This window comes from Pinus tabuliformis, chromosome 6 (genome assembly GCF_031772625.1).
Source record: "Pinus tabuliformis cultivar Carrire ecotype Pingquan chromosome 6, CPIR1, whole genome shotgun sequence".
NCBI classification, from domain to species: Eukaryota; Viridiplantae; Streptophyta; class Pinopsida; order Pinales; family Pinaceae; genus Pinus; species Pinus tabuliformis.
In genome coordinates, this window is record NC_142292.1 from 2,037,017,317 (window position 1) to 2,037,161,495 (window position 144,179).

The window sequence follows — 144,179 nt, forward strand, 5'->3', positions numbered from 1 at the left end:
AGTTTTCAGTTTCTCCTTATTTCTCCCATATAGTTAAATGCCCTTTCCCATAACCATACATTTAACAAGCTGAAAAAAATAAATTTGCTAAAAACACAAATTCTGGAAATTTTACAGAATGCTGGAAATTGCAGAAATAAACAGCCATTAAAACACATTTAAACACTGAGATTTTTGGTCAATGTGACCCTGGAAAAACCCCCTACAACTCTTGGGGAAAACCAGTTTGAGAGCTCTTCTTTATTTCTGAAAATTGCCTTTTACAGTGAGAAATTTTCAGCACAAAAATCAGCAAACAAATTCACAACTTATCTCTTTTCCCATGCTTCACAACAAACTGGAAATTACAGCAAACAGGACAGCAATAAATGTTGTACGGTCTCCTCGATTTTCATGCCCACTTTCAGCATTAAATGTTGCTGTATGGCCCTTGTTTTGCGTGCAAAAAAATCAGCAAACTGCTCCTCGATTTTTGTGCAAACCTCTCCTCGAAAATTGTGCCAAAATCTGCCTTTCACTGTGTGCTGAAACAGCTGTACAAATCTGCTCAACTGCTGCCTTGGAATGTGTGCCAAGCTGCTGTCTCCTTCTCCTCCCTGCTCAGAAATCTCTCTTGCTCTCTTGCTCTCCTTCTCCCAATCTGCTCATGAAAGAATTGAATCAAATGTGATATTTTCCTCCTTTAATATAACTCCAAATGACTTTTGGGTGACTCAAGTGACTTTTGGGTGATCTCTAAATCCAATGGCTGAAATAGATTTAGATCAATGGCTGAGATTAAATGCTCATTTAAATCTCACTTTTTATTTTTTAATTCACCCCACTTTAATAAAGACCCACTTAGTCATTTATTTCCAAAGTCACTTTTCCTTTCTAATTTTTCATTGACTTTATAAAAGTCACTTTAAAATTAGACTTAGTAACTTTATCACTTAAAGTCACTTTTAAATTAGATTTAACTTTATTAAATTATAAAGTCACTTTAGGAGAAAAATTAAATTCTTTTGGACACTTTTCCCTAGGCCAAAGATCAAAGCCTAAGGGAACCACCTGTCCTCCGGTACCAAATTTCAACACTCCCTCTTACCGAGGAAGGTGTTCCTCACCACACCCATCTTGTCTCTGAAGTAGACATGCTTGCCCCGTGGTAAGGCTTTGGTAAGGATATCTGCAACCTGCTCATCAGTGGAAATATACTCAAGCTTCACAACTCCCTTCTGAACATAGTCTCTGATGAAATGATATCTGATCCCGATATGCTTTGACCTGTCATGAAATACTGGATTCTCCATGAGTTTAATGCAACTCTGATTATCACAGTAAATCACTGAAGGTATCAACGGCTGACCAAATAAGCCAAACAACATCTTGCGAAGCCAGATAGCCTCACAACTAGCTAGACTGACTGCCATATACTCTGCTTCCGCTGAACTCAGTGCTACTGACTGCTGCTTCTGGCTGAACCATGACACTACTGCTGAACCCAACCCAAAATAGCACCCTGAAGTGCTCTTCCTATCAGAAGCACAACCTGCCCAATCAGAATCAGTGTATCCTGCCAATCTCACTCCATCTCCCTGCCTATAGTCCAGACCATAATCCACTGTCCCCTGCAAGTACCGCAAAATGTGTTTTGCAGCCACCCAGTGAACCTTCCTAGGCTCACACATAAACTGACTCATCGTGTTGACTGCAAAACAGATATATGGTCTAGTGTTGACCAAATACATCAAGGAACCAATCAGCTGGCTGTACAATGCGGGATCCACCAACTCGGAATCCGAAGCATGAAGCTTCTTCCAGTTGGTGATCATCGGTGTCGACATGGGTCTACAATCCTCCATGTGGAATCTGCTAAGGATGTCCACAATATACTTCCCCTGCCCCAAGAAGAAATGCCCCTCCTCCTGCCACACCTCCAAACCCAAAAAGTAATGCATCAAGCCAATGTCCTTCATCTCAAACTCCGTCGCAAGATCTCTCTTGCAGTGCTCTATGAGTCTCTCTGCACCTGTAATGATCAAGTCATCCACATACAACACCAGAATGAGAGGCTCCTCACCAATCACAATAAAGTAAAGGTTGGATCTGCCTCACTCTTTGTGAAACCCATCCCCTGCAAATATGTATCTATCCTGGAGTACCAAGCTCTGGGAGCTTGCTTCAGGCCATAAAGGGCCTTCTTCAGTCTGCACACATGGGACTCCTTCCCATGCTCCTCAAAGCCCTGTGGCTGCTCAATGTACACCTCCTCCTGTATGAAGCCATTGAGAAATGCGGTCTTCACATCCATCTGGTGGATCTTCCAACCCATCTCTGCTGCTATCGATATAATGGAGCGGATCGAAGTATATCGAGCCACGGGAGCGAAGGTCTCCTCATAATCAACTCCCTCTACCTGGGAGAACCCTCTAGCCACAAACCTCGCTTTGAATTTCCCAATGCTGCCATCTGCAGCATGCTTTACCTTGTAAAGCCATCTGGAAGTAACCACGGATTTTCCCTCAGGCCTCGGCACCACCTCCCAAACATCATTCTTCATAATAGAAGAAAACTCTTCCTGCATGGCCTCTCTCCAGACCTACTGGCTAGCTGCCTCCTCATAGCTAGAAGGCTCAGAGTCAAAGGATGCTGGTAACCATCGCCATATAGCTACAAAACCTCTCAGGTGGTCTACTCTCTCTGACCGGCCTCTTCGGCTCAGCAACAGATGTGGCATCTCTCAAGGTGTCCTGAAGCCACTTGGGCTTTCTCTTCCCTGAGCATGCTTCTCCCATAGGAGAATGAAACTCCTCCTCCTCATCACCATCAGTAGCCTGAACTCCTGACTGTCTGTCTGCTGTCCTCCTGCCTGCACCTGAACCTGTAGAAGCTGAGGCACCGTGTGAACTGTCCATCAATGGACTCCCTAGTGAACTGCTCTGCATGCTGCCCGGAGCACCACCCCTCTGGCTCGGCGAGCCACTGCTCACTGATGGACCTGACATCCTCATAGATGTACCTCCGGATCCTCCTGATCCCTGCCCACTGGATCCCTGCGACTGACTCAACTGCTGCTGAGGGTCTGGCTGATCCAGATACTCTAACTCCCGTGACCTCCTAAAGGCCCTGTCCTCCTCGAACTTCACATCCCGTCTGACAACAACTCTCCTCTGTGCAGGAATGTAAATCCGAAAGGTCTTTGAGGTCTCACTGTAGCCCACAAAGATACCCTTCTCTGCGGTGGGCTCTAGTTTGGTCCTCTTCTCCTTGGGTATATAGGAGTATCTAATGCATCCAAAGATATGAAGATGACCAATATCAGGCTTCTTCCCAGAGAAAGCCTCCTCCGGAGTCATGTGCCCCAAGGCACGATGCAGACTCCTGTTCTGCAAGTAAACAGCTGTGTTGTAGGCCTCTGCCCACAAGAACAATGGCAACCCCTGATCATGTAACATGGCTTTGGCAGCCCCTATGATGGATCTGTTCTTTCTCTCCGCAACCCCGTTCTGCTGGGGGTTGTAAGGAACAATGAACTCCCTCCTAATGCCTGCCTCCGCACAATAGTCAACAAACTCTCCAAGGGTGTACTCTCCTCCATTGTTCGACCTCAAGGACTTGATCTTTCGACCTGTCTGAGTCTCCACAAGAGCTCTGAACTCCTGAAACCGCTTGAAGACCTCACTCTTGATCTTCAAAAAATAAATCCAGGTCCTCCTGGAGTGATCATCAATGAATAAAACATAGTACTCATATCCACTCAAGGAAACATGAGACATCCGACTGCTCACATCGGAATGAATCAAATCAAGTATCCCCATCGCTCTGCTGTCACTGCTGGGAAAAGGGGATTTGGCAAATTTGCCTATCGTAAAACCTCTGCAAGTATCAAAGTGATCAGTACTGAAATTTGGCACACCTGTAGTGATCTCCCGCAATGTCCTCAAGGCTCCATGATACATATGTCCCATCCTGCGGTGCCAAATCTCACACAGCTCAGAACTACTAGCTCTGCTGTCGGTATTACTGCTCAATGCCAAAAGGGGCTGGAAAACAAACTTATACACCTTTGCATGGCGTACACCTATCACTCTAGCTGAATCAACTGGAGTGCCCCTGGGATACATCAACACCTGTCCTCCCCTGAACAGTACCTCATATCCTCTGTCCTCCAAAGCTGAGACGGATATGAGGTTCTTCCTCATCCCTGGCACATAAAGAACCTCTGACACCTTCAAGGGAGGTTTGGACTCCCTCTGAAATGTCACTGTCCCCACCCCGACTGCTCTAACAACTCTGTCATCATCGAGTACTACCTCAATATCAGTGCCACTCTCTGAAAGCTCTGAGAAGTACTCACGGACTCCTGTCATATGACGTGAAGCCCCACTGTCCACATACCAAATACCTGAAGATGCTCTGCTAATCGAGGGAAAAGCATGCTCCCTCTGAACCTGTGTGGCAGGTGATCCTGCACTAGAGGACTCACACGTAGTGAACACAAACTCTCGGTCAAAACGACCAGCAAATTCCTCAATCTCTGCTGAAGCTGCCACGTCCTGGTTCTTCCCCTTCTTCTTCTTCTTCTCCAGACACACAACTGCATAGTGTCCCATCTTTTGACAATTCCAACACTTCACCTTGGAATAGTCCTTCTGTGTGTTCCCCTGTTTACCTTTACCTTTGCCTTTGCCCCCACCACTACTTGTGGAAGCCTGCTTCTTCCCTTTGCCTTTCTTGCCTCCTGCCACCAGTGCTACATCCTCATCCTGCTCAACTGGCTTGGCTGCCCCAAGCTGACCTTTCCTGATCTCTGTCTGAATGCAATCATCCCAAAACCTCTCCCATGTGGGAAGGATCTCACGTGCACAAACCCCATCAGCAAAGTTCAACCATGAACGGGGGAGGCCATTCACTGCAATCCGCACCAACTCAGTGGGTGGAATGGCCTCTCCAATCGCTGCCAACTCATCTCTCACATTAGTAATCTTTGTGAGATATCCAGCTGCACTATCATTACCCATCTTAATGTTCTTCAGCTTCTCCTTTAGGACCATCTTCCGGTTTTCATTGGTACTCTGGTAGAGATGGACAATGTTGTCCACATCTCATGGGCATTGCTCTTTCCTTTCACATGAGGAATGCAATGGTCTTTGATTCCGTCTAGAATCAGCTTCTTACCCTTGTTGTTCTTTTTATTATAAGCTGTCAATTGAGTAGCATCAGTAGGCACAACAACAGGGTTCTGTGTGGTATGCACTATGATATCCCAAACTTCTGCCTCCTCAAAGATACTCCGCATTCTCTCCTTCCAAACGCTGTAATTTATATGCCCATCCAGCCTATCCTCCACCCTCAATCCCAATACATCTTGCTATCCTAAAACTGAAAAATAGCACTGCTGTAGTAAAGATAAAACTGTTGTTTATGAAAAAATCAGCTTGCTGGAATTTTCTGAGTGAAAAATCAGCAACTGTGATTTTTCCTTTTGCTGTCCCAAACTGCCTTTCAGCACTCAAGCTCTGATACCATGTAGAAATTTCTGTTTTCCCACCCCGGTTTTCAGTTTCTCCTTATTTCTCCCATATAGTTAAATTCCCTTTCCTATAACCATACATTTAACAAGCTGAAAAAAATAAATTTGATAAAAACACAAATTCTGGAAATTTTACAGAATGCTGGAAATTGCAGAAATAAAAATCAGCAGTAATAAACAGCCATTAAAACACATTTAAACACTGAGATTTTTGGTCAATGTGACCCTGAAAAAATCCCTACAACTCTTGGGGAAAACTAGTTTGAGAGCTCTTCTTTATTTCTGAAAATTACCTTTTACAGTGAGAAATTTTCAGCAAAAAAATCAGCAAGCAAATTTACAACTTATCTCTTTTCCCATGCTTCACAACAAACTGGAAATTACAGCAAACAGGACAGCAATAAATGTTGTACGGTCTCCTCGATTTTCGTGCCCACTTTCAGCATTAAAGGCTGCTGTATGGCCCTCGTTTTGCGTGCAGAAAAACTAGCAAACTGCTCCTCGATTTTTGTGCAAACTTCTCCTCGAAAATCGTGCCAAAATCTGCCTTTCACTGTGTGCTGAATCAACTGTACAAATCTGCTCAACTGCTACCTTGGAATGTGTGCCAAACTGCTGTCTCCTTCTCCTCCCTGCTCAGAAATCTCTCTTGCTCTCCTTCTCCCAATCTGCTCATAAAAGAATTGAATTGAATGTGATCTTTTCCTCCTTTTCCTCCCTTAATATAACTCCAAATGACTTTTGGGTGACCCAAGTGACTTTTGGGTGATCTCTAAATCCAATGGCTGAAATAGATTTAGATCAATGGCTGAGATTAAATGCTCATTTAAATCTCACTTTTTATTTTTTAATTCATTCCACTTTAATAAGACCCACTTAGTCATTTATTTCCAAAGTCACTTTTCCTTTCTATTTTTTCATTGACTTTATAAAAGTCATTTTAAAATTAGACTTAGTAACTTTATCACTTAAAGTCACTTTCAAATTAGATTTAACTTTATAAAATTATAAAGTCACTTTAGGAGAAAAATTAAATTCTTTTGGACACTTTTCCTTAGGCCAAAGATCAAAGCCTAAGGGAACCACCTGTCCTCCGGTACCAAATTTCAACAGGATCAAGTGTCTGTAATACCGAGGAGAGAATGAACCGTCGGATCACTACATATCGTCATCGTCGGATTGTAAGTTACAAAATGTACAAGGTAAAGAAACACACTTTACCTAACTCTATACTAGACCAAGTTGTACTTAACTATTTCCTATGTGTCGGAATATCCTAACACAAGAGAGCTTTCTTTAGCATACGACTCTAAGATCCCATGATCTCAAATGACCCCTGACACCCTATTTAAAGGAAAAATTCCCAACGGCTAGTTCGAGTGATCCATGTCAAACTAATCTCGACCGTTGATGAGGATCAAAATCCCTTTCAATCTCATCCGTCGAAATTTTGAATGCATTTTAATATATTGAAAATTAAAATTTTGCATTTATTTTCTCAAAATTTTGACTTATTTTATTATTTTATTTTATTTTTTAAAAAAATTATCTATTTTTAATTAATTCATTAATTATTTTATTTTATTTTTTTAGTTATTTTTTAATTTTGTTATTTTTATTTTTTTATTATTTTCATTGGATCCTCGAACTTAGCTTTTGGAAAAATCACCTAGGACCTAAGACTTATGAGGGGATAAAACATTCTCTAACCCTCAAAACACTTTACATCATGACTTTTACAATTTTACATCTCAAGGGGGAAAACCCATTTGACAAGACCCTCATAGACTACCCAGTTCTGTGACACAAATATAATCTAGCAGATCAAGCAATTTGAAATAACCTAACCGAATAATTAGGATTATTTCCAAATTACTTTTACATAGACTCGAAGCACACTAGGATTCCCCTAAGATTCTAATGACAAAATCCATTCCGACTTTGGGGTTACGCTGAAGGAAAACTTTGCCGATCATGGATCGGTGAGACAAAAAACCTTCCGGGACGTAGATTATCACTAGAAAATTAGGTTTGCCTAGGCAATTTACATACATGACTGGGATCTACTAAGATTATTTACAATGTACACATGCAGACTAGGTTTACAACATAACATGATCAGGCTGATGATGACAGTTGAATGGCACGGACACGTTGATCAAGTGCTATCCTTTTTGTGAAGAAAAGGGGGTGTACTGCTATGGGTAGTTGACACGTAGTGGTCAACATCTGGCTCTACTTGGGGACACGTTGCTGCACTGTAGGAATGTGAGAATACTGAATCTGCATCCATGCAACACACAACAAAATATAAGTAGCGTCGATCCAAAAATCATCATATAACATTAAGCACAGGAAAGACATAAGCTCTTCATTTATTAACTATCTAGTAACATGAAAAGTAAATATAATCCTAAAACAGAAATGAAAATGCTGAAAAAACAAGGGGTAGGGTTAGAAATACAGAGGATACCTCATGGCATCAGATGTGTTTAATATAGTGTACGCTGAGCATTTGTCTGCTTTCAGGCAAATCTGTCAGCTGCTTCTCGGATGTGCCATGTCCAAATATGCATTGGTAGGACTTTTTCCTATCCGAAAATCACGCTGCTCGCGGCCGTCTGATGCATCAAATCTTCTTCTCGTTCTTTTTATTTTGCGTTTTTTCTTTGTGGCAGGCTATATCACTAATGACGTGGAACTTTCTGCTTCAAAGCTCTCAGACGAAGTATGTAAGATATGCGTGACATGTCTTTCTTCATTCTACATCTGCCCTGTCAAGGATGATGGATCAATCTCACAAGTGCCATGAGTTATAACTTGATCTTTAATGACTGGTGGATTAACCGTGTGAGCATCAAGCTGATTATTAATTTCCCTTTTATCCAGGTCACCTTTAATTATCCACTTTTCAATAGAACAAAGGACCTCATAATAAGATGGAACTTGTTGCAACAGATAAGGAGGCTCCTGATCTATTGACGTTCCCTGGTTTCTTTCATCCTCTGACCATTGTTGAAATTTATGAACCTGTATTTTAATGGCATCCATCTGACTAGAGTGTTCAATCTTCATAGCATTGATTTCCCTGGCATGGTCTTCTTCCATATCTTTTATTACTTTATCGTTCTTTTCCTTTATGGTCATCAAGCAATGCTGCATAGAGTCTATCTCTTTCTTATGATTTGTTTGCATGGTAGCCAACTGATTATTATGATTGAATGTCATGATAGTCATTTCTTCATCCATAGTTAATAACTTGTTTTGCATAGAATTAATTTCCCTATCATGATTAGCTGTCATGGTCATCATATTTTCCTCTAAGCCTGATAACTTGCTTGGCATAAAACTAATTTCTATGTCATGACTAGTTTTCATGGTCTCAATTTCCTTAGCACGCTGATTTTGCATGTCAGTTTTGTGATCAGAGTGTTTAATTTTCATGATCTCCTTCTCCTTATTATGTTTTTCCAGGTGGGTGCATAAAGTTCTCGCATCATTGGCGTAATTAGTTTGATTGATCTCCATATTTTTTACCAGCTGCATTAGTTCTTGTATAATTTGCTTCTGATTTTCCTTTTCATTGTCGACACTAATTTTACAATTTGTCCCTGCTTTTCCACTCATGGATTTGATCTGCAATGGTACAGGTGGATGGCACATTCTGATATGAAAAATTTTCTTGAAATTTTTCATCGACAGATGAACCTTTCATAAGATTACTTTCATTCTATTGCAAAATTTTAGGGGCACAAGGCGAGCTGTCTGGATAACCATATCTATCTTTAAAAGCATTGACAATGTCTTGTAAAGAAGTGAAAGAATCTTCAGGACAATTATTAAACCAATTCAAAGCATGACCCTCTAAAGAAAGGACAAATAGACGCATTTTGACAGCTTCATAATTATATTGAGGAAGTCTACAATATATGATCATTATACAAGTAAACTTGCTTAAATGCTTTCTAACAGTGACTGAATCACCACCTGAGAACAAAGGTAATTTAGAAATGGCCACTTCCGGAAAATCATGGAGATCATCAGTAAAATGATGTGGTTTAAACGAATAATCCATGATGAATAACGAGGGACCAAATGGATGATAGAAAGAGATCTCTGCTCAAGAAAATCAAGGGATGAAAGAAGTGGAGTCGCCACTTGAACAATGACTTTAATTCTAGGATCCAAAAAGCAACAAACAAGCAGATATGAGGGAGGCTTCTTGTCTGGGAAAAATAAATGAAAAGAAATGGAGTCGCCACCCAAACAAGAAACGAACTGAAGAGTAGGTGCTGAAGGTACAATTAAACGATATGACAAAAGATAAGGCGATGAAAAGATCAAATGACGCCAAAGAGTGTTGACCGTTTGACAGGCTAACGAATGGCGGAAAAGATGAGATGATGCCAAAAATGTTGACCTTGCCAACTCAAATGAAAAGATTCCAGATTCAAGATGAGAGAGAAGAATGAAGATTAAATGTCGTTGAAACGCCAGGGACAAAAAAACTCTATTCCCAGCAACAGCGCCAAAAAATGTTGTCATTGCCGGCTGAAATGAACAGATGAGAATGATGAGGAAATGATGAGAAATGAGATGAATGTCGTTGAAACGTCGAGAATAAAATTTCCTCGGCAACGGCGCCAAAAAATGTTGTCACATAGATTGTTTGGGCAGCGCGACAATGCTCAAACCAGGGGCTGTCACCTTGATCCCTGATCTCTCCATTTAAGCCGTCTCCCAAGGTTAAAGGGGGTAGACCCTATGGGATAAAGGAAGACCAACTGTGGACCAGTTGGGTTGGGAGACATAGTAATGCAATCTAACACCTGATTGATTTTAGAAATTAATGCACCTGTGCCTTATGGAGTTAATGATTAAATGATTATTTATTAAATGTTGCAGAAACATGAACCATGTAAAACAATCATTTATCATCAAATAACCCAAACAAATGCAAGATATTCAATAAATGCACAATGCTTTAACAATGCTCCAGCAATTAAACTTCAAGAAAAATTAAATGCTTTAAATGATCATAAAATTTAAATGCTGACCAATTACCACTTTCATATAGTGAACTTTAAATAAACATTTAAGTACATTTAACTATAGAGAAGTGGAACATAGATATCACAAAAGTCACCAAAAAATGAAATTTAAATTTTTAGTTAAGCTTTTCAATTTTATTATTTATTTATTTATTTTTTTTTTTTTAAATAAAACAAAACTAAACTAAGCAAAAATTTAAAGTAAATGAAACCTAAAATTATTAACACTAAACTAAACTAAATGAAAAAGAAAATAAATTAAAACTGAAAACTAACTAAAAAAAATCAAATATTAAACTAAACTAAATCTACAATTTAATTCTAAAACTAAATAAAAAAAAAAAACTAAAAAAAATTCTTTATGCCTTTTTTAATTTTTATGATTTTTATATGAGATTTTTTTTAAAATAAAACAAAATTTAACTTAACTAAATTCTAAGACCAAAAACTTAAGCAAAATCGATAGGTAAATAATGAAAAAAGTCTAGTTCTAAAACTTAAACTTACTTGTATCAAATATATACAAAAAATGAAAATCGAAATTTTTTTAAATTTTTATGTGTTAACGCACACTTCATAAAAATATATACGCTAACCAAAAAAACTATGAAATCTAACTACGCTGACTTTAACCCTAATCCTAACAGGAGCCACACCACATATATTATAATAAAGAAAGAAAAAAAAGTAAAATTATATGACCTCAACCTAATCGAAAAATCAAGGCATACTGTTGTTTGTTTGTGCAGGTGCAGTGACGGCGGAGATGAAGAGCAGGTCGATCAACGAAACGCTGAAGGGTGTGGGGAGAAAACCAAGCGAAGGAAGGAGAAAAGAACTCAACACATATAGGTTCGATAGCAGAGGTGACTACGAATAGGTGAAGAGGGAAGACACCGAATGGAAATGAGGGTCGATGGAGATGAAGAGCAGCCCAAGCAGAACCGAGGGTAGAGGGATAGCAGCGCGTTGGTAATATGGCAACGTGAATTAGGGAGTGATGATGCCGCGGGGGAACAGTGATGACTGCGTGAGGGTGGCTGAAGGCAGAGGTGTGGGCAGCGACGAAAGGGAGCAAGGGACGGATCTAGCAGCGGCTATTAGAGAAGAACTGCAGGTTTTGAAGGGAGCTTGCTGCGTGGGGAATTTGCGTGGAACAGATGGAAGACACAGTGAGTAGTAGAGCTGCGTGGAGAGATGCGTAGATGATCCAAGGGGTAGCAAATGGCTGAAATGGAGCAGAACAGCAGCGAAAACGCAACACAGAGAGAGAGATATGCAGGTAGGCAATGGAGCAGCATGGAGGGTTTTTTGAAAATCTTTGCTAGCAAAAATGGTAACAGTGTGGATTCCTTTTAGAGGTTTTGGAGTGGAGCGTGAACAGGAAAAACTGAGATAGTGATGGCAGGTGGTAGCAGGTTGATGCAGCCACGCATGAAGAAATTCTCCCGAAAACCTGTGAACCCTTATAAAAATTTCAAAATTTTTTTGCAGCAATAAAATGCCAGGCAACAGTGAAAAATGAAAACGCAGTAGCAAACCCGTAGTCCAGAAACTTCATTAAAATTTTGAATCTTTCCTGCTCCAGATTGCCTGATGGAAACCCTGAAAATTTTTCAAAATCTATACTTGCAACCTATGAAAACCGAACACCGAGAAGTAAAATGTGCAAGAAACAAAATTAATAATGAAACCTCAAAACCGTAGCTAAATAATTACAATATTTACAAACTAAAGGCTCTAAGCAGCCAAATTTATCGTTATCCCACAGAAATATTTTCAAAATTTTAAACTTAATGTGAGGTGCTTTAGAAAACACTTCATGCATTCATATAAAAATAAAAATAAAAAAATTCAAAAGATAAGCCTGAGATCAAAACTGGTTGGGCTCTTTCAGAAAATGCAATCCGGGAGTTGGTTGGTTTAGCCAAGAACTTCCCCTAACGCCCGCCTAGTAAACTCAAAATTAAAGATATCCTGCACAGCTTAAGTCAACCATTAACATAGAGGGAGAAAACAACAATGAAATTCAGATCAAATGGAGATACCTGCCATTATATTTCAGAAATTAAACTATCATTCAAACCCCAGAGATCAGACAAGATACTTGTGCCTAAATCAATATTCATCAAGTTATCATCAATGGTTGAAAATAAAATTATGCAAAAAAATAAAACATCTTACAACATTTGCAGAAAAGTAACACCAACAAGATTTTCAACCCCAAAGTCTTTCTTTATTGCACAAAAAATGACTACAAGAAAGCTTTCTTTAGCACACGACTCTAAGATCCCATGATCTCAAATGACCCTGACACCCTATTTAAAGGAAAAATTCCCAACGGCTAGTTCGAGTGATCCATGTCAAACTAATCTTGACTGTCAATGAGGATCAAAATCCCTTTCAATCTCATCTGTCGAAATTTTAAATGCATTTTAATATATTGAAAATTAAAATGTTGCATTTATTTTCTCAAAATTTTGACTTATTTTATTATTTTATTTTATTTTTTAAAAAAATTATCTATTTTTAATTAATTAATTAATTTTATTTTATTTTTTATTTTTTTAGTAATTTTTTAATTTTTTAATTTTTTTATTATTTTCATTGGATCCTCGAACTTAGCCTTTGGAAAAATCACCTAGGACCTAGGATTATGAGGGGATAAAACATTTTCTAACCCTCAAGACACTTTACATCATGACTTTTACAATTTTACATCTCAAAGGGGAAAACCCATTTGACATAGACCCTCATAGACTACCGAGTTCTGCGACACAAATATAATCTAGCAGATCAAGCAATTTGAAATAACTTAACCGAATAATTAGGATTATTTCCAAATTACTTTTACATAGACTCGAAGCACACTAGGATTCCCCTAAGATTCTAATGACAAAATCCATTCCGACTTTGGGGTTAGGCTGAAGGAAAACTCTGCTGATCATGGATCGGTGAGACAAAAAACCTTCCGGAACGTAGATTATCACTAGAAAATCATGTTTGCCTAGGAAATTTACATACATGACTCAAATCTGCTAAGATTATTTACAATTTACACATGCAGACTGGGTTTACAACATAACATGATCGGGCTGATGATGACAGTCGAATGGCATGGACACATTGATCAAGCACTATCCTTTTTGCGAAGAAAAGGGGGTGTTTCTGCTATGGGTAGTTGACACATAGTGGTCAACAGGACCCATTTTGAAGATTAATGGAACTATTTGGTGATTCCAATCATGGTAATGAGCAATATGGCCCCCCCCCTTGTTTATCACTTCATGTATGTTTTTCTCCCTTTGAAATGGTGAAATGAAGCTGCAAGTTGCACCCTTGTTCATGATTGTATATTTGTTACAAAGTAGTAACAGTACCTCTATTAGCCACAGATTTACTTACGTACCTGTAATGTGGACAGATTTACTTATGTTGTTTGATGAGAAATGTGCCCATGAGGATTATGGCCTGAAACCTTAATTTATGCTCCACTATTTCCACTATTTCATCTCCTCCCTTTTCCATATTTCTATCAGAAAATCGTTGCTTAGGGTTCTGTGTTGTTTACAGCCCTATGCATCGAATTCCATCCTTTTTCTAGAACATTGCTGCTTAGGATTCTGTCATGTTTACATCCCTATGCATCGAATTCCCTCCTTCCTTTCATCCTCTTCACTTTACTACAACTTCAATATAAAGTTGCCTATTGTTGTGTTGGCCACCAGAACCAGACATTTCTCTTTGAGGTTGGCCTGATTTAACCCCTAAGCATTTGGATCCATGTATCGGCTTGAGTTTACCTGGATGACATACTATTGAACCAAGCCCCCTTTATTCTGTTTTAATTACATGACAATTGGAGTGTTGCAGAAACCCACTCACAGATAATCTGCCATGCACTCCTCTCTTTAAGATGTTCTAGGCACTGGTCTACAATCAACCCAGAGGTTGTCTCTAAGAAGCTTTCTATCTCTCCTGAAGCACCGCTACTACAGGTGCTAGAAAAAGCGACAACAAGTTGTAGACTAGTAGCAGTCAGATGCAGAGGAGCGCAGTGCAGTGCAGAGTGACATAGTGGTAAAGTCAGTAGCAGCGCAGATTCCTTGGTAGATAGTGTAGATGCTAGTAGCAATAAGAGACTCAGGAGATATATGCATCACACTAAACATAGTTGATTTAGTATTTCGAATGTTTCTCAGTTGCAGTAGTTGCAGTTGTAGCAACAACAAATGAGAGGGAGTTACAGCGCAAATGTAGTGTTGACAGAAGTATAGCAAGGTTAGCAGCAACACGGATGCAGTGTCAGAGTTGCGTAGTGGTTGGTGGGTAGCAGTAACCAGGCATCAACAACATGACAGGAGATGATGCAGAGACAGAGTGTTGAGATAGGGTGTGCAGCACTTGAACACAATCCTCGCTAAGAGGGAGTGTTACTCCACCGATGAAATTCGGTGGAGAGGCTAGAACGCATGAGATCTCCAAAACCAAGAAATCGTTTCTGGAAATTCTACCTAGGGATGACTTAATTAGATTATTAACCTATTTTTTAATGTTTCCTAAGTCTAAACTTAGGAAAACTAGTTTATTAATCAGAATTAATTAAGTCAAGATGAGAATAGTCCAGAAACTCACACGGTTTGACTTCAAGATGATCCTAGCCCTTGATTAAGTTTTAATCTTGGTTGTCGGTGCTCCAACAAAGGATTATAAGAAGAAGTCGATGGGCACTTGGAGAACACACCAGTAGTGCGACTTCCTTGGCAGATCGAGTTATCCAGCTGCAAAGGTTGAGAAGGGAACAAAAGTTTGAGCCAGAAGGGCCGTAGGTGTCAGAGGGGCAGGGGCAGTGATCCAGAGGAATATTTCCAGATCTGGAGAGGTCGAGTTATTCTTGGTACGGGAAACTGCGTAAGTGCAGGTAGAAGCCTGAGTATAGATAGTCGTGTGAGTATAGGTAGAAGCCCGAGTACGGGCAGTTGCGCGAGTATAGGCAGAAGCGTGAGTACAGGCAGCCGCGCGAGTTCAAGCAACACGAGTTTCTAGGGTTGCTTGTGGAGGAAGGGAAATTCCCATAGATTATTTCGGCCAGATTTTATTGTTGTGGATTGCCAGTTTTAGGCATCTAGATTGTACTCAAAATTTCTTTGCTGCTTAATAATAAAAACCCTCAGCTGCTGCACCAGTTTTTCCAAGTTGGGTTTTTCCGGGGACATTTCTCCAAAAATAACTGTGTAAATTTTATGTGTGTGTGTGGTAGATTTTCTTAGTTTCCAATGCTATTTTCTTCCGAAGTTTTATTTGTGAAAATCACAGTGTGAATTATTCGATATTTGTCGTAGTAGACAACAAATAAATTGTTAAATAAATTAACAATTATAGATGAAATTTTCACAATTGGAACCTTGTACCAAAGAGTGCCCCTTAACTATTGTGAGGTCATTTACACCATCAACAATTAATTTTATTTATGACTTGCAATAAAGGGTTTGGTATGTGTCCTGGAAAACATTGAATAAAATGGAAATTAAAATACAATTATCATGGCATTCTCATGAATCAGGTTGTACCAGTCTATCATCCTACCGTTGGGAAAGACATGTTGACATACACAATGATATTTGGAAAAGAAAACAAGTATCTACATTATTGTATCACCTTGGTCAATCCACTCCACATACATGAACTCCATCAAACTATAACGAAAACTGAAAAACTAATACTATTTATTGAAATACAGAATTCAAATAAGAAGCAAAACCTATGCTACGAGTGGAGGCGGTCATTCCATAGAGAACTGCATTAAGTCCAACCTACTCCATATCTTCATCCCTCACTGCCAAAATTTGGGGTCAAAATTCTGATATTAATTTCTACTTTTTAAAGGTTATTCTTGTTTTATCATTGATTTTAATTTTTCATGAATTTTCTTCTTCCTTGATAAATGGCAATTAGTCAACATATAGAATTGACATTGATTAATTGAAGTTTATGCTGATTTGTCAAATTTGATCATATTGAGAACGCCAATCAATCAATGTTTTTGGAAAAAAAAACTAATAAATCGTAGCAAATATTTCATAATTCCAATGTTTACAATGGATATATTTCAAGTGTTAACTATGGGCATGACTTTAATCCTTTTGAAAACCTGTAACATTGCTGTCATTTTATTAGCAGTTAATGATACATTGTTGAAGTAAGTTGCACCCATGAGAGTTTTCTCACATAGTTAAGGTAGTACTCCTTGATTGTGGTAAGACAATAAAAGTCTTAGATTACTTTCTCAGATAGTTCTCATTTTCCCTCTCACAGTTACGATGGAAATATGATAATGATGCATAAACTTCACAATTCTGCATAAGAAATTCTAAAGCTTGTTTGGAAAATTTGAAAGACATTCAACTAGAATAAGACAATTTGAACTTACTGTCCCTAACAAAAAACACCCTATTGCTCAGAAAGGCACATGTAGAAACTAAAATTACCAAAATCAAATTTACCATACATGTTCATTGGACTTTTCAAAGCTTTATTGAAGCTGTATCTCTTGTATTATATAAGATAACTGGCTTAAGAGAAACCCTGATTAGTGAAAACATGACAAAACATATTGTTTGGTTATATTCCTAAGTGAAACACTGTTTTAATAGACACCACACAAGAATGTAGGGCTCCTTCATGGGTGCATAGAATTCAGAATCATAACTTGAATAGAGTTAAACATGGAGCTGCAGTATGACCTTTGTAAAGACTTCACAGTAACAATATTTTAATGGCATGAGAAATGCATATGATATTGTGATATTATTTAGAAATGAAGGATTAAATTCAAATAAGCATCTCCCACCAAATAACTTTAATAGAGAGCAGATTAAAGAATCCAAAATTTACTCTTGCATGCTCTCATCTGCCACAGAAAAGCTAGCTGTGAATGGATAGTCTGTTGCCCAGGACGGCTTCAAAATGATTGAAAAGTGAATACTCTTAAATTTTTGCAATAAATTGCTAGCAAGAGAGAGTTGGTTCCATGTGCTTTTGGTCTATGGAGGTCAATTGTCTATTATAGTTTCAAAAAGATTAAAAAGCAACTACTCTTAAAACTCTTGCAATAAACTTCTAGCAAACAGAGTATACAATACATTTAACTCGCCTAAACTATTTAGTACAAAGATCTTCAAATTTATTAAGTTTTTCAAGGCAATAAGGGTTATCAATAGAGAATGGAAATTATAAATATGTACCACTCGTCTACATCAAACATATTTTACAAGCACTTAGAAAAAAGTTACTTAGGATATAAAGGAAGGAAAATAACTTCTCTAAATGGGGCGTACCCTTGTGCCAGAGTACAGCCAGTTGAAAAAATCAATCATTCTAGATTCCAGAAAGATCCTCTCAAAGGAAAAAAACCAGATTGGTGGGCTTTACTCATTGTTGCATCAACGACATTGATCTGAAGGAAAGGTGGGTTCACAGACTTCACAATATTTGGTCCATTGATTGTCATATAAGTTGTGATTGTCTAAAACCAGATGGGCAGAGAGGGTTTACTGATGGACTTTAACCTGTTTTTCTCAATTCTGACAGTGAAGCATTTTTTTTGGGAGGTACAGCTTTGTAGCAGTTGTTGGGGATTCATTCAGGACTATTGAATGGTTCTCTTTCAGGGTCAGGTATATTGGTTAGTGGCATTGCTTGGTGACTGCTGCTATATAGTTCAATCCAACATTGGGATTCAGCAGTGCTTGAGAATTTATTCTTTGTTCACCCTCTATAAGTTCGTTTCTGAGTTTGAGGTTAGCTCTCTGTCCACATTTTGTGCTATGTGGCATGATGAGGTATGTCACCAGTTATTAGTCAATGGTGTTTTGTTGATAAAGGATTCTCAATCTTTGATTCTGTAGTCTATTTAGATTTTATTTCAGAAATAGTTTCTTTCCAGAAGAGGATATAAAATCCCTTGTATATACCCTTCAACTTTTCTTTTGATTTCTGTGAATATAAGACTTGTTTTGCGAAAAAAGAAGAAAAAGATATCCAAATACTGAAAAAAAGAATTCGGTTTCAATTTTCATTCATTGGAGTGAGAGTACCCAATGGGGGTAGAAAAATAATTTACAAGTAATTAGGAATGTCAAGAAGGATTTCTGTGCATTGCAATTCATTCTGTAACAAGAGTTAGATTAAGACTAGTGACATCTAGACTTCATTAGAAATCGAGAGCCAAACAAAGACTTCAAATTTAAAGGTGACCAATATATGATAGGTTTATTCAGTACATGAGATGCCAGCAAAACACTCTGAGCCATTTTATTAAATAGCTGGATTTGGGTACATAGAATGAGCTGAAATGATAGAACATGGGCTTGCTAAGCAAGCTATGCAAAACCCAAACGAGATATCTTTGACATAGATGAGGAATGCCTTGGAACAAGAAATGTGCATTGCCCATAAGTAATCTGTTGTTAACTCCTGGCTGTGATAAGTATCTCATGGTTGAATACTCCTCGGAATGCTCTGAAAATTTAACCCTAGACTCCTCTTCCCAAACCCACAAAGAACAGGAAATGGTTTGGGCTGAAACCAAGAGACAGAATTGTCCCCTAACAAGTGCAAGTGGCCCAACTGGCCCTCTGAAGTGGAAATCTGACTGAAATAAAAGGCTGGAACAACCCTCACTCTTCACTACTAGAATCCTCCAAAAATCCACTGAAAAACATCCAGGAAGGTTCAAATCCTCAACCCCTCTTCAGCTCCCAACTCAACCCACAAATTCTCTGTGCAGACCTACGCTGTCCTCCTCTATGCACAGCCAAAAATGAGCAAGTTTGGCCCTCCAATTCAGCCCAGTAATCCTGCAAATATTCTCTCCAAATTCTCACTCCAGATGAGTGATTTCTACCCCAGAAATTCTACTCTTCAATTCTCTCTCCAAATGCTGCGTGAGGCCCCTCCGCTGCTGCCCCCACACCCAAGAAACTCACACCCCTGAATTTCTGCTGAAATTGAAGCTCAATAGGAGCCTTGTGTTGGTCTCCTCTAATTCCTAGCTAGAGAGACACTCTAAGTTCTCTGAAACTAGGTTGGATTTCTCTTGAATTCCTGGTGCTCAATAGCACTCTACTCTCCTGCGCTGAACTGTTAGTTTTTGTAGCATTGTATATGTTCTAGCCACGAAATTTGGTGAAGAGGCTAGACTACATGAGATCTCCAAAACCCATAAATCATTTATGGAAATTCCACTTAAAGATGGCTTAATTAGATTATTAACCAGTTTTTAAATATTTCCCTAGTCTAAACTTAAGGAATATGGTTAATTAATCAGAATTAATTAATTCAATGTGTGAATCATCTAGAAACTCACACGAATCGACTTCAAGATGATCCTAGCCCCTGATTTAGATTTAATCTTAGCCGTTGGAATCCCAATAGAAGATTATAAGAAGAAGTCGATGGGAACTTGGAGAAGATGCACCAGAAGTTCAATTTCCTTGGCAGATCGATTTCCAGAGTGCAACAGCAGTTGCCAGAGAGCCAGAAATCGAATTAGAGAGTGAGGGGCAGGGATAGTGAGGTTGGGGGAAGATTTCCAGATCCAATGAGTGCATTTGCAGAGAGGCAGAAGTACCACAGTGAGGTTGGCACAGAAGCCTCTAGAGGTCAGTTTGATTTAGCTAGAGAGAAGCCGAGTTTCAGTTCTAGAGGCCGCTGAAGGGTTCTATAACGCTGAAAAGACAATTTCTCAACCAATGGCAGACAGGACAACTATAGAAGTAGTTGATTTAGATTGAGCATGGCAAATACTGCACTAGGATGATGCAGGCCAGCGCAGAGGCAGTGTGGACGACTCACTTGAAGTCGCAGTCAGAGCCGAGATTTCCCTGTGGGGTGAGGAAAATTCCTCACTAGAATTTTGCCAGTGTTTTTCTCTGTAGGATTGCCAAATTCGGCATCCAGATTATTGTACTCAAAATTTCTCACTGCTGCATAATAATAAAACCCTCAACTGTTGCACCGGTTTTCCAAAGTTGGGTTTTTCCGGGGACATTTGTCCAAAAATAACGGTGTCATTTTTGTGTGTGTGCCAGTATTCTCAATTTCCAATGCTACTCTTTCGGAAGTATTTTATTTGTTAAGGTTCAGTTGCTGCACTGGTTTTCCCAAGTTGGGTTTTTCCGGGGACATTTGTCCAAAAAATAGTAGTGTCATTTTTGTGTGTGTGTGCTAGTATTTTCTCAGTTTCCAGTGCTATTATTTCCACAGTATTTTATTTGTGAAAATTGCAGTGTGATTTATTCAATATTTGTCGTAGCAAATAAATTGTTAAAATTAATTAACAAGTAGAAGAATAATTTCTAGTTGCTGCAATAGGATTCCAGTTTTGGAATTTTCACATGGTATCAAAGAGTGAGTGATAAATCGGGAAGCTCAGCAGCGGAGAAGAGAACTTTGCTGCTCAATGGGAGTAGCAGGCCGAAATTCTTGAGGCAGCACAGTTCCTTGACAGGGAAGCTGAGTTGTTGGGGAAGGCATTCGATTTTCAGTTGTAGGGTTGGAGAAAAGTCAAATTGCCTAGAATTGGGCAAACATTTGTAAACAATAAATAATGGAAAAGGAAGAGTCATCGAGAGATGAAACCCAAGAGTCACTCCCTCATGTAGATAACCATGAACAATTTAAATGAATAAACATAGTTGATTTGAGGAGTTACTTCTTGGCCTGACATGGTATGTGTGCCAACCCTTTTTTAGTTTCCTCCTCTTGTAACACCCTTTTGCCATTTCTGCAATCTTTCCCATTTCTGCAATTTGTCATATTCTTTCCGTTGAACATTGCAATACATGAACCTCTCCGCAAACCCTAACATGGTTTTCTTCTCAACGCTGCTCCCACCTAGTATTGACCTCGGTCCCTTGGCCTCTCCCCTCAATCTCGCTCCCATACGTGGCCCCAACGAATTTGAGTGCTTGGCCTCGTTCTAGTGATGGCGCCGTCCAGACATGGTGTATGATGCATGGTTTGTTGGAGGTGCATTCACCATCAAATGACTGGAGGACTCTGCATTGAATATGCTAGTCGGAATGGTATCAAAGTGGCGCAGCGGAATGGTATTGAATTCCATTTTTTTTAAATTTCGTATGGCTCAATGGTATAATGTTTCAATAGTGTAAGCAGTCCTCCCGATTTTAAATCTGCCGCATGACAGTCGACTGTGTAATACCACTACTCCACCCATACGCACAACCCTTGGCCTCCATACCACTGTGGTTCCTAATACCAGTGCTCGGCCTCCATACGCACAACACTCGGCCTCCATACCACTGTGGTTCATATATACCTTTGCTCAGCCTCCATACGCACATCACTCAGCCTCCATACCACTGTGGTTCCTATATACCAGTGCTCGACCTCCATACGCACAACACTCGACCTCCATACCACTGTGGTTCCTATATACCAGTGCTCAGCCTCCATACGCACAACACTCGACCTCCATACCACTTAGTTTAATTTTAATGTTTTTTTTAAGACGGAAGTATGGGCACATAGATGTTTTTTGGTTATGTTGTTTATTGTTTTATGTGTGAAGCGAAAAAAAGCTGAACACAGCAGTGTGAGGTAGTTTGAGAGGCGCAGCAGCGCAAGATAAAAAATATTTTTTGGGAGATTGAAATGTATTGCAATGAAGTGAAGTGCGCAGCACTGTGAATTTGACCATATTGAGATAATGTGAATCAGCTAATGTTTTTGAGAAAAACAAATTGTAAATCTCTACAAATATTTCTTATTTTGGGTGTTTGTAGAGGATATATTTTAAATGCTAGACATTCATGAGAAAGAAAATGCATTTTTTTCTACAAAATTCATACAAATTGACATTTTAAGAGTGTTATGTATTTTCTACTTTTATGACATTGTTGAACTCATAAATCTCCCCATGAATAGGTGGCCTCAAAACCTAAGGCATTTCTCAAACTCTTTAAATTATTTGTACATGATGTGGCAATGCCTTTGAATGTCACCTTGCCTTAGTATGTGTGAGATGCATCCTTAATAAACATATATGCATGCAAATAGGCCAATAAGGGCTCTCGAAGTCATAAATCTACCGTATGTGCTACCATGCCTCAAATATGAAGGCAGAAATCTACCACATGTGCCACCATGCCTCAAATATTTAGCAATGCCTCGAAAGGTGATCCTCAATGAAGAGATATACTTTAAAAGTTGCAACAAAGGCCTACAAACCAGATTATCCAAAAGCAACCTGCTTACAAGTTTATTAAATAATAATACAAGTCTTCATGCATAAGAGCAGTAACAATGGGCATGACTAATTCTTTTGAAAATTATAAGATTTCCATGTCATTTTATTTCCAGTTATTGATAAATGGTTGTAATTTAAAAAATATTTCCATCATTTTGTCACCAAGTTGCACCCATCGTAGTTTTCACAAAGTAGTTGGGGTATTACTCCTTGATGTAGAAAGACAATTAAAGACTTGGTGATTCCTTTTTCATATGGTTCTTATTTTCCCTCTCATAGTTATGATGGCAATATAATAGAGATTTATAAGCTTTACAAATTAGCATAAGAAATTCTAACAAACAACACTTAAATTGTAGTTGCAATAGATTTCTTAGAAAATTTGGAAGACATTCTATTAGAATAAAACAATTTGAACATACTATCCCTAACAAAAACAACACCCTAGTGCTCAAAAAGGCGCATGTTAGAACTAAAATTACCAAAATAAAGTTACCATACATGGTCACTGGACCTTTTAAATGTTTATTGAAGTTGTATGTCCTTTAGTATATAATACAACAAGATTAAGAGAAAGCTTGACTTGCAGAAAAATGATAAAACATATTCTTTGATTACATGCCGAAGAGAAACATTGTTTTATCGGACACCATACAAGATTGTAGGGCTCCTTCATGCATGCATATAATTCAGATTCATAATTTGAATAGATTAAAACCGGAAAATACAATATGAACTTTGTAAAAGCCTCACAGTAATAATCTCTCAAGTTTCAATGACATGAGAATGCAATATGATATTGTGATATTCTTTAGAAATGGAAAATTAAGTTCAAATAGGCATCTCCCACCAAACAACTTAATAGAGCACACATTAAAGAATCCAAAATTTACTCTTGTGTGCTTTCATTTGCCACAACAAAGTTAGTTATGAATGAATAGTTTGTTGCCTATGACAACTTTAAAAAGATTATAGAGTGAATACTCTTTAAATTCTTGCAATAAACTACTAGCAAAACTGAGTGGACTATTGAAAAATGTGTGTTGGTATTGATGTCACAGTCATGAAGCATTGTTGCACATATGTTGTCATTGATGTCAATTATAGTAGTGTCACTAATGTCGAAGGAAAAACAACAGATTAAGTAGAAGAGGCGGCAGAGGATCAAGTAGAACAAAAAATCGAACCAAAAAGGTTGAATAGGTTGGCCGAGCAAGTAGTTCAAGCGTAGGTGAATCATGCATCATAAGGAAAAATAGGTTGGCCAAGCAAGCAATTCAAGTGCAAGGCAGGCAAGTCGAGAAGGGCGAGAAGTTCAAAGGCTGAGGAAGCTGAGGAGGCCAACAAGGATGAGAAGGTTGAGAAGGAGGTAGCCCCAATCATCACTCCGGGTCAAAAATGGCCAACAACCCAGCTCCCAAGGGCTAAGACAACTTCAGGAGTATTGCCATTGCTTAAAGAAACAGATGCTTCAACTTCACAATATGATGTGGAGATATGTGGGGAAAAATATGCAAAGTAATAAATGTTGTGTGGAAGCCAAGGTTGTGCAAAAGAAAAGGTTTGTACGAAGGTAATGGTGTGTCGAAGTTAAATCTTGTGTGGAGGAAAATCCTGTGCAAAGGTATGGGTATTGTTGACGGTGCTAGACCTGCCAACATTCAGGGGGTCTCCCCGATATGAAGTCCCAACTAGACCTCACACCCCATCTGGAATATGGCCCGGTGTAGGAGCCCCATCTGGAATACGACCCGGTTGCCGAAGCAATGGGTTTTAATGATGTGCCTTGGCTGCAATAACGCATATAGTGGTGTAATTGTGACTTTGGTGAACAAGCGTGTGACTTTGGGGAGGGTCAAGTGTGATGTATGAAAGATTCCAACACAATGAGGGGAAATAAGTGAGCCCCTTAAAAACCTGTAATAGTACGCAACTTAAAAGGAACACATGAGCATAAAACATCATGAGTTAGCCTGCAAAATAGTTCACAAGTTATTAATGACGAAAATAAACAACAACACACATTCAACGAGATTCATACTAATGAAAACAAAATAGTTCATAAGCGTTAGCATAAGTGAAATGACATATATTGCAAACATAACAAGAATATTCCTACTATATTCACAACATATGCATGAAAATGTGTTGGCTTTGAGCTTTTATTAAAGTAAAATTTCCAAGCATACATATACCATTGACGAACCATTAGTCCCAATAGTGGAACATGAAGTCTACACCTGCTCCTCCAAAGAAATATACTCCCTCTATGCTACTGAGAAGCCAAGGCTCTCAACAAACTCTCAAGCTCCTGATTATAAGCTAAAAGCCTAGCCAAAAGCTTGGCTCCCGAAAAGGCCCTTTACATGAGTTATGAGAACATATTTATAACAAAATGGGTGACTATTCATCTCCCTTTTGTGACTCTTGGACTTGTCTCGTGACTCTTCAACTTCTTTACAAAATTACTCTTCACATTCCACAATGTACACTTGGAATTCCACTTACAAATTAATTATAAAAGAATATCACAATATATTGGTACCCATATAGGACAAAATTGGGTTGAGCCAACTAGAAAACATAATAAGACAAATAAGTTAAGCTTGAGTTTGGGGAAACTCCAACTCAATAACTTCGAATTTTAGGTTCTTTGTCACATGACAGTGCCAAACATTCTACTGCACAATGAATTCCCCAAACTGTACGATGGGATCGGGCTAAAAGCAGACTCTAGCCTCCATGGCATCCGAGTACACTGATTTGGAATCGATCTGAGTTTCCTTCTTTAGCAATAGCATCATAATATTCATCTGGACAGGGCCACCAACGTACTTCTGCATGTTCTTACATTTCACTTCAAGATCTTCCTTGGTAGCGATCTATCTAAACCGGTCCAAGTATTCTTCAACCTCATGCCTGACCCAATTCTTACGTTTGGCTTTGGTGAGTAAGCCAACTTATGGGATCTTGTGCGATTGCACCATGAATGTAGGTTTTCCTGCATATTCACAGCTCATGTAATGTACTAAAACACAAGACAAGAATCTACTCTACTCTTCTAAACAATGGAAACCAATGATCGATGAAAACAATAATTGACAAGAGGTAGAAAATAAAAGACACATAACACAATTGTTTCTCTGGGGAAAGCCAATGCTCAAATTCCCGACTATCTATTGCATTAATCAGAAATCTGAGTGATAATATAGAGCTTGTTATCACAAGAACAATTCTGCACAATTATGATCAACCCTCTGCCTCACAAGCTCGCACTGACCAACACTTAGCTAATTTATACTGTGTGCTGAGCCCCTATTTCCTTACGCAATTCTTGAGAGGAATAGCCCATATTTAATTGGGAATTCCTTCTTCCATAACTGTGCAATCCAAATCTAGGTCCTCTTCTAATGGCATGCATGATCTGTACAACTCGGATCATCATACAACTGATAATACATTGTCCCTGCACTCTAAACTCAACTGGGTCTTTCTCTGAAATGACATGCATGAGTTTCTCATGAGGTAATCTTCAATTAGCTAGAGTAGCACTGAGGATGCACCAGTGCACCAACTCACTACTAGACCTCTATTAGTTCCACAAACAGTTAGAACTAGTTTGATTGTCTATAACTTAGTTAAACTGAGTTATCTAATTACAACTCAAATAAACTCATCCTGGACCCCTAATATTTAGGGAGAACACATACATGACTATAGAAAGACTTCCAACTCAAAATTCCTAAGCTAATTAAGTTAATTAACTATTTACAAGTTAGTATGAAAATATAATTCAATTTTAATTCACAGTTTAATTCAAGGACAAATTAAACTAGAATTTCTTGTTGTCATTTCTCAACACTCCCTCTCAACAAGAAAGGGATTATCATCTACCCTGATCTTGTCTCTGTGAAACTCAGATTTACATCTTATCAAAATGTCAGCATCTTGCTCCTTTGTGGGAACATACTCCAACAATATAATCTGTCTCAATACACAATCTCAAAGATGATGATATTAGATATCAATATGCTTGGACCGATCATGAAAAACCAGATTTTCAAAGAGTTTGATACAACTATGATTATTGCAGTAAATCATAGTTGGATCCATCTGCTGACCAAACAACCCAACTGGAATCTTCCTCCTCTAGATGGCCTCACATGCTACCTGAATTGCAACCATGTACTTTGCCTCTGCCGAACTGAGTGCAGCTGATCTCTGTTTCCTGTTGTACCAAGAAACTATTGTTGACCCAATACTAAAGATCCCTCCTGATGTGCTCTTCCTGTCGGATGGACTCCCTGCCCCATGCAATTTGAAGTGGTGAAGCCTTGAAGATTCACTCCCTCTGGCCATATCTATCGCAATCCATACAGAGTAGTGCCCTTGAGGTATCTCAACACATGCTTTATCACCTTCCAATACAAATTAGTAGGCCTAAACATCGCTTGACTAAGCTGGTTAATTGCATAGAATATATTCAGTCGTGTGTTCACCAAATACATAAGTGAACCCACAAGTTGCCTGTAAACAATAGCTTCCACTACTTCCCTTGAAGTAGTATCCTCTTTCCTTCAATTACCTGCTAGAGGAGTCTCCGTGGGTTTGTTGCTCTCCATGCGGAATCTCCTGAGTATCTCGTTGGCATACTTACCCTGAGACACAAACAATTCCCCATCACCCTGCCATACTTCCATGCCTAGAAAGTAATGCATGAGCCCCATGTCCTTCATCTCAAACTCTCTTGCAAGTTCCTCCTTAGAGGACTTGATATTTGATCATCACCTGTCAAAATCAAATCATCGACATATAACACAATGATCAATAATTTACTTTCCACCACTATGTGGTACAAGTTCGCATCTGCTTCACTCTTGGTGAAGCCCAACTCGGTGAAGTAGCTATCGATCCTAGTGTACCAAGCACGGGGTGCTTGCTTCAGCCCATACAACACTCTCTTGAGCCGACACACATGTGACTCACGGTCGAAGGTCTCAAAACCTTCAAGCTACTCTATGTACACCTCTTCCTCAATCATGCCATTAAGGAAGGTTGTTTTTACATCCGTCTGATGTATCTTCCAACCCATATGTGCTGATAGTGCCAATATATAGATTTTATCGATGAGTACCTTGCAACAGGAGAAAAGGTATCATCATAGTCAATCCCCTCTACCTGTGAAAAGCCACGGGCCACAAACCTGGCCTTATGCTTCTTCAAACTACCATTTTCAGCTTGCTTTACCTTATAAAGCCATCGGGAGCTCACCATTGACATGTCCTCTAGTATTGAGACCACATCCCAAACATTATTATGAACTATGGAGTCATACTCCTCCACCATGGCATCAACCCAAACTAGCTGCTGCACTGCTTCCTCAAAGGAAGATGGCTCTATCTCAACACATCCGCTCATAAGAGCCATGTATCTAGTGTACCTCTTAGGTGACATCCTTTGTCTGTGCTGAGATGTGGGTGCTCCCACATTGTCCTGTGCATCATGCAATAACCTGTCAGCCTCTCTAGTGCACTTTCTCCCATCTCTAGAAGACTCTTCCTGAGTGGATGTCTCCACTCCCAGATCCTCTGCATGTGGCTACTCCACATCAATCTGAGGCTCCTCAACCGCATGTAGCTCAAGCTCCCTCCCAAGGGAACCTCACATGACCTTCTCCTCATCGAATCTAACATCCTTGCGAACCACTGTCATCCTACTGGTCAAAAAGTACACCCAATAGTTGTGAGGTGTATTAGTATACCCCAAAAATATCCCCAACTATGTTTTCGGCTCAAGCTTCTTCCTTGCATCTTTGGTCAGATGGCAATATACTGATGACCCAAAAATCCTTAAGTGACCAACATCTGGCCTCTTACCGGAATAAACGTCCTCTGGTATCTTCATCCCAAGAAACCGATGTGGGCTACGGTTCTGCAAATAAACCGTTGTGTTGCGTGCCTCAACCCACAAGTGTAATGGTAGGCCCTGATCATGTAACATTACCCGTGCTACCCCTACAATTCTTTTGTTCTTCCTCTCAGCCACCCCATTTTGTTGTGGGTTATGGGGTGTCGTCAACTCTCGTTTAATCCCTTTTGCTGCACAGAAGTTCTTAAACTCATTTGAGACATACTCACCACCATTATCACTCCTGAGAGCTTCAACCTTCTTTCCAGACTCTTTCTCAACCAATACTTTAAATTCACAAAACTTTGTGAAAGTTTGATCCTTCTTCTGCATAAAAAAATATCCAGCATTTACGAGAAAGTTTGTCAACAAATATAACATAATACTTGTGTTTGGCCATGGATGCAGTCGAGAATGGTCCACAAACATCTGAATGGACTCGCTCTAGATTCACCTCTACTCGACTTTCTCTATCATGAAAGGAATCCTTGATGTATTTTCCCAAAGTACACCCCTTGCATGTATCAACTTTCTCTAGCATACCTTTGGGAAGACCAGTAGAGATCTGCTACATGATTTTGAGAGACTTGTGATGCAAGTGGCCCAATCGCCTGTGCCACAATTTGCCAACATCTTGGCTTTGCACCTTCTCTTCTTTCGTGCTCAAAGTAGCACAATCCTCTACCTCCAACTTATAAATATTCTTAACTCAAATCCCTATCTTCTTTACTTTAGCTATGGCTATGTGTTTAAGGAACGCCTTTCCTTTCGAGAAGATCACGTCATAGCCTCTATCCTCAACCATGGCGGCTGATACTAAGTTATTCTTCAACCTAAGCACATACATAACATCCCTCAAGGTGAAAGGAGCACCCTCCTCCCTCTAAAAAGTAACTGTGCCTAATCCAGTAGCATTATACCTCTCGTCATCACCCATCTCGATATGCATATGGAGATTCTCCTCTAGGTCATTGAACAACTCCTTGTCACCAGTCATGTGGAATGAAGCTCCACTGTCAAGGTACCATACACTACCCATCATTGATGACACCATGCATGCAATGAGAGTAAAGTCCAATTCGAATTGAGAGGCCAAAGCCTCACCCGCTGCTCCTCCTGAGGACTTCTTCTTGGACTTCTTGAGCGAACAATTTGTAGCAAAATGGCCCAGCTCGTGACAATGAAAGCACTTAACTTTCGTCATGTCTTTCTTCTTACCTCCATGGCAAGAATCTGATTTGGAATGGGACGCCTTCCCTTTCCCTTTCCTTTCCTTACTCGTTAAGGAACAATTTTACTCATCATCAGTCTTTAGTGAGGAACCATCTCTAGTGTTCCTTCTGATCTCCTCCTGCATCAAATACGACCACAGTAATTCCCAATCTAGAAGCTTCTCCCTCCCATTGATAAGGTCCTGATAGCTATTCCAACTCTTGGGAAGGCCTAGGAGAGCTAGGCTCGCCATCTCATCCTTGGAAATGATTATTCCAACACTAATTCCAAGTTCATCACGACAGTGAGTGAACTTGGTCAAGTATTTCGAAATGGTCTCACCTTTCTCCATCTTGATCTTTCGAAGTTTGTCTTCCAGTGCCAATTTCCTATGGTCAATTTTGTTCTAGAATAAGTTTATCAATGCTCTCCACTTAGCATACAGAGTTTCCTTCCCATGGAGACTCGAGACAATGTGGTCTTGAACTCCCTCAAGGATTATCCACTTCGCCTTCACCACACACTTCTTCCATTCGGCCAGATTTTGTGCATCTGACGCTGCTAGCTTAGGAATGTCTTGATCAACAAATTCCTTCAAGCCATTACCTCTAGTGTAGCCTCCATTCTGTCCTTCCAGGCTATATAATTCAAGCTGCCTTCCAAGGCATATTGAAGCCACAATCCATAGAACGCCATCTATCGATCTTGAATTATGTATTGCAAATTTGAATTTCACTTGTAACCAAAAACTCAAAATTTTGAAATATCCTCTAGTATATTGTCTTTAGCTCTGATACCATGTATATTTTCCTGTATATTCACAGCTCATGTAATATACTCAAACACAAAACAAGAATCTACTATACTCTTTTAAACAATGGAAACCAATGATTTATGAAAACAATAATCAACAAGAGGAAGATAATCAAAGACAGATAACACAATTGTTTCTCTGGCGAAAGCCATTGCTCAAAACCCTAACTATCTATTGCATTAATAAGAAATCTGAGTAATAATACAAATCTTGTTCTCACAAGAACAATTCCGCACAAATATAATCAACTCTCTGCCTCACAAGCTCGCACGACCAACACTTAGCCAATTTCTGTTGCTTGCTGAGACCTTATTTCCTTGCGCAATTCCTGAGAGGAATAGTCGATATTTAATTAGGAATTCCTTCTTCCATAACTACGCAATCCAAATCTAGGTCCTCTTCTTATTGCATGCATGATCTGTACAACTCAGATCATCATACAACTGATAATACATTATCCCTGCACTCTAGTCTCAACTGAGTCTTTCTCTGAACTGACATGCATGAGTTTCTCATGAGGGAATCTTCAGTTAGCTCGAGTAGCACTGAGGATGCGCCAGTGCACCAACTCACTAGTAGACCTCTACTAGCTTTACAAAAAGTTAGAACTAGTTTAACTGTCTATAACTTAGTCACGTTGAGTTATCTAATTACAACTCAAATAAACTCATACTGGACCCCTAAAATTTAGGGAGAACACATACATAACTATAGAAAGATTTCCAACTTGAAATTCCTAGGCTAATTACGTTAATTAAACTTAATTAACTATTTACAAGTTGTTATGAGAATATAATTCGATTTTAATTCACAGTTTAATTCAAGGACAAATTAAACTATAATTTCTTGTTGCCATTTCTCAACAAAATCCACATTGTTGTACAATCGTGCATATGAGGCCTGAATATTGGCAATGAATGAGGCGAGTTGTTTTTTGCTCTGAATGATTATCCGCACTTGTGCTTTCTCCCACTATGCCTGTTGCCTTTTTTCTTCGACAACTAGGATGGTGCCCCTTTGTACTGCATTGACCACTCATACACAACAACGATGCTTGTATGAACAACCTTAACAAATTTAGCACTATCCTTACACTTCTGTTGCATGTCTTGCAAGCAGACAACTACTTTATGCATGGTGAAAATCTCTTCATACAAGCTATGCATGGTTTCTCCCAATGTTGATACTTCACCAAGTATGACTACCTTAATTTCTTCCAAATAAACGTGCGCGGGAGCTACGTTTTGGACCTCTGCTCAGAGTTTTTCAACCACTTGCCGCATAGCCTGTAAGTTCTTTTCCAATTGTTTTTTCTCAGCCATCAAATACTCAGTGTTTGACTTTGTAGCACTTGCAAAGGCCAAGTTGGCTGCAACAATGGCATTTGGATTCCTTCTAGTGTCTATCACAATTACCCTTTCTCTAATGAATGTAGGAGATGCGAGGTCCTCTGGAAAAATTTTCTTCCTTGATTGTACAATCTTTTTCTGAAGCTCATCGTAAGTCAAATTGTACATGTCTATAACTAGACCCTCATCAAGAGGAACAATTTCCTCTTCCTCGCTTGGAGCTTTCTCTAATGTCGAAAGAGGGGCAGACTGAATGGTGACATGCTGAATGCTCAACATCAAATAACATCTTGATTCCATAGTTGTGGTTCCACCTCCATGTTTGGAATCACAATCAACTCCTCAATTTCTTGAGCTATCTCCTTGTCCTGCAACTGTTCTCTCTCCTCTTCTAGTAGTCAGTTCTGCTCTTATTCCTCGACATGTTTCCGCATTCCTTTTCTTCTTCCATTCTTAGGCTTTCTTCTTCTTCTTCTTGTCTTCGTCTTTATTCTTCTAATCTCCTCTGCTTTTGTTCTTCCCTCTGCTTCATCTCTTCCTCCTGCTTCCTTTGATTCCTCCTCTTATCTATTGTTATGGCTACTTTCAAGATGATTGGATCTGTTTTCATCTTGTGGCTCTGCTCTTCGACTGGACTATGCGCGACTTTCCTCTCGCCCTTATCGTGCACTGGGTTGTGCCTTTCCATTGGTACTATCTCTGGAGTGACTTCTTTCTACAGAGTAACCTATGATGTTCGGATGAATATGACTAGTTCATGGGACTTGGAGGCATTATAACAATTTTCCCATGCTTCCTCCTCGGGTATGCAAAAGGTCCCACTTGGCCATTGATAATGAATTTGTGCACAATGGTATTTGCAAACATTCCTAGGATCGTATGGATTGAAGTCCAAATTACTGAATGTGAATTTTTCTATCTCCTTTCCTTCGGTGTTTGCAACTTTAAGATTCTTGATTTCGTACAATTTGATTTGCATAGGAAGAACAAGCCAAGGTGATTTCTTCTTCCTGTGGAGCACTGTTAATAACCCCGTGGAAAGATGGTATGTAGCTAATTGCATGACTAACTTAATAGTGGCATACCTTGATAGAAGATGCAGAGACTTTTGTCCACCAAACACTTGAGGAAAGTGTCATCCGGTGAGGCAAACTAATCTGTTATCTCCAACACTGCTTCCTTGCCCCACGTGACATGCAAGGTGGCTCTTCCTCAAAGATTAACTTGTATAACAAAATGAGTAAGTGATCAGTTAGCCTTTCCATTACTCCTTTGTGGTTTCACTCCAAAAGTAGCTCACAATAAATATGCATGACAGACTCTCTTGGTGTCCAGGTGCAATTCATGCTAGGGAATGAATTGTGAGCACAAATTACATCCATCAGGTAGGAGGACATGTAAAATCTAGCTTGCTTTACGTTGGTAGGATTTTGGGCATTAGCTACATTTATCTTCAGTTGTTGAACCAACAAGTCTAACTAGTTGAATGGTTTTATTTTGTTCATAATCCAGTTCAGCAAGAATTCCCACCCTTCGGGGAAGGTCTCAATGCTTTGTTGACCATAGATTATGCAACATAAAACTATCAAAAACTGGTAAGCCTCCCTGAGAGACTTTGTCTTGTAGGTGTTGGTTGGTGTCTAAATTGCTAGCTCTTTCACCCAGCCTTTGACAACCTCATTTGTGCTCAAGTAGCTAGTGGAAGCATAGAAGTAAGAATCCATGAATGATTCTAGCTCTGGAAATGGTACATGCGATGATAATCTGGTGCCAGAAAAGAATAAAGCCTTTGTTTGTTGGCACTATTAAGAGTCAGAGTCTCGGGATCTATGTGAGAATTTATCCAGTTGACAATGTCTCCATATGGGAAATTCAGGTACCTACATGCAACCTTATGTAACCCCGACTTTTGGACATTGATATATACATGTCGGTCCTCAAGATCTGCTTTGAAGCTTCTTGCCAATAAAGCTTCATTTACTTTATGCCATGTGATATTTGACTCTTTTTCTATGAACAATTGAGTATTTGTAAAAACTGGCAAGTTCATTAGAGTACTCTCAACTACCTCCTCGGTGTTGCTTTCACTGTTGTCCTTTGAAGTGGATGATCTCTTTGGTGCCATGATGACAGTAATTGATGAAGATAAGTGCTCAACAACTGCAATATCTGTAGGAGGAAAAGGAACCCATGGAAAACATGAATTAGCTTGAACAAAAAGGCTCACACAGCAAGATCAAGGCAACAACCACATGAATGAAGGGAAAAGTGTGCAAATCCTGAGCTGAGGGTAGAGGCTAGCTCCAAGAAGTTCGCATTGCATAGTCTTAGCAACCAGGGGAGCAGCTTGAGGCTTGAGACTGCACAATGCACAATCTCATCCTAGGTAGACTGAGGAGGAGATTGCACATTGTACATTCTTAGTGGCCAACAGTGTGGCTTGAGCCCTGGAACTGCACGATGTGCAATTGGGCTATCTAGGTCCTACGCATTGGGCAGTGTCAGAGACCAAGCTTGAAGCTTGAGCCTTGGACTTGCCCAATGCCGAGCTGAGCAAGGTAACTGCTGCCCAAGTGAAGGGCAGATCTGCCTGGAAAGAGGATGGGAAAGTGGCAAATATGAGTGATGGTGCAACTTGGAGTGTAGATCTGACTAAGGCAAGATCAATCAATGAAGATTAAGTGAAGAAGATCAACATGCAAAAGGAAAAACAAACATGCATAGGGAGTCGTAAAAAACGATGATTACCAATGGGTAAAAATAAGAACGCTGATGTGACACTTGTAAAAGGCTAATGATGGACTGAACCAACACTTGTACAAGCTAATATATGTTAAAACACCAACAACTATGAAAAGAAACAAGTCAAACAACACTCACTGAAGCGAAACAACAAAAAACGATAGAAAAAGCGACAAAAGACGACAAAAGCAAAACTCAGCTGGAAAAGTGTCGCAAACTCCACTAGAGGCTCCTTGATATCCTTGGGAAGGCTAGAGCTCCAAGATCAAATGTGAAAATCAGCTCTAGCGGCATCCATTATATAGATCTAGGCTAATTAGGGTTTATGATGTGCATGCCTAAAATTAAGGACAAAAGGACATCCTTCAGGAAACTAATTATCCACTCCCTATTTTCTAGGGATTTCCTTTTTCTTTTTTCTTTTTTGGGAAAGCATCCATTCACATGGCCAAGAAGGATTGTGCAATTTGCAACTACCATGAAACTTCTTGACTCAATGAATTGCATAGTTTCTGAGCTCAAGGGGAAGCTTTGCACAATTTCTAAGCTTAAGGCCGAGTTGTCTCCCAGAATTGCATAGTTTCTAAGCTCAAGGTTGGCTTGCTTGTCTATATTGCGCAATTTAGACCCTCAAGGCTAGCCTACCTTCCAATATTGCACAGTTTCTAGAGGAAAGACCAATAATGCTGCAAATTCAAGTCAAGAAATAGCTTGTGTCTGAAAGATATCAAACTAGGATTAACTCATCACAAGCACATCATGAAAAGATAAGTCTTGATCATAACATGAATACTTGACATGAGTGAATGATAAGCTCCTGTGGATAGAAGGGAAGGCTCCAAAATCAAAGAATGGAAAAAAATTTGGAGGGTGGTTGTTGCAACTACAACACTTGGCGATACACTGGTAGAACTCCAACTCTATGTGTGTATCTTTCTTCATGTAAAACAGGTCTAACTATTCAGGAAGCATTGTTCATCTCATTGATCACCATAACTTATTTACTTAGCTTAAGTTAAATATATACTCCCTACCATTATTTTCGTCAACGACACACTACAAAGGCAAGTCAAACTCAATTGTTTCAATTGGGGATGGGGAGTATTAAATACATAAGTGGAAAAAAGTTGTCAAAGTCTTGGTTTTCATATTTGGTGTTTCTTCACTGCCAGCAGGCCTAGACGGTACCTCGAAAGAGTCACTTCAGGGACACAAACATTGCTCCACTGCTACTGAGCCTGGACAGTACCTCGACAGAGTTGCTTGCTTCACCTCTTTGCATAGGAAGCCTTTCTCTTCTTCCACCTTTTATTATTATTTGCATTTTTGTTTTTGTTCAAAGAACTATGCATAAGCACTTATTGATTTAATGAGGCAAAAGAGGGATACCGACTTATTAAGAGTAGAAGAGGTTGTCCCTTCAGAGAATATTATTTTTACACCTCTAAAATACAATTCACTTGTTAAAGTTTCCTTCCCTCCTTAATCTACTCGACTTAGTTGACAAGACTAAACCAAACGGTTATAAAGTCAATTAGAGTAGGTGGTACTAGTTATATATTAAGCATCGTGATTCCACTATGGTTTTCTCCGAAAACGTATTTTTCATATCATCGACTAAAGGTTGCAATATCCATGCAAAGAGAGGGAATACACAAATAACCAAGTATTGACAGTAGCACAATTTCCTCTCGAACTTCACCATGCTTGCTTTGGAAACCAAACACGGTCTCATGCATAAACTATCCTACAGCGAAAAGGAATGAAAATAGCAGGATGAAAAGTAAATGAAAACAAACAAACTACTCCTACTCCTAAACTAACCAAGAATAGGCTACGATTACATGAAATGAAACCTCCAATGTAACCACCGACGCATAGGCTAACCTATATAGGCGAGGAAATACATATCAAGAAAGATATTCAGAAATAACAAAAAACAAGAAAGATTAATTGATGCATGTCTTACATTCTAAAAGTGAAAGTGCATGCAAAAAAGTACAATAGAAAAGCACATAAAAAACACTCTGCAGATGCATGATGGTGCTTGAACACATAATACATGCAAAAGCATCCTTTCAAACTTTTGAATTTGGAAAGCATAAATAAAGTGAAAAACTTATGTTTGGAGAACAAGCTTTCCAAGTATGATTCCTCCAGTGATTGAGCAACAACATCGTGAAAAACAGATCGAGGTTGCAAAGATTGTAGAAAGGATTGATTTTCAATTTGTGCAATGCAATGATGAGGATCCTTGAAAGATAAAGAGATATCCTGCTCGTGATTAGAACTGGCCTCAAGGCTACGAGAACCTGACATAATGATCAGCTTGCGCTGAAGTGCCTTCATATCTTGCGGAAGTTCCATGACATCAGAATATAGATCATCAAAAACCAGTGGCTTAGAAAGATCAGAAACAAAACTATCAGAGTTGTGATAGGATGAATTAATGAATAGATCACGACAATCATGATCAGAAGGTTCAACATTGAAAACAGAGGCACCCTCTTGATTTGGTGAATCATAGGGAGGGGAAAATTGAAAACGAGAAATTTCATATTTCTTTAGAATGATCATATGGTGGATTGGCGGGATCGAAAAGAGAAGATTTTTCCTCTCCATGTTGAGATGTAAAATTGACATTCCACGAGTTCTGAATGTAATCAAAATTAACATAGTGAGAAATTGATTCTTCGAAAGATTCAACAGATATGACAGAATCGTGGAAGATTTTAGGATAATGAGTGAGATGAGAGAAAGGAGAAACATCAACTTGTATCGAAAATTCTTGTTCAGAAATAGAATTCCACACATAATCATTTTAAAATAAATTGCAAGTTGGTTGGTCAACACTAACTCCATCTTGAGTTTGATCCTCATGAACATCGGAAGACACGATTAAAACCGTTGAACACAACAACTCACAATTTGGATGACCAATAAAACCAACAGATAAAGAGCGAGGAGAAAGATCATCACCAACAAAATCAGATTCAGAGTCCAAACTTGCTTTGAAATTTTGAATATGTGAGGTGGGAGAAGATGGTAGGAGATCAACGAAAGGACTCTCAAGTTCTCCAACGTCAACCTGCATAAATGGAGTTGTTTGATGAGAAGAATACAAAGAGTCACTCGAAACAACAACTTCCTTCATCGCAGATTTGGGAGCTCCATAACCAGTGTATGTTGGGAGACTTTCAAAAGATTCATATTCTTTCAGATTCATCAAAATATGAACAAGAAATTTGAACTTCTCTTTCATTAAATTTGAATCAATATCATCTTCAAAAAATTCAAAACAGAAATGAATGAAACGATCATGAAAATCGTTAAGAGATTCATTAAGTGCTTTTATCAAACACATGATTTTCTTGAAAACAAATTTATAATCATACCTGCCAAAAGGCGCAAAATATCTCTTTGAAAATATATTTGAAAGAGTGTATAGAAGCGACTAGCAATGTGTAACACCATTCCTTGATGCATGCTTTGGATGTGAGAATGAACAATCGACTAGCAACATCCTCCCAGTGAAAATTGTGCTTAGTACAAAATTCAAGAAAGTGAGCGGTGTGCTCGAGAATGGTTGTTCCACCCTCACCATCAAATTTTAAATTTGACAAGTCATTAATTATCCCTGTGGGCACTTTTAGATTTGTTGTTCTAGAAAAACATGTCTGGGTTAAGATATGGGAATAACCCATCAAAGGTAAGGAAGTTTCAAACAGATTTCATGGGCTTGGCTTGTCATTTGGACCTCCTTCTAGCACCAGAAATGTTGATGGTGTGAGATTTGCAAACATTTAGGGGGTCTCCCCGCTATGAAGTCCCAACTAGATCTCACACTCTTTGGTGTAGGAGCCCCACCTGGAATACGACCCAGTTTCCGAAGAAGTGGGTTTTAATGATGTGCCTTGGCTGCAATAATGCATAGAGTGGTGTAACCATGACTTTGGTGAACAAGTGTGTGACTTTGAAGAGGGTCAAGTGCGATGTATGAAAGGTTCCAACACAATGAGGGGAAAATGAGTGAGCCCCTTAGAAGCCTATAATACTATGCAGCTTAAAAGGAACACATGAGCATAAAAACATCATAAGTTAACCTGCAAAATCTTTCACAAGTTAACCATGATGGAAATAAACAATAGTACACATTCAACAAGATTCATACAATTACAAACAAAATATTTCATTAGTGTTAGCGTAAGTGAAATAAAATATATTGCAAACATAACAAGTTTCATAGGGACACAACTTATAACAAATTCTTCATCCCAGCTGATTTGCGATTGCGATTAGGCCACCCGGACCCGACGAGATTATTCACTTCAACTCATAAATCCCCATGTTCGTGCAATCACAAGAATCACAGTCTCAATCCTTCTGATGCCGATTGTGATTTGCGATAAGCTCCGAACCCAATAAGAATTACATATCAATTTATAAAAATCTCGCGTCCATGGCTATCATGAATAACAAAAGAACACCATTTCTCTATGTCCTACCCATTCCGACTGCGATTGAAATTTTATTTTAGAAGGCCCCCTTTTGGATTTTATATGAAATTCTCCTGGTCTAAACGGATTGCGATTGTTCTGAAGTTTTTCCCCTGATTCTATTCTGATTGCAACTATTTTATGATCTACCCCAAAACTCTGATTTCTGATTGCGATAATTCGTAAAGCTCCACCTCCTCACTCCTCATTCCTCTCCATGATGTTTGTGTTAGAGTTATTGCGCTCTACATTTTCCTAATTTCCTACAAAAGTGATTTGTTTCAAATAAAATTCGTTTATCATCTAATTTGTGTTTATCTTATAGATTCTTGTTTGTCGTGTTCAGGTTCATGACAAAGAAAGACAGTTGTGCTGAGAGTGGAAGATATGTTCAAATAGAAAAACAGACATCTAAATAATTCGATGGAACAAATGAAGCTAATGATGACAACAAATCCTTTTCAAAAATTTCTACCAAAATATTGTTTTCCTTTAAGCATTGTTTAAGGGCTCTGTTTAATTCCTTCAACACTATACACTATAGATTAGAGTTGTTTCCTGTTATTTAAGCTTAGCTGCTATCAGAAATACAGGTGCAGAATTTGAAAGAGAAAGCCTTGGAGGCTTGGACTATTGTACATGTTAGTATTTTTAATAGAATGATAGGGCCCGAATCAAGGGAGAGAACATTGTAATACTATAACTGTGGATTATATCTGTTGGTGGAGAATCTCTTGTTTATCATGCACTACTGCTAATAGGAGGAGACATTTTTTGCAAACAGAGATTGATTACAGACTCCAAAGGATTGTGCACTACTGTCATTCTGTGAGAATCTGTAATTTGATTTCATTTAGTAATAAATGTTCATTTCAGTTAATGATGTTTAACACTATTGTTTACAGGATTTCACTGAAATAAATTCTTAGTTTAGTCTTTCAATTTATATTTTGAATGTATGAGTTAATAATTGGATTCATGCACTATTGTTGAATCTTGAGTGTTAATTCATTTAAAAGTCTGCTTAGACTATTCTATAGGGTTAATTTTAGATATAATATGAGAGCTGAAATTTGCATAGGAATAGATAGTTATAGTCTTAGATTGGCAAGCTATCTTCTGATTTAGGATAATAGTTGTTTGTTTGCATACATGATATCTTATTTGAACTAATTCAGTGATTCGTCATGAATCTTTGCAGTTTTTATGCATATGATAAATAAGGAATTGAATATATTTTCAATAGACACTTATGTGTTATATACCTATGGGGGATAATATGGGGTTGTTATAGATCTGATTCAAAAATATAAGATAATGCAAATATACCCGGAAACAATATGAAATGATTCTTTATTGATCAAACCCTTAAGGTAGGGCAACACCATACATTCACTCCTTAAGGAAGGAGAACACTCCACAAGCCATATGCCTGTTCATACAATAATCCTTCACTCTCCTCATGTGGAGTCTCTAGCCTCTATATAGGCCTCATACATACAATACCATGGGTCATTACCATGGTTCCCTCATACCATCAACTAATACCATGGGCCCATTACATTATTATTAACTACTTGTGGTCCCTTACATGATATGGGTTAACCACCTTATTTATTACTATGGCCCATCCCATTATTACATTATTACCTTGGGTACCTCCCTTGGTACCCCATATTATCCCCCCTAGGTATATAACATTCCACCCCCCTAAGCATGTTTCGTCCCTGAAACATGGGAAGAACACAAATAATAAGATCTACTCAAAAGAGTAGTCCACTGGTACCATGCACGTGCATCTAGCCATCCAAGAGAAAGGTGAACCCTTGATCTCGCTGGTGCCTCGCTCGCTTGAGATGGAAGTTGACCGTGGAAGCTCTTCTGTGTTGATGTGTAGTAGGTGGATCTAGACTCCTTGTAATCCATCATACGGGGGTTGTTGTCCTTGTGGCTATTTGGTTGCCATCTTGTTGGTTGTTTTCTTGCGGGGTGATGTGGGTGATGATATGTTGAAGTTTTAACCCACGGTGTCTTTTTCTTTAATTCTCCCTGCTGTGGTGCCTGTTGTGGTGTCTTCTTTTCCAATATGACTTCAACCACTGAGCCATCCTCTGATGTATCATCACCTGTAACCTTTTCTTCTTCAGCCTCTGTTTGTGTTTGATTGTTGATCATCAAAGGCTCATCATCTGATAGGTCAGTCCCTGGAACATCTTCTGCTTCCACCTCCATGTACTCTACCTGTTTATTTATGGAAATATCCTGTAATGTAATTTTCTTCTTTTTATACCAAAGCTTCAGGAATTTCTTCTGCACATTAATATTGATTGTACTCGCAGATTCAATCCAAGGATATCCCAAAACAACATTCATATTATCCATATCTGAAGCATAAAAATCACCATGAAACACATACTTATCCATAGAAAGCTTCAAATACTTGTAAATTTGAACATCCTGTGTATTTTCAATTTGTTTTGCTGGAACTTGCAATTTTTTTGCCAAATTAACATTGATAAAATTATGTTTACAACTAGGATTGATAGAAACCATGATCTTCTCTTTCTGAATTAATCCATAAACCTGCAATAAGGATATACCAGTAGGAAATAACCCCACATATTTCTCCTTATCTTGTTTTCTAGTATGAGACCATCTGTCTAAAAGTAATTTTTCAAATTCTTTATCGGGAAGGTTGGAACACTTCTTTTGGTTGAGTAATCCCCACCATGTGGTTGCCTCATCTCTAAAGTTATGCACTATCCACCATTTCCAATTGTTGTTCCATAACCACTTCTGTTTTTTTATGTATTCTTCAATAGTAGGACCATTATCTTTATCTGTAAACAATAGAACCTTGCTAGAAGCCATGAAGAGGGTTTTGAAAAAAATGGTGAAAATTTGAATTTGTCACAATTCTGTCAATATTGCTCAGAATCCCTATTATGATCTGTTTTAAAAAATGGAACAATCATTTTGCATCTACCCATGTGATAGAAATCTTGATCCAGACACTAGAATTTCAAATCTATGCTGCAACTCTCCCGCCGTCACCCAGAATTTCTGAAAAAAAAAAGAAGCCGATTTTAAATTAGCGATATCTCCCTCATCCGGACTCCGATTCGACTGATTTTTTTTTGAAATTGGGTATTTTTTCACAAAGAATTCATATCTGCAATTAGATTTGCAGATCTTGTGCCAAGACTTCCAGATCTGCACCGCAACTTCGCTGCCCCGAAAAATTGTCTACAACCCCACTGAGTTTTAAATCAGCGATATCTCCTTCATCCGGACTCCGATTCACCCAATTTTTTTTTGAAAACGGGTATTTTTTCACATAGAAAACATACAGATCTGATCTGAAAACTCGCCGCCCCCGAAATCCTGCAAAAATTTAAAAAAATTCTCCACTTTTGCGCCCAAGAAAGTGCTTTGATACCACTTGTTGTATATCTAACCCAAAGATATTATGATAATAGAAATAATCCAAGAAATAACAAGATAGAAATATATAGAAATGCTTCTTTATTATCAAAACCCTTAAGGTAGGGCAACACCATACATTCACTCCTTAAGGAAGGAGAACACTCCACAAGCCATATGTCTGTTCATACAATATTCCTTCACTCTCCTCATGTGGAGTCTCTAGCCTCTATATAGGCCTCATACATACAATACCATGGATCATTACCATGGTTCTCTCATACCATCAACTAATACAATGGGCCCATTACATTATTATTAACTACTTGTGGTCCCTTACATGATATGGGTTAACCACCTTATTTATTACTATGGCCCATCCCATTATTACATTATTACCTTGGGTACCTCCCTTGGTACCCCATATTATCCCCCCTAGGTATATAACATTATGTAACTATTTACTAAGTGTTCAATTGTTAGTATTTATGTTAATAAGGAATCAGATCTTGTGAGCTATCTCCTCGATCTAATTCCTCCATCTTATGTTATGAAACCAACTCACAAAATGATAAAAAAGATAGATGAACGGCTTAGAAATAAGCCTCTACGAGGGGGCAACCTCCTTTACATTACACAAATGAACAATTCTTAGATGATTCAAATAATAAAACCTCCTTTTCTATATATAGGAGTCTACGGGGTCACAATATAACCAAGCCGACCTAACAATAATAATATAAAGGCACAAAAATAACAATAGAGAGATTCTATGGGGCACAATAATAACAATATGGGGACAATAGGGGCACAATAATAACAATAAGGCATACAACGGCAATAGTAATGGGGGGATCACTAATATTATAGGGACCTAACATCTTAATTCTAATTCTTTAAAGCTTATTTTCCCATTAAGTTAAGTTGGCTCTCGATTGAGAGAAAGGTTACCCTTTCCTTCAATCGAGATATGTTAGATTAATTGCATTGTAGACTTAGTCTTGCATGTGTTATCATAGACCTTACATTTTAGAATTAGTTTGCATTTAGATTAATTATACATTCTTAAAAGTCCCCATTTTAGGCAAAACTTTAGATTGGTTTGGTTGTTCCACAAAAATAACTTAAGGATCATTCTTCTTGCCTGATCAGCTCGAAGAATTGATCTGATGACCCTAGCTATTAGCAATTGAAGACATATTTAAAATTGACAGTGGTTGGGAGAAGGTAACTAGACCTGGTTAAACTAGTCAGATCCACTATTCCAAACGGAAAAGGAATTGCTTTAAGGTCTGGACCGGGTGGTTTTCCCTAATGTTGTTGCAGCGATTGTCGAGGCCTCAACATTTTTGGCGCCAGAAGGAGGGCCCTAAATTAGTTATTTGTTTAAAATTTTTTATACCATTTTTTAACTAGTCATGGCTCCCATATTCATTCCTACACTTGGTCATACATTCAGTTCACCTAAGCGTACACGAGGCATGCCCAAGAAGTAGATCGAGTCCTTGCCACAATTAAATTTCGATGGTGAGAATAATATTTCTGCATTAAATCATATCTTTGATTTTGTTAATAGATGTCAATCTTTTGATATAATTGTTGATAATGAGATCTGCAGGCTTTTCACTCTTACATTCAGAGGACGATTCCGCAAATGGTTCCTAGTGCTTCCCGTGAAGTTGATTCATTCATGGAAACATTTTTGCGAGATATTTCTCAAAGCACATCAAATTATAGTTACAATAGTTTATGTTTAGAATTAGATATCTTTACATGTATGATAATGAATCTTTAGATGATTTTTATAAAAGACTTTGGTCATTTTGTTATAGATTTCATTTAAATGACTTTCCTTTAACTAAAAATTTAATTGAACGTTTCACTTCTCTTGTTTCTTCCCATACTGAAAATAATGAATAAATTAATGAAGAACAAGACACATCTAATTCATTAACTATTCTTGAATCACTAAACGGTTTTATGGAACCCGAACGTGAAACTGTAATTGAATCACAACGTTCTTCTTTAGAGAATTTCAATTCTCATTTTCTTTTTGAAGATGCCATTGAAACAAATTATAATAACACGTGATTAATCAGTAGGTCCAATAAAATCCAATCTACAAGACTTGAAAAATGAACACATCAGTTTATCTTATTTGAAGGAAACTTTAGAAAATTCAGAACATGTAACTGCAATTGAAAGAATTTCCTTAAACCTAGATTATAATATGGTAATTTCTATGAATGATTCATTTCAGTCATCATTATGTTATGGAATGCATTATTTTCTTTATCCTGATATATTTTTAAATCAGAGTATAGTTAATGATTATCAAGCTAATCTTTCAATTGATAATTTTGCTAGTTCTTGTTCTGAAAATTTACATCTAGCAATCATTTGAATGATAATCCTTTAATTGCAAAATATTATTCTTTTAAATTTTCTGATTCTATTATTTCAGATCAATCATTTGATTTTCATAAGAAGATGGTAATTTATGATGATTATGATGATGATGATGACAAAGAATCACATTTTGTACAAACTGCACCAATTTTGAAAATTGATTTATTTCGTGAAGATTCACATGCTTTAATTTTGTCTCCCGAACACAAACTTAGTTTTGAGAATTTTGACAAGTTAATTTTGCGAGTTTCTAATGTATTTCATTCTAATTCTCTTTTAGAAAAAAATTCACATTTTTAAATTTTTCAAAGAATGTCCTTTTAGTGGCAATTCATTGACTGAAATCCACGATACGTTACAGAATTGCCTTGTAAAATTATTTTGTAATTTTAGCTTTCATAACAGTTTAATTGCTTTTCCATCCTTTTCTTTTAGAAAGCATGTTAAATCATTCAATATTGAATATCATCGAGATTTATTAAGTGAAAATGATGAATTGGTTTCTTATAATCTCAAATATCAAAAACTATTTCGTTTCCAATTTAATTCGACATTCGAAAGTTCATTCCAATCATTTCATCATCAGTCAAATTTAAATCTTGAGAGTGTTCTTCTTCACAACATACTTTGCCGTCATCTCCTTTGGAAAGTTTTCATTCTCTAACAAATATTCATCCATTCTTTGATGATCCCATTGATATTTGTTTAGAGCATGCTCTAAAAAAAAATATGATTTACTAATAGTTTAATTCTAAATAAACTTATTTTTATGCATAATTTTACATTAGATGTAAAAAATATATTTTGTTCCATTTTGATTGTTTTTGTTATCTTGTTACTAATGTTTGACTTGTACATACAGGTAGGTATAAAATGAGAGAATGGTTACATTGGAAATATGATACATAGTCATGTTTCCTTCATTAAGTTAGAATTAGGAGTAGATTAGTTTAGATTAGATTCAATAAATAATGATTTTGAGTTAATTGCCTTGCATTGGAGAAAGTCATATCTTTACGGTAATATTAAATGAAATTCTTCAATCGTAAGTCTCTTACTTTCATTCACTTCTTTACTTTTAGATTTAGTTTTATTTTCTTATTTTCCACTGATAAGAAACTCTATTTTGCAGCTCTTCCCAAGCATTTTCACACGTTCACCAAATCAAATTGCTAGCTCAAAGAAGCAGTAACATTTTTCATCGAATCAGCAAAAACGGGGAAGTTCTAAACCTTAATCTTTTTATTCAAAAGCATTACTCTGATTAGAAAATGGTTAAAATAGTTTTTACAAGTTTTGCTTTTGAAAAGGATAAATAAATAACAAATTTCCTCATTCAAAAACTTTGCAAATTTGATTTATCTATATTTCAACTTAAGAAGAAATGTTTTCTTCATTATCTTTTTCCTCTTTGTTAAGAAATTTGCATAAAATATTTTGTAAAGTTTTCCTTTTAGATTTGGTTTTGAGTGATTTTATCATCATACTTGTGAATGGTTATATCTTGAGAATTCAGTTATCATATCACACTTACTTTTTCTTTTAGATAATAATGTTAAATGACATACTCTTGGCCTTTCGTCAACATCTCTTCAAAACCATTTTATGATTTTTCAATTTGAAAGTAAGAATTTTTCACGAAGTGGTTATGAAAATTGAAAATTAGATAAAAAAAATTATTAACTCTGAAATTTTCCCATTAAGTTGTAAAATCTTTAAAAACCTCAAAAATTATATCCTTTTACTCTAGTTTTAGTCAAAAAAGGTTATCCTTAAAAAGTAAAAACCGTCTTACGACTTAAACATTTTCAACTCGGATTTGTCATCCAAAACTCTTAAGGAGTTAATGATCATCCTCATCCTTTAAAAAGAGAATTTTTAGAGTGTAATTCTAAAATATAATAAATCTAAAAAGATAAGAGGTCTCATCATGAGCTTGCTTACCATGTTCATAGGGAACCAATTAAAATGACATTACCACATTGAACACCAAATCAGGGTAATGGCTTATGATTTTTAATTGTAAGACAAGGGGTCTCATCGCGAGTCAACTTGTTCAGTTTCAATTATTAACAGTAAATGGAATTGTCATTATATGGCTACCAAACCAAGACAATGACTTTTTAGCATAAAAAAAAAAAAAATTCAAAAAAATTCAAAAACTCAAAAAGAAAAAATTTACCTCTAATTATCGCACTATTAAAATGATGGGATATTGGATTGTTGTTGGTTAAAAGGTAACCCTGTCGAAGCTATGAACACATGTTGGCAACAGTGGCTTTACCTGTGATGAACGATTACATTATAAGCTAAGTCGCAAAAGGTCCCTACTTTATTTTTTACAACTGATTAAATGACTAATACGAGTAAATAGGAATTTTTCATTCACAAAAGGTTTAAAAAAAAAATCGCAATTTAATGAGTTTTATATCCAGAGTAATTTTTATCTAAATATTTCGAAAAGTAGTTTTCACTTCTTAATTTGTTTTTACTGAATTTTTGAACAAATTCATTATTTATTCATCAGAGATAACTCGTTCTTTCAGTGAATCGCCAATTGTTGTGCTATTCAACAACCCTCATTTTTCTATTTATAAATTTCCTATGAAATTTATTTGATTAAAATGAGGACCCTTAATAAATTTTAAAACATAAAAGATTAAAAATATTTTTATGCGACTTGAATAAAACAAAATCCAAATAGTCCCCGAGACCAAGACTCATACTTAGGCTTTTGAGCGCTAAATATTAAACATTGGGTTATCAAAATAAAAAAATAATAAATCAGAGTTCAATTTAAATATCTTATAATTTAAAACTCTGACTTATCCAAAGTCCTTATCACTTCCCCGCATCGCAAATAAATATCACCCCATGGTAATACCCGTGACCTTAGCGAAATGCGATATAAACAAACCCAACGAGAAAGTTAATACAATTCATAAAATTCCCTACGTCTATGGCTATTGCAAAAGTTCAAAAATCTTATGGCTTGACCCTGCTCCACACCACTGATTGCAATATGCGATATAGTCCGGACCCGACGGGAAAGTTAATACAATTCATAAAATTCCCCGCGTCTGTGGCTATCGCAAAAGTTCAAAAATCTTAAGGCTTGACCCCGCTCCACACCACCAATTGCAATATGCGATATAGTCCGCACTCGACGGGATTATACATGGCAATCCAAAAATCCCCCACGTCTACGACTATTCCAATTAGCAAAGGGTCACACCTCCCACTCCCTTTGTCGATTGCGATATGTGATAAAGCTCGGACCCATTAGGATTATAAAATCAATTTATTTTAAACCCCACATCAGGAGCTATCGCATTATCCAAGAGTCTAAAGGTTTTGCCATGCTACACACCACCGATTGTGATATGCAATATAATCAAACCCATGGGATTATCAACTTCATTTCATTTAAATCCCGTGTCCGGAGCTATCGTAGTTTCCAAAAGTCCATGTCTCGCTCCCTTTCCCGATTTCGATATGCGATAAGGCTTGGACCCGCCGGGATTATTCGCTACAATTTATACTAATATCACATTGAGAGCTTATATCGCAATCACAAAGTTCTAAAAATCATGCCTCATTGTAATGTCGATTGAAATATGATCCCAATTTTCGATTACGATATGACATCAACAGTGACGTCAGTTCCACGTCATCTGCCACATCACCTGCCATGTGATCTTCCATGTCACATCATGATGTCATTCATGACGTCACTGCCACCTCACCTCGGGACACCGAAATCGCAAGTTACATAGGGACACATCTTATAAGAAATCCTTCATCCTAGCCGATTTGAAATTGCATTAGGCCACCGAGACCCGATGAGATTATTCACTCCAAATCATAAATCCCCTTGTCCGCACAATCGCAAGAATCACAGTCTCAATCCTTTCGATGTCAATTGCGATTTGAGATAAGCCCCAGACCCGATAAGAATTACATATCAATTCATAAAAATCTCGCATTTGCGGCTATCTCGAATAAGAAAAGAACATCGTTTCTCTGTCTCCTGCCTATTCCGACTGCGATTGCGATTTTATTTGAGAAGGCCCCCTTTTGGATTTTATATGAAATGCTCCCGATCTAAATCGATTGTGATTGTTCTGATGTTTTGCCCCTGATTCTATTCCATTTGCAATTGTTTTATGATTTGTCCCAAAACTCTGATTTCCAATTGCGATAATTCGTAAAGCCCCACATCCTCACTCCTCATTCCTCTCCATGATGTCTATGTTAGATTTATTGCACTCTACGTTTTCCCAATTTCTTGCAAAAGTGATTTGTTTCAAATAAAATTCGTTTATCATCTCATTTATGTTTATCTTATCGATTCTTGTTTTCCGTGTTCAGTTTCATGACAAAGAAAGAAAGTTGTGCTGACAATGGAAGATTAGATCAAACAGACATACAAACATCCAAAGAATTCGATGGAACAAATGAAGCTAATGATGACAACAAATCATTTTCAGAAACTTCTACCAAAATATTGTTTTCCTTTAAGCATTGTTGAAGGGAGCTATTTAATGCCCTCAATGCTCTACACAATAGATTAGAGTTGTTTCCTGTTTTTTAAGCTTAGCTGCTATAGGAAATACAGGTTCAAACCTCGAAAGAGAAAGCCTTAGAGGCTTGCAATATTGTACCTCTTAGTCTTTTTAATAGAATGATAGGTCCTGAATCAAGGGAGAGAAGCTTGTAATATTATAACTGTGAATTATATCTGTTGGTGGAGAAGCTCTTGTTTATCATGCACTATTGTTGAAAGGAGGAGACATTTTCTGCAAACAGAGATCGATCACAGATTCCAAAGGATTGTGCCCTACTGTCATTCTGTGAGAATCTGTAATCTGATTTCATTTATTAATAAAAGATCATTTCAGTTAATGATGTTTAACACTATTGTTTACATGATTTAACTGGAATAAATTCTTAGTCCAGTCTCTCAATTTATATTTTGAACGTATGCGTTAATAATTGGATTCATGCACTATTGTTGAATCTTGAATGCTAATTCATTTAAAAGTCTGCTTAGACTATTCTACAGGCTTAATTTTAAATATAATATGAGAGTTGAAATTTTCATAGGAATAGATAGTTATAATCTTAGATCGACAAGCTATCTTCTGATTTAGGATGATAATTGTTTGGAAGCATACATGATGTTTTTTTTTTTTCCCATGGAAAAGGTTGTAATTTTCATTATAGGAGAAAATTACATTTTGCATATGCATAAGCATTACTTGAGTGAGGCATTGCCTGTTCAAAAGTGAAAAAAGTTTGTGCATTCCTCCACGCAGGGAGTATATGAGAATAAACAAAAATAGTAAATTGTCTGACCTCTTCGCTGAGAGGGAGTGATAAGTTCTAATAAATATTTACAGATAAACAAAAAGATAAACATCAAAAATGAATTATGTTCTTGTAATGTTGCTTCATATATATTCAAGATCTATAAAGGGTCTGTAATATTGTTGATAAACGACACTGTCATTTTCCTCGCAAATCATCCAAGTGTCGTCATCCCTGATCGCTGCTTCTTTGGATAAGTGGTCAGCAATGGTGTTCCGCTTCCTGTAAATATGATGACATGTAAAAGAGTCAAAAGACGTGATAAGTCTATGAATCTCATCCAGAATATGCTTCAATCTATATGCATTGCAGATTTTTTTTTTGTTGATTCAGTTAACAACCAGTTTTGAATCACCAAATAGTTGCAGATTTGTGCAATGTTTATGTAATGCATATTGTATAAGGTATTTGGTAGTTAGAAGCTCGACATAATTGTTTGTTCCCCTACCCAAACCCATTTGTATTTTAAAAGAGTGTGTATCAGATAGATGTAGTACAACTCCCCCTCCGCATCCCGATTCTTGTGCTAAGCCATCAAAGTAGGCCCATGGTAGGGAGTGATTGATGACTTCTACCTCAATTCTCTTGTGCTGGTTTCGAGTGGCCTCTTTAGGTATCATATGGAACTCCGTTGATACTCTGTTCAGAATGGAAGGCCAGTGGGGAGATTTTTGCTGGAAGATGATTTGATTCCTGGCTATCCATAGCGCCCAGCATATGAGCAGTGGTATGTTCCTTTCCTTCCCTTTGGTATCATTCCACCAGTTATTCCATGCTTCTTTTAAGTTTTTTCCGTGCCATCTACAAGATATGGAGAGCGATGCGAGGAAGCCATTCCATAGCTCTTGTGCAACATGATAGTTCAAAAAGAGGTGTTATGTGTCTTCGTTGTTGTTTTTGCAAAGGTGGCACTAGAATGGCCCTAAGAAAGATCTTTTCATAAGAATTGCACCTGTTGGGACCTTATTGTTCAGTATAGACCATAATAGCAGCTTCGATCTTGGGGTGCTTTTAACTTCCATAAAAGGTTCCACCACGGCTCAGGGGCTTCCGGTTTAAGGGGATCCAATAGAACTAAATATCCGATCTTGGGGGAATAATATCCATGTTTGGAAAAGGCCCATATGAGCTCATCATCTCCTTCCAATATCCTAATGTGGGCCTCCATTAAAGCAGAAACGTAGTGTCTCTAGTCTTGATGCCAGGGTGGGGGAATATTTAGTGTTGCTCCAGATCTCTAGGCTTGCTGTGTCAAAGAGGATCGGTCGTTATCCGCAATATGACATCTATGAGTTATACCCTGTTCTGCTAAATGTAGTCTTAATTCAACTGGAAGTCTGTTTGTGTTGTCATAGCCTACCCAGGGATCTTCTCCTATGCGCACCAGGGAACCAGATCGAATCCTCCATGTCAATCCGTTTCTTATCAGATCCATAGATTTTGTTACCGCCTTCCAAATGATTGATATGTTGCCATTGGATCTGTGACCTTGCCTGATCCAATCAAGCGGGTTTGTGGGGGTGATGTATTTTGGAGTGAAAACCTTTGTCCAAAGGCCACAGCTATTGAGTAGCTGCCATCCCAACTTTGCTGCAAGTGCCTTGGAAAAAGTATCTAGTCTCTTGATTCCCCAACCGCCCCAGCGCTTAGTCATACATGATGTCTTATTTGAACTAATTTAATAATTCATCATGAATATTTGTAATTCTTATGCATATGATAAATAAGGAATTGGATATATTTTCAATAGACACTTATGTAACTATTTACTAAGTGTTCAATTGTTACTATTTGTGCTAATAAGGAATCAGAGCTTGTGAGCTATCTCCTCGATCTAATTCCTCCATCTTAATTCTAATTCTTTAAAACTTCTTTTCCCGTTAAGTTAAGTCAGCTCTCGATTGAGAGAAAGGTTACCCTTTCCTTCAATAGGGATAGATTAGATTAATTGCATTGTAGACTTAGTCTTGCATGTGTTATCATAGATCTTATATTTTAGAATTAGTTTGCATTTAGATTAATTCTACATTCCTAGCAGTCCTCTTTTGAGGCAAAACTTTAGAGTTGTTTGGTTGTTCCACAAAAACAACTTAAGGATTATTCTTCTTGCCTAATTAGTTTGAAGAATTGATCTAATGGCCTTAGCTATTGGCAATTGAAGACATATTTAACGCTGATAGTGGTTGGGAGAAGTTAACTGGACCTAGTTAAACCAGTCAGATCCACTATTCCAAATGGAAAAGGAATTGCTTTAAGGTCCAGACCGCGTGGTTTTCCTCAATGTTGTTGCAACGATTTTATAGGCCTCAACAGCTCCCCAAAATCCCTTTCCATGAGTTATGAGAACATATTTATAACAAAAGGTGTGACTATTCATCTCCCTTTTGTGACTCTTGGACTTGTGTCATGACTCTTCAACTTCTTTACAAAATGACTCTTCACATTCCACAATTGACACTTGGAATTCCATTTACAAATTAATTACAAAGAATATCACAATATACTTATACCGATATAGGGAAAAATTGTGTAGAGCCAACTAGACAACCTAATAAGACAAATGAGTTAAGCTTGAGTTTGGGGAGACTCTAACTCATGAACTTTGACTTATAGGTTCTTAGTCACATGGCGGTGCCAATATTTGTATTGTGTAATGACTTCCCCAAACTATGTGATGTGATCGGGCTAAAAGCGAACTCTAGTCTCCATGGCATCTAGGTACACTGATTTGGAACTGGTATGAGTTTCCTTCTTTAGCAAGAGCATCATATTATTAATCTGGACAGGGTCACCAATGTACTTCTGCATGTTTTGCCTGTTCATTTCAAGATTTTCCTTGGTAGCAATCTATCTAAACCGGTCCAAGTAATTTTCAACCTCCTACCTGTCCTAATTCCTGCGTTTGGCTTCAATGAGTGAGCCAACTAATGGGATATTGTGTGATTTTACCATGAAATGCACGTTGTTGTACAATCGTGCATATGAGGCTTGAATATTGGTGATGAATGAGGCGAGTTGTTTGTTGTTATTAATGATCATCCACATTTGTGCTTTCTCCAACTCTGCCTATTGCCTTGTTTTCTTCACCAACTTGGACGATGCCCCTTTGTATTGCATTGACCACTCATGTGTGACAGTGATAGATGTATGAATAGCCTAAACAACTTTAGCATTATCCTTACACTTCTGTTGCATATCGTACAAGTGGACAATTGATTTATGCATCATGAAAAGCTCTTCATACAAGCTCCACAGGTTTCTCCCAATGTCGATACTTCACCAAGAATGGATGCCTTAAGTTCTTCCAAATAAACTTGTGCAGAGCATTCTGGACCTTTCCTCAGAGTTGTTCAACCTCTTGTCTCACATCCTACAAGTTCTTTGCCAATTGTTTGTTCTCGATCATCAAATACTCGGTGTTTGAATTTGTAGCACCTACGAAGGCCAAGTTGGTTGCGACAATGGCATTTAGATTCCTTTTGGTGTCTGTCACAATTACCCTTTCTATGATGAATGCAGGAGATACGAGATCATCCAAAAAATGTTTCTTCCTTTATTGTACAATCTTCTTCTGAAGCTTGTCGTAAGTCAGATTGTTCATATCCATAATCGGACCCACATAAAGAGGAACAATTTCCTCTTCCTCGCTTGGATGTTGCTCTGCTTTCGAAGGAGGGGGAGACTGAATGATGACCTGTTGAGAGATCGACATCATATAAACATCTTGATTCAATGGATCGGGTTCCATCTCCATGTCTTGAATCACAATCATCTCCTCAATTTCTTGAGCAAGCACCTTTTCCTGCAACTATTCGCTCTCCTCTTCTGGTAGTTGGTCCTGCCCTTGTTCCTCGGCTTGCTTGCATGTTTCTTCTTCTTATTCCATTGTTCACCTTTCTTCTTCTTCTTCTTCTTCTTGTCTTCCCCTTTCTTCTTCCAATCTCCTATGCTCTTTTTCTTCCCTCTACTTCATCTCTTCCTCCTGCTTCCTTTACTTCCTCCTCTTCTTCAATGTTATGGTCGCTTTTGAGATTATTAGATCTACTTTCATCTTGCGGATCTACTCTTCCAATGGACTGTGCGCAAATTTCCTCTTTCTCTTTTCATGCACTGGGTTGTGCCTTTCCATTGGAACTGTCTCTGAAGTTTTTCTACGGAGTAACCTGTGATGTTTTGGCGAAGCTGACTAGTTCGCAAGACTTGGAGTAATTATAACAAATTTTCCATCCTTCTTTATCAGGTATGTGAAAGGTCTTGCTTGGCCACTGATAATGAATCCTTGCACAGTGGTATTTACAAACATTCATAGGATCGTATAGATTGAAGTCTAAACGACCAAATGCGAATTTTTCTATCTCCTTGCCTTCGGTGTCTCCAACTTTCAAATTCTTGATTTTGTACAATTTGATTTGCAGAGGATGAGCAGACCAAGGTGCTTTCTTCTTCCTGTGCAGAACTGTTGGTAACCTTGTGGAAAGATAGTACGTAACTTCTTGCATGAATAAATTATTGGTGGCATAGCTCGGTAGAAGATGCATAGACTTCTGTCCACTGAACACTCTGAGGAAAGTGCCATCCAGTGAGACAACCCAATATGCTATCTCTGACACTACTTCCACTGCCCCACATGACATGCAAGGTGGATCTTCCTCAAAGATTAACTTGTATAATGGCATGAGGAAGTGATCAATCATCCTTTCCATTACTCCTTTGTGGCTGCACTCTGAAAGTATCTTGCAATAAATATGCACAACAAACTCTCTTGGTGTCCAGGTCCAATTCATGCTAGGGAATGAATTGTGAGTGAAAATTACATTGAGCAGGTAGGAAGACATGTAAAATATGGTTTTCTTGCCCTTGGGAGGATTCTGGGAATTATCTACATGCATCTTTAGTTGATCCAACAAGTCTGACCAATTGAATGATTTTCCTTCATTCACAACCTGGTTCAGCAAGAATTCCCACCCTTTGGGGAAGGTCTCAATACTCTATTGACAATAGATCCTGCAACATAAAACTATCAATTACTCATAAGCCTTCCTCAGAGACTTTGTCTTGTAGGTGTTGGTGGGTGTCTGCCAAAAATTTATTGGCTCTTTCAACCAGCCTTCGAAAGCCTCCTTTGTGCTAAAGTAACTAGTGGCAGCATAGAATTAAGAATCGATGAGCGTTTCTGGCTTCGACAAATGGTACATGAGTTGATAATCTAGTGCCAGAAAATAAGAAAGCCTTTGTCCACTAGCACTGTTAAGAGTCACAATCTTGGGATCTATGTGAGAAATTATCCAGCTGACAATGTCTACACATGGGAAAGTCGGGTACGTGTGTGCAACCTTATGTAACCCTGACTTTTGGACATTGACATAAACATGTCGGTCCTCAAGATCTACTTTGAAACTTCTTACTGAGAAAGGTTCATTTACTTTTTGCCATATTATATTTGACTCTTTTTCTATGAACAATTGAGTATTTGCAAAAACGAGCAAGTTCATTGGAGTACTCTCAACTACCTCCCTAGTGCTTCTTTCAGTGGTGTCCTTTGAAGTAAATCTATTTGGTGCCATGATGATAGTAATTGATGAAGAGAGGTGCTCAACAATTGCAATACTTGTAGGAGGAAAAAACACTCATTGCAAACATGAATTAGCTTCAGCAAAAAGGTTCACACAACAAGATCAAGGAAGAAACCACATGATTGAATGGGAAAATTGCGCAAATCCTGAGATGACGACAGATGTTGGATCTAAGAACTGTGCATTCCATAGTCTTTGCAGCTAGGGGAGAAACTTGAGGCTTGTGACTGAACAATGCGCGGTCTAAGCCTTGGCAGACCAAGGGAGAGACTCTGCATTGCATAGTCTCAATGGCTAAGGGTGTGGCTTGAGATGTGGAACTTCGCAATGTGAAGTTGGGCTAGCCAGGTATTTCACATTGCGTAGTCTCAGAGGCCAAGCTTGAAGCTTGAGCCTTGGACTTGCACAATGTTGAACTGATCAAGGCAACTGCTGGCCAAGTGAAGGGAAAATCTGCTTGGAAAGAGGATGGGAAAGTGGAAGATATGAGTGATGGTGCAAGTTGGAGTGTAGATCTGACTAAGGAAAGATCAATCAGTGAAGATTAAGTGCAGAACATCAACATGCAAAAGGAAAAACAAACATGCATAAGGAGTCGCTGAAACGTTGATCACTAATGGGAAAAAACAGGAAAGTTGATGCGACACTTGTAACATGAAAATTACTGACCAAACCAACACTTGTACAAGCTAATATAAGTTAAAATGTTGGCATCCATTAAAAGAAACAAGTGAAACGACACTCACATAATTTAAATGACAAAAAGTGACAACAAAAGTGACAAAAGACGACAAAAGGAAAACTCACCAAGAAAAGCACCACAAACTCCACCGAAGGTTCCTTAATCTCCTTGGAAAGGCTAGAGATCAAAGATCAAATGTGAAAATGACCTCTAGGGGTGAACATTATATAGATCTAGGTTGATTAGGGTTTATAATGCCCATGCCTAAAATCAAGAAAAAATTGACACTTGGCGAAATTCCAAAAATAACAAGTTGTGTCATCCTTTGGGAAACTAATTATCCACTCCCTATTTTCTAGGAATTTCCTTTTTCTTTTTTTTGCTTTTTTGGGAAACCGACCATTCAATGGGAAGAAATACTTGCTTCCCATAGACAAGCTCATAAGGAGTATGTCGAGTTGTGTTTATCCATGTGGTTCGATATGCCCATAATGCTTCATGAAGCTTTTCTGCCTAATCCTTTCTATGCAAATGCACAGTTTTGGTAAGAATTGCTTCAAGAAATTTGTTGGTAGATTCAACTTGCCCATTGGCTTGTGGATGATATGGAGTAGATTTCTGATGCCTGATTTTGTATTGCTCCATGATCTTTTCGACCAACTTTGATGTGAATTGAGTACCTTGATCTGTTAAAATTTCTCTTGGAACACCAAAACGAGTGAAGATATCCTCAAAAAGAAATGTAAATACAACATTTTCAGTTCCAAATAAAAGAGTTCAGCTTCTACCCATTTTGTAACATAATCCGTGCAAACAAGTATATATCGTTTCTGCTTAGATGGAGGATTTATTGGTCCAACAAAATCTAGAGCTCATTTTTCAAAAGGTTCTATAAGTACCTGAGGTTGTAGAGACATCTCATCCGATGGAATGGGTTTCCTCATTCTTTGACAACTATCACATATTTTCACATACTCTTTGGCAGGATTTTGTAGGCAATTCTTTTACCAGAAAAATGTCCTCCACATGGTTCATCATGACATCCATTTGCTCCTTTTTGCCTTAAGCAAGTAATCATGGATGACTTGTTCACTCCTTTGCATTTTACTAACATCCCTCATGATATTCTGGAAAGGTCTATTGAAAGATTACCTTCTTTCACAGATAATGATGCAACCATTGCTACATACTACATCAAAAGGTTCATGACCTTTCTAGCAAGATATACTCATGTAACTGCATACAATCATGAATACGTCTAGATGAAACTCTTTGCCCTTTCTTTGGATGGTGATGCCAGAAATTGGTTTTGTGATTTCCTTGATAGTTATTTTGATTCTTTACAAGCCATCATCGATGCTTTTAAGGATAGATATGGAGATCAAAAGGATACACCTTTCGCTAATTACAATATAAAGAAAGATGACCCTATAAGGAACCCAACTATCGTGAAGGAGGGTTAGAAGAATGTGTCACGTCAATCTTTGCAATATTCCAGACCTTGTGATCATTTTCATGATCAATCCACTTGTTCTGTTGCACGAAGAATCCATGACAGTGGAAAGGGAGGGACAAAGGATCAAATTAAGTTGATGATGAAAAGAAAAATGATAAGCATCTTATCAAGGAATTAAAGCAAATGATTAAAGACATGCAATTCAATTAAGCACAGTTGATGAAAAACATGGAACTTAATCAAGAGAGATTAATTGCAGATCATGCCAAGGAAATGGAATCCATGCACACCAAATTGCTAGCCATAGAAGAAAAGCGTGTTGAGGAGCTGAGCACCATAAAGGAAAATCATAAGAAAGAAATGAACTCTATGCAAGACAGGGAGATCAATCTTCATAACAAGTTATTAGCCATGGAGGAGCAACATGTTGAGGAAATGAAAACCGTGGAAAGTCCATCATGAGAGTAGAATACAAACAAGTAATAAAGAATCACGCACAAGCAATTCAGAGCATGCAACTTAATTAAGAAAAAATAGTCACCAATTATGATAAGGAGATGAGTGCCATGAAAAGAAGGGTACAAGCAATGGAAATTAATCATTCTAATCAAATGAATGTCGTGGAAATGGAGCAAATCACTCTTCAGAGTAAGATTCAAAATATGGAAAGATCACAAGTGTATGACTATCAACATAGATCAGATGATGAAAGAAACAAGGAACTTGCGAAAGATCATAAGGCTCCGAGTCCGCCAATGCGATTCTCATCACATTGCAAGGAGATCACTTGCCCCATCAAGGACAGGTTAACTAGAAATGCCATGATTGAAAAACAAATTTAGAAATACCAAGTTTATGTGCCTCATTTGACTTGGTATATTCAAAATAAGATCGACCATATTTCATATTCTTCTGATTTTTCATCCAAGCATTTTCAAGATCAGGGTTGAATATCTAAATTGGTCACATTGTTATCGTCACATCCCAATGGGAAGAAAAGTAAAAGGAAGAAAAGAAGAAGGAAGAGGGTCAATGCGTCTAATGGCTGAGAGCAGCTCGATATTCAAATAAGTCAAAGTCCTAGCATTTTCAGAATTCATCATGGCACATCCGAGAAGCAACCCACAAACTTGTCGAAAAGTCGGCAGATGCTCAATATGCACTATGTTGAAGACATTTGATACTATGGGGCATAGTTTGTATAATATCTCTAACCCTACTCCTTTTTACTTTATGTTGTTAGCTAATTTTTATTTCACGCATTTATATTTTGTAGTTTCCAGTTTGTTAGAGTAGATTGTTTCTATTTCAGTCGGATTTACTATATATGCATGATGATTTCATTTTTTAATGGATATCTATTTGATGGAATTCTGTTTTTTTGGATGCGGGATTCTGGGGTTCTCACGCTACTTCATGGAAGAAACGTGTCTCCATATGGAGCCAGATGTTGCACATTTTTTGTCAAAGTTCTAAGGAAGCATATATGCCAAAAATTCTTTGACCGAATCATCAATTATCAATTTATTGAGTCATTGCAAATCTATTCTGCAAATTTGTAATGTAAATGATGCTAGTAAGACTGTGTATGCATGTAACAACCTAGGTAAGCCTATTATTTTGGCAAAAGTTTCATCCTAGGAGGTTTTTCGTCTCACTGATTCATTTGTGTTTCTAAACAAAGATGGTCGACAAAGCTTTTCCCTCCAGCCTCACCCCAAAGCTAGGGTGAAATTCTTCATCAAAGTCTTAGGTGAGTCCTAGTGTTTTATTCGAGTCTTATGTAAAAGTGGTTTGGGAATAATATGAGCTAATTGGCTAAATTATTTTATTACAAATCACTTGGTCTACTAAGTCATATTGTGCCGCAGAATTGGGTGTATAATTTGAGGGTCTATACCGAAAGGTGTTCCCCCTTTGAGGGTTGAAAATGTAATTATCTTATGTAAACCATATTTTAATGCATGGTCTCTAAGACACCATGGCTAAAATATTTGAGGGTGGAAAAAATATTAATCCCCTCTAGTATCAATTAATTAATTTTTCTGGAAAAAATAAAATTAATCCTAAGCTAGAAAATTAATTAATTATAATCAAAATTAAATTGTTAAGAAATTAAATTCTCCCAGTCGAAAAATTCGTGGGTCTAAAAGAAAATAATTTTTGGAGGCCCCCACCAAGGGAATATTGTATATTTCAAGAAAAAATGGACCTTTGGACCTTGGTGGTTAAGTTAAAGTCAAAATTTTGAGGAAATTAGCTCAAAATAATTATTTTTGTGCTAATAATAAATAAGTATAATGAGAAATTCGAAAATTCCTCAAAAAATGATTATTTCAACGGCAAAGATTAAAATATCGTCATAGATTTATCAATGGCTGAGATTATTTTGACGGGTATCAAACCAACTAGCCATTATTTTTCCACTTAGAGGATTTATCTATAAATTAGGAGTCATTTTCGTCTCAAGCCATCTGATATTTGGCTAAAAAAAATTGCAGAAAAGTTGAGGTAATGCTACTATCCCGCTATGAATATTTTTTGAATCATAATAAAGAATTTGAGGTATAGTTCATGGTGTTTATTGTCTAATGATTTGTGATATTTGCTAGGTACGAGCTTTCCTATATTGTGCTTAAAATTTTTAAAGTTCGTTTATTCATTAGATGGTGATAAGAACACTCTATTAGTAGATTTTGGGTCTATCTTAGATGATTTGATTCACCATGTCTAACAAGCTTTCTTGAAGAAGATATATAGTGTTTGCAAGTTCCCCAATCCTTGGGCTCCAAGTTCAAAATTTGTGGACATATTCTGACCTTGTTTGGACTTCAAATATTTTTATGGTTTATCTAACTTCGCTAAGGCTATAATTTTCATTTATTTTCCAAGGTATACTTAGCCATTTATAAAAAATTTCTAAAAAATTTATTTCTCAAAATTCTTTTTAAAAACATTATATATTTGTATATTTGTAAATAAATTTGTGTAATATATTTTGTAAATTCTTTTTTCTAATTGGAGTTTTGGGGTTTTGAGATTTTTTGTATATATTGAGCTTTTGGGTATTTGTAAATTTATTGTTGCATGTGTTATCAAGCAAGAAGAGCTGGATTAAAGCTAGATTTAGGCCGTTGAGAGTAAGATCTAGTCTCCAAAATTTTGGGAGGGCCAACTACTAAAGAAAATTTGAAGCAAACTAAAGATCTAAAGCAAATAAAAATTTTCAAAGCTAGGGTTTCAAGTTTTAGGGCTCCTAATCTCAGATCTACCCTCTCCAGGGCCAACGTCTTCCTCCTAAGCCTTTGCATCAGCCTTTGAGGGTCCGCGTCAGTGCTTTTTCACCTCCCTAAGGTTGCTCTTAAGCCCTAGGGGCCTCGGCCTCCCTTCTTTCCCTTTGTCGTGGCCTTCTTAGGTCTTCCGCTCCACTTCCTCAACCCTCCTCCACAACCCCTCCTTCCTCTTTCGCTAGATTCATCCTCCTCTCGGCTCCTTTCTCCTTCCTCCTTTCTCCTCTCGACCCCTCTGCTTGCCCTCAGTGCCCTTCTTCCCTTAGGTCGCAACCCTAAAGGGCTTGCAACTGCATCTTTGGGGCCTCCTTTAAGGTGTTTCAAGTCGTAGGGCCTTAGAAACCCTAGGCCACAACCCCTAATGGCCCTTTAGACCCCTTTAGTTCCTAACGACAACCATTTTTTCTTGTTGTGAGGCCTGTTAGGCCTTTTGACCCTAGCCGTAGGCCTATTTGGGCATTTTCCCTTCCTTTTTTGGCCTCTTCCTAGCCCTAGCTTTCCCTAATTGACCTATGAAATTTCTGGGACTGAATTCTTGCTGTGTGTTTGAAAAAAAATTGGCTCAATTGTTTTTGTTTTTAGGTGGCATCTTCATTAGAAAATGTTGGCCAAGTTAGGCAAGTGATCTACAAGGCCTCAGGCCTAGAGTTTGCTCTCTAAGCCCTTGTTTTCTCACTGTTGTGCTACAACTATGATAAATTCTTCATAACAATGATATAAGTTCTCTAATATCTCATCTAAGAGGTCTAAACACAATAATAATCTTATAATAAAATTTTGGTATTGTTTTGGCTACTTGGGCATTGAATATCTAACTCAAATCTACTTGTTCGTTGGATGGAAATTCTTTGCATAATCACTACATCAGATCTGATATTTTCTGAATATCACATCTTGAAGGGCTTAAAAATCAAAATTTTCGATTTGGCAAATTTACTCTAGCATTTGGCAATTTTTGGCACAAGTAATTGCACCAATAACTCACTGTTTGTTCACTTTTCTTACTGCTATAATAAGTGTTTCAGATCTAATATGCAGTGATTGATTCATCATAAGAAGGTTTACTAAATTATGTTTCCACTTGGCAAGTGTATTAACATCTCATTGATCATATTTGGTTGCTACATGCTTGCTATTTCTTGGATCTAGAGTGATTTGTTCAATGTTGTCCTAAAAGTTAAATAATTGCTCATTTGAACACAAATAACATCAGATCTACCTTTGCTCATGTTCTATAGCAATTTGGCTAACACATTTTTTGTTTGATTTGATCCATAAGTTTTAAGTTCACATCCAATAAACACTCACTACAACACTCTAATCATAAGTTCTATTGATATTAAGCATCTTTGGGCATATTGGTATCTTGCGAATCTAACTGGAAGTATTGTTAATTGCTACACACATTTTGTTGTCTATCTTAAGCATTAGCATCTTGCGAGCATTTTTCAATATTGGCATAAGATCGTTGGCATTAATCTTGTTTGAGGAATTCTTGATCTTTGTTCTAAATTTGATTGTTTAAGCATCTTGTAATTTGCTTACATTGGCACTTTAACAATTAACACATTCTTGTTAAAAGATTGTGTATAATCTATTGATAAGTACTCTTGCTATTAGCAATTTATCATAAGTTAAAGTACTTAAACATTAAGCTATTCTTAAACTAAGAATCTCACCCATTCCATTGCATAGGCATTCTAGGCTTAGCTTGTACTAATAATTTACCTCCAAGCATAAGCTTGGTTGATAGACTCCTAGGACAACCCTTTCTCATATAGTTGAGGGATTCACTCCTTTTTTAGTGGTTAAAACAATGACCTTGTAGTCGTCAGAGCCATAGTCTCTACAACGTGGAGGCACTGGGTGGTTGGAACACAAGGGGAGGTATCATTAATCAAGCCTATGTCTGCTTCTCGTTGGCTTCCATCCCACAACCTACCCTGAAGACTAGTCTTGAAACAATTAAGAGGGAGGTTCCATTTAGGCTAGGCATATAATTTAGAAGTAACCAAGATGTTTGCATTACACCTAGATCATAGGATTTTCATAGCATATAGGTCAGTCAATCATTTAAGCAGCGGTTGTCCATTCGGTTACTTAGTATCAATTTATAATAAGCAAGCATTGTGACTCCATAAGACACTAGTCTCATATTTGAATATAATCTAATAACTGAATCTTGCTAAATTTAACCAAGTAGCTAGGCTACTCAATTGTGTCTCCTAGATAAGTTGGTTCCCAACTTGTTTCCCATCATCTCATTTCCATAAGGACTACGTGGGGATCAGAGTGAAAACCCCTGCCCTGAGCTGTTGTCACAGTCTCTATACAATCTGAGTGACAATAGATACCAAATTCTTCTCTAATCTAAACACATACATCACAGCATGAAGAAAAATAGATTCCCCATAGTTCAAATGAAATTTGACAAAACCAAATCCTTTAATGCGATGAGTGGAGTTGTCTCCAAGAATAATCTTCAAATTGGACTTCCTCTCTACCAAGTTAGAGAGAACCTCCTTATATTAAAAGACGTGATGAGAGGCCCCACTATCAACCAACCAACTATCCCAAGAATTCAAGGAACTAGAAATGCAGAAATAAGAATATATTCAGATTGATTAGTAGGACTACTTTCATACCTGGAATTTCTTGACCTCTTTTGTGGACGATAACCTTCTTCACAAACATGAGGAAAGTCTCTCCTTTTTCTATCATTCCTTCTACCATCTCTTCTATCATATGACCTATTGTTTTTGTAGACATGATAGTTATTTCTTCTTGGAGCATAGTGACCTTTTTGATTACAATTGTAGCATTCGACATCTATATCACGCCTTCTTGAATCCTTGAACTCTCGATTGGATTGAAGAGGTCTTCTTAACTTAGATGGCTTTCCCTTTCCTTTCTTCATATTATTCTTCTTTCCTTGAGCAACGAAGGTTGTAGGCTCTCCTTCATTTGGCCTTTGAATTCTCCCCCTGGATATCATCATTCTTTCCTCTTGATTGCATAGAGCAAGTAGCTCATCAAAAGAAGGGATCATTTCCCTATTGTTAATGGAAGTAATAAACATGTTCCATGATGAAGGAAGACCACTAAGGCCAATCATGGCCAAATCCCTATTAGGTATAATTTCTTGTGCAATCCAAAGTTGATCTCTGATTTCAGTTATTCTCATGAAGAATGATTGTATAGCCTCTCCCTTGAACATCTTAGATTTCTTCAGTTGATTTTTCAAATCAATAATATGGCTCGAATATTCACTTCATACATGCCAACAATCTTATTGTACATTTCTTTGGAGGTATTCAAGGATGAAATATAAACGAGTAAATGATCTCTTAAGGAATCAATAATGATCTTTTCAGCTTTAATCTCACCTTTCTCATACTTGGATTTGGAAGCTTGAGGAGAATTTTCTGGTGCTGGTGAAATATTTCCTTCCATTAATTCCAAGACATCATACTCATCTAAGGTGACATTGATCCTGGTATTCCAAGATGCATAGATGTATCAACCGGTTGTTCATTTTCCTTGAAATAAGAGGTAGACATTTTTACGAAAATATTTTCCCCTTTCAATCAGCTGCTAGAAGATGGATGCTCTTGCTATATGTCTCTTTGCTTGTCTTCACCTCACCTCTAATACCATGTTAATTTTTAATCAATTGTTCTATGCTGCAACCATTACTTCAACAATATCCATTATCATCAATTTAACATTTTCCAATTCTTCAATTAACCAAAGACAATAGAGAAATAGTAGATAGAACAATTATACAAATGCACAATGAAAGACAACCAAGAGACAAGAGACACAATATTTGGTCAATGACCAGGGAAAACTCCATAAGGGAGAAAACCCTTTGCAATCTTCTTCTATTAGATTGTCTTCATATATTCAGTCGAGAAAGTACATCATCCAAGAATCAAACTCAAGCTTTTGTCGATTTTCTGCGACCTTGGGTCTAGGTTAGAGTCTTAAAATCACTGATGCTACCAAACCAAGAATCTCAACCATAAACTACTTTGCACAACGAAAATATAAAGCAGTAAATCACACATGCACAAATATACACAGTTTTTAACAAATTGTACAATAATGTACAACCCTAATCTTCGTTATATTAAACCAAATTTGAATAATACAACAGCCTATGGCATACAAGATACATTGAAAAACTTCGCTGCAACTTTGATGTCGTATCTTATCCTGTCAGTCCTTTGCTCCCATATTGCTAACTAAATGCCCCTTAGTCCTTTAAATGACAACACATCGAGACTCTAGGAGGGCTGCCACTAACACCACTGCAAGTCACTTACGTAGGATGTACACGGGCTGATCCAATCTTCTCTTTGGGTTGGCTAATTCCCGAGCTCCAAACTGCCAAGCTAGTAGTTACCTTTGTCCATCAAGGTGTTTCACTTTGGCACCAAAATTCACGCAACCTTCAGCTCCTCTTCGTCACTTCAAGATAGCTCGTCTAGGGCTACTTTGGGCTATCAGCACACTACCCTCCACCAGAACAATGATGCCCAATACTACATTGTTGGTTCTGCTCCTAGGATGGACTCTTCACCACCACGAAAAGTCCTCCACACGACACCAATAGACTACAACAACTTTGATCCAAACTGGTCACTTCCTTGACCCAAAAAACACCAAGCACTGCTCCAATAAGCATGCACCAACTCACTCATTTAGGGTACTTAGGCTGCTGCAATTCTAGACTAGTAGGGCACCCAACCACAGTCCCTAACAATCCTAAAATATGGCCCAAAATCACACTTCCTTACTGCGACTTCCATTCTAAGAGGGGAGGAGACCCTTCGCTGAAGTTATGGGCTACTCCAACCCTTTACAAACTTTCGGCCTCCCTCATTTTGACTGAGGCTTGCTACAACAAACCTCCTCTTGACTGCGACATCCCTTCCAAGGGTTTAGACTCCTCCCAAATGGCCCTAAAACAATTTACTCTCCTTCGCCCTCCAAGAACAAGCTTCGACCTTCAAGACAGTATCTTGGCCTCCACAAAATGACCCAAAAACATCCTCCAAGTCACCTTGCTGTCTCTTCCTCCTTGTTGCGGCTAAGGTAGAAAATCCGAGCTCTTTTTCTTGCGTGTTTATTGCAACAGGATGATAATTAACTTTGCCTTCACCCTATATTTATACACAAATGAGGGTTTCCATGAATTTGATGAAGAGTCATGTCACTTATATGAATTCCTCAAGCTTACATGACTTGTCCTTGTCCAAATATTAATGAAAACTTCAAAAATTCATATCTCCACTTCTACAACTCAAAATTCAACAATTCTTGAAGCATTGGATTCTCCTTTCCGCCCTCTATCGTCTCATGCCATCACATGTAGAAATGTGCTTACAGAAATGCCCAAAAGACATTTTGGTGCAAAACCCCATACTTGGGTTCCAAGCCCACAAGTGAACCTTGTGGCGCTTTTCCCTTCAAACCCTGAACCTTAGGGCTTGGAGTACCTCCCAAGCTACACAAATCAACACTCCCTTTTAGAGAGGGACGTACTTCAAAAACTAGGAAGTAACTCGTCATCATCATCACTTCTTGCAACACTTTCCCAACTCACGCTCACAATTACAACAATCCATGTGCGGTGAACTACGCCATTCTCAAGAGTGTCGCTATCACTTGAAGCATCCTGATTCTTCTTCTTTGCCTGTACCGCTTTCCAATATCTTCACAATTCCTTCTTGGTGGTTGTAGGAGCACCCTTGCTTCCCACTGACCACACGCTCTTCTTGGGCTGCAAAGTCTCCCTCTGAACTTGCAAGCTCCCTCTCAAACTAGACTCCCTTTGAGTCTCTCAAATCTAGACCACTTTCTTGGGAAGGCGAACCTTCTTCTTTGGAACCTGTACCTACTCCTCTAAAGCTTGCACTTGCACCTGCTCCTAATTCTCTGGAACTTGCACCTACTCCACCTGCTTCTTTCCATGATTTATAGGCTTGCTCGTTAACATGTAGAGACCATGCTCTAACTCTGAGTACAATCCCATCGGACTTAGAGCCTCTAGGCCCGAGTCTTGCCTTCCCATCCTGGAGCAAGACCTCAAACCATTTCCTCTTGATCATTGAGACAAAAATCACGCTATATTTGAGTCCTCGTAGAAATTGTACATCCTAGATCCGCATCACACGTCCTGTCTCCATCCTGAATGGCACAACACCTGATCCTCAGATCTCCAACTGACTCTTGTCGCCCAATACCATGTGCAAATTCGAGTCCCATTCAACTAGAGTCTCAAAAACCTCTTGTGACCCTGTCATATGCTTCGCCGCACCATTGTCCACGTACCATCCATCCTCATTGATAGTACCCTGCGAGAAATGAGAGATCATAACAAAGTCCCCCTCTTCTAATCTCCTGGTGAGATCATCTATCTCAGCTGAAGTGGCAACACTGGTGACCTTCTTTCCTTTTCTCTTCTCATCATCTCCCTTCTTCATCGGACATCTTGATGAATAATGACCCATCTCGCCATAGTTGAAACACTTGACTTTACTCAAGTCCTTCTTTTTCTTACCCTTCATTCGTGCTGCATGTGCCACGTCATCATCGAAAGACTTCTTTGGATGAAGATCCTCGTCTTGCAACTCTTCCTAAATGAAGTCATCCCATAGCGTATCCCAGTATGACAACTTCTCCCTCACAATGATTCCTTTGATGAAGGGCTTCCATTCCTCGGTGAACACTTTCAAAGCAATCCTTACCATATCTCAATCTGAGATAGTCACACTGATGGAAGCAAGCTCATCTTTGAGTTGAGATAATCTCGTCAGATATGAGGTCACACTTTCACCCTTTATCATCTTTGTGGACTTCAACTTATCCTCCAATACCAGTACCCAATTCTCGTTCTTATTTTGGAACAAATTTTGAAGAGTCATCCACATCCCATGTGCATTGTTCTTCCCAAACAAATGAGCGATTAGGGCATCCTTCACACCATCTAGGATGATCAATCTCGCCCTCGCATCCAAATCTTCATATATTTCCAACTCCTTAGGGTTAGTTGGTTTCTTGATCTCTTTCTCAGCGAACTCCCAGATCTTGTTGACTTACACGACCAACTTGATCCTTTCCTTCCAAGTATAATTGGACAACCCCTGCAACCTGCCCTCATATCGAAGACCTACCTACAACTTCGACATCATACTAAGTGTTGGAGAGGTAAATCCCCTCTGCGGACAGAGGCGATCTCACTAGCCCAAAATGGGACTAGCAACAATCAAATCACGCTACTACGCAAGTTCCTAGTTGTATATTAAAAGCGGATTACGAGAACCAACCTGGAGTCCAACGCTAATGTCGAAGAAGAGTTGATACTCCCGTTCCCTTGCTCCGGCAGGTCACAATCCTTGCGATCCCCTCGTATGGATACTTGCACATGCAAAGAACGAAACAAGAACAAGCATAAAATCCACTAACATACAACTATATTTCAGTCAGAAAGGAAATAAACCAAACATTATCATGATGAACAATGAGATTGGAACCATAACAGTAGTCGTTTATTAATGAATAATAAGCAGAGAAAGATACAACCAAGGTTCTGACGTTGAACCTATCCTCCGGTTGGGCGAGCAGCTATGTATGTCTTGCAATAGACCTTCTCTCTCTCAGGATTTCGGCAGCATAACCTCCCTATGCTTCAAGACTCTTACTATCACTCAGGACAAGCATAATCACAACTAGCATTACTCAAAAACTAGCTTGTCTAATGCATGAGGACAGACTTTTATAGATGGAGAAGGGAGGAAGATACAATGCACCAGGACATCCATTGTGGATTGACATTATCTCCGAAAAGCCACTGTGGATAGATGATGACTCTCGACCTCTATCAGATGGATTTTATCCTCAAAAGACTTCGTGATCTGAAGGGAAAAAACATATGGGTGCGCGTTTGTCAAAAATCATTACCAAACTTGGTTGGCGCGAGTGTTGTTCTAAGACAGAGCGCCAATGGTCGCACCCCCTTTTGAGGATCTCAATGATTGGCGGGGATAAAACACTGTGGACCCGCACCAATGGAAAAATGGCACTTTTCAGGGATAATTTGCAGAAGGTGTCTTCAGGGAACATGAAGTACATACTCAGGGGAACATAATGCAAGTGTTTTTAGACTATGTCACTGCTCACAGGTCCCGGAATGCGTCCTCCAATGTATGGAAACAGGGGTAACAGGGACGGTGACCAATGGTGACAAATTACTGTGTAACAGATGCCCCCTAAAGCATGAGGCCTGAGAGAGAGAGAGGGGTGAAATGCTTTACAAGAACACATGTAGCTGCCGCCGAGAATCTGCATTGAGAGATACAATTGATAGCTCAAATACATGATGTACGTGGTATGGTCGCAGCCATCCATAAGAGAGTACATGATAATCTAGATCCATAGTATGGACGCATCCATCTGGTTAGGATCAATGAATTGACTCAGGTATGGTCGCAGCCATCCAGTGAATGAGTCATGTATCAAGAATCATGCCTGGATTACAACAGAGACAATCCAGGGTCTTGCGCTCCATCTCGACCCGAACATAAGTACAAGTTCAAGCATGTGAATATATGAGCTGAAGTCGAACATGCATGAACATCGTCTGATTACCAGTCAATATTGGAAACTGTTAACAGACGCGAGAGGTACCACCAATAATGACAATGGCCCTCAAGGTACTATAGGTACAATCTACGGCGTGTGAATTAGTGATCTGAAGTCGAACACCCGTAGAATCATTTGATCGGATGCCAATGATGAAAACCTCACGTCGAACACGAAGAACCTGCCATTGAGGCATGCAGGCTCCAAGGCACCGGCAGGGAGTCTCTAGATCAGCTTCTTGGATAATGAGCTGAAGTCGACAGGAAGTGACCTTGATCGAAGGTGGGCCATAATGTTTTCCACATCATCGACAGGAGACAGAGAGATAATGTTGTGAATCAAGATTGTACGAGCTATCAGAGGGAGGTTGTTTCTTTGCAGAGGTCAACTTCTCTTGAACATATCAACGGCACGTCAATGGAATTGGCAGTATTTGACATCAATGTATCAAAGGTCATGATGACGAGGCAATGAGCAGATGAGAGGTCAAATAGGGGTACCCAAGTCCACGGAGGCAAGTGAAAAATATGAGATGAGATATCCCCACCCAGACACGAAAGCAGAGAAGTGCCATGTTCAAGAGCGACATACTGCCGACACGACGGTAATTATGGTTCCTTTTTTCCCCCGCCATTTCTGGCGAGTACCCCAATTATTTTTAACAAGCTTGATGGGGATAGCATATGCTTGTGGTACGTCATTTCGACAAAATCCGATGTCATCAGGTTTTAACGAGTCTGACAATGGAAGAACTCGACGTCTTTTCATGTTTAGAGAGTTTGAAAAGACAACAGAAAAGGAAACTCCAGGGGTGTCCTTTTTCGTAAAGTTGTGTCTCTCGGGCCCGAAAAAGTATAAAATAATGCCCGAAAGAACCGCCCGACCATTACGATCGAGGAGTACTTTTCATAAATAGTGATTTCGACCTGAAAAAGTAAAAAAGCGATCAAAATCACGTCGTTTCATAACCATTAACGAGTTTGAAACGACAAAAACCCGGTAATCTTTTTATGTTTTAACGGTCGACAAAAAGAACTTAAAATGACCGCCCCTTATTAACGTTTAACGAGTCAAGAGGAGTAACTCGGCAATCTTTTCCTCTTTAAATGGTCAGAAAAGAGCTGAAAGCAGACCTTAAAGCAACCTTTTCTCATGTTTTACCGAGCTTGAAAAAGTCGAAAAAGAGCTCGTGTCATTGCTTTGAGTTGCACCAACCCCTGTCATCATACAAAAAACAGCGTAAAACCCACTTTGACATAAAAATATTCCAACAATACTCAAAAAATATCATTTCTAATGTATTTTTAGGGCAAAAAATGCTATAAATAGTGAAATGGTAAAAAATAAAATTACTTTTCACTTTTTACCTTGTGAGTTTACCATTGGAGGGTTTTGGGTGCAAATTTCAACTGCTGATTGCGATCAATCCAGGAGATCATTCGAGCCGCCGTCTGCAACAGGTAAGAGGCCTCATCCTTAGCTTTGTTTTCATTCCATTTTTTTAGATTTTCATCCATAATTTAGTCCCCTGCAAGAGGATTTGCAATTTCATAGGGTTGCGCCATTGGCGCGAGTTTCCCGCTCGGGATCGCGCCAATGGGATTTTTAACCCAAAGGGGTCGCGACCTTGGCGCGACTGTTTTAGAAACAGTCGCGCCAACCGCGCGATCTTAATTTGCCATGAATTTAGCCGGTGAAATTGCAAATTTTCTTCAGTTTTAATTTCACCAATGATCTAATGATGGAAATTTCGACTTTGTGGTTGCAGGGATCCGTCAGAATGGCTATAGAATGGAGAGAAAGAGAGCATGATGCCGTGGATGCCATGGCAATGGAGGATGATGCATGCATGGATGCTCTGAGAGACTGTGGCTTGAAAAAGTTCTTCCTCACCTCATGCTTACGTGCACAACCTGAGCTGCTACGATTCATCGTGGATGCTTGGGATACGGAGGATCAGGTATTTCGCCTGAAAGACCAGACATTGGAGTTAGATGTTTCTGATGTCTATTTTATTACTGGTCTATCGCGGCGAGGTGCACGACCCATCTTGACTGGTAGCAGGCCTTCCGGGGAGAAGATGGGAGAGGTGATGGAAAGAGTTTGTCCTGGGGCACATTTTGGATCAAACAGTGCCAAAGTAGACATTATCACGGTTCCCGACCTGGTACTACGAGTGATTTTATTCACTATTACCCGGACAGCTGGGGTACAGGCGCCCCACGAGGCCAGCAAAAATCATTTGCTGCTGGCAACTGAGTGTCTCCAGCCTACACTGTTTGATTGGGCCACGGCAGTGACGACAAACATCAAAAGGCAGCTTACCAAGTGTAAGCGTGATGGGAACAAACAGTTTGGCTACGGATCTATCGTAGTAACGTTCTTCCTGGAGCGCCTGCCGATATTCCAGGTACCGGGAGGTATAGTGGCAGATCCAGTGCCACGGGAGCCGAGGTTAAATCGATGGGCAGAACTCATGCGCAGAGGAGGGGGGGGCCAACAGATGGCCTGGAGGCCCGAGTTCTTTATCTGGCTCCGTCACTAGATGATTGTCATCGAGGAATGGCCCTATGCGGGCACGGATTTTACTGGAGATCCAAATCTCCCATTGCCTGTAGGAGAGGACTGGGACGAGGAGCTAGGTAAGAACTCTTTGTGTTTTTGACGCTTTTATGTATTTAAGTTTTTTTTTTTTTTTTGCAATACATGTCTATCTCTGACAACCTCTATATATATGTATGCAGATGTTGGTGCAGAGCGACCAGCTGACTTGCCTCATAACGCACGGAGAGCACAACCCGCAGTCGACCCTCAGGCAGAGGGTGATGCGGGTGACGATCTAGTACAAAACCTTGAGGCACTTACTCGAGGGATTCCGGATTATGCCAGATTGGCAGACGTACCTAGAGCGTACCAGACGCACACGGTGGGAGTATCTACTCGCGTCCATCGTCTGTTGAGACGTTTGGTGCGAGCGATGACATGCTATCATGAGCATCACCGTGATTAGACACCTAGGTTTCATTTTTGCACGTTTTTGAGGAACATGTTGTCAGCGGCTGTATGAGTTTTGGACATGTATTATTTTTTGGATTATGTAATGTGCGGGGCGCAAACATTATGACACACACGTATATATACATATGCCTATGGTTTATTATTGTGTTTTTCATGTGCTTGCTTGTATAATGTTTTAGTTACAAATTACGCAAATGTCTATCTAATACATGATTAGCCAATGCATCAGATAATGTGTTTAATTGTCGTGGAATATGTTGATATGTAATAAACTCAAAGTTCCTTTCTAACAATCTCACACGTAAATACAACCTTAAAATACGATGGTCTCTGACGGAATAATGCCCGTTGAGCTGGTGGACGACAAGTTGAGAGTCCAGGTTCACTACCAATGCACGAATGCTGCGATTAATTGCTTCAACAAGTAGCTCGATTATAGCACAGTATTCAGCGACATTGTTAGTAGTACGACCCAAACACACACCCTGACAATCTATCAGCTCGCCATGAGGATCGTAGATCACCCACGCCGCAGAGGACAAGTTGCGAGTACTGCGGCAGGCACCATCAGCGAAACCAACATAAGGTGTATTCGACATCTGCACAAGAAGCGAGAAACACAATAAGTGGCAGCTATGCCTTTAAAACTGACACACACACACACACAACACACTAGCTAGAGTACATGTATGTACAAAATAAAATGTACCAGCATTACGCATAGTACTTTTTCAAATAAAGCCCATTTCGGGGCTTCCCAAGAGGGTTTCCTTCATAATCAATCAGCTCGTAGGCCCCTTTCTGCAGAACTTTCTTGACAATGTAAGGGCCTAGCCACATAGACTCGAGCTTTCCTGCTCCTAGCTTATCTTTTGCCTGATCATAGAGCAGGACTAAGTCTCCCTCAACAAAAGAACGTGGACGTACGGTCTGATCGAAGTGAGTCTTGACTCGCTTCTTTTGCGTTTCGATGGCCAAGGAGGCCAGGCGACGAGTTTCATCCAGCCGTTCTAAGTAAAGAAGGCGTTCTTCTAACGGAGTGGTGTTGGGAAGTAGCTCGACAGCTAACTTTAATGAAGGGATTTCACATTCAATCGGAAGGGTAGCCTCTAGTCCATAAACTAGCTGGAATGGAGTGAAACCAGTGGCATCCTTCACAGAGGTTTGGTAGGCCCACAAAGCAGGGAACAACATCAAATGCCAGTTAGACTTATGCATGCCAACGGTATGTTGAAGCATTGTGACCAAAACCTTATTGATAGCTTCAACTTGGCCATTGGACTGAGGGTAGTACGGAGTTGAACTATCGTGCTGCAAGCCTAACTGGGTTGTTAATTCCGACATCATATGATTACGGAAATGCTTTCCGTGATCAGTAACGATGGCTTGAGGGACACCGAATCGCGAAATAACATGATTAAATAAAAATTGCGCCGCTGTGTGACCGTCTTCAGTTAATGTAGGCATCGCCTCGGCCCATTTAGTAAAGTAATCGACGGCAACGATGATAAACCCATGCCCCCCGGCCGAGCGAGGGTTACAGGTCATATAATCAATGCCCCATTTGGCAAAAGGGCCGACGGCGACAACAGGGTGCAACGGAGCAGGAGGCGCTCGCATCTTCCGTTGGTATATCTGGCACTCATGACAAGAGCGGACGGCAAGGATGCAATCTTTAAAGATAGAGGGCCAAAAGTAACCAGCACGGAGGATTTTTTGGGCAGTAGCATATCCAGACATGTGACCGCCACAGGCACCAGAGTGGCAGTCATTTAAGACCCGCTCAGCTTCCTCGAAAGTAAGACAACGGCGGAGAATAGAGTCGGCGCCAAGACGATATAATGTATCGCCAATGATACGGTATGGTTGAGATTGATAACGAATCCTTCGCCAAGCGTCTTTGGACACGCCCGGGCGAAAGGAGGACGTTTGCAGATATATGATTATATCTCTGTACCATGGATCGAGGGTGCTAATGAGGAATAGGGTCTCATCCGGAATTTGATCCTCGATGTGAGAGGTCGGGGAAGAGGATGGCAAAGAGCAAATTAACTCAGCAAATACAAGTGATTTCTTGGACTTGGCAGGGGTAAATTCCAAGTCAAACTCTTGGAGGATAACAATCCACTTTGAGTACTTTCCCCCCAGCAACTGGCGTGACAATATATATGTCATGGGGTTGCAATCAGAAATCACAGTAGTAGTACGCAACAGAATATAATGACGGAAGCATTGGACAACACAGACTACGGCTAATGCCAACTTCTCGACATAAGCATATCGAGTTTCCGTGTCTAAAAGGTTGCGGCTGAGATAATAGATAACATGCTCAGTGTCATCATCATCAGTTTGGACAAGAACCATGCTGATAGTGGTGTCGGCGGCAGCCAAATACAAGGTGTAGTCGCGATAATAATTCGGAGGACGGAGCAATGGAGCAGAAACAAGGAGGCCCTTGAGATGCTCAAAAGATTCCTGAGCTGTGGCATCCCAATGAAAAGGGACATCGCGCTTTAGTAATCGTGTAAAACCTTTGGCCACCTCGGCATAGTTTGGAACGAAACGACGTAAAAAATTGGCTTTACCCTGCAAACTCTGCAATTGGTGCAAAGAAGCGGGGGGAGGAAGATTCACTATAGCCTCGACTTTAAGGGGATCCAAACGGATGCCCTCTCGGGAAACGAAAAACCCGAGAAGTCTGCCAGATTCAACGCAGAAGACACATTTGTGAGGATTAAGCCTGATTTGGTAGTATCGACAGCGAAGAAAGATTTCACGAAGGTGCTTAGGGTGGTCCTGACGTTTAGCTGAATGAGCAGGGAGATCATCCAGGTAAGGCTGTACAATGTGTCGAATGTCATGGAACGCATAGGACATTGCACGCTGGAAGGTAGCACCGGCATTTTTAAGACCGAAGGGGAGCTTCTTATAGGCAAAAGTGCCCCATGGACAGATAAAGGCAGTTTTGTGTTGATCAGCGGGAGCAATATTGATCTGATTATAGCCAGAAAAACCGTCCATAAAAGAATACATTTCACTTCCGGCACACTCGTCAATAATCTGATCAATGAATGGTGTGGGAAAATTATCTTTAGGATAGGCTCGATTTATACCACGATAATCAACACAAACGCGGATTGTACCCTGTTTTTTAGTCACAGGTACGATATTGGAAACCCAATCTGTGAGCGGAATAGGATAAATGAAACCGGCTTTAAGAAGCTTCTCTACCTCGGCCTTAATCGCTGCAGCCTTTCTGGGGTGTACAGGGCGTAAACGTTGACGTACAGGCTTAACACCTGGGTACGTGATTATCTCATGCACCACTATGCTAGGATCAATGCCGGGCATTTCTTCGTAGGACCATGTGAAAACATCACGAAAATCGCGAAAGAGGTTGGAATAAAGTTGAATCTCCTCAGGAGTACAAGTGACTCCAATATGAATATGCTCGACCATCCCTGGTTTGACAGAGATGTCGATGGGCTAGGTTTGCGTAGTATTTGCCATATTCCCTTCAGAAGACACCTGATTAATCTGAATAGGTGTTTGCAGTGGGAGACAAGGAGCAAACCATTCAAGGCAAGTGAGAATATCCTGAGGGGTAGGGAGGAACGAGGAACGATGGTGAGAATCATGCCAAGGAAGTTCCTCGAGAGACATAGTCTCAATTATGGCTTCATCGGATGAGAATGTGTCTTGCAAAGGATTCGAAGAAGTCTCATCTACAAGCCCTGAGGATGGATCAAATGAATGGAGAACCGTGCTCGAAAGAGCAAGTTCGGAAGAGGGAGCCGATGCAGCAATAATTTCAACGTAGTTGAGTTCGGCAGGACTCAACGGCATCTTTTCGCTGCAAGAATCTACTTGGTCGGTGGGAGGAATGATCCACGGATCAGAACAAGAAGTGATCATATTAACAGAGGCGACGTTAGGAGGTGGGAGCGGAAAAACACCCATAAGGGCGGGATCTTTGAAAAGTCCAGCTCCCAGACTCTCAGATAATTTCGAGGTATGCTCCACGAAAGGAATGTTACCTTCAGAAGAGGAAGCGAAGAAAGATAGCTGGTCTACGGTAACAATCTTCCCTTGATGAGGGAAACGGATGATACGAAACAGTGATGAGGCAACAGCTTTCATCGCGTAGATCCAGCTACGTCCGAGAAGGAGGTTGTAGGTAAGAGTAGCATCAACGACTTCAACTTCCATTTCGACCATCTTCCCTTCTAAAGTGATGGGCAAACGTTGGAGTATACCATAAGGACGAGAGGCTCTTCCATCAAAGGCTTCCAAGGTTGTGGGAGACTGACTCAGGGTAGGAGATCCAATAGCTTTCCAATAGGCGACAAACATGATGCAAGTTGAAGCACCTTCATCGATGACTGTACGGTGAATTGTTTTGGAATCAATGATAACCTGTATAAGGAATGCGATTTGAGGAGGCAGTCTCTGTGTATGGCGTTCCAAGTCAAAAGTAATTAAATCCGAATCTGCCGGGTCTATGCCACCAATAGCGGATAGCAAGGACTTCCTCTGAGAAGGGCAGCTCTGGAGAACTTCTAAAGTGGACATAGCCGACGGAGTCTGCGCTAAGTCCTCAACGATATTGTAGTGCTGTGCAGCACGAGCATTTGGGTTGTAAGAAGATTTCCGGAGTACTCCTTTTGGAGGGGGTCGAAGAGGCATCTCAGTTGTAGGTCTCTCAATGTGGAGAGGACCTGAACTGAACGGAGGAGCACTAGAGGGTATCTCAGGCTCCTTCCCGGTGGATGGCGGATAATCTTTTGTTCGAGTACTGATATTGATAGGGATCGTTCCAGCCATAAACACTTGAGAACCGAAGGAAGAGGGAGGCTGAGATGGGTCAGCCACCATTTGAGTTTTTTGAGTTTGCTGTGAGGGAAAGGGTTCTTTAAGCACCGCAGGAGTCCCGGGAGCGCCTTTCAACAAACGACTAACTTCGGACCGCCTCGGGCAGTCCTTGGTATAGTGATCCTCATCACAGATAAGACAAGGATACTTGGGTTTGCGTTTGGCACCGTCCTCGGGCGAAGGTTTAGGGGCTTCCTGCTTGGGTTGATCTGGCTTATTCTTCGCTTTCCCTTTCTTCTTTGCTTTCGAGGCTTTGTCTGCCGTGGTGGATTGGACGGCATTGACCTCGGAAGTAACATTTGAAGTGGGTATTACCTGGGAGGTGGGTTCATTCGAAACAGGTGGTTTTTGCTTCCCAGGGTTCGCGGAATTTTTCTTTGAGGATGAACTAACAGTACCAATAATACCGTCAACAGTTGGTGTTGGCGGGGCTTTGGATGTTCCTGGTCTAGGGGCATCAGGTAGATAATCATACAATGTACCTGACTGAGAGTAAACCAAGACAAGGTACTGAGCTCGCGCGATAGCTTGCCCTTCAGTGACACACGCCCCCATGGCGATATCCCGAGCTATTGGAGGAACGAACGAAGTCGTAAACCAATCAGTAAGCAGCTAGTCGGGAATCCAAAATTTGATCATACGTCTACGCCGTCTCCATTCATGGATATGATCAGAGATATGCGTAGCCGTCGTTTGTCTTAAGGATGTGAGGAGATGTGTACCCGTTTCATATCGAACGGGCAACTGAAAATGAGTGAGAAATGCCATAGCCAAGGAGTTAAAATCCTGAAAGGATCCGCGATTGAGTTCAATATACCACTTAGCGGCAGAACCGGTGAGAGTCCTCTGAAAAAGGCGAAGCCGAATGGAATCATCAAGCCATGAATTGGATGAGCACCATAGGTGATAAGTCATGACATGAGCTTGTGGATCCTCATTAGGCTTACCATCGAATTTTGGACAGTCACCGGGAATTTTTGTTGGAACCGGAGGCCAATATGGATTATGCAGAATAGGATCATTAGTCAATTTAGACACATCCGGTAATTCTAAAGTCGCTAAGAAAGGTAATTGAGGATTAAAGGACATCTGGGGCTGCTGTTGGGATGGAGCACCAAGGTTCCAACCAACTGGCGGTTGCCCCCAAGGGCTTGGTCCGGACGGATTTGGCCCCATAGGGTTTTGTCCGTAAGGATTTGGGTTTTGCCCCCCAGCGCTCCATGGATTACCAAACGGTCCTGCAGAAGCACCATATGGTTGCGGATAATAAGGATTCGTCTGCGGTTGTTGGTAATTTTGGTACGGGGCAAACAAAGGTTGCCCTTGAGGTTGCTGGTAACCATAGGGTGGCTGGACTCCAAACTGAGTTTGAGGAGTAGGCGGAGGTTGATAAGGCGGTTGGGATTGAACCCCAGCTTGCGTTTGAAAACCAGACGGGGGTTGGGGTCCAGCCTGGGGCGAAAAACCAGGTTGAGCAGTACCAGAAAGATGTCCTGTAGGTTGGGCTATCTGGCCGGAAGGATAACCTTGTTGATATTGGGGTTGACCTCCCTGCCCAGAAGGTGGTACCTGCTGGGAATGGAGTTGTTGTTGTTGCACAATTGAAGGTTGTCCTAACGGACCAGATGGCTGAGTGGGCTGGGCAGTTGGTTGGCCTAATTGGATTTGAGACTGTCCGACTTGCCCAGAAGGCTGACTATACTGGACGGTAGGCTGACCATGTGGTTGAACAGCTGGTCCAAATATTGAAGCATACTAGACAGTTTGTTGACCAATTTGTCCAGTAGGATAACCTTGCTGGATACCAGGTTGGGATTGTTGAACAGAACACTGACCTGAGTTACCAGAAGGTTGAACATAAGAAGAGAAAAAAGGACCACGAGAAGCGAAAGGGTTTCCATGAAAGGATTGCCCTTGTTGGTCTTGAGGAGGTTGTCTTGGAGACTGCGCAGATGAAACTTTACCACCGTGAAAAGAGGTGGAGCCCCAATCAATTGACAATGGAACTAATACCTCAACAACCGGTTGAGACGACAAATACGGATCGTATGGTCCCTGTATTGGGACATTTGTCATGGGATCAAAGACTCCGAATAAGGAAGCCGAAGGACGACTAAAAACAGGAGTCGAAGAGGCTGCACAGACCATGGGAGCGGTTGTGACTGAGGTAACATATGGACTGCGACTTTGCAGAGTAAAAGGCTCCGTAGTAGGAAAAGTGAGTGGTGACCAAATAGAACCCGTTAAAGGAGTTCCATAGGGCATAGTATCCCTTAAAGCTTTATAGCCTCGTGGTAAGTTTGTAGTAGTGGGAGTACTACTAACACGTATAGGGTCCGTTGCGGTGGGAATTTCACCGCTCGTCGCAATGGACTCATCAGTTGTTGTAGGGGACAAATCCTCCATGTCAGAGGAAGAAGGTGGAACTGACACACGAGGAGAAGTATAGTCCCAAAAAGGGACACTGTCCTCAGAAGGTTCCCACGTAGGGTTCCAATGAAACTGGTAAGTCTCGTTGCCTGGGGCACGAGAACTAAGTGGTTGTATACTTGGAACCACAGGAAGACTCGCAACCGGTATCTCGACAGAAGACGAAATTGGTAATTTCGCCAGGATGAAACTTCACAAAACCTAAGGAATCTACCGAGACAGCCCCTACTCAAACTAACGCAAACAAAATCTAATTGGGTAAATGTTATCGTGGCCGAATAAATTTTAGGACGCAAAGACACAACTTGACCTTTTCATGTTTTAAGACTCGAGAAAAGGACAAAAGATGACTCTAGTCTCCTTCGAATGTTTAATGAGCACGAAGTGACAAGACGCTCACAGGCACCTTTTCTTTTAAGGAGTCTGAAAAGGATCAAAAGTGACTACTCTGGAGACTCTAGGCAAAAGGTTTACCAAACAATCCGTAAAACTACTTATACACCTCGGCAATCAGATGAAAACCAAGGACTTCCCGTACTGCAGTCAATCTTCCCGAATGCTGTGTTCAGTGCATTATGGCTTGTAAGGCGGCAGACTCGGCTTCCTATGGATAAAGGATGATAGCCTAGTGGGGTCTCCCGTATATACGCGACGGTACGTGGGAGCTCAGTCCGTACTGGTACTTATTGTCTCTCAGGAGGAATCACCCAACCATCAGCGAGGCAATAGTTACCAGGTTTAACGACGCCGGAACACGTCTCTAGCCTAGACCTCTAGAATATGTGCGTTAGGTTCCAATGCGTTGTTAGGTTCATTCGGTTTATTTTATAGTTGATCTTCAATTAAGTTTCAGTTTTTTGGTCCTACCGTATGTGATATCTCAAAACTTCCTAAATGCACACTATATGCCAAAATTATATCATTTCGTTCAATGAATTCTAACTACAGGAGAGTTGAGATTGTCAAACAAACAAAATGAATAATAAACAAACAACAAAGATCCTAATGCAGCTAATAACAAGAAATAAAACTTTTTCTTTTCTTTTCTTTTTAAAAGCAACAAATAACAATAAATGTTAACTAATAGAATGCAAAAAGATCTTTTGTTTTTTCTCTTTTTAAAATGGCATAATGCATTTAAACAAATTTCATGAGATATTAACAAGAATAAACAAACAAAATTCACTCAATGCAAGGAGAACCAAATCTGAAATACCAAAATGAACTGTCAAAACAATGAAAAGCGCACAGACCTTCAGTGAACCATGTGATCTAAGTTCAAATGAAGTCAAGCAAAATCCAAACAAGCTAGAAGTGAATCGCCTAGAAGCACGGAATAACAAACTTAAACAACTACTAGACAGGTGCGGAAAACAACCAAAAAGTTGACTGGATAATCAAACCAAAACTTCCCACAGAAGGCTCGACATGCAAAGCCACTAGATGCTCTAGGGCTGGGATACAAAATCGATAGAAATAAGCAAACAACTGAAGGATAAAGGTAACAACCAGTCACACAGAGGTCCAACACACTTCCAGAAGCTGCAAAAGATATACAAAAACAAAAATCTGAGTTTAAGGAGCTTTCAACTAACAAACTGGCAAAATTCACAGAGCTGGCGCGACTGTCAGCCTGCAACTTGCGCTATTCAGGAATTGGCGCGAGTTGCTGTTGTGCAACATGCGCCAACTGGCGCGACTGTCAGAGGAAAAAACGCGCCAACCGCGTTTGCTGACCCAAAAAATAAATACAACAGCCCAGGGTCTGGTCAACAGTACTCAGACAGGTCTAAGAGCAGAAAACAACTTCAAAGCTGACCCAGAAAGCTCATTTATCCAAGCAGGCAAGAGAAAACTAACATGCAAGACAAAACTCCAAGTCGTTCGGTTCATAAACCAAACCGGAGATCGACTGAAGTGGCGTTGATCTACTCCACTAATGCAAAGCAATAACGTTTCAAAGGCTGCCTGGCCGTGCTTCAGACTCCGTCCAAGGTTTATGAATCAAACAACAAATAGCTCCTCCCCAGCGGAGTCGCCAAATTGTTGGAGAGGTAAATCCCCTCTGCGGACAGAGGCGATCCCACTAGCCCAAAATGGGACTAGCAACAATCAAATCACGCTACTACGCAAGTTCCTAGTTGCATATTAAAAGTGGATTACGAGAACCAACCTGGAGTCCAACGCTAATGTCGAAGAAGAGTTGATACTCCCGTTCCCTTGCTCCGGCAGGTCACAATCCTTGCGATCCCCGCGTATGGATACCTGCACATGCAAAGAACAAAACGAGAACAAGCATAAAATCCACTAACATACAACTATATTTCAGTCAGAAAGGAAATAAACCAAACATTATCATGATGAACAATGAGATTGGAACCATAACAGTAGTCGTTTATTAATGAATAATAAGCAGAGAAAGATACAACCAAGGTTCTGACGTTGAACCTATCCTCTGGCTGGGCGAGCAGCTATGTATGTCTTGCAATAGACCTTCTCTCTCTCAGGATTCCGGCAGCATAACCTCCCTATGCTTCAAGACTCTTACTATCACTCAGGACAAGCATAATCACAACTAGCATTACTCAAAAACTAGCTTGTCTAATGCATGAGGACAGACTTTTATAGATGGAGAAGGGAGGAAGATACAATGCACCAGGACACCCATTGTGGATTGACATTATCTCCGAAAAGCCACTGTGGATAGATGTCAAGGATAGATGATGACTCTCGACCTCTATCAGATGGATTTTATCCTCAAAAGACTTCATGATCTGAAGGGAAAAAACATATGGGTGCGCGTTTGTCAAAAATCATTACCAAACTTGGTTGGCGCGAGTGTTTTTCTAAGACAGAGCGCCAATGGTCGCACCCCCTTTTGAGGATCTCAGTGATTGGCGCGGATAAAACACTGTGGACCCGCGCCAATGGAAAAAGGGCACTTTTCAGGGATAATTTGCAGAAGGTGTCTTCAGGGAACATGAAGTACATACTCAGGGGAACATAATGCAAGTGTTTTTAGACTATGTCACTGCTCACAGGTCCCGGAATGCGTCCTCCAATGTATGGAAACAGGGGTAACAGGGACGGTGACCAATGGTGACAAATTACTGTGTAACACTAAGCCCTCCACTTACAATGTGATCAACTCCATCTCACGCTGTACTTCGATGATTCACTGAATTCCAAAGTAGCTCAGACACCCACTAATACCATGTTGAATTTCCATGACCTTGGGTCTAGGTTAGAGTCTTAAAATCACTAATGCTACCAAACCAAGAATCTCAACCATAAACTACTTTGCACAATGAAAATATAAAGTAGTAAATCACACATGCACAAATATACAAAGTTTTTAACAAATTGTACAATAGCGTACAACCCTAATCTTCGTTATATTAAACCAAAATCTGCATAATAAAACAGTGTATGGTATACAAGATACAATGATAAACTTTGCTGCAACTTCGATGTCGTATCTTGTCCTGTCGGTGCTTCACTCTTGTACTGCTCACTAGCTGCCCCTTAGTCCTTCAAAGGAAAACACATCGAGACTCCACGAGGGCTGCCACCTAACATTACTGCAAGTCACTTCTATAGCATGTATAAGGGCTGATCCAATCTGCTCTCTGGGTCGCTCTTGTATTTGTCGTAGCATTAAATATCTAGTTTGACAAATATTGGATGATATGTAGATATTTTTTGTAGCATAAGTTTTTTTGGGCTATAGAGGCCATGTAGAGTGTAATGTTCCAAAATGGAATTTACAACTAATAACAAACACATGAACTAGGCTAAAGCAATTAAAATCATGAATACACATGCACCATGAGAAACACCAGGAAGCTGGGCAAATAAGCTAAGCCATTTTACTAAATTATGAGTTGTAAGGAGTAAATATAGCAAGGAACAAGTGCACCTGGGCTTGCATAAGCAAGATGGAGAAAACCCAAATGGAGGAGATGACCCCATGAGCTAGGAAACTTCGGCCCAATATCCTTCTGCGTACACCTAGAAATTAGCAATTGTTGTTGCACTAAAAATGCTGAGTGACCCTTTGTGATCCTCGAAATCGCCTGAAAATGCAACTGTAGCTTCTCCGAAAAATACTCATACAAACCCATAGAGGGATCTACCCCAAACCAACCACCTGCAAAACCCACAAAATGATGCAATTACTAGTTGAATAATAAAATGTATTGCTGAAAAAAAGGAGATTTCTGGGCTTAATACTCCTCAGAAAATTTTGTAAAGTTAACCTTAGACTCCTCTCAACAAACCCACCAAAACCCAAGAAGGGATTTGGCTAATTTTGACCTTCCAAAATTGCCCTTTTTTGACACTATGCCTTCTTGAACAAACTCTGCATCCCCCAATGATGAAATCTGTTGGAATCCTCTTTATTCCTACTCAATCTTCTAAGAGAGTGTTTTAGAAAATTTCCCCTGTAGTAGGAGAGGCCTTCTACCACAAATTCCGGTACTCAAGAGCTGAGCTTGATACCACACAAATTTGTCCAGCGTCCCCTTTGCGCAGGCCCTAGAAAGAGAAATTCATCCCTCTCAAAGGCAACAATCTACAGCCCCGAAATTCTCCACAAAGCTTAGCCTTCCCCTAGAGCAACGTCTCTAAATTTCTCGCGACAAACACCCCTTGGAAAATAGCTTAAATAAGTGGCATGAGATCCTCTATTGCGTCCTCCCTAGAGCACAAATTAGCTGAGGGGAATGGTTGAAAGATTCTCCCAAAGTTCCATAAGACTCCCTTCAATTGTAGCAGCAAATTTTCCTACCTAGGTTGGCACTTGAAGTCCACAGAAAGAAGGGTGATTTCTCCCCTTGGAGAACTCTGTTCTAAATAGCACTTGTGACACAACTGAACAACTTGAGCAACAATGTGTAAATGTCAAATTATCAAAATGTTTCAACTGCTACCCCCAACCTTCTATTTATAATTGTTGCCTTACTTTTCCTTGTGGGTCCCTCCAAATATTTCGACCTCCCTTCACAAAATCGATTTTTCTCCCAAGAGGTGTGTATTCCCTAAGGGGTGGCTACCATATTCCACCAACTTTAATATTTGAACAACTTTCCCTAAGTTGATACCCCAAAAATGTGTTAGCTCTAAAATGGAAAAAATGGTAGATCTCTTCTAGCAGAAATTTGTTGAGAAGGGACATTGCAGTTCTCCCTGCCAAAAATTGGTTGACCTCAAGCAATGTTCGAATAAGCTCTCTCTCCCGGTTGAACCAAATATCAGTGCAAGCAATATTGGGGTCCCAATTGTGCCATTGAGCCATTCCTGATCCATGCGTTGACCTGTCACAAAGGAGTCCCCAGATACTATGGACCCAAGCCATCACGCTCAACGTGAAGCACCCCTTGCTCCATGCACAGTCCCAGGTGTAGGAGCCCGAGAGTCCTCCCACCTCCTGTCGATAAGCAGAGCACCTCGATATTGCCAATCCCTTGTAAACTCCTTGGAATGTTGTCCCACTGAAAAATCAATCCTGGGTAACTCAAGAGGGAACTCCCGAAGCTACAACCCAAGTTCCCTAAAGTAGATCCCTTGTCTCAGTGTGTCAATCACAACCACCTCCTGCAAGTCATAGAGCCACCCAAGTGAGGCGCTATCCAGTCTCAACTGGTCCTTGGGAAGTGAAGTTCCTGCTATCAAACAGGTTCCCAATGGTATAGTTGGGTTACATCCCCCTATGAGAACCCACTCTCCCCAATCTGTAACAAAACTGCTCAACGTTGTAGCTCCCGAGTCCCAAACTAATCTCAAGTGAGTCCACCAAGAGGATGTTGCATCGGTCTGACCATAACTATGACCCTCTCATGCTCTTGCAGGGTCATCCACTTTGGTGAATCTCCACCACAAATCCAATAAAGGGAAACTCCATTGTGCGTAGGTCTATCCTGCTAGGGCACCCTGCCAAGGTCTCCATCAACCAATCCACGCCCAATCTCCTATCGAAACAATAGGGAGAAGGGCCTTCCTCGACTCGTAGTGATCATCCTAATGGTCTTTGACCTGTCATCCGAAGGATGATGCAATCCTGTCTCTTTCATCCTCATCATCCTCCCAAAACAAGGTAGTCCTCTAACCCAATGGACCCCTAGATCCCACAACTAGATTAGAGGCCCATCGCTCCCAAGTCCTACTGCCTGCCACTGAGTAGTGCCAATGAATGCCAAGAATCACACGTGTCAATCATCCTGCCATACTAGCACAGTGCCCCAAGTCATCAACGAATATCTAGGGGGAGAACTACTCTATGTGCAACTGAAACACAATGGGAGACCTATACAATCTTCCGCTATAAAAACCAGCGCATCCCTAAAGGGGGATGAACTGCCAAGCCTTAAGAGGCTGAGATCCCGTGCCGATTGCAAAAGGAAACTGCCATGCTGATGTTGCAGATCTCTAGTCATAACCGGTAGTCCAACATGCTCTTATTGGGTCCTCCCCTCCTATATCTCTCGGCCACCATACAGGTAATGACCAAAGATATGCCCAACATGCGGGGACAACTCAACAATACCCGAGCCTCCCACCCCATGGCTAGTATCAATCCTCAACAACAACACAGAATACCCGCCTCTCCATGTGGAGGAAACCTCAGTGATCTCCCATGTGTTGATCCAAGAATGATCTAGATCTCTCTCTATGAGGGTCTTGCTCATCTCGAAGTGGAGTGATCCACTCGTCAACTGAAACCCTAGCTCCCAAGTTTGCGGCGACATAATTCTGACAACTAATGTGATCCATCTTCCCCTCACCTCTTACTCTTGTGGGTATAGGCTCCATATATCAAGGGATAATCTCGTGTATACCCCACGACCCTGCTCCTGCATAGCCACACGACGAACTCTACCATCCCATCCCTGGATGGTTTACCCAAATACTGCTAGAAGCCTACGTGACCTCCTATAGAACAAGTCTATCACCCCATACACCGCATGCCCCTACAATGCTCCGGAATGCCTTGTCGAAGGTGTGCCATACAAATCCCCCATAGTCATACCCTCAAGGGGGGACTCGGGGGCAAAGAATATGCTACCTCTACAACATACCATGTCATCCCTATGCCTCCACGTGCCAGCACACACATAGTCTGTTTGCCCCAACAGGAAACTCCTCTCCTATCCATGATACTCGGTGTCACATCCATCTGCCTCAGGTGAGTCTCTTGCTCCCTACTACTTGTGGTGAGGGCATCAAGGGACAACAACCAACTCCTCTGTGACTGTATGCAAGCCCATATGGATATACTCAAGAGGTGATCATTGTTACATATCTCTATACACCACAGAATGCCACAGCTAGAGGCTGAGTCAATGTGTAGTAACTTACATCCTATCAGGGTCACCACCTCTACTACCACACCTCCATGACCTCAAAGGAGTGGACCTCCCCTCCTGATCCTCTCAGAGAGATCTAACAGGCAAACCTCCCTACGTGCCAGTGGTGGTGTAACTAAGGTGTTGCTGCCCGGTGTCCTCTGCACTCCACATATCCGTAGGAAAGCCTCATCCCTATACAATGCTCTATTTCGTGGCTTATCGATGCCACCTCCTCTGATCAACCCTGACAAGGGTATGTTGATCATCCTGCAGTCTACGCTTGATCCACATGCCAAGACAACTCACAAAGTCCACCTACTCTATTATTGATCCAGCTAGCCACTAGTGCTGCTTGGAACTCTAATATAAAATTGTGGGTGTGTGTCCTCAATCCCCAGATCTAGCGAACAACTACTACCATCGCCGAATGACTCCATGATGTGATGGGGAATTCCACCTGGATCCCAAAAATAGTTTGGCCCTCAAGCTCCTTTGGTAACCCACGGCCCCTACTAAACTATGGCCATTGATACATCTCGACACCTAGCCTACTCCATTGGGTACCAGCTCAATACCTCTCTCCATCCAACCCCATGAGAGGGATCAAATGCAAGAGCACCAGTATACGTAACAACTCCACCCTGTGAGTGCTATGCCCTACGCAACTTCTGTTGCCTCGTCTCACTGTCCTAGTCAACATGTACGATCTATCTAGGTAACTCAGCCACTCTCCCTCCAACATGCATAAGTAACCTAACAATATTGCTGGCCCACTCTATGTATACCTGAAGAGAGCTATTCACTGGAAGTACTGTAACTCTGGTAGTTGTCTGTGTATCTATCTTCTCCCTGTCGATTTCAGGCCCAAAAGATGACTGCCCATCCGCCTCCATCATGGACTCAACATGAATCCTAAGCCACCCCACCACAGGTAGCTCCTCAAGCATAACATCCTCATCTAGCTCATGCTCCTCAAGTTGCTTTACTTACTGTTGTAGGAAGCAGTTAACTAGGAACTTTGTCACAGCTCTAGGTACCTCTGCGCCTACTGGCACCTCGTCAATCGAAGGTCCTATGGGTGCATGCCCAACTGTCTCCACCAACATGTCAATGAGGCTAGCAAAGGAAACTCCTGCAAGGGTGGCTCTTGTGTCACATTGGGTGTATCTATATGCTCCTCATCACCTTGTGTACCGTCAACATCATGCTTGAGCTCCTCCTCCTTAGGCTCCTGATATCTAAAGCCATGTCTCCACCAACAAAATCGCATCCTAGTCTCACCCTCTAACTACCCCTAGCCTGTCTGCTCCTTTTGAGGAGATCTGGTGCCCTGATTTTGTCGACTCTCCCCATATGGTGTAAACGGTTGTACTCCCACGGCCTGTGCACCTCTAGTGTCTCTGTTGTAGGGACACGGATGGATTTGGCCTGACACCTCCCTCAAATGAGCCAACCTCTCATCATTCTAGCAAATTCCACCTCAAAATTCCTACATACTGAATCTCCTTTAAGCCATGGGTGGTGTACGGTGTAACCCGTCATTGTGCATACATGCCGAAATCTCCCATGATCTAGTTAGCTACCCCACAACTAACCAAGATCATGGCCCTGATAGCACTGTAGTGTTCCAAACTGAAATTTACAACTAATAACAAACACATGAACTTGGCTATAGCAAATAAAATCATGAATATGAATGCACCATCAAAAACACCAAGGAGCTAGGAAAATAAGCTGAGCCATTTTATTAAATTATGAGCTGTAAGGAATACATATAGCAAGGAACAAGTGAACCTGGGCTTGAATAAGCAAGTTCGAGCAAACCCAAGTGGAGGAGATGACCCCAAGAGCTAGGAAACTTTGGACCAATATCCTTCTGCGCAAACCTAGAAATTGGCAACTACTGTTGCACTGAAAATACTGAGAATGACCCTCTGTGATGCCCAAAATTGCCTAAAAATGCAGCTATAGCTTCTCCCAAAAATACTCATACAAACCCATAAAGGGATTTGCCCCAAACCAACCACCCACAAAACCCACAAAATGATGCAATTACCAGCTGAATAATAAAACATGCTGAACAAAAGGAGATTTCTGCCTGAATACTACTCGAAATTTTTTGTAAATTTAACCCTAGACTCATCTCAACAAACCCACAAAAAACAAGGAAGGGATTTGGTTAATTCTGACCTTCCAAAATTGCCCTATTTTGGCACTACGCCCTCCTGAACAAAGTCTGCGTCCCCCAGTGATGAAATATGTTGGAATCCTCCTTATGCCTACTCAATCTACTAAGGAAGTGTTTTAGGAAATTTCCCCTGTAGTAGGAGAGTTGTTCTACAATAAATTTCGGCACTCAAAAGCTGAGCCCGACACCACACAAATTTGTCCAATGTCCCCTCTGCGCAGGCCTTAGGAAGAGAAATTCGTCTCTCTCAAAGGCAACAATCTCCAACCCCGAAATTCCCCTGGAGCAACTTCTCTAAATTTCTCCCAACAAAGACCCCCTGGAAAATAGTTGAAATAAGTGGCATGAGATCCTCTAGTACATCCTCCGTGGAGCACAAATTAGCTAAGGGTAATGGCTGAAAGGTCCTCCCAAAATTCCACAAGCTCCCTTCAAATGTAGCAACAAATTTACCTCCCTAGGGTGGCACTTGAAGTCCATCGAAAGAAGGGTGAGTTCTCCCCTTGGAGAACTCTCTGCTAAACAACACTTGTGACAGAGCTAAACAACTTGAGCAACAATGTGTAAATGTCAAATTATCAAAAGGTGGCAATTGCTGCCCCAACCTTCTATTTATAATTGCTGCCATACTTTTCCTTGTGGGTCCCTCCAAATATTTCGACCTCCCTTCACAAAATTGATTTTTCTCCCAAGAGGTGCGTATTCCATGAAAAGTGGACCCACATTCCACGAAATTTAATATTAGAACCACTTTCCCTAAGTTGGTACCCGAAAAATGTGTTAGCTCCAAAATGGAAAAAATGGTTGATCTCTTCTAGCAGAAATTTATTGAGAAGGAACATTACATAGAGCCTCTTTGTTGATGTAATTTTGGTTCAAAGATAGATTGCAATCAATGCTATTTTGGTTATATGCACCCTTGCTCTATATATGAGAAACTTTGCATATTTGTGTATAATGGTTTGCATTCATATGGATGCACATGAATATTTAAGTATTTTTTGGTCAACTAGATTTTTGGTCCCATATTTTTCCAGTTCCAGCCTTATTCACAGTTTTGGGCTTATTGAAGGTTAGAAATTATTCATAATTCTTTAGGATTTTATTTCTATGCTTGAAAAGCATTAAGAGAAACGTTGCAATATCAGCATAGTTTTGCTGAGTTAAAAGGTCAAGAGGGTTAGTAGTGTGACAAATATATTGAAAATTAGATCTAATCTGAGTATAAGTTAGACAATCAAAGAGAAAGTGTTTTTCATCTTCAACCCTTTTAGTATCACAAAGGTAACAAAATCATCCAGTTTCACTATGAAGTTAGAAGAAGTGAAATGTTATATCACTCATTTATTTTCTTTTCCATGGAAGCAGCAAAGAATATAAGCACAAATTTAAAAATACAATATAAGAGCTAACATTCATGTGAATCTCAGTACATTTGTGCCCTCCATGAACTTTGAAGACCATTTCGATAGAACTGACCTCAATTTTCGTTTTGAAATATGGTTCAATAGGGAAAGTATTTTCACCAAAGCCCTGATAATCTTTCCATAGTTACATCGCTGAGGCTACACTGGGTAAGCATCAGTTTGTCAAATAAGATCAAATCCAAATTTCAATTACTATGTGTGAGATAATGTTCACCAGAAATAAATTCCTATACAGCAGTGCCCTGCAAGAGCATTAGAGATCAAATGAATATCATTTTACCGAGTTTTAGCATTGAACAATAGTTCAATAGGGTGAGTGTTTTGATGAAAACCATAATAATAATATGTTGGCTTGCATAAAATATATTCTTACAAGATGTAAACATCAGAAATTAGGACTGAGAAATCAGCCTTTTCAACTTGTCAGTGTGCTCATCGGTAGTAATATGCAATGCAAGGCGGAGACTGGTCAAGAGATCATGAGGTTCCCAGGATAAGTGAACCTGAGACTGAGCATAAAAGGCCTCTATCACAGAATGATATGCCAGTAACTCTTCATCATGCGTTTCTAGTCTTTGCTCTGCCACCATGTTCAACGGATTATTCCTCTGAGCTTTGTTGTCAAGTTCAGTTCTAGGAGAACCAAGTATTGCACTCCCTGTACATCTTTCAACAGGAGTCTCGGTGTATTTTAAGATTTGATCTATGGATTCTGTTGACTCTGTATCTTTAAATCTTTTGGCATCATTACCTGGTGTAGTTTTAATGCCTCTATACTTTCCATCCTTTCTATCATCATAAACATACACTCTTTTCACACCTATTGAATGCGGAGCAAGTGAATTTCCTTTCTGATTTTGTTCCGCATCATTTCTCTTCTTCCTAGATAGGGCTACATCATTCTTCAATATTGCATTTGCGTGATTGAAAGTCTTGGGCCTTCCTGAATCTCTATCTCTACTTGCTTGAAAAGAACATTCTTCAACGTCTAATGTTGCCCTGTTTTCTTTCCAATCATGATTCATTCTCTGCTTTTCTACTTTTTCTTCAAACTTCCTTTGAGATTGTGCGTTAGTTTGCATATCCCAGGGAGATGATGCTATCGAAGTTGTCTCACTATTTGCAGCCATAGGATATTTTCCTTCATATATGATATTGTTTGTTTGCTACAAAAAAAAGGGAAAAGAATAGATCAGCCATTTCATTAATCAACTACTCACAGAATCTCCAACTTCACTAAAGAAATTAAATAACTCACTAATACAAATTATCAATGAAATTTTCCACAGAATTAGGAAAACTAAGCAAAATAGTTTAATTGGTAAAAAAAAGCTCAATTTAACTTTTCATCTTCTCTATGCCACATAATTTGGTAATATTTCCATGGCAATTCAATGAGAAATTCCTTTCTTAGTTATAGTTCATCCGTGTAGAGGATTTAGAGGAGTTGGAAGAAAGAACTAATCTACAGGGAGAATGTACAATTAGATCTATGCCATATTCTAAAGCCCTAGCTCTAAATAAAAAGAAATTATAATTTAAGAAACATAATTTGGTAATATTTCCATGGCAATTCAATGAGAAATTCCTTTCTTAGTTATAGTTCATCCGTGTAGAGGATTTAGAGGAGTTGGAAGAAAGAACTAATCTACAGGGAGAATGTACAATTAGATCTATGCCATATTCTAAAGCCCTAGCTCTAAATAAAAAGAAATTATAATTTAAGAAACTACAGTCAATCCTACTTGTACATGTTGAGAGCAATGACTATGTCAAGTATACAACAATCTACAATGTTGTAAGTAAAAACAACCCTATTTATCAATTAGCTGTCCATCTGTGTAGATGGATTAAAATAGAGCCTAATCTACAAAAATAATGGACAACTCGTATTTATAATCTTGCGAAGTCCCAGCTCAACTGGAAATAGAAAACACTGATAATTTAAGTCAGCACGACCAATCCTAATTGGCAATGTTGGAAGCAATGCATATGTTAAATATACAAGAATGGACAATATAACAAATACATCTAACTCTCTGTTAGATGTCTACCTATATAAGACCTAATGTACAAGAAGAATGGTCAATTGCATAGGTTATCTATTAATGCCTTAGATCAACTAGAAAGAAAAAGTACCTTTACATTAAGGATTTCAAAATTATCTGCAAACCCTGGAAAATGAATACATGCTATTTTAACTATGAATTTGAACTTTTGAAAGCCGAGGCTGAATTAAATGCAACTGCATGTAATAAATTAGTGATAATCAGCTTAGACATACTAATTACTGTGGGCAGAAAAATTCTTTTCAAAAAAAGCTCTTAATTCACATCTACAGATGCTTGCAGATGCTTATGGAAGGCCTTAACTATATTGGTAATGATCTCCAATATAGCAGTAACCAAATAACAAAAAATGTACATTAAGACCCAAAAACATAATAAAAATACAGTAAATATGTTACCTGTGATGGTAGCGGGTACCATTTTCCTTTTAGCCATTCTTGAGCAGGTCTTAATTTGGAGTAATGATACCTTTTCTGTATATGATTGTGAGGAAAATATATAAGGAAAAGCTCGCGCATAGCTTGGGTGATGATGCCCGGCCACCAGCAGCCTTTGTCAGAAACTTCAACTGGGTCTCGGATGGAGTAATTGTAATTGTTGGGTGCCTGAGGGGGAATGGGTCGGACTCGGGTATAGGGAACATCTTCTTTTTGTGTCAACCGCTGTGCGTCGCTGTCAGGGTGGCGGTCGTAGCGTACCTTGTAATGACGCCCTCGCCCACGACCATATGCAACGACAACCACTGCCTCTGTCCAGACACCATCTCTCTGCACCTCCACTCTCGTCTTTTGGTCCATCCCAGCGATCGTTACTGTAGTATAACGAAACCTCGGAATCGCAGTCGATGAAGATCACGACAATGACTCTACTGTAGTACAACGAAACCCCAGAATCGCAGTCAACCAAGATCACGACAATTACTCGACCATAGTCCAATCAAGAACGATAACAGTATAAATATCTATACCAAGTAATAGAATCCTAAGATTTGAGAGAATCCTGAGATTTGAGTAATGGCCAAGTAAAAGCTGCATTAAATAATATATGTTGGACGGATATATTTTTGTAAACGGACATCTCTATGGTATCTGGTCTGGTTCTATGTAACGACATCTGGTCTGGTTCTATGTAACGACATCTCTTGCAGTGAGTGAGAGAATCCTAAGATTTGAGTAATGGCCAAGTAAAAGCTGCATTAAATAATATATGTTGCTTCCACCTCGTGGGTTGGACGGATATATTTTTGTAAACGTACGCCACCATATACCACGTGAGGTATTGTGTGGTAAGAGGCACCACCATTCCTGCCGTTTCAATATGTATTTGGTCTGGTTCTATGTTATGGGGGTGTTTGGCTGGTTCGATGTTATTGGATTTCAATTTGGTGTTTTGCTCGTTTGATGTTATTGGGTTTGAAGTTGGTTTAATGTATTTATTATTATAAATTAAATTATTATTATTATTGGGATGTGATTTTAGAATTAAATTATTATTATTAATGATGAATTGGTTTGGGAATAAATATGTATTTTGTTACAAAATAATATTTTGGTGTTAAAACAAGATTTAAAATTGTCAATAATTTTTAGTTAGAGTGATCGAGATGGTGGTTTGTCATCTTGTCCACCCTAGTTCAAGGCTCTAGTGACTTGACTAGTCATAGTAAGGTTGAAAGGATAGGTGTCCAATTGGAGTCTAGGATCTTGGCCCCAATTTCTGGTGGTCTCATAACTTTTCAAGCCTTAACTTGTATTTTGTTTAAGATTGTCTAGAAATATGGACAGCCAAATTATGACAAACCTTAGACAACTAAGAAGCCTTCAAGGTCAAGTTCGAGCCATCACGAGGTTGATCTCTCAATTCACTCACAAGTAATGAGTAATAATTTCTTATAATATCAAATAATTTATGTAGAGTTTTAGGTGCATGTCCCTTTTACAAACATTGAACAAAATGTACATTAAAATACAATAGTTATAACAATCTTATGAAGAAAATTGCGGCAATCTATCATGCTACTTCACTTTTGGGAAAGACAACTACATCCACAATGATATCTAGAAAATGAAATAATAATTTAAACTTATGTGTCAATGTAGTCAAATTCACTATACATACATGAACTCCATGAAAGTAGAACTATCTTTTGAAAGACAAAAGTGAAATGAAAAAACAAAACCTAAGCTACTAGTAAAGGTGGCCATTTCATAGAGAATCACATTAAGCCTTAACTTATGCTTTAGAATTCGCTCTTTCTATCCACTACTATATATATTTGGGGTCAAATTCTGACATTAATTTCTACATTTAAAGGTTTTTCCTGTTTTATCATGAATTCTCATGCATTTTCTTCTACTTGTAAATGATGATTAATCAACATATAGAATTAATATTGACTAATTGAGGTTTATGTTGATTAGTCAAATTTGACCATACTGAGATAACAAGAATCAACCAACGTTTTTGAGAAAAAAATTATAAATCCTCACAAATATTTCATATCTTAGATGTTTGTAGTGGATATATTTTAAATGTTAGAAAGGCATCCATGAAAAAGCAAATGCATCATTTTCTACAAAATTCATATGAAGTGACATATTAAGCATGTAATGTTTTTTCTGCTTTTACTACATAGTTGAACTCATTAATCTCCCCATGAATAGGTGGCATCAAATACTAAGGTGCTATTCAAAATCTCCAAAATATTTATTCATGATGTGACAATGTCTCTGAATGTCACCTTGCCAATAAGGGCTCCCAAAGGCAGAAATATGCCACATGTGCCACCATCCCTCAAGTATGAAGGCATAAATCTACCACATATGTCACCATGGCTCTAATATTTAGCAATTCCTCGAAAGGTGATCCTCAATGGAGAGATAGATGTCAAAAGTTGCAACCAAGGCTCCCAAACCAAGTTATCCACAAGCAACCTACTTAAAAAATTATTAATTAATAATACAAGTCTTCATGCATAAGAGTGGTAGCAGTGGGCATGACTAAGTCTTTCGAAAACTTATAAGATTTCTATGTCATTTTATTTTCGTTTATTGATAGATTGTGGAGATAACATAAAAATAATTTCCATCTTTTTGACACCAAGTTGTATCCATCAGAGTTTTCCCAAAGTAGTTGGGGCATTATTACTCATTGACTGTGGAAAGACAATAAAAGACCTGGTCGTTCCTTTTTCAAATAGTTCTTATTTTCCCTCTCACAATTATGATGGCGATATAATAGAGATTTATAAGCTTTATAAATCAACATAAGAAATTCTAACAAACTACACTTAAACTGTAGTTGCAAAAGCTCTCTTGGAAAATTTGGAAAACATTCAATTAGAATAAACAATTTTAACTTATTGTCACTAACAAAAAAATTCCCTATTGCTCAGAAAGGTGAATGCTATAACTAAATTTACCAAAATAAAGTTACCATACATGGTCACTAGACCTTCTAAACATTTATTGCAGTTGTATGTCTTTTGGTATATAATACAACTAGCTTAAGAGAAAGCCTGACTTGCGGAAACCTAACAAAACATATTCTTTGTTTATATGCCTAAGAGAAACATTGTTTTCCGATACATCATACAAGATTGTAGGGTTCCTTGCGTGCACATAATTCAGATTCATAATTTGAACAGATTAAAACCTAAAACTACAAAACTGAAACAACAATATGACCTTTGTGAATACCTCATAGTAATAATCTTTCAAGTTTCAATGACATGAGAATGCAATATGATATGCTTTAGAAATGGAAAATTAAGTTCAAATATGCATCTCCCGCCAAAGAACTTAATAGAGTACACATTAAAGAATCCAAAATTTCCTCTTGCATGCTTTCATCTACCATAACAAAATTAGTTGTGAATGAATAGTCTATTGCCTACGACAACTTCAAAAATATTACAAAGTGAATACTCTTTAAATTCTTGCAACAAAGTACTAGCAAAACAGAGTATACTATTGAACATTTATGTTTTCATTGATGTCAAAGTCACGAAGAATTGTTGCACACATGTTTTCATTGATGTGAAAGTCATGAATCATTGTTGCACACATGTTGTCATTGATTTCAATTGTAGTAGTGCCACTAATGTCTAAGGCAGAACAATGAATTAAATAGAAGAGGCGACAAAGGATCAAGCAGAACAATAGACCGGGCAATAAAGGTCAAATAGGTTGGCTAAGAAAGCAGTTCAAGCACATGTCCACACAGTATAAGGCCAAATAGGTTGGTCGAGCAAGCAATTAAAGTGAAAGGAAGGCAAGCCAAGAAGGCAGAGAAGGCCAAAGGTTGAGGAGGCAGAGGAAGCCAAAAAGGCTAAGAAGGACGAGAAGGAGGCAGCCCCAATGATCGCTCTTGGTCATAAAGGTCCAACAAGCCAACTCCCAATAGCTAAGACCCTTTTGGACTTCAGGAGTATTGGCATTGTTAAAAGACAAAAATATGCGCCAAATTCCCAATATGATATGGACATATGTGGGGAAAAATAGACTAAGTAGGAATCCAAGGTTGTGCGGAAGAAAAGGTTCATGTGGAGGTAATGGTGTCTGGAAGTTAAAGCTTGTCCAATGGAAAATCTTGTGCGAAGGTAGGAGTATGTTCCACCACTCTGGACAAGGAGGGACCAAAACAAGCTAGGTGACATGAAAAGACACATGGAAAAAGGACAGGTGGCAGTGACATGGCAACAACTAGTGATGACACGTGGCAGGCATGTTTGCCATTTTTGGCTAGCTAAATGGACAGCTGGTAGTTGACACATGACAAGAACACATTAGCACTTGGACAAATGGCAAGTCTTGATTGGTTGCAGTGGATGATGTAGCAGGTGATGTGTTAGATGATGTGGGGATTGTGGGTCCCATATCATGTCGTGAGCTATTGGAAAATTGTGGTGCTAGAATGTAAACAATAGTGAATCAATCCGAGGGGAAAAGTCCCAAAGTAATGAGAAAATAATTGTCAATTACAATGTGTCTACCAAGCTAGTATAGAAAGGTAATGATTCCACCCATCATGGTTTTGACAAATTCTTTCAAAAACTTATAAGATTTCTATGTCATTTTATTTCTAGTTATTGATAGATTGTGGAGATAACATAAAAATCATTTCCATCTTTTTGACACCAAGTTGCATCCATCAGAGTTTTCCTAAAGTAGTTGGGGTATTATTACTCATTAACTATTGAAAGACAATAAAAGACTTGGTCGTTCCTTTTTCAAATAGTTCTTATTTTCCCTCTCACATTTATGATGGAAATATAATAGAGATTTATAAGATTTATAAATCAACATAAGAAATTCTAACAAACTACACTTAAAATGTAGTTGCAAAAGCTCTCTTGGAAAATTTGGAAAGCATTCAATTAGAATAAAACAATTTGAACTTACTTTCACTAACAAAAACAATGCCCTATTGCTTGGAATGGTGAATGCTAGAACAAAATTTACAAAAATAAAGTTAGCATATATGGTCAATGGACCTTCTAAATGTTTATTGAATTTGTATGCCTTTTGGTATATAATACAACTGGCTTAAGAGAAAGACTGACTTGCGGAAACCTAACAAAACATATTCTTTGTTTATATGGATAAGAGAAACATTGTTTTCCGAGACACCATACAAGATTGTAGGGCTCCTTCTTATGTGAAAATATTTGAGACTCATAATTTGAACAGATTAAAACCTAAAACTGCAAACCGGAAACAACGGTATGACCTTTGTAAATACCTCATAGTAATAATATTTCAAGTTTCAATGACATGAGAATGCAATATGATATTGTGGTATTCTTTAGAAATGGAAAATTAAGTTCAAATAGGCATCTCCCACCAAACAACTTAATAGAGCACACATTGAAGAACCTAAAATTTACTCTTGCATGCTTTCATCTGCCATAACAAAGTTAGTTGCAAATGAATAATCTATTGCCTATGATAACTTCAAAAATATTAGGGTGAATAAGGCTTTAAATTATTGCAACAAACCATTAGCAAGACAGAGTAGACTATTGAACAATTTGTGTTTTCATTGATGTCAAAGTCAGGAAGCATTGTTACACACATGTTGTCATTGATGTGAAAGTCATGAACCATTGTTGCACACATGTTTTCATTGATTTCAACTCTAGTAGTGTCACTAATGTCGAAGGAAGAGCAACAGATTAAATAGAAGAGGTGACAGAAGATAAAGCAGAATAATAGATCAGGAAACAAAGGTTGAATAGGTTGGCTAAGTAAGCAGTTCAAACTCATGTCGATCACGCAGTAGAAGGCCAAATAGGTTGGTCGAGCAAGCAATTCAAGTGCAAGGAAGGCAAGCCAAGAAGGTCGAGAAGGACAAAGTTTGAGGAGGTAGAGGAAGCCATAAAGGTTAAGAAGGCTGAGAAGGAGGTAGCCCCAATGATCTCTCTTGGTCATAGTGGGCCAACAAGCCAAATCACAAGGGATAAGAGCCTTTTGGACTTGAGGAGTATTGGCATTGTTAAAAGAAAAAAAGATGCTCTGAATTCTCGATATGATATGGAGATATGTGGGGAAAAGTAGACTGAGTAATAAATGGTGTGTGGAATCCAAGGTTGTGCAGAAGAAAAGGTTCACGTGGAGGTAATGGTGTCTGGAAGTTAAAATCTTGTGCAACGGAAAATCCTGTGCGGAGGTAAGAGTATGTTCCATTGCTCTGGACAACGAAGGAGCAGAACAAGCTAGGTGACATGGCAAGACACACGGCAAAGGGACAGATGGCAGTGACATTAGGGGAATTTTGAGGTTTGAAATGGGCCTTCTAAGGAAATTATAAAATAATAGTGGAAATAATAAAATAAGATTAGATTACATAATCAAATTTTATAGGGAAAAAATAAAAAACTATTTTTTCAATTCATATTTTCAACTTATCTCCCTATGGGTTTACTCAAATTTTGAGCGACAACACTCGCTGGATGAAAAAATTGATTCCTCATCCAAGGAGTACTCATGTTGCATGCTTTTGATGGACCCTACTACACGAAAAATGAGAAACACATGAAGAACGTGATTGCAATCACGTTTTTCAATTATTTTTCATTTTTTGTGTAGCGAGGTCCATCAAAAGTATGTAACATGGGTACTCCTTGGATGAGGAACTAAATTTTGCATCCAACAAGTACTCTCGCTCGAAATCGGCGTAAAACCTTAGGGAGATAAGTTGAAAATACGAGTTGAAAAGGTAGTTTTATTATTTTATTATTTTTTAATCTTTTTACTTTTTCACTCTAAAAATGGTGAATCATCCCCCATGGTTGACATCATCATCTTGAATCCTATTGGTTCTAATAAAATTTATTTTGGTTGTACATTTTTCTTAGGAGGTCCATTTTGATGGACCTCGCTGCAAGTGATGACATGTGGCAGGAATTTTTGGCATTTTTGGCTAGTCAAATGGACATTTGGTAGGTGACATGTGGCAAGAACACATTAGCACTTGGATGCATGGCAAGTCTTGATTGGTTGCAGTGGATGATGTGGCAGGTGATGTGTCAGATGATGTGGGGATTGTGTGTCCCATATAAACAACAATGAATCAACCTAAGGGGAAAAGTCCCAAAGTAACAAGAAAATGATTGTCAATTACAATGTATCTACCAAGATAGTGTAGAAAGGTAATGATTCCACCCATCAAGGTTTTGACAAATTCTTTGGACATGCAATAAGAAACTTGGTCTAGGAACCTTTGTTCATCGGCATATCAACGTGTAGAAAGTGAGCAGTGAGCGTGATCTACCTGATATCCAATGAATTGGTCAACAAATGGTCATGAAACAAGGCCACATGGGAGTTGATTAACACTTAAGGGCTTAATGCAATATTAGGTCTTGGGACTTTGATCTTGTTGTATTACCATATTGGCATGTAACAAGAAAGGAGGGAACTTGATCTACTCGATATCCGATAAAATTTTCAAAAGTACGATCCCAACATACGGTCATAGTTGAGGCCCTAGAGTTAGAATCAATTGACTCTGATCTTGGATTTGTTGAAAAAATTTTAAACATGGTCACTAGTGCTCAAGGGTTTAGCCCCGAGGGCTAAGGAACCATGAAAATAGAAAATTAATGCACATCATCCAGATTGGATCCCCATGGCGTGTTGGATTTGACCAGGTCTATTGTATTAATATCTTAAGTAAGAGAGGTTTGATTGGGTGTGAAGAAGTTGAAAGTGTGTTTGATCAAAGACATTAAAGAAGAACCAAGAAATATGAACTCTATTGAGTTGAATGCGAAATAATTATGAGGATAAAGTATAAAGAAGCTGTGTGGCTTGGACAAGGAAGTTGTTCAATCTAAGTGTGGATAAAGGTTGTGAAGTCTATAAGTGTGATGTGGTTTGAAATATAAAATGTTGTTTGGATTCTGAGTTGTGAAGAATGAGAACAAAGTGTAGCATCCAAGAGATTAGAGTTAGTACCGTGTGCAAGATTGTGTATAATCAAAGACCATAATAGATCTGAGATGCAGTTGAACATCAAGCTGAGATCAGAGCAAATAAAGAGAGGGCGAGAAAAATCAAGAAGTTTGTATGAGCAAGTTTAATTCAAATGCTTGTGGATAATAGTTTGAAAATGTTATGAAAGAGGGATTTGATAGGCATATCAAGTTGGTGCCTATAAATTATGGGATCGAAGTCTCCTTCAGGTTGGTGCTTGTAAGTCAAGGGATCAAAGTCTCCTTTAGGTTGGTGCCTATAAATTAGGGGATCAATGTCTCATTTAGTGTGTTCTATGCTTAGAGCAATTTATTTCAATGTTCACAGTTAGCTCCATATCTTTTCTAGATTAGCAATCACATCAACATTAAAGTAAACTGCAGATAGAATATAAACATAAATTGCAGAAGATAAGCCAAGACAAGAGGACACAAGATGTGGTGCTAGCTAGGGACAAACCCCAATGTGGGGAAACCCTTGATCAATTCTTCTTATATGTTCTTCAATAGTTCAGCAGAGAGAGAGAGAGAGATAATACGTTTACAACAGAAGTCAACGATTTGACTTATCTAGATAAGAGCATAAATCATCTTTAAGAAGATGATACATGAGATCAGTTGAAGACATGTTTCTTCAACTAATTCTCCAAGGTGACTCCTTCACCTATCGTTGTGTTGCATTTCGTCATCATGCTGCACCCATCATCACTATGCTGCATCTCATCACACTTCATTAATCATGACTGTACCCATCATTGTACTGCATTATGTGCCATTGTTGCACCATGTTGCCATCATGACCTATGTGTTGGCTGCACCTTGCTTGCTTGTTGTCCCTGGCATGCTTGTTGTTGCATGCTAGTTGTCCCTTGCATGCTAGCTGTAACATTGCATGCTTGGTGTATTTGTTGCTAAGTACCATACAACTTTCCCAATGTTAGTTAGTTTTCCCTTGCATGCTCTCCTTCAGAGGCAGATGCTCCGGCTATTTCGATAGTTCCCGGCAGTTCTGGCAGTTCTAGCTGTTCTGGCAATTCCGACAGTTTCAACTTTTCTGGATTTTCTGGCAGTTCCGGCTTTTCAGGTTAGTTCCGGCAGTTCCGGCTTTTCTGGCAATTCTGGCTTTCTGCCATCTGGATTAGGGCAACGTTATTCCTTAGGATCTCTCCTCCTACTAAAACCCAAAGACAAGTAGAGAGAGGAAGATATCCCAAGTGTGCTGAAATGACTTTAAGGCCACCTCTATTTATACTAAAACGTTGAGCACAAGTGGGGTTTATTTGGTTGTTGGCCGACCTTGACGTATTGTTCCATAACACAAATAAATTCATATCTCCATGAATACTTATCAGAATCGAATGATCTTTAGATCAATCCTACACCTCTCAATGAGAGGGATCCAAGAAAAATATCAGCTTCCATTAATAAGATGACCCACATGGAGTTTGGCCCTAGTTGCCAATTTTAACAGATGATCACCCGTAAAATGCTTTCTTGACGCAAGTGCTCCCTTAAACCATATTTCCTAGCAACACATATTCCATGATACCTATTGAAGAATCTAGGGCAATCAGGTTAATAAGATTCTTCTCCCGATGATAACTACTTGTGAGGTACTTTTTACTTTTTTTTATTAGCACAACCTTCTCTTGTTATTATTAGAGTGTGTTTTCTTACTTCATCAAATAGTTACCAAAACAAAAGAGATAATAACACAAGATGTTGGCTCTCTGTCAGGCCTAAAACCTGTCACTCTTTGAGAGGAAAACCCACATAAATTCTTCTTATAGAGATTCCAGTTGACGAATACCAAGACCAAGACCAAGGCACTTGACCTAGTAGCCACTCCAAGACCAAGACACTGTCTTCTCTTCTTCTCTTCCTCTTTCCTTTGATCCTTCTAGTCATCATGACTTCATCAAAACCGAGATCTTCTTAATGTAGGTGTACCAAGACTATAGTAGATCTACACTGAGTCATAGCACATAGCTCATCAAAGTACTATCTCCATTATAGCTTTGAACAGTACCTTGCATCATTTGAAGTCTCTACAATGTCTTCATTGTTCGTTCACACCAGATCTGAGATCCTTCTAACCTTCATCATCCGAGCTATCTACTTTATAACATTGTCCATCACAGAGGCATCCGAATTGTCAACTATAGATCCTCCTTTCTTTTATCTTTGTTGTCCCTTCTGTTAGTGTCAGCCTTTCCAGCCTTCCTCCAGTGATCAAATGTCCTCTTACAAAGTGATTTTGAAGTGTCAAGGTCAAATTTTGTCATTTCAGTGAGTCTTCAAGCAAAATTTGGTCACTAGGCATTAGGTCTAGGGTTTGCCCAAATGTCAGTCCATGTCATCATTCAGCTGAGCCTATCTTCATTCAGAGGGTTTTCATTATCATGTCAGTGTCGAATGAGTCATGTCACACCTTGTTCATGCTTCAGTTGTGCCTTGGCAAGGTCATTTCCCTCTCATAGGGTTTTGAAAGCCAATTTCTCTTGGATGGTCAAATCACCGGCAAAACTTGTTTCCTGATGTTCATACACCTTCCCCTATCCTTAAAGTACCTTACCAAACACTTCCCATCCCTTAGATCCGCCAAATTCCTCATTTTTGCACAAACCCTAGTTTCTAGCTACAACCTGGCAATTTTCTAGGTTTGGCCTGTGTTTTTCCCTTTTCGACCCCTTCCCCTCACTCAATCTCTGAGATTCCACTTTCCCCTGCTTCCTAACATCCCTTCCTACTTCCGAAAATTTCCCCAAGAATTTAGAAGCCCCCTATCCCCTTCATTTCGCTCCATTTCGACAAAATTCCTTGTTTCACACATCGGGACAAGTTTCACTCAAAAGCTGTTTCTGAGCAATCAAAGATGAATTTTTCAAAACTGAGAGAGATTTTTGTCCCTAACATTCCAAAGAAGAAAAACCTCCTTCACTTTTTGCACAGGTGTCATGGTTTAAGAGAAATGTCAAAAATACCGGCGAGAACGAAGGTGCTCCAAGGACGGTTGGCCAAAGCACAAAAATGAAGGAAAACGCCCGATCCACTCCAAATTTTGGCCAAAGCCTCTTTGACTGAGCATGGTACTTGATTGGGGTCTCCCAGCCCAAATTTCAAGAAATTTGGAGAAAATTTTGTCATTTGTGAATTTTTTGGGAAATTGACAGGTTTTGGCATTATGACATGCAGTGCCCCGTGCGCTACGCTACATGGGGGCAACTCAGAACGGGAAAAACTCAGCATTTTTGGAATTTTCATGCAAAGTTACACCTACCTATGGATGGACTTCAGTTTTTATGGAGATTTGGGCCTCCAAAAGGTCAAAATACATGCAATTTTTGACTTTCTGCCCATATTTTGAGTTGCAGAAAGCTGTCTTGGGAGAATTGATTTTTGAGGGGTCAAATGAACTCCAAATTCCAAACTTCCGGTGGGGTTGGAAAGAAGACTCGCAGACCTTTCCAATGAGCTAGCTTGCACCTGATTTGGACACCAGGAAGGCCCTCAAACAGGCCTCTCAATGTGCGCTACGTGTCAGGCACATGTGCGCTGCATGTCAAGGAATTTTGCCTATTTTGACCAGTTCGGCCAGCAAAGTACAGTTTTGACTTGGGTTACCTTTTTGGGCATGTAAATCATGGATTTTTATGTAACTTTCATGGCTCTAAGATACTTTTACTCTCCTTGATCACTTCTAGAAGTTTCTTGAATGTAAATGGTAAAAATTTAATGCATGGATAGGTTTCCTAAGTTTTAGAGGCAAGTTGTTTTGACTGCCTAGGTTTTAGGGCTCAGTTTAGAATTGGTTGAAACATCTCCTAGAAGGATGAGCTCGACCCCTAGAGGCAAGGGAAGAGGTTGGCTTGCCTATATTATGTATTTTCTCAATCATTTTCAGGGTTGGAGAGGTTGGACTCTTGAGGGAGAAGCTCCTATTGTATATTTTACTTGTATCTCTGCAATTTAAGGAAAGGGAAGACCAGGGTTTTGCAGACATCATTGGGATTCTTGTGGACTCTTGTGTTGATGGTGTGTTTTCTTATTGTAATTGTAAGTGTGTTTATGTGTTCCATCTCTTTCTTTACTGCATCTTATTAAACAAATGAAGTGATAAAGTTTGAATTCATGCTTGCCATGCTCAGCTTTCAAATTTGTTTAATGTTTATGTTTTCCACTGTCTAGAGAGGATTCAAAGTCATTGTTTGCCCTCTTTAGCTTTCTCTTTTTTCTTCTTTGATCATCCATCTCAGCTAAAGGCATCAGCACAAACTCCTACCTTGCCCCAAAGACTCACCTGCAAAAACTGAGCTCAATCCCCGCACCCTGAATTGCACTCCCTCCAATTGCCACCAAAAACACCAAAAATTTTAAATCAACCCTCCTTATCAGTTTACTAGCCTAATATCAGTGTTAACTTTGATTGGTCATCTCACCCCATTGAAAATTTGCCGAGATAGACCGGAGAGAGCCTTCTCATACCCCGTAGGGCTAGCTACGAGGTGAAATGGTTTGATGTGGCCTTGAAGGTTTACCTTCCTCAGCCTAGGGTGAAATATCAAGCGCTAACATACTGGCGACCATACTGGGGAGAACAACTGATCGTTTGCTCATTGACGTGTTATTTCATAAGTCTTAGACAGAGCCTGAAGTTACGCCAGGTAGCCTTCGAAAACGCTCTTGTTTTACATCAGCGTTAGTAGATAAACGCTGCTTCAATCAATCTCCGTGAGCTTGTGAACGTAGCGCTTCATTGACACTTTACCCCAGTACATGTATCAAGTTCAGATCTGATTGTTGATGGTGAACAATGATCAGACACTTGACAGGCTGAAATCATTCACTTGGCGACTCTAAATCAGTTTTGAGATCAGATCCAAAGACTCCACTGGAGGATGATCCCGACCAGCAAAAACATGAAAGGACAAAATGGACAGATCAGGTATTCAAGTTGGAATTTCATCCAAGACATTTTGTTCTTTGTCATAAATTATTTCTTCTCTTTTCCCAAGAATGTCAAGAAGGCTTTGCAAAGTATATTGTATTTGAGAAGAGATCCCAGGCCTGCAGTTGATTCTTTCCCTTTGAAGATTGTGAATACCAAAGATTTGCATGCCTTTGAGCTTGATCAAGACCTTTCTTCCAATATACCTGCTGTACATACCCCTACACCTTGTAAAATTCCAGATCGATATAAACCTCTTGTTTTACCTTCCGTTCTTCATGCTTTCCCCAAAAATTATGATCTATACTTGCCGATGTTTGATGGTGAAAGTAAGAATGTCAACGCTGAGCAACATGTCCAGAATTTTGAGAATTTTCTTGACCTTTTTGAAGTTGATAGCGAAGATGTTAGTATAAGGCTTTTTGCTCTTTCTTTGCAAGCCAAAGTGAAGAGTTGGTTCAAAGCCCTGCCTGATGCGAGCATCTCAGATTTCCAGCAGTTCGTCAAAGTGTTCCTCGATAGGTGGATGATCGGGCAGAACCTTCTCTTGATTGTAGAAGAGTATAACCAGCTGAAAAGATTGCCAGGGGAGACAGTACAACAATTTTCTGCCAAATTTAATCAAGTTTATTATTCGATGCCAGTTGATATAAGACCTACTCCTAGATCTGCTCTCTTGCACTATCCGGGTGCCTTTGATCCGGAGAAGGAGTTTCAGCTGAGAGAAAGGGAAATTGCAACACTTCACGAGATGCAAAACAGTGCAGTAAATGTAGAGGCTCATCTGCTGATCCGAAGGGCAAGGTTGAAGGAAGAAGAGTTGAAAAACATGCATCCGGGGGAATCAACATCTTTAGAGGTAAAGCTTGACATTTTGGTAAGTGCAGTGGAAAATATGATGGACAAGATTAACGCAAGGAATGCTTATGATGTTCAAGATCATGGCGCGCTGATTGAAAAAGAACAAGTTGCTCAAAATATTTTATTTCTGATCCCAGTTGTCATAGTGATTGTTTTATAGATCATTGTGAAGAAGAGAGAGCTGTTGATATGACGTGTATGTTTGATGATGATTTGCCTCATTTTGATCAGTATGACGATGATTATGTTCTCCAAAAAGAATCAAATCTTACAGACAAATCAGCAGCTCGTTTGTGGGAGGAAGAAGTTCATTTTCAGCAGCTCAAATATAATGATCAGCCATCACATATCAGCTATGACAGTGGCGAGGAAAGTGCAGCAAATTTTGAAGTAAGTGAAGGATCTTTGCCTTTTTGTTTTGATTCATGTCAGTTCATCAGAGATAACTACCATGCAATCAGAAATCAAATGTCAACAAGTCTTGATTTAGACCATCTTGAGGGCAATGAAGACCTTGTTCAAGACTTTTCATATTCAGATTTGCAACCCCCGAAAGCCATTGATTGTCAAGTTGCAGCTGAAGACTTGGAAGTGGACACACATGATTTAATGATTCAAGGTGACTCTGTACCATTTTGTTTTGAATCAATTCAGTTTTTGAAGGGTAGATTGTGTAGTAAATCATTTAATGTTGAGGATGAGACAGATAACCAAATTCTTGAGCAGCCTGTAGCATCAGATTTGCAGCCACCAAATGAAATTGAAGGTCAGATTACAGATGAAGGTATGGCAGTTGAAATACATGATTTGATGATGCAGGAAGATTCTATACCCTTTTGTTTCGAAGCATTTCAGTTTATAAGGCAAAATTCTCATAAAATCTCTCAAGAAAAAGATGAACAGCTAGAAGGATGTCATGCCTTTTCAATGGATACATTACAGCAGTCTTTTCACGTTTTTATGATCCAATAGCTGATGTTTTGGATGAGGTTTGCAGTCAAAATCTTTCTCCATTGACTACAGGTGAGCTTGAAATATGTGCTGATATGAATTTGATCCGGCAGCCGGTTTCTTTGTCATTTTCAGCAGAGGTCTCATCACAAGGCTCAGATCAAAGTTTGCATTCATGGTATGAGGAAAAGAGAAGTAATCCATTCGATGATCTAAGTTCCAGTGTGCTTGAATTTCAAGATCCTTATGCAGTGTTTTTGGAGGTGGATAGAGAATTCATATCATTCAATGGATCTGTTTCTAAGTTGTCATGGGAGTTGCCTTTCAGTAGTTCTCTCTTGTTGGTCATAAGTGAGAACTTGCGGAGATTTCAAATAGCAGATGAGATACTTACTTGGTTGCATTGCTTGTTTCATTTCACCTGATCAGGTGATGAATGAAACTGTTAGAGTAGGTTGTGATGAATAAGCTCCATTTTGAGCATCAGTTGGTCGATTGTGTTTAAGTATTGAGTCAGTTTTTAGTTGAGTCATGAGTCCTTCGTTAGTCCATTTTCAGTCTTGTTATTAAGTTAGTTTGAGTCGGTTTGTGTCAAGCTTCAGTTAAGTTTCAGTCAGTTTTCAGTCAAGTTTTCATTCAATAAATGTGTCAAAGTTTTGGGTCACATGTGTAAATAATGACTCCATTGCCCAATGATTGTAAGGCACTGGTCTGCTCTCCCAGAGGTCTAAGGTTCTTGGCACCTCCAAGGAGCTACCATCCCCATTGGAGCCAATGTTAGTGTCAGCCTTTCCAGCCTTCCTCCAGTGATCAAATGTCCTCTTACAAAGTGATTTTGAAGTGTCAAGGTCAAATTTTGTCATTTCAGTGAGTCTTCAAGCAAAATTTGGTCACTAGGCATTAGGTCTAGGGTTTGCCCAAATGTCAGTCCATGTCATCATTCAGCTGAGCCTATCATCATTCAGAGGGTTTTCATTATCATGTCAGTGTCGAATGAGTCATGTCACACCTTGTTCATGCTTCAGTTGTGCCTTGGCAAGGTCATTTCCCTCTCCTAGGGTTTTGAAAGCCAATTTCTCTTGGATGGTCAAATCACCAGCAAAACTTGTTTCCTGATGTTCATACACCTTCCCCTATCCTTAAAGTACCTTACCAAACACTTCCCATCCCTTAGATCCGCCAAATTCCTCATTTTTGCACAAGCCCTAGTTTCTAGCTACAACCTGGCAATTTTCTAGGTTTGGCCTGTGTTTTGCCCTTTTCGACCCCTTCCCCTCACTCAATCTCTGAGATTCCACTTTCCCCTGCTTCCTAACATCCCTCCCTACTTCCAAAAATTTCCCCAAGAATTTAGAAGCCCCCTATCCCCTTCATTTCGCTCCATTTCGACAAAATTCCTTGTTTCACACATCGGGACAAGTTTCACTCAAAAGCTGTTTCTGAGCAATCAAAGATGAATTTTTCAAAACTGAGAGAGGTTTTTGTCCCTAACATGCCAAAGAAGAAAAACCTCCTTCACTTTTTTCACAGGTGTCATGGTTTGAGAGAAATGTCAAAAATACCGGCGAGAACGAAGGTGCTCCAAGGACGGTTGGCCAAAGCACAAAAACGAAGGAAAACGCCCGATCCACTCCAAATTTTGGCCAAAGCCTCTTTGACTGAGCATGGTACTTGATTGGGGTCTCCCAGCCCAAATTTCAAGAAATTTGGAGAAAATTTTGTCATTTGTGAATTTTTTGGGAAATTGACAGGTTTTGGCCTTTTGACATGCAACGCCCCGTGCGCTACGCTACATGGGGGCAACTCAGAACGGGAAAAACTCAGAATTTTTGGAATTTTCATGCAAAGTTACACCTACCTATGGATGGACTTCAGTTTTTATGGAGATTTGGGCCTCCAAAAGGTCAAAATACATGCAAATTTTGACTTTCTGCCCATATTTTGAGTTGCAGAAAGATGTCTTGGGAGAATTGATTTTTGAGGGGTCAAATGAACTCCAAATTCCAAACTTCCGGTGGGGTTGGAAAGAAGACTCGCAGACCTTTCCAATGAGCTAGCTTGCACCTGATTTGGACACCGGGAAGGCCCTCAAACAGGCCTCTCAATGTACGCTATGTGTCAGGCACATGTGCGCTGCATGTCAAGGAATTTTGCCTATTTTGACCAGTTAGGCCAGCAAAGTACAGTTTTGACTTGGGTTACCTTTTTGGGCATGTAAATCATGGATTTTTATGTAACTTTCATGGCTCTAAGATACTTTTACTCTCCTTGATCACTTCTAAAAGTTTCTTGAATATAAATGGTAAAAATTTAATGCATGGATAGGTTTCCTAAGTTTTAGAGGCAAGTTGTTTTGACTGCCTAGGTTTTAGGGCTCAGTTTAGAATTGGTTAAAACAGCTCCTAGAAGGATGAGCTCGACCCCTAGAGGCAAGGGAAGAGGTTGGCTTGCCTATATTATGTATTTTCTCAATCATTTTCAGGGTTGGAGAGGTTGGACTCTTGAGGGAGAAGCTCCTATTGTATATTTTACTTGTATCTTTGCAATTTAAGGAAAGGGAAGACCAGGGTTTTGCAGACATCATTGGGATTCTTGTGGACTCTTGTGTTGATGGTGTGTTTTCTTATTGTAATTGCAAGTGTGTTTATGTGTTCCATCTCTTTCTTTACTGCATCTTATTAAACAAATGAAGTGATAAAGTTTGAATTCATGCTTGCCATGCTCAGCTTTCAAATTTGTTTAATGTTTATGTTTTCCACTGTCTAGAGAGGATTCAAAGTCATTGTTTGCCCTCTTTAGCTTTCTCTTTTTCCTTCTTTGATCATCCATCTCAGCTAAAGGCATCAGCACAAACTCCTACCTTGCCCCAAAGGCTCACCTGCAAAAACTGAGCTCAATCCCCGCACCCTGAATTGCACTCCCTCCAATTGCCACCAAAAACACCAAAAATTTTAAATCAACCCTCCTTATCAGTTTACTAGCCTAATATCAATGTTAACTTTGATTGGTCATCTCACCCCATTGAAAATTTGCCGAGATAGACCGGAGAGAGCCTTCTCATACCCCGTAGGGCTAGCTACGAGGTGAAATGGTTTGATGTGGCCTTGAAGGTTTACCTTCCTCAGCCTAGGGTGAAATCTCAAGCGCTAACATACTGGCGACCATACTGGGGAGAACAACTGATCGTTTGCTCATTGACGTGTTATTTCATAAGTCTTAGATGGAGCCTGAAGTTACGCCAGGTAGCCTTCGAAAACGCTCTTGTTTTACATCAGCGTTAGTAGATAAACGCTGCTTCAGTCAATCTCTGTGAGCTTGTGAACGTAGCGCTTCATTGACACTTTACCCCAGTACATGTATCAAGTTCAGATCTGATTGTTGATGGTGAACAATGATCAGACACTTGACAGGCTGAAATCATTCACTTGGCGACTCTAAATCAGTTTTGAGATCAGATCCAAAGACTCCACTGGAGGATGATCCCGACCAGCAAAAACATGAAAGGACAAAATGGACAGATCAGGTATTCAAGTTGGAATTTCATCCAAGACATTTTGTTCTTTGTCATAAATTATTTCTTCTCTTTTCCCAAGAATGTCAAGAAGGCTTTGCAAAGTATATTGTATTTGAGAAGAGATCCCAGGCCTGCAGTTGATTCTTTCCCTTTGAAGATTGTGAATACCAAAGATTTGCATGCCTTTGAGCTTGATCAAGACCTTTCTTCCAATATACCTGCTGTACATACCCCTACACCTTGTAAAATTCCAGATCGGTATAAACCTCTTGTTTTACCTTCCGTTCTTCATGCTTTCCCCAAAAATTATGATCTATACTTGCCGATGTTTGATGGTGAAAGTAAGAATGTCAACACTGAGCAACATGTCCAAAATTTTGAGAATTTTCTTGACCTTTTTGAAGTTGATAGCAAAGATGTTAGTATAAGGCTTTTGCTCTTTCTTTGCAAGCCAAAGTGAAGAGTTGGTTCAAAGCCCTGCCTGATGCGAGCATCTCAGATTTCCAGCAGTTCGTCAAAGTGTTCCTCGATAGGTGGATGATCGGGCAGAACCTTCTCTTGATTGTAGAAGAGTATAACCAGCTGAAAAGATTGCCAGGGGAGACAGTACAACAATTTTCTGCCAGATTTAATCAAGTTTATTATTCGATGCCAGTTGATATAAGACCTACTCCTAGATCTGCTCTCTTGCACTATTCGGGTGCCTTTGATCCGGAGATGGAGTTTCAGCTGAGAGAAAGGGAAATTGCAACACTTCACGAGATGCAAAACAGTGCAGTAAATGTAGAGACTCATCTGCTGATCCGAAGGGCAAGGTTGAAGGAAGAAGAGTTGAAAAACATGCATCCGGGGGAATCGACATCTTTAGAGGTAAAGCTTGACATTTTGGTAAGTGCAGTGGAAAATATGATGGACAAGATTAATGCAAGGAATGCTTATGATGTTCAAGATCATGGCGCGCTGATTGAAAAAGAACAAGTTGCTCATTCAAAATATTTTATTTCTGATCCCAGTTGTCATAGTGATTGTTTTATAGATCATTTTGAAGAAGAGAGAGCTGTTGATATGACGTGTATGTTTGATGATGATTTGCCTCATTTTGATCAGTATGACGATGATTATGTTCTCCAAAAAGAATCAAATCTTACAGACAAATCAGCAGCTCATTTGTGGGAGGAAGAAGTTCATTTTCAGCAGCTCAAATATAATGATCAGCCATCACATATCAGCTATGACAGTGGCGAGGAAAGTGCAGCAAATTTTGAAGTAAGTGAAGGATCTTTGCCTTTTTGTTTTGATTCATGTCAGTTCATCAGAGATAACTACCATACAATCAGAAATCAAATGTCAACAAGTCTTGATTTAGACCATCTTGAGGGCAATGAAGACCTTGTTCAAGACTTTTCATATTCAGATTTGCAACCCCCGAAAGCCATTGATTGTCAAGTTGCAGCTGAAGACTTGGAAGTGGACACACATGATTTAATGATTCAAGGTGACTCTGTACCATTTTGTTTTGAATCAATTCAGTTTTTGAAGGGTAGATTGCATAGTAAATCATTTAATGTTGAGGATGAGACAGATAACCAAATTCTTGAGCAGCCTGTAGCATCAGATTTGCAGCCACCAAATGAAATTGAAGGTCAGATTACAGATGAAGGTATGGCAGTTGAAATACATGATTTGATGATGCAGGAAGATTCTATACCCTTTTGTTTCGAAGCATTTCAGTTTATAAGGCAAAATTCTCATAAAATCTCTCAAGAAAAAGATGAACAGCTAGAAGGATGTCATACCTTTTCAATGGATACATTACAGCAGTCTTTTCACGTTTTTCATGATCCAATAGCTGATGTTTTGGATGAGGTTTGCAGTCAAAATCTTTCTCCATTGACTACAGGTGAGCTTGAAATATGTGCTGATATGAATTTGATCCGGCAGCCGGTTTCTTTGTCATTTTCAGCAGAGGTCTCATCACAAGGCTCAGATCAAAGTTTGCATTCATGGTATGAGGAAAAGAGAAGTAATCCATTCGATGATCTAAGTTCCAGTGTGCTTGAATTTCAAGATCCTTATGCAGTGTTTTTGGAGGTGGATAGAGAATTCATATCATTCAATGGATCTGTTTCTAAGTTGTCATGGGAGTTGCCTTTCAGTAGTTCTCTCTTGTTGGTCATAAGTGAGAACTTGCGGAGATTTCAAATAGCAGATGAGATACTTACTTGGTTGCATTGCTTGTTTCATTTCACCTGATCAGGTGATGAATGAAACTGTTAGAGTAGGTTGTGATGAATAAGCTCCATTTTGAGCATCAGTTGGTCGATTGTGTTTAAGTATTGAGTCAGTTTTTAGTTGAGTCATGAGTCCTTCGTTAGTCCATTTTCAGTCTTGTTATTAAGTTAGTTTGAGTCGGTTTGTGTCAAGCTTCAGTTAAGTTTCAGTCAGTTTTCAGTCAAGTTTTCATTCAATAAATGTGTCAAAGTTTTGGGTCACATGTGTAAATAATGACTCCATTGCCCAATGATTGTAAGGCACTGGTCTGCTCTCCCAGAGGTCTAAGGTTCTTGGCACCTCCAAGGAGCTACCATCCCCATTGGAGCCAATGTTAGTGTCAGCCTTTCCAGCCTTCCTCCAGTGATCAAATGTCCTCTTACAAAGTGATTTTGAAGTGTCAAGGTCAAATTTTGTCATTTCAGTGAGTCTTCAAGCAAAATTTGGTCACTAGGCATTAGGTCTAGGGTTTGCCCAAATGTCAGTCCATGTCATCATTCAGCTGAGCCTATCATCATTCAGAGGGTTTTCATTATCATGTCAGTGTTGAATGAGTCATGTCACACCTTGTTCATGCTTCAGTTGTGCCTTGGCAAGGTCATTTCCCTCTCCTAGGGTTTTGAAAGCCAATTTCTCTTGGATGGTCAAATCACCGGCAAAACTTGTTTCCTGATGTTCATACACCTTCTCCTATCCTTAAAGTACCTTACCAAACACTTCCCATCCCTTAGATCCGCCAAATTCCTCATTTTTTCACAAATAGTAGTTTCTAGCTACAACCTGGCAATTTTCTAGGTTTGGCCTGTGTTTTGCCCTTTTCGACCCCTTCCCCTCACTCAATCTCTGAGATTCCACTTTCCCCTGCTTCCTAACATCCCTCCCTACTTCCAAAAATTTCCCCAAGAATTTAGAAGCCCCCTATCCCCTTCATTTCGCTCCATTTCTACAAAATTCCTTGATTCACACATCGGGACAAGTTTCACTCAAAAGCTGTTTCTGAGCAATCAAAGATGCATTTTTCAAAACTGAGAGAGGTTTTTGTCCCTAACATGCCAACGAAGAAAAACCTCCTTCACTTTTTTCACAGGTGTCATGGTTTGAGAGAAATGTCAAAAATACCGGCGAGAACAAAGGTGCTCCAAGGACGGTTGGCCAAAGCACAAAAACGAAGGAAAACGCCCGATCCACTCCAAATTTTGGCCAAAGCCTCTTTGACTGAGCATGGTACTTGATTGGGGTCTCCCAGCCCAAATTTCAAGAAATTTGGAGAAAATTTTGTCATTTGTGAATTTTTTGGGAAATTGACAGGTTTTGGCCTTTTGACATGCAGCGCCCCGTGCGCTACGCTACATGGGGGCAACTCAGAACGGGAAAAACTCAGTATTTTTGGAATTTTCATGCAAAGTTACACCTACCTATGGATGGACTTCAGTTTTTATGGAGATTTGGGCCTCCAAAAGGTCAAAATACATGCAATTTTTGACTTTCTGCCCATATTTTGAGTTGCAGAAAGCTGTCTTGGGAGAATTGATTTTTGAGTGGTCAAATGAAGTCCAAATTCCAAACTTCCAGTGGGGTTGGAAAGAAGACTCGCAGACCTTTCCAATGAGCTAGCTTGCACCTGATTTGGACACTGGGAAGGCCCTAAAACAGGCCTCTCAATGTGCGCTACGTGTCAGGCACATGTGCGCTGCATGTCAAGGAATTTTGCCTATTTTGACCAGTTCGGCCAGCAAAGTACAGTTTTGACTTGGGTTACCTTTTTGGGCATGTAAATCATGGATTTTTATGTAACTTTCATGGCTCTAAGATACTTTTACTCTCCTTGATCACTTCTAGAAGTTTCTTGAATGTAAATGGTAAAAATTTAATGCATGGATAGGTTTCCTAAGTTTTAGAGGCAAGTTGTTTTGACTGCCTAGGTTTTAGGGCTCAGTTTAGAATTGGTTGAAACAGCTCCTAGAAGGATGAGCTCGACCCCTAGAGGCAAGGGAAGAGGTTGGCTTGCCTATATTATGTATTTTCTCAATCATTTTCAGGGTTGGAGAGGTTGGACTCTTGAGGGAGAAGCTCCTATTGTATATTTTACTTGTATCTCTGCAATTTAAGGAAAGGGAAGACCAGGGTTTTGCAGACATCATTGGGATTCTTGTGGACTCTTGTGTTGATGGTGTGTTTTCTTATTGTAATTGTAAGTGTGTTTATGTGTTCCATCTCTTTCTTTACTGCATCTTATTAAACAAATGAAGTGATAAAGTTTGAATTCATGCTTGCCATGCTCAGCTTTCAAATTTGTTTAATGTTTATGTTTTCCACTGTCTAGAGAGGATTCAAAGTCATTGTTTGCCCTCTTTAGCTTTCTCTTTTTTCTTCTTTGATCATCCATCTCAGCTAAAGGCATCAGCACAAACTCCTACCTTGCCCCAAAGACTCACCTGCAAAAACTGAGCTCAATCCCCGCACCCTGAATTGCACTCCCTCCAATTGCCACCAAAAACACCAAAAATTTTAAATCAACCCTCCTTATCAGTTTACTAGCCTAATATCAGTGTTAACTTTGATTGGTCATCTCACCCCATTGAAAATTTGCCGAGATAGACCGGAGAGAGCCTTCTCATACCCCGTAGGGCTAGCTACGAGGTGAAATGGTTTGATGTGGCCTTGAAGGTTTACCTTCCTTAGCCTAGGGTGAAATCTCAAGCGCTAACACCTTCATCATGAAAGGTCTTTGCTATTCCTTCACCACTATTCCGAGTTCATTATGTATCTTGACATCTGAGCTAGACTCCTTTTTGTCATTGTGACTGTGACCCAAATTTCAGAGAAATCATCCTTGGAGATCCAAGCTTGATGACTGCCATCATTTATTCGAACTTCAGAGAGAGATCCATGAATAGTTCACTGTGACTAGTGCCGAAAATATTAGGGTTGTTCAAACTTGGTTGACTATAATAACCCACCGAAAACTTTAGAGATATTTGAGTTCTGCATTGTACTTTTGCGAAGACACTAGCTGGGTATTTATAGTAGTTCGACCCACATATTAAGCCGACATGACAGTGTCAAGAAATGTGTCTATTGATGGACATGATCTATTTAATTCATCTTGCAGGTTGACTTCAAGAGGATATTCGTACTTGTCTTTTGGAGGGCTATTTAGACATATTTATATACATTGACTCATGCTCAAGAAGAGCTTTTCATACATGACATTGACTCTTTGACTTAATAATAAATCCTAATGCTCTCAATGGGAGTCACTAACAAATAAAACTCTTGCTCATGAAACCCATGTAGCAAGGCATACAAAAATAATTTTATTCCTTTTATTTCATCATTCACAAAGATCATGTCATTATGAAGACCGAACCTAGTTACATTCTACTAGACTCCCTCTTAACTAGGGAGGTATTCATAATGGTACTTGGTCCTTCTCAATCTGAAGAATTTCTCATAAGAAGAATTGGATTGGTAACCCATCTGTATAACATCATAGTAACCAACATTGTTTCCACAACAAGGCCTTGACTGACAACTCTATCTTTCATCATATGAGAGCACAATGTTGGCGAGACCACCGACTATAGAGACCTTCATCTTTGTCTCTCAAGGTACATACCCACCCGGGTGTTCACTGAGTATGACCTTCTAGGTATTCTTATCTTGGGTTCCCAGCCCTCAAAGAATATCAGTCCTCTTGCCTACTCTTGTCTTGGATGCCCTATACATCCTTCAAGAGCATCAAATGCCAGAGGATTACCCAATCCTCCATTCATTCTTCCCAAGTGAAGACAAGAATGTTGTGTCTATCTCTCCCTCTCAACTAGGGAAGATATGCCCATTCCTATAAAGGAATGTACCCAATCTCCCTCTTAAATGGGGACTTGTCAGAGATACCTCTCAACTAGGGACTCTCCTTTTTCATCAACAACTTCTTCTAGTGGGTCCTTCAGCTACTTGATCACTTTCTTTCCTTGATGTCATGAAATTCAGTCGAGCTTCTTCCTTGTAGGGCATTAGCCATCCATCACTTTCCTTCTTGGTTTGTCATGTCATTCCTTTCTTCATGGAAAGTGGCCTTCTTGGTACATATCTAGAACCTTCTTCATATGGCTACTTCTTATTCATCATGCTTCTTTCAGGAATTTCTATCCTCCACATGAATGCTAGTTGTACTTGCACTTACAACTCTTGTTTCAGTAGCCCTGCATGACCCCATCTAGATATTACTCAAGAAAAATCAAAATATAACATTAAGTCAAATAGTACCTTTCGAGATGGCTCTTCATCATGACATCTTCCTGTATGTATCAACATCCTACATACACGTTGACACATCTCCCAAAGATATTCATTGTCAAGGGTCTCCATCTTTTTCAGACTTTCATCAGAGTCTTCATATCTTTCTGAGAGATTTCCTAGTCAAATCTCCTTGGTCTTTTGGATGTTGATTGCCTTCATCATGGTTGCATATCTCACGATCTCTTCCTTCCTTACACATTCCATTCCCAGGGACTTCCAATCAGAGTTCCTTAATTGTAGTCAACCACCTCATACTTCATATGATGACATATTATGTTGATTTCATCTGGTGTGACTCACGCCTTCCTGCATCTTCTCAGAGGAGGAGATTTCCTTTCTTCGATCACGCTTCTCAAGATAAAAGTAGTGATCCATGTTACCTACAACCATACAACATGATATTAAAATATTAAACACAAGCATACATACCTCATTTCTCTTTAGATCATCTAGGCCTCTTTCAGTAGCTCCCTTGATTGAAGCGTCTTCAACCCCTTGATCTTCTTCATCTCATATGTCATCATACCATCATCCATGAATTCCACAAGTTGGAGTTCCTGATGAAACACTTGCCTCCTCTCTAGATTATTGAACCCTTTGATGAGGATCCCATCAGAGAATATTGAGGATCTTGCATATCCCCATCTGGCAGATGTTTCATTTTTTACTTGATGTATGATGAGCCTTGTCCTAGTTGACTCCATCCTTTCCTTCAATGTCGAATGAGGTTCCCAAGAGCTATATCCTTCATGTTTGACTGCCATGGATTTTGTTCCATCTGTCCCTCATGATTCCCATGGTGATGTCACGAGCTCTTGTTTCTAATGCTTCCATGATGTGCATCTTATTATTTATCATGGTCATCTATAACAAAAGATTTAGGAGCTTATGATAAGACCCTTTAGTGAGGGATACCATCTAAATCATAACAAAGATATGTTACTCCCTCTTTCCTTGGCCCTTTTCTTCAGCTTCCTCCATCTTTCTGGTGATATGAGCTTTCTTTCCATAACATTGAATCTTAGTTGTATTGTTTTGTCTTGTTTGAGGATCAAACTTCCCTTTCCTTTCTGTAAATCTTTGAGTCCTTTAATTTTCAACACTTTTTCCCTCAACTTGTCTTTTTCTATCTAGCATAGAGACCACAAGTTGTCGAATGAGGTGACTTTAGTGAATTTAAGAACAATGATGATTATCTTCTTATCATCTCTCCCAAATCTCCCAATTGAGATCTTATAAAGATATCCCTCCATTCTTTGATACCTTTAATCAGGTCTAAGTGATATGACCTTCTTTACTACATTTTTAGAGAATATATCTTCTAGCATTTCATATATCTCTTTGATGTCTCCTCTGCTACATAGTGATGAGAGGACCTTTGACTGATTTCATAAGGATCCTATGAGTCCCTTGATCCTTTTTCATGCATTCAAAGAATGCTTGACCTTCTGAGACTTTTCCATAGATATCACTGACTTCTCTTTTGGGGACTATATCTATCCTCCTTTCTTATGCAAGGAATTTTGATGACCCTGTTGTTACTCACTACTATTCAGTCACCAGTTGCTTCAGAAATTCAAAGCAGTGATGTTTGAGGCTGATTCCTGAGTCTCAGAAGTTGTCAAAGCTTGATCAGACCCCCCCCCCCAACGACCTAGTGCTTGGAAAGAGCTTTCCAATGATATAAAGAAGTCCAGATAAGGGTTCCTAGATCAAAAGATACACTCAATTGAAGAATCCCTTTGGAAAGCCTTGAAAGCATGAAAATGAGAAAAATGGCTAAGTGTTGGAGAGAGAGACAGCAATCGGGATAGTGGAGGCATATCAGCATATTGGCTATCGACGAAGCCAAGAGGCACAAACTTAAGATTTATCTGTGGTTCGGAAGGCCGATTGCGATTTGCGATCCCGCATATCGCAATCAGCGATCGACAAGTTATAAGAGTTCAAAGACCGCAGCAGGGGCCAATATTGTGATATATACCAAAATCATCGTGAGGGCAATTTTCAAAATACAAAGGAAAGCATGGAAAGACAAGGCCTCGGCCGACCTTTTTCTCTCTCCTCCAAGGGGCCACGTGGTAGCTTCTTATTGATCTGCGGAGCTGATGTGGTAGATGATGTTAGTGATGACATGGCAGGTACAGAGGATGACGTGGTAGGGGAACATGTGTCACTTGTTTTTCGGCATTTTCAAGGGTCCTGTGAGCCCATTTTCCAGGTGCCATGTGGCACCACTCACAAGGTGCCACTCATAAGAGGACCTTTGACTGATTTCATAAGGATCCTATGAGTCCCTTGATCCTTTTTCATGCATTCAAACAATGCTTGACCTTCAGAGACTTTTCCATAGATATCACTGACTTCTCTTTCGGGGACTATATCTATCCTCCTTTCTTATGCAAGGAGTTTTGATGACCCTGTTGTCACTCACTGCTTTTCAGTCACTAGTTGTTTCAGAAAGTCAAATCGTAGTGATGTTTGAGGCTGATTGCTGAGTATCAAAAGCTTTCAAATCTTGATCAGAACCCCCCCCCCCTCCCCCCCATGGCCTAGTGCTCAGAAAGAGGTTTCCAACGGTATAAAGAAGTCCAAAAAAGGGTTCGTGGATCAAAAGATACACTCAATTGAAGAATCCCTTTGGAAAGCCACGAAAGCATTAAAATGAGAAAAATGGCTAAGTGTTGGAGAGAGAGACCGTAATCGGGACAGTGGAGGCATATCAACATATTGGCTATGGGCGAAGTCAAGAGGCACAGACATAAGATTTATCAGCGGTTCAGAAGGCCGATTGCAATTTGCGATCCCGCATATTGCACTCGACGATCGGTGAGTTATAAGAGTTCAAAGCTCGCAACAGAGGCCAATATTGTGATATAGACCAAAATCGCCGTGAGGGCGATTTTCAAAATACAAAGGAAAGCATGGAAAGACAAGGCCTCAGCTGACCTTTTTCTATCTCCTCTAGGGGGCCATGTGGCGGCTTCTTATTGGTCTGTAGAGCTGATGTGGCAGGTACGGAGGATGACACGGCAGGGGAAAATGTGTCACTCGTTTTCGGCATTTTCAGGGGTCATATGGGCCCGTTTTCCGGGTGCCACGTGGCACCACTCACAAGGTGCCAGTCACAAGAGGACCTTTGACTGATTTCATAAGGATCCTATGAGTCCCTTGATCCTTTTTCATGCATTCAAACAATGCTTGACCTTCAGAGACTTTTCCTTAGATATCACTGACTTCTCTTTCAATGACTATATCTATCCTCCTTTCTTATGCAAGAAATTTTGATGACCCTATTGTCACTCACTGCTCTTCAGTTACCAATTGCTTCAGAAAGTCAAATAGTAGTGATGTTTGAGGCTGATTCCTGAGTCTCAAAAGCTGTCAAATCTTGATCAGAACCCCCCCTCCCCCCCATGGCCTAGTGCTCGGAAAGAGGTTTCCAACGGTATAAAGAAGTCCAGAAAAGGGTTCATGGATCAAAAGATACACTCAATTGAAGAATCCCTTGGGAAATCCATGAAAGCATGAAAATGAGAAAAATGGCTAATTGTTGAAGAGAGAGACCGCAATCGGGACAGTGGAGGCATATCAACATATTGGCTATTGATGAAGTCAAGAGGCACAAACTTAAGATTTATCAGCGGTTCAGAAGGCCGATTGCAATTTGTGATCCCGCATATTGTAATCGGCGATCGGCGAGTTATAAGAGTTCAAAGCTCGCAGTAGAGGCCAATATTGCGATATAGACCAAAATTGCTGTGAGGGCGATTTTCAAAATACAAAGGAAAGCATGGAAAGACAAGGCCTCGACTGACCTTTTTCTCTCTCCTCCAGGGGGCCACGTGGCAGTTTCTTATTGATTTGTGGTGCTGATGTGGTGGATGACGTGGCAAGTACAGAGGATGACATGGTAGGGCAACACGTGTCACTTGTTTTCGGCATTTTCAGGGGTCGTATGGGCCCATTTCTTGGTGCCACGTGGCACCACTCACAAGGTGACATGTGGCAGTGATGATGTCATGATGACATTAGCAGGTATCGGTGATCGAAGACTTTCATCTCTATTATATCGGCGATTTGTGATGCTACGAGGGAGGCTCTGAATGCGATATTTATTAAAATACAAGCTATAAAGTTTTTGGGTCCGAGCACCCTTGTTATCAGCGATCGGCGATTGCAATGTGCTAAAGGTTAAAAGAGGCAGAACAATAGAGAAGCATCGATTGCGATATGTGGGGTTTCTCCCGAATCCGATAAATTATAAGCTGCAATCTATAAATATTTCAAGTCCGGGAAATCCTCCAATAAGGGTTTCATTGCGATATAAGGAAAAATCCTTCCCCACACATTATGGAGATCCTTAAGCGCTTTACAGATGGGCTCTTGGTCTCCACCTATGGTCATATGCATAAATTCATAAAAGGGGCTATCAAAGGGAGCTTGAGACTTATTTAAAAGAAAAAACTGGCTTGTTCACTGATTTGCCTGTTCAAAGCCACCCGTTTGCCTGTTTTGAATTGAAATCCCACAACCAAGATAAAAAATTGCACATAGAGCTTTTTACAGATCGAGGGGGCGGTCGTTGGAAATTAATGAAGTATGGACATAAGCAAGAGAAAGACAGCCTGTCATACCTTATCAGTTCGTGCCGAACGAATTTTCAATGCTGAAATGACTCGACGTCCATCGAAGCGCCTTAAACCGCCGAAGGAAGCTCAAAACAACAAGAACGTGGCTTAACAAGCGGCTTCCACTGAAACATCAGCAAGACACCTCCTCCTTCCTTTCTCAATCCTCTTCCTCTTTGTATTAATGATTGAATTTTTTGAAAGGGGGATTTAACCCTATTGTAATTACTTTTGGGGGGCAAAGCTTGACAGAGCTGCAACAGCTCGTCTTGCGTGACAGTTGAGGGCTCAGACTTGGATTTTTGTAAACATTAATGAAAGCCTCCCCTTCTCCTCTTATAAAAGGGTCGAAGTGAGACGTAACAAAGGGGGGTTGGTGTAGTGGGTTGGTTTGGGAGTGCTGTTATAGAGATTCAAAGACCCGAGAGGGTTGATCTTTGTAATACCGCTTTGAATTTTATCTACTTGTAATGGGGGTTTCAATGATTTGAGGATTGAATAAAGGATTCATTATTGGGGTTTGAAGCATATAGCTTTTTCCTTTGTTGATTCCAAACTTGTTATGGGCAGTAAGTCTTTCCCTTTTTGTAACTTAATTTCATTATGTATTTCTTCCTCAAACCATTATCAAGGTTGATGTCATTGTTCTGGTTGCTAATGGATTTATCTGCGCTAATAGATAGGAGAGTGTACCTGTGTGAACCTCTAGATTTACTTCAGTTATTTTATATGCACTTAGTACCTATTCTATTTCAGATTTACTAGTGTTTATAAATAGCTTATAGTACTTGTGGTAGCCCAGAATTGCCTCAACTATTGAAAAGAGTATGATACCCATTAATATGCAGTTTGAAACCTTAGAACAACGCCCTCTGTTGTTGTCATCCCACCTTACTATTCTTCCATCTTTCTATTGGAAATTAGTGGCTGAAGATTCGATTTCTCGGCCTTCTGTAGCTGGTTTCCTCCTTCTCCTACTCTTCTCCATCATCATTTCAACTTTAGTTTAAACTATTTCATTTCCATGTGTAGGCCAGCAGAAGAAGAAGCCATCCCTCTTGGAAGTTGTCCCATACAACCCCTGCACTTAAATCCTTAAATTAGCTTGAAATTCCCTCATTAAAGGCACATAGAACCGGAACTAAACCCTCTAACCACCATCTCAATTTCGTGACAATTGGAGTGTTGCACACCCCTTTCGAAACATCTCACAAGCACTCCTCTACCCAAGATGTCCTAGCCTACAATCAACCCATAGGCTATCTAGAGAGCTTTCCTTGCCTCCTACTACACTTGTGTTGTAGGTGCAAGATTTAGCCCCAACATCTTTTTGGCGTCGTTGCTGAGAACAGATTAGAATATTTTTCCCTGGGTATGACAAAACATTTCATTTCCTCTGATAGGTGAGCATAGGAAGTGTGGGGTGAATATCTCTCGCCTTGGCGACTCCACTGTCAAATCTATGGTAAATATCCTGGCGACTCCATTGTCTAGATCTTTGTTTTGAACATCTTGCCCTTTCAAATAGCCTCATACTCACTCATACTATAGCATTCAAGATGGCCATTCCTGCATTCTTGGCCAACCAATTTTCACCACTGGATTTCTCTGCTATTGCTGGTTTTCTTCATCATGTCCCTCCATTTCATGAGAGGAACACCTATTTGCCCAAATTCAGTGAGAACTCTGAGAGAAGACCCGATCAATACCTCAAAGACCTTCACAATTACACGGAAGAAAAATATATCTTTCTTGAATATGTCCAGATGAAGCTATTTAAATTGTCTTTAGAGGGAGAGGCTAGGATCTGGTTTAAAACACTACTTCACGGCAGCATAACTTCCTCAAATCCTTCCATTCAACATTCTATAACTATTATAAGAGATTTTACCCACAGAATGCATTGTCTGAAGATTGTTGCATACTTTGTAATGAAGAAATCAGCTATGAAGTAGATGAATATGATGAAGATGCTTGTGGAGCTTCTCTCCAAGAAAGCATTCTTTCTTATCAGGAAATAGTACCTTATGAGCAAGAAGAAGAAAGAAACACCTCTGATTTTCGAACCAGCTCTCAAATCACTTATTCTTTCGATTTTAATGTTTTCACTTCTTATGATCAACATGTTTTTGATGAAGAGACAGGTAAGGCAGAGCTTCCATTCTCCCAGTTATGGGAAGCTGAACAAGAAGAAGAGGCCCATTAGGAGGTCAGCAAAGGGGCTCCAGTCCATGATGTATATCTTTCACATGAAGAGAAGGATCAAGAATATCCTCCTATCTATGACTTATATGATTCAAAGGAGGAGGAAATGGTCATAGAGCTGCAAAAGGAACTAATTACCAGTCAGTGGAAGGAAAGCTCCCAGCAGCAAGCTTTCCATGAAGAGCCCAAAGAAGAGTTGTTGCAAAACTGCTCAACAGGCCCTCCAATTTATGATTCTTATAGTTCTGAAGATGAAGAGCTCGTTGCAGATTTTCAGAACAGTTGTCCCATTGAAAAAGGTGCAGTAAATGAGCAGTAGTCAGTCTTTCTTGGAAACACTTTAGTTGAGGAGTTGGATAAGGTTTGTGGCTGCCCTAGCAAAAAGGATATTGGTCAATAGACTGCAGGTGAAATCAAAACTGCTGCAAACATTCCTAGTCTATTCCATGACCCTGTGGCTAAGTACATGAACCTATTCTTAAGCCAGCAACAGAGGTCACTTCACCAGCATGTGACTGGTCCCTTGCTGATTTTTCATGGTGCATGCTGATTTTGGTTGTGTTTTTCTAGTAGTATGAAGGCTTATGGTCCAGTACTCTAATGCTCGCCTTGTTCTACTGGAGAATGGAACATACTTCACTGAATTTAGCATTGTATAGAAGTAGGACTATACATAAATAAGTACGCCAACTGAGCATTTACTTTCAGTTGCTAATTTTATTTTCTACATGTATATAGATAGTGAAAGGTCCTATGGAGATCTTCCTAATTTTTGAAGTACATATACTACTGAATCCATGCCCAATGGTGAAGAAGGCTGGTTTGCAAGTTCTCAGCACCTTCCCAGCAAGGCACTGTCCCCAGAAGGAACCAATGTTGTCAGTAATTGCTATTCAGTCACCAGTTGCTTCAGAAAGTCAAATAGCGGTGATGTTTGAGGCTTAATCCTGAGTCTCGGAAACTGTCAAAGCTTGATCAGACCCCCCCCCCCCCCCCCCATGGCCTAGTGCTTGCTCGGAAAGAGATTCCCTATGGTATAAAGAAGTCTAGAAAGGTTCCCTGGATCAAAAGATACACTCAATTGAAGAATCCCTTTGGAAAGCCCTGAAAGCATGAAAATGAGAAAAATGGCTAAGTGTTGGAGAGAGAGATTGCAATCGGGACAGTGGAGGAATATCGGCATATCGGCTATTGGTGAAGTCAAGAGGCACAAACTTGAGATTTATCGGCGGTTCAGAAGGCCGATTGCGAGTTGCGATCCTGCATATCATAATCGACGATCGGCGACTTATAAGATTTCAAAGACCACATCGGGGACTAATATTGCGATATAGACCAAAATCTTCAAGAGGGCCGATTTTTAAAATGCAAAGGAAAACATGGAAAAACAAGGTCTTCATCGGCATTTTTCTCTCTCCTCCAGGGGCCATGTGGCAACTTCTTATTGGTTCACGGAGCTGATGTGGTGGATGATGTCAGCGATGACATGGCAGGTACAGAGGATGACATGGTAGGGAAACACGTGTCACTTGTTTTCGACATTTTCAGGGGTCCTATGGGCCCGTTTCTAGGTGCCACGTGGCACCAATCATAAGGTGACACGTGTCAGTGATGACGTCAGCAAGTATCAGTGATTGGCAATCGACGGGCTTTCATCTATGTTATATCGACGTTTTGCGATGTTATGAGGGAGGCTCCAGATGCGAAATTGATTAAACTACAAGCTATAAAGTTTTTAGGTCCGAGCACCTGTGTTATTGTCAATCGACGATTGCAATGTGCTGAAGTTTAAAAGAGGCAAAGCAACAGAGAAGCGCCGACTGCGATATGCGGGGTTTCTCCATGATGCGATAAATTATAAGTTGCAATCTATAAATATTTCTGGTCCGGGAAATCCACCAATAAGGGTTTCATTGCGATATAAGGAAAACGCCTTCCCTGCACGTTATGGAGATCTTTAAGCACTTTATAGATGGGCTCTTGGTCTCCCCCTGTGGTGATATGTAGAAATTCATAAAAGGGGCTATCAAAGGGGGCCTGAGACTTATTTAAAATAAAAAACCGACTTTTTTGCTAATTTGCCTGTTCAAAGCCGCCCATCTACCTGTTTTGAATTAAAAGCCTGTGACCAAGATAAAACACTGCACATAGAGCTTTTTACAGATTGAGGGGGCGATCGCTGGAAATTAATGAAGTATGGGCATAATCAAGAGAAAGATGGCCTGCCATACCTTTTCAGTTGGCGCCGAACGAATTTTCACTGCTGAAATGAGTCAACATCCATTGAACCACCTTAAACCGTCGAAGGAAGCTCAAAACAACAAGAACGTGGCTTAACAAGTGGCTTCCACTGAAACATCAGCAAGAAAACTCCTCCTTCCTTTCTCAATCCTCTTCCTCTTTGTATTAATGATTGAATTTTTTGAAAGAGGGATTTAACCCTGTTGAAATTACTTTTCGGGGGGAAAATCTTGACAGAGCCACAACAACTCGTCCTGCGTGACAGTTGAGGGCTCAGACTTGGATTTTTGTAAACATTAATGAAAGCCTCCCCTTCTCCTCTTATAAAAGGGTCGAAGCGAGATGTAACAAAGGGGGGTTGGTTCAGTGGGTTGGTTTGGGAGTGCTATTACAGAGATTCAAAGACCCGAGAGGGCTGATCTTTGTAATACCACTTTGAATTTTATCTATTTGTAATGGGGGTTTTCAATGATTTGAGGACTGAATAAAGGATTGGTTATTGGGGTTTGAAGCATATAGCTTTTTCCTATGTTGATTCCAAACTTGTTATGGGCAGTAAGTATTTCCCTCTTTATAACTTCATTTGATTATGTATTTCTTCCTCAAAACAATATCAAGGTTGATGTCATTGTTCTGGTTGCTACTGGATTTATCTGCACTGATAAATAGGAGAGTATACCTGTGTGAACCTCTAGATTTACTTCAATTATTTTATATGCACTTAGTGCCTATTTTATTTTAGATTTACTAGTGTTTATAAATAGCTTACAGTACTTGTGGTAGCCCATACTTGCCTTAACTGTTGAATAGAGTATGATACCCATTAATATGCAGTCTGAAACCCTCAAAAAGTTCCCTCTGTTGTTGTCATCCCACCTTCCTATCCTTCCATCTTTCTATTGGAAATTAGTGGTTGAAGATTTTTTTTCTCACCCTTCTGCAGCTGATTTCCTCCTTCTCCTACTCTTCTCCATCATCATTTCAACTTAAGTTTAAACTGTTCCATTTCCATGTGTAGGCCAGCAAAAGAAGAAGCCATCCATTTTGAAGTTTTCCCATACGACCCCTGCATTTAAAGCCTTAAATAAGCCTGAAATTCCCTCATTAAAGGCACATAGAACCAGAACTAAACCCTCTAACCAACATCTCAATTTCGTGACAATTGGAGTGTTTCCCACCCCTTTCAAAACATCTCACAAGCACTCCTCTACCCAAGATGTCCTAGGCACTGGTCTACAAAGAACCCATAGGCTATGTCTAGGGAGCTTTCCTTGCCTCCTACTACACTTGTATTGTAGGTGCAAGATTTAGCCTCAATAGACCCAACCAATTTATAGATCTCCTTGCAAACACGAAGTCATTTAACCAAACTTGATTATAGAATGAAAGATACTTACTTGTCATGTGAAGATGAAATCTTCACCTTGATCATGTTGACAGTGGTTGAAGCGGATGCATTGATGCTTCCTCCGGATGAGATCCTTGTTGTAATGATAGGAAGCTTGCGTTCTTGCCTTCAGGATACTTTGACTTATACATCTGATCCTTATGATTAACAAATTGTTGGCATACTTGAGATGGAACTATATTGCTATCACACAAGTGGACTATGGAACCTTCTAGCATGCAATATCGTGTAGAATCATAGATCATCGAGGTCACTTGCTACGATCATCACCTTATAGTACCTAGACCTATTTCTAAGCACTATGTTGTGGATGATCTGCTTCTATATGCCATCGAGTATGCATCATCAAGCTGTGGGAATCTGAGTTGTCAACATTGTTTTCTTTATAGAAAAGGATTCAATCTGAGGTTGTGACTATCACTGGTATGTTGAGATCATGTCATTGTGATATTATTGAGATCACTTTATGACATAGGCCTAGACTATTATCATGAACATACCCGAGAATCTTTTAGATAAGGATCCAAACCAGTCTCACTGTAGTACTGAATTTTCTTCTTGTTGTAGACTATTTCCTTGATTATAGGGACTGGGACAAAAGCCCTAGCTATTGTAGGTTGTTGTCGTAGACTAATTCTTCAATTTTTTATAGATCTTGATCCCTTTATTTGATAACCTTCAACTTGCTTTGATCCTTGAGTGTCTCTTTTATGCCCTTCCATTGACTTCAACAACTTAGCTGTGATACCATGTTGAAAAATCTAGGGCAATTAGGTTAATAAGATTCTTATCACAATGATAACTACTTGTGAGGTACTTTTTAATTTTTTTTATTAGCACAATATTCTCTTGTTATTATTAGAGTGTGTTTTCTATTTCATCAAATAGTTACCAAAACAAAAGAGATAAGAACACAGGATGTTGGCTCTCTGCCAGGGCTAAAACCTCTCACTCTTTGAGAGGAAAACCCGCACAAATTCTTCTTATGGAGATTCCAATTGACGAATACCAAGACCAAGGCCCTTGACCTAGTAGCCACTCCAAGACCAAGACATTGTCTTCTCTTCTTCTCTTCCTCTTTCCCTTGATCCTTCTTGTCATCATGACTTCATCATAACACCGAGACATTCTTACTGTAGTTGTACCAAGACTATAGTATATTTGCACCGAGTCATAGCACATAGCTCATCAAAGTACTATCTCCATTATAGCTTTGAACAATACCTTGCATCATCTGAAGTCTCTACAATGTATTCATTATTCCTTCACGCCAGATCTGAGATCCTTCTAGCCATCATCATCCAAGTTGTCTACTTTATAACATTGTCCATCACAGAGGCATCTGAACTGTCAACTATAGATCCTCATTGCTTGTATCTTTGTTGTCCCTTCATCATGAAAGGTCTTCGCTATTCCTTCACCACTATTCCGAGTTCATTATGTATCTTGACATCCGAGCTAGACTCATTTTTTGTCACTGTGACTGTGACCCAAATTTCAGAGAAATCATCTTTGGAGATCCGAGCTTGATGACTGCCATCATTTATCCGAACTTCAGAGAGAGATCCACAAATAGTTGACTGTGACTAGTGCTGAAAATCTTAGGGTTGTCCAAACTTGGTTGACTATAATTACCCACCAAAAACTTCAGAGATATCCGAATTCTGCATTGTACTTTTACGAAGACGCTAGCTAGGTATTTATAGTAGTTCGACCCACATATTAAGCCGATATGATAGTGTCAAGAGATGTGTCTATTGATGCAAGACAACTTGATCTATTTAATTCATATTGCAGGCTGACTTCAAGAGGAGATTCGTGCTTGTCTTTTGGAGGACTATTTAGACATATTTATATACATTGACTCATGCTCAAGAAGAGCTTTTCATACATGACATTGACTCTTTGACTTAATAATAAATCCTAATGCTCTCAATGGGAGCCACTAACAAATAAAACTCTTGCTCATGAAACCCATGTAGCAAGGCATACAAAAATATTTTTATTCCTTTAATTTCCTCATTCACAAAGATCATGTTATTATGAAGACCGAACCTAGTTACATTCTACAACACTCTTAATCTGAAGAATTTCTCATAAGAAGAATCGGATTGTTAGCCCATCTGTATAGCATCATAGTAACCAACATTGTTTCCACAGAAAGGCCTTGAATGACAACTCTATCTTTCATTAGATCAGAGCACAATGTTGGCGAGACCAATGACTATAGACAACTTCATCATTGTCTCTCAAGGTACATACCCACCCGGGTGTTCACTAAGTATGACCTTCTAGGTATTCTTATCTTGGGTTCCCAGTCCTCAAAGAATATCGATCCTCTTGCCTACTCTTATCTTGGATGCCCTATACATCCTCAAAGAGCATTAGGTGCGAGATGATTACCCAATCCTCCATTCTTTCTTCCCAAGTAAAGACAAGAAATGTTGTGTCTATCTCTCCCTCTCAACTAGGGAAGATATGCCCATTCCTATAAAGGAATGTACCCAAGATCCCTCTGAATTGGGGACTTGTCAGAGATCCCTCTCAACTAGGGACTCTCCTTTTTCATCAAAAACTTTTTCTAGTGGGTCCTTCAGTTGCTTGATCACTTTCTTTCCTTGATGTCATGCAATTCAGTCAAGCTTCTTCCTTGTATGGCATTAGCCATCCATCACTTTCCTTCTTGGTTTGTCATGTCATTCCTTTCTTCATGGAAAGTGGCTTTCTTGGGACATATTTGAAACCTTCTTCATATGGCTACTTGTTACTCATCATGCTTCTTTCAGGAATTTCCATCCTCCACATGAATGATAGTTGTACTTGTACTTACAACTCTTTTTTCAGTAGCCCTGCATGACCCCATCTAGATATTACTCGGGAAAAATCAAAATATAACATTAATTCAAATAGTACCTTTCAAGATGTCTCTTCATCATGACATCTTCCTGTAGGTATCAACATCCTACTTACACGTTGACACATCTCCCAAAGATATTCATTGTCAGGGGTCTCCATCTTTTTTAGACTTTCATTAGAGTCTTCATATCTTTCTGAGAGATTTCCTAGTCAAATCTCCTTGGTCTTTTGGATGTTGATTTCCTTCATCATGGTTGCATCTCTCACAATCTCTTCCTTCCTTACACATTCCATTCCCAGGGGCTTCCAATCAGAGTTCCTTAATTGTAGTCAACCACCTCATACCTCATATGATGACATATTATGTTGATTTCATCTGGCGCGACTCATGCCTTCCTGCATCTTCTTAGACAAGGAGATTTCCTTTCTTTGATCATGCTTCTCAAGATAGAAGTAGTGATACATGTTGCTTGCAAACATACGACATGATATTAAAATATTAAACACAAGCATACATAGCTAATTTATCTTTAGATCGTCTAGGCCTCTTTCAGCAGCTCCCTTGATTGAAGCGTCTTCAACCCCTTGATCTACTTCATATCTTATGTCATCATACCATCATCCATGAATTCCACAAGTTGGAGTTCCTGATGAAACACTTGCTTCCTCTCTAGATTAGTGAACCCTTTGATGAGGATTCCATTAGAGAATCTTAAGGATCTTGCATATCCCCATCTGGCAGATGTTTCATTTTTTACTTGATGTATGATAAGCCTGGTCCTGGATGACTTCATCCTTTCCTTCAATGTCCAATGAGGTTCCCAAGAGCTAATTCCTTCATCTTTGACTGCCATGGAGTTTGTACCATCGGTCCTTCATGATTCCCATGGTGATGTCACGAGCTCTTGTTTCTAATGCTTCCATGATGCCACGGTGCATCTTATTATTTATCATGGTCATCTATAACAAAAGATTTAGGAGCTTAGGATAAGACCCTTTAGTGAGGGATACCATCTAAATCATAACATAGATCTATTACTCCCTCTTTCCTTGGCCCTTTTCTTCAGCTTCCTCCATCTTTCTGGTGATATGAGCTTTCTTTCCATAACATTGAATCTTAGACGTACTATTTTGTCTTGTTTGAGGATCAAACTTTCCTTTACTTTCTGTAAATATTTGAGTCCTTTAACCTTCAACACTTTTACCCTCAACTTGTCTTTTTCTATCTAGCATAGAGACCACAAGTTGTTGAATGAGGTGACTTTAGTGCATTTAAGAACAATGATGATTATCTTCTTATCATCTCTACGAGATCTCCCAATTGAGATCTTATAAAGATATCCCTCCATTCTTTGATACCTTTAATCAGGTCTAAGTGATATGACCTTCTTTACTGCATTTTCAGAGAATATATCTTCTAGCATTTCATATATCTCTTTGGTGTCTCCTCTGCTACATAGGGATGAGAGGACCTTTGACGGATTTCATAAGGATCCTATGAGTCCCTTGATCCTTCTTCATGCATTCAAATAATGCTTGACCTTCAAAGACTTTTCCATAGATATCATTGACTTCTCCTTCGAGGACTATGTCTATCCTCCTTTCTTATGCAATGAATTTTGATGACCCTATTGTCACTGACTACTATTCAGTCACCAAGTGCTTCAGAAAGTCAAATAGCAATTATGTTTGAGGCTAGTCTCAGAAGCTGTCAAATCTTGATCGGATCCCCCCCCTTCCCCGCCACCCCACTCCCATGGCCTAGTGCTCAGAAAGAGCTTTCCAACGGTATAAATAAGTCCAAAAAAGGGTTCCTCGATCAAAAGATACAATCAATTGAAGAATCCCTTTGGAAAGCCCTAAAAGCATGAAAATGAGAAAAAAAGCTAAGTGTTGGAGAGGGAGACCACAATCAGGATAGTGGAGGCATATCGGCATATCAGCTATCGGCAAAGTCAAGAGGCACAAACTTAAGATTTATCAGCGGTTCGGAAGGCCGATTGCTATTTGCGATCCCGCATATCGCAATCGGCGATCGACGAGTTATACGAGTTCAAAGACCATAGCGGGGGTCGATATTGCGATATAGACCAAAATCGTTGTGAGGGCGATTTTCAAAATACAAAGAAAAGCATGAAAGGACAAGGCCTCAGACGACCTTTTTCTCTCTCCTCCAGGGTGCCACGTGGCAACTTCTTATTGTTTCGTGGAGCTGATGTGGCGAATGACGTGGCAGGTAGGGAGGATGACGAGGTAGGGGAACACGTTTCACTCGTTTTCGCCATTTTCAAGGGTCCTATGGGCCCGTTTTCCGGGTACCACATGGCAGCACCCACAAGGTGCCACTCACAAGAGGACCTTTGACTGATTTCATAAGGATCCTGTGACTCCCTTGATCCTTGTTCATGCATTCAAACAATGCTTGACCTTTAGAGACTTTTCCCTAGATATCACTCACTTCTCTTTCGGGGACTATATCTATCCTCCTTTCTTATGCAAGGAATTTTGATGACCTTGTTGTCAGTCATTGTTATTCAGTTACCATTTCAGAAAGTCAAATAGCAGTGATGTTTGAGGCTGATTCCTGAGTCTCAGAAGCTGTCAAAGCTTGATCGGACCCCACACCCCATCCCCCCTCCCGCACCCCCTCCCCTCCCATGGCCTAGTTCTCGAAAAGAGCTTTCCAATGGTATAAAGAAATCTAGAAAAGGGTTCTTGGGTCAAAAGATACACTCAATTGAAGAATCCCTTTGGAAAGCCATGAAAGCATGAAAATGAGAAAAATGGCTAAGTGTTGGAGAGAGAGATCATAATCAGGACAGTGGAGGCATATCGGCATATTGGCTATCAGCGAAGTCAAGAGGCACAGACTTAAGATTTATCAGCGGTTCGGAAGGTCGATTGCAATTTGCGATCCCGCATATTGCAATTGGCGATCGGTGAGTTATAAGAGTTCAAAGACTACAGCTGGGGCCAATATTGCGATATAGACCAAAATCACCGTGAGGCCGATTTCCAAAATACAAAGGAAAGCATCGACGACGTGGCGGCTTCTTATTTATCTACGGAGTTGATGTGGCGGATGACGTTAGTTATGACATGGCAGGTATGGAGGATGACATGGAAGGGGAACACATGTCACTGATTTTCGGCGTTTTCAAGGGTCCTATGGGCTCGTTTCTGGGTTCCACGTGGCACCACTCACAAGGCGACAGGTGGTAGTGATGATGTCATGATGACATCATCGATGATGTCAGTAGGTATTGGTGATCGATGATCGGCAGACTTTCATCTTTGTTATATCGGCGATTTGTGATGCTACGAGGGAGGCTCCAGACGCGATATTTAGTAAAATACAGGCTATAAAGTTTTCAGGTCCGAGCACCAGTGTTATCAGCAATCGGCAATCGCAATGTGCTAAACATTAAAAGAGTCATAACAACATAGAAGTGTCGATTGTGATATGCGAGGTTTCTCCCGAATGCGATAAATTATAAGATGCAATCTATAAATATTTAGGGTCAGGGAAATCCGCCAATAAGGGTTTCATTGCGATATAAAGAAAATGCCTTCCCCGCACGTTATGGAGATCCTTAAGTGCTTTATAGATGGGCTCTTGGTATACCCCTGTGGTCATATGTAAAAATTCATAAAAGGGGCTATCAAAGGGAACCTGAGACTTATTTAAAAGAAAAAATCGGCCTGTTCACCGATTTGCCTGTTCAAAGCCTCCCATCTACTTGTTTTGAATTAAAAGCATGTGACCAAGTTAAAACATTGCACAGAGAGCTTTTCATAGATCGAGGGGGCGACCACTGGAAATTAATGAAGTATGGGCATAATCAAGAGAAAGACGGCCTGTCATACCTTATTAGTTGACGTCGAATGAATTTTAATTGCTGAAATGACTCAATGTCCATTGAACTGCCTTAAACCACTGAAGGAAGCTCAGAACAACAAGAACGTGGTTTAACAAGCGCTTCCACTGAAACATCAACAAGACATCTCCTCCTTCCTTTCTTAATCCTCTTCCTCTTTGTATTAATGATTGAATTTTTCGAAAGGGGGATTTAACCTTGTTGTAATTACTTTTCGGTGGGCAGAGCTTGACAGAGCCCAATAGCTTGTCCTATGTGACAGTTGAGCGCTCAGACTTGGATTTTTGTAAACATTAACGAAAGCCTCCCCTTCTCCTCTTATAAAAGGGTCGAAGGGAGATGTAACAAAGGGGGGTTGGTTTGGTGGGTTGGTTTGGGAGTGATGTTACAGAGATTCAAAGACCAAAGAGGGATGATCTTTGTAATACCGCTTAAAATTCTATCTGCTTGTAATGGGGGTTTCAATGATGAGGACTGAATAAAGGACTGGTTATTGGGCTTTGAGCCATATAGACTTTTCCTCTGTTGATTCCAAACTTGTTATGGGCAGTAAGTATTTCCCTTTTTGTAACTTCAATTCATTATGCATTTCTTCCTCAAAATAATATCAAAGCTGTTGTCATTGTTCTTGTTGCTAATGGATTCCAATTGACGAATACCAAGACTAAGACCAAGACCCTTGACCTAGTATCTACTCCAAGACCAAGACACTGTCTTCTATTCTCTTCCTCTTTCCTTTGATCCTTCTTGTCATCGTGACTTCATCATAGCACCGAGATCTTCTCACTGTAGTTGTACCAAGACTATAGTAGATCTGCACCGAGTCATAGTACATAGCTCCTCAAAGTACTGTCTCCATTATAGCTTTGAATAGTACCTTGCATCATTTGAAGTCTCTGCAATGTCTTCATTGTTCCTTCATGCCATATTTGAGATCCTTTTATCCTTCATCACCCAAGTTGTCTACTTTATAGCATTGTCCGTCACATAGGCATCCGAACTGTCAACTGTAGATCCTCCTTGCTTGTATCTTTGTTTTCCCTTCATCATGAAAGGTCTTCGCTATTCCTTCATCACTATTATGAGTTCATTATGTATCTTGACATGCGAGCTAGCCTTCTTTCTTGTCACTGTGACTGTGACCCAAATTTCAGAGAAATCATCCTTGGAGATCTGAGCTTGATGACTGCCATCATTTATCCGAACTTCAGAGAGAGATCCACGAATGTTGAAATTTCTAAGTCTGACAAATCAGAAATCCCTATTGCATTATCTGGTTTATTATCTCCTACTTGTTCTTTACATCAACAAGTTATTTATAAATATAAATACCGAAATAAACACAAATGTAGCCTTAACACATATACAGATCAACAACTGAAATAACTGAGACAATCACACAAGGGACACCGTTATTTTTGGACAATTGTCCCCAGAAAAACCTAATTCAGGAAAACTGGTGTAGCATATATGAGCGTTTTATTATTATGAAGTTTTCTGAATACAACTAGGGTGCTAGAAATGGCTCACCCTTCAAAGATTTCCTTGGCAGAAGTACCTCTCCTCGGAGACAGATATTCCAGCTGATTAGCAACCGAATGATTGATCCCACAACATCTTCAATAGTTCCTTAGTTGGACAGCGAAATTTGATCCAAGCTTCTCTCTGGAATTATGTCACCCTTTCTGCTCTGCGTCTGCCTCTCAGCTCCTAGTCTGCCCCACAAAAGTTCCTCAATGTTACCTTTTTCGCCGAGCGTTAGCTCTGCTAGCCTCTACGCTGTCTCTCTGGCACTTTCTCTGACTCTCTGATATGTATTCTCAGCCTTCTACTGAACTGCCACTCGCTACAACATATCACTCACTCAATTTCTCAGCAAACCCTGCCCCAGAAAATTGAATTCTTGATCAACTTGGTGTATCTCCAACCGACCCTAAAGCCTCCTATTATACTTTTCCCGTTGACGATTCAATGACTGAGATTAAGTCCCTGAAGCGAACAAAGTTCCTTCTATAGATTAATTACTCCAAAAGACTTGGAATATAAAGGTATCCATGAGGATACAAATATTATATTAAAAATGTATGAATAAGAATGATAATAGAATTGAAACAATCACCGCCCATACCAAAGGCAAGATAGAGGTCACCAATTGCAGTGTCGAAGAGAGAAATCTACTTAGCCAGGTACAAGATAACACAACTAGTGTTCAGGAGATAAGCCAAAGGAGGGTGCATGTGAAAGAGGCCAACAGGACATGGAAGGTGAGATTAAAGGAGGAGGAGTTCGCATCTTGGCTGAGAAACTGTAACAAGTTTCTGTTGTTCTTTGATGGTGCCTCTAAATCCAATCCTGGTCAAGCAGGGGCAGGGGGCCTAATCTGCAACGCGAATGGTGAAAAAATTCTTCACTTTGAATGGGGATTGGGAGAACTGTCTAATAACAGGGCAGAAGGATTGGCTTTGTACCAAGGGCTCCTCCAGCTGATCAAGATCGGGATAAGAACAGCAGTAGTCTTCGGGGATTCTGCAATCATCATTAGACTCATGGTTCAGCGGCAAAGCACCCCGAACATCCTCCTGCAACAGATCAATTACAGGAATCAAATCCTCCACGACTCCATGCAAGAAGTCCGTTACTACCATATACTCCGCGGGCTGAATAAGGATGCTGACATGTTTGCCAACAAGGCTTGTGAACGCACCAAGGGCAATTTGTACTGCAATGACACCTCCTCTTTCCAACCGCTCCCATGAATCACACGCATACAGTCAAACCTCATTGTACAGCAGCTGATAGCATCTACGAATACTGGCAAACAATCAAACCACTGGACAGAGCAGGTATGGTCGATGGGAATTTGCTCAGAATATGGATTGAGAAATCTGCCCAAAGTGTGGGAATCAGTCGAATTGCAGGAAGAAATCGTCCCGCCAGACAGAGCACATGTGCCAATCCAGATTTGCTTTGGGCTGTGTGGACCAATTTTGGAAATAGCACACGGGATGGCTCCCGCCCCAACCGCATATATGCGCTATTTATATCTAGATTGAGTCTCAGTATCCTCCATTCTGGAGAGGCCTTTTGTGATAGTATTCTCCCCCTTAGAGTCGTTTCAGTTCAAGCAGCTTCAATCTTTTCTGCCAGAGGCGCTGGTCTTCAGACTTCTGGGGATTCAGCGGAAGCCACCAGTGACAAGAATCAATCCCAGAGCTATTGTATCAGAGAGGTGATAACAGCAAATAGGCGTCCTTCAATACCTATGGAGCGCCCTGAACAATGTTTCCACTGCCGCGATCTGCAGGCAGAATTTGAGGAAGTGCGCGCGCAGAAAAGGACCTGGAAGATCAAGTTCGCAGCATGGAGGCTAGGCATGCAGACCAAATCCGGAATCTGGAAGCAAAGCTTGATGAGCAGTGCAGAATCCTTCATGAAAAATATCGAGCCGAGATGAACTTATTCCTTCATAGAGTTCACTCATTGCATGAGCAGTTCAGCAACCTTAGCAACAGATGCGCTCATGCCGAAGAATCAATCACAGTCCTCAGGTATATGATGGATAAAAAACTCAAAGAAGCGTCATCCTCCTCCAGCGCAAAACCGAACGAGGCTGACCCAAACCCGGAAGATTCTACAGCGCGAAAGATTAGTCACATAGAAATTGATTAGCTATGTGTTGCAGTTGTAAGTTTTGGTGTTTTCAGTTTGTAAGAATCTATAGTAGTAAAAGATGTCTCATAGCTAGAAGCACTAGGATCAGGATCAAGGAAAGGAACTATTTTTTAATTCCTTGGATCCGCAATGCTCAAGAAGCACTCTATGTACGGCAAGATGCCCCCCTCTTTTTTTCAGACTAATACATAGCAACCGAATTTGTCAAAAAAAAAAAGAATGATAATAGAATGATTTACAGTGAGAAAAAAAGGCTTGCTTATATACCAAGCAAGAGTCTCTTCATGAAGAGTCATGTCCTATTAGACATTCCTCTTCAGCCTAATTACTAGCTTAACTAATTATTATTTATGATTATTATCATTTACATTATATTTATATTATTTATATATTTTATTTGTAACATTGCCTCCTTCCTCAAAAAGCTTTTTCCTCAAAGCTTGTCGATGAAAAAGGCTTGATCTCTTTTTCGGCTTCGAACAACTTCCTTTCTTGGAACAATCATCTTCGTTGATAAAAGCTGATATGATCTTCTAAATGACAAACAAAATTGTCGCACTGAGAAGGAACCAGACCATCATAGATTAAACTTCTGTATAGTATTCTGATCACTGGAATTTTGTAACGACTTGTTAGCATAAGATGAGATTGATTTTACGTCATTATTCTATGGAACATCAATTTGTCGTTTGGGTTCTGAATGGTCCCGATACGTAGTGTGGTTGATTTGTCTATTCTCATGATTCAGATGCCGATAGGGAACCTTTTTGGTTTGATTTTCCCTTATTGGGCATGTGGCAATTTTTATATTTTTTTTCTGGCGAAGATGTTGTTGAATTGGTTATGGAACATTCTCTTGGGATGTTCATTGTCTGAACTGCAACATCTAAGCGCGTCTTTTCTTCAAATAACTTGCCTTCTTGAGTAACCATATTCATTGTCGATATTTCTTCTTGAGTGAATTGTTCCAACTTGTCTTTTCATGCTTTCTTATCCTCCTTAAGTTTCTTAATTTGAGTGAGTAGACTTTGATTATGGATTCTGAGACGTAAAAGTTCTTTGGTTTCTGATTCATCAATATTAGTTTCAGTGTTTTGGATTTTAAATTTTTCATCTTTTAGATCTCTGATTTGTTCTAATAAATTTTTATTAAGGTGCTTTAAACGCAAGGTTTTCTCTTCTTGTTCTGATAAGTGCTTCTTGAGTTCTTTCTTTGTGACCTTAGTCTTCTTCACTTGCGCAAGTAATTTTTCGATGTGGTCCTTGAGACGAGAATTTTCTTCGTCCTTTTATATTATTTCTTTGTGATGCATATCCACAAATTCAACATATTGTCACTTAAGTATTGTGATTTCTTGTTTTACCTCTCTTTGGAATTGTTTTTGTTCATTACTTAGAAATTCCATTTTTTTCACTTTTTTTTATCTTCCCTTTTTTTTAATTTAATAATCCTTTTAAGTATATATAAAATTTATATTAATTCAATACATATACTATATATCTCACCTCTTTTGACTTGAATGTGGCACTTCCCGTCTTTTGAATTTGGACTTTGTATATTAATTATTATTATTTTTTATAATAATAAATTTTTTAATATATAATTATAAATTATATATATTATATAATTTTAATTTATATATATTATAAAATTATAATTATAAAAAATTTATATATACTTTTTTGAGACCCACTTTTTTTTTATATGTTACTATATAAAGCTTATATAGTATCCTTTTTTATAATTATAATAATAATTTTTTTTTCTCAAAAAATTTGGATGAGACGTGACTCTTGGTACGGTCACAATCTTTAGATTTGAACGATTAAAATTATTTGGATCACACCCTTTTCTCCAATGTTATCAAATATATTTTCTTTCATGTAACTTTGTAAGGCAGCAGGTGACAATATATATAAATAGTGTTCTCCAATAAAAAGTAAAACTTAAATGAGATTTTGTATCCCTTTTGTTTTTTCTTTTACTTTTAAAATACCATGGGCAATTACCATGGGTTGTTTCTAAAACCATGGACAATTACCATTGGTTTCTAAAACCACGGGCTTCTCCACGTAAAAAGTTTTAAATATACTTGGAAAGATTTCCGCTTATCTTTATTGTGCACTTTTTATCAATAATGTAGAAACTTATAAATATATATATATATATATATATATATATATATATAATATATTTTTTTTTTTTTTTTTCACTTTTTTTGTTTGTTTGTTCAGAATATATTATTTTCTTTCCTCTTTTTTTTTATATACCCTTATTCTTTATTCTTTATTATTTTATTTTTATTTTTAAATAGTTTTTTTTTAATTAAGCAAATGGCCAAAGACGTAAAAAATGGAGAATCTCCCAATGTGTGGCGAAACGCTTTAATTATGACAGCAACAAGGTTGATGATGATTGATGGCCAAGGGTCGGTGATGAGCGAAATGTGGCTCTGATACCAATGAAGCGAACAAAGTTCCTTCTGTAGATTAATTACTCCAAAAGATTTGGAATATAAAGGTATCCATGAGGATACTTGGACTATTATATTAAAAATGTATGAATGAGAATGATAATAGAATGATTTACAATGAGAACAAGAGGCTTGCTTATATACCAAACAAGAGTCTCTTCATGAAGAGTCATGTCCTATTAGACATGCCTCTTCAGCCTAATTACTAGCTTAACTAATTATTATTTATGATTATTATCATTTACATTATATTTATATTATTTATATATTTTATTCATAACAGTCACTAATCAACAACTAAGATTAGATTTGGTTTGATCCCTGTTATTTAGAACATTCTCACCCATATTATATTAATGCACATTAATATTTTAATTTCCTAAGTTTAGACTTAGGAACCCCATTAAAAATATTAATTATTTTAATATCCCTTCATCCGAGTGGAATTTCCCCATACGATTTCTGGGTCTTGGAGATCTCATGTGCCTTAGCCTCTCCACCAATTTTCATGGCTAGAGCACATCCGATGCTACCACAAATCAACACTCACTCTTAGCGAGGAATGTGCTCTAGTAATGCTCCACCACTGAAACATCACATTGATCCTCCACACCAGTACCTGTGTTGATGCTTGGCCTACTGCCTTACACACTTTGCACTGCTACTTCCTGTACTACTGCCAATGAGACTGCCACTGCCACTGCTACATCGGTACTGCAGCTCCCTCTCAAGATGTTGCATCATGCTGCCCATAGCACTGACACTGCTAACTGCTACACTACAACTCAGTTACCAAGAAGTAAGTAACTGACTTTAACCAAGTACTGACATCCTAGTCAGTCTGGAAGCCTCATGATGTTGAAGTTTCCTTTGCTGGTATCCTGTGCTCCCTCTTCTGCCACTATGCTGTTGCATACACCTATGTGCCTCTCGCACTGCTGTAATCTCCACTGCGTTGCCTCAAATTTATGCACCAAAGCACTGCCTTGTTGCTCCACTACACTTTTCTCCACCCGACACTTGTCATTATGCTACTGTCGTTAAGGGCTCCTGTAGCCAGATGTGATCCAAGAGTTTGGGCACCTCAAAGATCCTGCCCTTAGCATGTAGTCCTCCTCACTACAACTTGATGTCTCCCCACCTTTTCTCTAGAGGTGTATGAGCACTCATAGCACAATTGTCATCAGTTTCAGCCTCTTTCTTTGCCTTAGCTGGATCTACCTATGAATCAAAAGCCTCTCCCTTGTTTTTCTTCTCGGGACACTGGGATGCATAATGTCCCAGCTCCCCACAATGGAAGTACTTAACCTTGGAGATGTCCTTCTTCTTCCTCTTCCCTTGTTGTCCCGCAGATGCTAGAGCCGCATTCTCCTCCTCCTCTTTCTTGATTCGACTTCCCTTGCCACTACTCCCTCCTTGGTCAACCTCTTGATCTCTCCTTGGGGAAGAGTTGCCCACATCTCCCAACTGGGAAGAGTAGACCTGCCAAAAATACTTTGGACAAATGCCTCCCACTCCTCGAGGACTGCATTCAAAGCAGTCCTGACCATAAGCTCTGGATCTAGTGTAGACCACACGGAAGTAAGTTGGTCGTGAATCTCCTGTAGCCTAAGAAGGAACTCATCTATCTATTCTCTCTTCTGCATTTGATATGACCGTAGCTGATTCTCCAATAGCATCTTCCTCTACACGGAAGAGCCCTAGTATAGGTGGCCAGCGCCTCCCACATCTCCCTTGTTGTGTTCTTCTTAGCAATATGTGGTATGACATGATCTTTGACCCGGTCTAGGATCAAGCATTTTTCCTTTGCCTTGGCCTCCTCATACTTTTCATTAGCAGCTGGGTCAACTAGGATAGCTATGGTTTTCAAGGCATAGTCCTTGATGCGATGTCGATCCAGGACTTCCAGGATCCTGGCCTTCCAGATGA

General features: G+C 39.5%; 1 protein-coding gene across 1 annotated transcript; it reads right to left on the minus strand.

Annotated features, from left to right (window-relative positions):
* Positions 1–91,777: 91,777 nt before the first annotated feature.
* LOC149267425 (uncharacterized) lies at positions 91,778–94,440 on the minus strand. Its single transcript, XM_089398794.1, has 2 exons — positions 93,961–94,440; positions 91,778–92,659 (listed from the first exon to the last, which is right to left on the minus strand). Exons 1-2 carry the CDS (start codon positions 94,357–94,359, stop codon positions 91,886–91,888), a joined length of 1,173 nt encoding a protein of 390 aa, XP_089254920.1. The 5' UTR covers positions 94,360–94,440; the 3' UTR covers positions 91,778–91,885.
* Positions 94,441–144,179: the final 49,739 nt, after the last annotated feature.

Bases quoted from the DNA above. Each gene is read 5' to 3' on its own strand.
- LOC149267425 (XM_089398794.1), bottom strand. From the start codon at position 94,359: ATGGACCAAAAGACGAGAGTGGAGGTGCAGAGAGATGGTGTCTGGACA. The intron at 92,660-93,960 runs GTAACATATTTA...TTTTTTTTGTAG, and splicing joins GGTACCCGCTACCATCACAG to CAAACAAACAATATCATATA.